Below are 119,903 nucleotides of genomic sequence, written 5' to 3'. Positions count from 1 at the left end.
AGAGTGCAGGGATTAAAGGCGTGTGCCACCACACCTAGCCTGCACCCAGCACATTTTCATCAGAAGAAAAGCAGGATGTTTACTCCTGCTAAAACAAAAAGTGGAAGAAAAAAAAACTACCATCAGAGGGCAGTATTTGTTTTTTTTAACTTCTCAAAAGATGCCTTTCACTAGGCAGCAGAAGGATGTAAGCAATATGCTTCATGACTTAAGCAATGTGCCTTGGTCAACATCCGTGGTGAGCCTGGCTCAGCCTCTAGTCACCTTTTAATCTTTTCAAGATGCTGGGATATCTGGATGTATTTGACTCATTCTTTATTCATCAAATTCATTTCAAGCACTGACAAGATGCCAAGTGTCGTCCCCAGTAATCGAACACAGAGGACAAGCAGCTCACATTTCAGTAAGGAGAAATGTTAATAAAAACATCACATGGTCATCAGTGCTGTGCAGATGAAGTGGATAACATGAGGTTAGTCTTCCACTGTCATCATCCCCACTGCTGAACCCGAAAGGTCAAAGAGGGATAAATGTGAGCCTATTAGAGCCACTGTTTGCAAATTACAGTTTCATACAAATAGGATACTACATGACCAAGTCACATTCTATAGAAATGTATGCTCAGTAAGCTTTATGCTTAAATCCAATTTTATCCTTGTAGTTTGGACTTCTTTCTCTCTGACTTTGTTCACAAGGCTGAAAACCTGTCACCCCATGTGGAAGGGACCAGCAGTTCTTCATCTGCTTCCAAATCGGAGGCTTTCACCTGACTACTTAACGCCTCCCATTCAAACCTTCCCACAGCCTCTGGACATGTGGGTTGTCGGTTCACCCTCACACGGCACTATGCAGGGAGAAGGACATACTCTGCAACAACTAGGACGCTTTAAAAAGTGAACTAGGTTCAAGTTCATCCCCAAGAGGAAATTCATCTATTCAGGAGGAAGAGGAAAGGGCATTCCTGACACAGAAATCATGTTGTTGGTGACCCAGAAAGCAGGAGCATGTACCCGGACAGCACTGAGGAGTAAATTATTCCGTGGGAGGAGCCCATCTGCTGCCAGAACCAGAACCTGTAAGTACAACCAACCTACACTAGAGCCCAAGGAATACTGACTTTTGTCCCAGCAGATCCTTGAGCTCTTTGGGAGTCCCTGGGTGAGGTAGTGTGCAGGCACCAGAGGAACGGGTGTGTTTCCTCAGGCCCAGGGCAGATCCTTCTACTTCTTCTTTCTGTGGAAAAAGGGCTCACCCCTGCAGGGTGTGGCAAGAACGGACCTGAGGAGGAAGCTTTGCTCAATAGGAAATGAGCTACAATGGTAAAATGGAGCCACAAGACTGCCCTCCTGCTTGGCAGTGAATGGCAGGGGCCGCTGGAAACACAGGAAGACATCTGTGAAATCAACCGTGAAGCATCTGAGCTGTGGCAAACTGTATGAGCTTCATTTCGGCTCCTGCGATAGTGTCATACAAAAGCAACGAGGTGGGGGCGGGGGCTTAGAAGAGCTGGTCACATGATAGCCAGGAGCATTGAGAGAGAGAGAGAGAGAGAGAGAGAGAGAGAGAGAGAGAGAGAGAGAGAGAGAGAGAGAGAGAGACAGAGACAGAGACAGAGACAGAGAGAGAGGAGAGACAGAGAGAGAGAGAGAGAGAGAGAGAGAGAGAGAGAGAGAGAGAGAGAGAGAGAGAGAGAGAGAGAGAGAGAGAGAGCGCTCAGGCCTTTTTAAGGCTTTTTGTCCAGCCAATGAAACTGCAGGCAGTTGAGAGGAGTCTTCCACCTCAATTAAGAAAATCCCAGCAAGCCGGGCGTTGGTGGCGCACGCCTTTAATCCCAGTACTCGGGAGGCAGAGGCAGGCGGATCACTGTGAGTTCGAGACCAGCCTGGTCTACCGAGCCAGTTCCAGGACAGCCTCCAAAGCCACAGGGAAACCCTGTCTCGAAAAACCAAAAAAACAAAACAAAAAAAAAATCCCTCACAGGGGCAAGGGAGATGGCTCAGTGGTTGAGAGCACTGACTGCTCCTTCAGAGGCCCTGAGTTTAATTCCCAGCACCCACATGGTGGCTCGCAACCATCTATAGTGGAATCTGATGCCCTTTTCTGGCATAAAGTCATACATGCAGATAGGGGACTCATAAATAAATAAGTAGATAAATAAATAAAATATTAAAGAAAAGAAAATCCCTCACAGACACACCCGAGAGCCAACCTAATCTGGACAATTCCTCCTTGAGACTCTCTTCCTAGATCATTGTAGACTGGGTCAAACTGATGGTTAAGACTAACCATCACTCTGTGGGAGGGTGGTGGTGGGTGGTGTCCCACAGCACTCAGGAAGCAGAGGCAGGAGGATCTGGAAGTTTGAGGCAAGCCGGATCTACAGAGTGAGTTCCAGGACAGCCAGTGCTACACAGAGAAACCCTGTCTCAAGACTGGTTCACATGTGCACCAGAGACGTTAGCAAAAGCAGAGACGTTAGCAAAAGCGGGGAGTGCCAGAGCAGTGACCTGGAAAGACCTTCAGGCTCCATGACTAAGTGAGAAAAGCAAGTTGCCAAACAGATTCTAAGCCACTCCCACCACCCGACAAGCCCCAGCATGGCAGCCAGCTACAGAGGAGCAGAGTCAGAGCTGGAGTTAAGCATTTAAATGCAAAGACTTGGTTTCTGCCTCTTCCTCTTTTAAAATTTATTTTATGTGCATCGATGTGAAGGTGTCAGATCCCCTGGAGTTGGGAATTACAGATGAGCTGCCATGTGGGTGCTGGGAATTGAACCTGGGTCCTCTGGAAGAACAGCCAGTGCTCCTAACCACTGAGCAATCTCTCCAGTACCCCTTCCACTTCTTCTTTTACCCAAATTCCATCTCCAGGCACCTTCCTTGCTTTTTTACATTTATTTCCATCCATCCTTTGCTTCCATCTCCCACACATATAGACAAGTCTAGTACTGGACTTTTTCAAGAAAACCGCCCAGCCAACAGGACTGGAGTCGTAATCCCTTCCCTTGAGTTCAGCTGAAAGCCTGACTAACCAAGTTCCTTTCCACTCCAGCACCTGCTATGGTTGGCGGAGCTTCACCCTTAATTAAGCCCAATTAATCAGTCTACTGCTTAGTCCAATCTTGAATTCTTTCCCTGGTTTTTTCACCTGCCCATGCCCCAATAGGTCTACTCATTTAAATTGCTGTTGTTTTGATTTTGTATCACTCCCAAGGCTTGGATTCTGATCATAATCCCTAATGACAGGAAGACATGAGCAGGTCCAAGTTCACTAAAGGAGAATTAAAAATAAAAAAGAAAGCTGCAGAACTTCAATTCCTGTGAGTAGGTGGGCAGCTTCTGAAACTTCCTGTAGGGGGTAGTGGACACCGATGGCCATAGGACAGGAAGCACCGGGGAGGCAAAAAAAATAACCATTCATTCGCTGATTTGGTTTCATAGTCTCCGGCCCTGTCCACACAGTTCTAAACATTGCCACCAGGGGGTAGGAGTGTTCCGGTGACTTAACCGGGGTTGGGCTTTCTGTTACACAGAGATACTTAGGAGTAGGTGAAGAGAACCTAGCAAGCACATTTGGTGAATGGCAGAGGCAGCTTAGTCCATGGCTTAGGGTCTCTGGAGCTCTCTGGAAGTTATAACTGATTTCTGCAGCCACCTCTTATTAAAGGCAAGAATCTGTTAAAGAAAACATCAGACCAGCTAGGCAGTAGTGGTGCACGCCTTTAACCCCAACACTCTGGAGGCAGAACCGAGTGGATCTCTGTGAGTTCAAGGCCAGCCTGGTCTACAAAGGGAGTTCCAGAACAGTCAGGGCTGTTACACAGAGAAAACCCTGTTTTGAAACCCTAAAAAACATTTTAAAATTCAATTAGACAAATCAGACAATGTTATTGTGATTCTTCCGTTTTCTCTTTCATTTACTTTTATTTATGTGTATGTGTGTGTATGTGAGGTACCTCCCAAGTCAGAAGAGGACATCAAATGACCTGGAGCTGGAGTTACAGAGAGATGTGGGTGCTGGGAACTGAATCCAGTCCTCTGCGGGAGCAGCAAGCACTCTGAACCATTGAGCCATCTCCCTAGCTCTCCACACCCCTCCCCCTTTTAGAGACAGTCCTATGTACCCCAGACTGGCCTCAACCTTACTATGTAGTTGAAAATAACCTTGGCTTTATGATCCTCCTGTCTCCCTCTTAAGTGCAGGGATTCCAAGTGTGCAGCACCTATGGTAATAGTTTTATTTGGTGCTGGGAAGGAACTCAGGGCTTCATGCATGCCAGACAAGTACCCTACCAACTAGGTCACATCCCAGCCAAGATTTTATCATTTCAGTCCTTTCTCCCTTGTACTGAATATCAAAGATCCCGGCTTGGCCACATCCACTAACCTTGAAATTATGCCATCCATTGAGAAATCATGCCATTGCCCATCAGGGTCACAGGCCTATGACCCACATGCTGTGGACTGAATGGCATTCAAGCCTGTTCTAAGTGGTTCTGCAATTCACTGTCAACTCAGAAAAACATGTCTTGGCCCTTAGAACTTGACAAGATGGCAACCACCTCCTTGTGAGAGAATGGGGGTGCCTGGAAGGACAGAGACCTAAGACTTCATAAACCCACAAAACATGTTTTCTGATGATTTCTTCAATCATCTTGTACTAAACATTGGACACATGTGACCACATTTAGACTATTGACTTTCCTTGTGGTGTGGAGGTAGTGGGTCAGTAGATCCTAAGAGTTGTAAGCAGCCAATTTGCCTTAGGCTGTTTTACAATACCTTGTCCACACTTGTTTCAGCAAAAATCTCCCTAAGGAATATATCTTCCATGAGAGAAAGGTTTTCATATCCTAATAGAGGAAGCATCTCTCCCCTTTCTGCTGTTTGAAGGACCAGGCTGGCTTTGAACTCACAGAGATCTTCCTATCTCTGCTGGGATTAAAGTCCTGCACCACCACTGCCTAGTTGAAGGACCATTTTTCTACAGTGTGCTTTATATACAAGGTGTGTTCAATAATGAACAAGCCCTGTGGCAGATTTTCTTATGGTAGATTATAACATTTAGCATACTTTGGCAGCTGATTTCTTTGCTCAACACAGGACAGTGGAGAATCGCATTTTCACTGGCATGCAGTGACAGCTTACTATTTTGAATTGCTGTGTGGTATTCCATTGATGGCTACGTTACAATTTAGTCATCCAGCCCCCTGTGAACAGATTTTTGTACTGTCACCAGTTTAGGGTTCATTGTGGGTAATGTCAAATGTTCACATATAAATGCCTTTGCAAAGCTGGTTTTCCCTTGTATAGTAGGAATGGAATTGCTGGATTATAGAAAACATACATATGTATCCTGTATTTGCTTTGGTAGATAGTACCATAAAGCTTTCCCAGATTGTCTCAATTTGCCTTCATATCAGAGATGAGTGGTTCCCTATCCTTAAAAAATGATATCACCAGTGTTTTTAAGACAAGCCCTATTCCAGCACTTGGGAGGCAGAGGCAGGCAGATTTCTGTGAGTTCGAGACCAGCCTGGTCTACAGAGCTAGTTCCAGGACAGGCTCCAAAACAATACAGAGAAACCCTGTCTCGAAAAACCAAAAAAACAAAAACAAAAACAAAAACCAAAAAACAAACAAAAAAGACAAACCCTAGCTGGACAGTGGTGACAACACACACCTTTAATCCCAGCACTCGGGAGGCAGAGCAGGCGGATCTCTGTCAGTTCGAGGCCAGCCTGATCTATAGAGCTAGTTCCAGGACAGCTAGGGCTATTACACAGAGAAATCCTGTCTTGAAGGAAAAAAAAAAAAAGACAGCCCTTTCTTGTAGGGGTGTGTGAGTAAATTATTGGAGGTTGACTCTGCATGTCTGCATCTTTTCTGGTTTATTTGGAATGCTCTGTTTCTAAAATAAAGTCTTGCAACACAGCCCCAGCTGGTCTCAAACCTGCAGGGATCCTCCTGTGTTTCCCTTCTGAGTGCTGGGATTATAGACATGAGCCACCATGCTCAGCTGGACACAGTAGCTGGAGAGATGCTCTGTGTTTAAACGCACTTGCAGCCCTCCCAGAGGATGGAAATTTGGCAGCGGGCATGACATGGGGAAGCTCACAATCACCTGTAACTCCACGGGACTCTGGTGGTGTGAATAGGAAGGCCTCATAAGCTTGAATGCCTGACCCGTAGGGAGTGGCACCATTAGGAGGTGTGGCCTTGTTGAAGGAAGTGTATTACTGTGGAGATGGATGGGCTTTGAGGTCTACATGTCCAAGCTACATCCAGTGTGGCACACAGTCTCCTGCTGCCTACAGATCAGGATGCAGAACTCTCAGCTCCCTCTCCAGTACCATGTCTGCTGCACGCTGCCACGCTTTCCCACCATGACGATTATGGACTAAAGCTCTGAACTGTAAGCCAGTACCAATTAAATGTTTTCCTTTATAAGAGTTGCCATGGACATGTCTCTTCACAGCGGTGGAAATCCTAAGACAGGACTCCATACCATCTTCTGTCGTCCAAGGTTACCTGATCTCACATGGCAGACACTCACAGAGATAAGTGTGGTCATATATATTTATGATTTAATAAAGTTTGCCTGAGGGTTCAGGATGCAAAGGCAGCCACACTAGTGAGCTATAGAAGCTAGTGGTACACACTTTTAATCCTGGGACTCATGAGACAGAGGCAGATAGATCTCTGTGAGTTCAAGACCACCCTGGCCTACACAAGAATGAATCAATATAAAAGAGAATTAGAGTTTACACCTTTAATCCCAGCCCTAAAAAGGTATATAAAAGGCAGGAGCCCAGTGTCTCAGGCTAAGATTTAGTTTCCACTCATGTTGAGTAGAGGCAGCAGTCTGAGGCTTGGTGGAAGGCTTGTGGAGACAGGATTGATTCTTTCAGTCTGAGGTCAGGTAAGAGGTAGTAGCCAGCTGCTTTGCTTTTCTGATCTTCAGCTTGAACCCCAATATCTGTCTCTGGATTTTTATTATTTGTGTTACATATAAATAAATAAATATTAAGGTGCTTGCTCCCCTGCCCCCGCCAAACAGGATTTCTTTGTGTAACTCTGGCTGTTCTGGAACTCTCTTTTTAGACAAGGTTGGCGTGGAACTCAGATCCACCTGCCTCTGCCTCCCAAGTGCTGGGATTAAAGGTATGCACCACCACTGCCCTGATAAGGTGCTTCATTTTTTTTAAGACTTACTTTTTATTTCATGTGTATCAGTGTTTTACCTGAATGTATGTATGTATACCGCAATCATGCCTGGTGCCCTCAGAGTTCAGAAGAGTGTGGTGGATGCCCTAAGACAAGAGTTATGGGTAGTTATAAGCCACCATGTGGGTGCTGGGAGTCAAACCCAGGACTTCTGCAAGAGCAACAAGTGTTCTTGACCGCTGAGCCATGTCTCTAGCCCTTTTTGCTGTCCTTTTATTGATTATATAGGTTATTTATATGTAGAGATAGTAAGTCCTTCATAGGGTACACACATTATGAATCACTTCTCCCAGGTCAAGGTTTGCCTTTTTCACTTTTGTTTGTTTGTTTGTTTGAGACAGGGTTTCTCTGTGGCTTTGGAGGCTGTCCTGGAACTTGCTCTTGTAAACCAGGCTGGTCTCGAACTCACAGAGATCCACCTGCCTCTGCTTCCTGAGTGCTGGGAATAAAGGTGTACATCCACCAATGCCCGGCGTCTTTTCACTTTTTTTTTTTTTTTTTTTTTTTTTGGTTTTTTGAGACAGGGTTTCTCTGTGGCTTTGGAGGCTGTCCTGGAACTCACTTGGTAGTCCAGGCTGGTCTCGAACTCACAGAGATCTGCTTGCCTCTGCCTCCCAAGTGCTGGGATTAAAGGCGTGTGCCACCACGTCTTTTCACTTTTAAAATAGTGTCTTCAATAAATAATCTCAACTACCTATTTATTTTTATTTTCTGTGACAGTCTCACTCCAGCCCAGGCTGACTTGGATTTTGCTCTATAGCCCAGAGTGACCTTGAACTCAGAGTCCTCGACTTTGTTCTTCTGAGTAGTCATCTCGGTTTTCTTGGTGTCTGGGTGAGCATGCACACATGTGCATGTAGAAGCCATGGGACAACCTCAGGAATGCTGTCTGCCTTCTCTGCAACAGGGTCTATCATTGGCCTGAAGCCCACCATTCAAGCAGTGTGCCCAATCAAACATTGAAGGGAAGATGACTCACTGGTTAAAACGGAAGCTTCTCTCTCAGGGGACCCAAGTGAGATTCCAGTCCCAGGGGAAGAGAAGGAAAGAAAACCTGAGAGACTCAAACCATTCTCCCTGCTTCAGCCACCTGGGTCAGGGGTTCCGGGCTTGCGCTAGTTTCCTTTATCTCCAGGTTCTGTGCCTTTTCCCCTTCTTTATCTATAGCAGTCGCTAGAGTTCCCAGTACATGCAGTACAGTCTTACTGTCATGCTCCTGATTTCAGGGCAAAGAAATGGTGTTTCAGTATTAATGTATGAAGTTTGGTACCTATAGGCTTTTAATAGATGCATATGCCTTAGAGAAGATTTTACTATTGGTTTCCTAAGTATTATTAAATAAACAAATGTTTTATTCTGTCCAATGCCTTTGACACACTGAGGTAGTTGCAGCTATTCTGCTTAGTCTGCTAATGGTAAATTTGCATTTGCTGATTTTGGAGTGATATGTTGATCCCATGTTCCTTGGATAAAGCTGGGATTCCTAATCAAGGTTGAAGGGACACTAGCCCACTCAAGCATGTGGCTCTGACAGGCCTTGCCCTTCTCCCCCATTCTCTCTGCCTTGCTAAAAACAAAAACAAAAAACCTTTAGATTATATTATCCTAAAGGTAGCCACCAAGGTCTATTCCCTTATATGATCACTTCCTCCTCCTGAAGCTGCTACTATAGTCCAGCTATCAAAAGCCCTCTTTGGTTACCTACTTCGCGTGCCCAGTTAAAATTAATAGCATCCTAATATGGGTTTCCACTTTTACCTTTTTTTGGGGGGGGGTTTCGAGACAGGGTTTCTCTGTGGCTTTGGAACCTGTCCTGGAACTATAGCTCTTTTTTTTTTTTTTTTTTTTTTTTTTTTGGTTTTTTTCGAGACAGGGTTTCTCTGTGGCTTTGGAGGCTGTCCTGGAACTCACTTGGTAGTCCAGGCTGGTCTCGAACTCACAGAGATCTGCCTGCCTCTGCCTCCCAAGTGCTGGGATTAAAGGCGTGCGCCACCAACGCCCGGCTTGGAACTAGCTCTTGTAGACCAGGCTGGTCTCAAACTCACAGTGATCTGCCTATGGGCAACATCTGTCTCCTCTCAATGCAGAGGCAGTCCTTTGTCCCTCCAGGACAAATACCCCTGCCCCCTTTTCCTTGTCCCCTTCCCTTTTCCCCTCCTCTTCCATCTAACCCATGCATCCTAACCCATTCTAACACAGACCTCCACTTTTTGTCTTTAAAATCATACCTGCAATGTTTTTTGCTGCTGTTTTTTTTTTCTCCTCCTCCCTGCCTGAGTCAGAAAGCAACCACTTTAATTTTTCTTCCCCACTTAATGAAGGATCCATGTGAAAACAAGGGTTTGGGTGTGGTTTGTGCCTTCCTGGGGTCTAGGAGGAAGCCCCCACTATGTGGGGGTGGGAGATCTCCTTAAAAGGTATTGTGTCTTTTTTTTGTATAATTCTGGATTTGATTTGTTACTATTTATTTAAAATAACTGTGTGTGGGCTCGTTAAAGTTATCATTCAATAATCTTCTGCTTTTACAATGTCATTTGTAGATCTGATACTACAATTATGCATATCTCAAGTCAAGTTTGGTGAGCATAGTGATGCACACCTCTAATCCCAGCAGTCAGGAAACAGAGCCACATGGATCTCTGTGAGTTCAAGGTCAGCCTGGTCTACATAGCAAGTTCCAGGACAGCCTAGGGCTGTATAAAGACACCCCTACTCAAAAAACCAAACATGTTGGACTGAGCATGATGGTACATAATTCCAACACTTGGAAGACTGAGGCTGGAGGATTTCAATTTAGAGGACACTCTAGGCTACATAGTAAGAGCCTATCTCAAAGCAAAGCAAAACCCAAGTTGAAAAGTATTCTTTTCCCCACTATTTAAATGTTCTTGAAGAATATGTTTCTTCCTTAAACATCTTGGTAGTTGGTAAAGTCATCTGGAAATGGAATTTTCTAGGTGGGAAATTTTAATTACAGATTCAGTTTATAGCTCTGTTCAGATGTTTTTCTTATATTTACTTGTGTTTTCCAAAGAACATGCTAATTTCATTCTATATTGTTCTATTTAGGCTGAGGCAGGAGGATTTCTAGAGCCCAGGATTTGTGAGCCAGCCTAAGAAACACAACAAGAATCAATCTCTTTCCAACCCTCTCAAACGCCCCCTACACACATTCCTCACTATGTAGACCAGGCTGGCCTCAGACCCATACAGATCCTCCTCCCTGTGCCTCATGAGTGCTGGGATTGAAGATGTGTGCTACCATCTCTTAAACTTTAAGGCTTAATTAAACCTGGCTGTAGTGGTGCATACCTTTAATCTTAGCACTTGGGAGGTAGAGGCAGATAGTTCAAGGCAGAGCCTAATTTACAGAGTGAGTTCCAGGACAGTCAGAGCTATACAGAGAAACCCTGTCTAGAAAAAAAAAAAAAAACAATTAAAAAAATGTCATCTTATTATCTTTTCACAATGTAGTAACATTCTAATTTTCATTTCTTCCTTTTTTGTTTAACTTTTGGGTTTGGTTTGGTTTGGTTTTTGTTACAAACTTTTCCCGTGTAGTCCTGGAACTTGCCCTGTAGACTAGGCTGGCCTCGAATTTAGAGATCCACCTGCCTCTGTCTCCTGAGTGCCAGGATAAAAGGCGTGTGCCACCACCTGGCTAAAATATTCAAGGTCAGCCTGGTCTACAGAGCAAGTTCCAGGACAGCCAATGCTACACAGAGAAACCTTGTCTCTAGAAAACAAAACAAAAAACTCCAAAGATTTATTTTATGATTTTTTTTGGAGGGGGGCTCAGGAGAGGGCCTGAAATCCCTTGGAGCTGGAATCAGGCTGTTGTGTGCCACCCAGGCGTGGGTGCTAGGAATCTGAGTCAGGTCCTCTGGAAGGGCAGGAAGTACTCTTAACCACGGAGCAGCCCCTCCAGCACCTGCTTTTCTCTCTTCATAATCTGTTCTTTGGAAATGAGTCATAAACTCCAGCCCACACTCAGGAAAACTAGGAAGCGGGGTGGAGGAGGGGAACGGGAGGGAGTTAAACATGGCATCCCAGATCAAGGGCATGCCTGTACAGTACTGAAATTTTGTAAGAAGATTCTCCCCCCTCACATGTAAGAACTTACTTATGAATGGACACAGAGGAAAGCGAGGGGAGTAGAGAGTGAAGACTAGGTCTAAACGTAGAGAGCCTGAGGACCGGTGTCAGCGCTAAACCGATATTGTTAAATTTCTTTATGATTCAGAGATGAGAGCTTGGACTAATGTACCTGTGGGATGACTAAATCTATGACAGTTTGATATTCTGTGTCACCCAGCTTTGGAACCAAAAATAAAAAGAGACAATTGTGTTGCAATTACGAAGCAAACGCACAGATCACACAGGGACAGAAACTGGTTCCTCTCTTGGGACCTCACCAAATTAAGAAAGCTGAAGCGACCAAAGAGGGTTGATATTTCGGCACACCCTCTTCCTTGCTATGGCCCACAGGACAGCATACCTCAGCCAGCGCTAGTCAGATCTCGGCTCTCACACATGCTGAGGAGACTCAAACACAGTAGAAGGACTGGAGACACAAACAAGAAGAGGGCATTTGTAATAACACTGAGAAAAACAACCCAAGTCCCCAAACCCAACTCTCTATGTATCCTCAGAGCTAAGCAGTGCCTGGTACCAAGCTCTGTCAGTGTTTCCAAGTGATTGAGTGACTGTTTCCTCCTTGGCAAACACTGAAGGGCACAGAAACGAGTGCAGTATTTTTGTGTGTCCAGACATAAAATAAGCCCAAATAATAGATGCATGTTCCTAAAGATTGATGTGTTTACTGTTCATGGCGCTAAAATCACAGAAGACCCTGAGCTACACACAGCTCACTTGTCTGAGGACGTGCAGGTGGGCTGACGAAGCTATTTCTCTAAACACCACTTGACAGATACCAAGAAATCCGTGGGCAGTTCTCTGGGGAGTACCCTTTGTCAAGTTCAGTAACTTCTAATCTTTCTCCAGCCCTGTCTCCACTCGCTGTCTGCTGGTTTGGGGGCTGGGGGAGGGGAATTCCAGTTCATCTGGGGAGCACTTAAGAGTGAGGTTCCACCCTGGTCATTCTGCCACAGATGGATCCTGAAACTCCAGTGGAAGGGTAGAGCTGAGACCCACCTGTCCTCAAGAAAGTACTGGATTTTTGAACAGGATCCAGTTTCATACTGAGTTACGTAAAACTCTCAAGCATGAGAAACAGGAAGATCCATATAGGTGTTCCCACCTGGAAGCTCAAATTATACACAAGAAATATAAAGGGAGAGTATAGATAGTGAGGCCCCAGGCGTGGCAGCCTATAGCTGTATTCCAAGCACTCAGCAAGCTGAAGCAGGAAGATCGCTGCCTGCCTGGGCTATAATATTCCAGACTAGTCTGAGCTAAGTTAATGTGAGAAGCTGCCCTGGTTATTTGTCAACTGGATACAAGCTAGAGTCACTTGAGGAGAGGGAGCCTCAGCTGAGAAAGTGCCCCCAGTAGATTTGTCTGTGGGCAAATTGTGGTGCATTTTCTTGACTGATAGATGTGTCAGAGCCCAGTTCACCGTGGGGCGGTACTATCATTGGACTGGCGGTCCTGGGTGCAGCACCCCTCCACAGACTCTATATCAGCTCCTGCCTCCACGTCCCTGCCCTGTTTGAATTCCTGTCCTAACTTCCCAAAGTAATAGACTGGTATGGAAGTGTAAGCTGAAATAAATCAATTCCTCCGCAAGCAGCCTTTGGTCATGGTGTTTTATTGCAAAATAGAAACCCTAACTAGGACAGATCCTGTCTCAACAACAAAAACCAGCAGTTAATGTGCTTGTCCTGTCAGCATGGGACCTGAGTTTGGATCTCCAGCACCTGCATCTAAGACAGGCATAGTACTGTATTCCTGCAATCCATTTGCTGTGGAAGTGCAGATAGGATGCCCACATTCAATGTGAGACCTTGTCTTTAAAAAAGGCGGTGAAGGGCTGACAAGATGGCTGCCCAGGTTTCAGCACTTGCTATGCCAGCATGATGACCTGAGTGGATCTCCAGAACCCAGAAAGGAAGAGAGAGCTTACTCCTGACAGTTGTCCTCTGACTTCCACACATGTGCCAGGAATAAACATGCCTGAATTCTTGCACACATCATTCACACATAAAAATAATAATAATAATACAATTGCTTTTTAAGTACTAAGGGAGAGAGTAGTTGAGAAAGTTACCCATTCCTGACCTTCAAACACACACATGTATACACAGGAACACACATACACATACAAAATAAAAACAAAGATAGCCTACATATCCACACTGGAAAATCAAGGTCACCTAAATACACTATTATTTTACCATAACTCACAAGAGTACAAGCAATATATGAGAAAAGGAAGAGTAAATGTTTCAGAGATAGGATCTTTGGCATAAATAGGCATAGAAATAGTACTGAGGACATCAAACCAAGTATCACAGACATACAGGCAGGTCTAGCTGGGACTTTGCTCATAGGCAAAAGCCAAACAGTACTACTGTTAAGACACACTGGGCTACTCTCTGAAAAGAACCTTTTATTGATTTTGCTAGAATGATTTAATTTAAGAGCTGGAAAATTTCCACTGACTATGGACATCTGAAAAGATGTTTTACTTTTTAGTGTGCAAACATCCTGGCTTGTAGTTTACAGGTAGTCCCATTGTCCTATGGCTGCTGGTTTTCCCTTGCAGCTGGCACATCTTCCTGCATAAACATTCCGGCCAGGAAATTCCGTTTGGGCCTTTTTCTTGTTTTTCTTTTTCATTTTATGTGTGCGAGTGTTTTGCCTACATGTATGTCTATGTGCCATGTGCATGCCTGGTTCTCACTAGCATGCAGAAAAGGACGCTGGGCTCCCTGGAACTGGAGTCACAGACAGGTGTGGGCTGCCATGTGAGTGCTGAGAACTGAACCTGGGTCCTCTGAAAGACAAGCCAGTACTCTTAACTGCTGAGCCATCTCTCCATCCCCTGTCTGGGTCTTATAACAAAGATTTTTAGGTGCCTGGACTGCTGAAATCTCTGAGAGTAAAACACACCAGCTCCAGTGAACAAGGAGAATCTGACCCAAAGGTTAAGGCAGCAGAGGCGACAGACACAGTGGGAAGACAGAGATGTTGAGCCTTCCATCCCATTGTGGTCACCCATCAGACATCTGCAGACCTAAGAGAAGAGCGGGGCTTCAACAGAATCAACCCTGGTCCCTGACCTAGGCAGCTGTTATCACCACCTGATGGGAGAAATGTCACCTACAGCAAAGCTAGGGTGCAGGTGACAATGCACTTCGCAGCTCTGTGACTTAGTGAACCAAGAGTAGTGAAGCTACAAGGTGTCCTAGGGTTTGCCTTCAGTGACAGGCAAGAGCAAAACTGAAGCGGGAAAGGAAGCCGGTATGTTCAGTGATGAGCTAATGAGGTCCAATCCCGGGCACAGGCCCCAGTTTCCCAAATCAACAAGCACCAGGGCTTTTCTCCCTTTGAAGCCTGAGAAACAGATTTACTTATTTACATGATTTGCTTTGTTTTGTTTTTGATGAGACAGAGTTTCTCTTTGTATCCCTGGCTGTCCTGGAACTTGCTCTATAGACCAGGCTGGCTTTGAAATTAGAGATCTGCTTGCCTCTGCCACCCAAGTGCTGGGATTAGAGGCATGTGCCACCACCACTGGGCAATTTAAAAGATGTTAAAAGACCAAAAAGAGAGAGTGCTCAAGTTAGCCTTCAGAAGAGGAAAACAAAAAGATGGAAATGTAGCTCATTTGGTAGAGTGCTTGCCCACCAAACACAAATCCCTGGGTTCAATCCTTGCACCACATAAATAGAGCATGGAGGTGCATGGCTGTAATCTCAGCACTTGGGAGGTGGGAACAGGAGGGACAGGACTTCAAAGCTATGCACAGCTGCGTAGGAGATGGCTCAGTAGCTAAGAGTACTGGCTGCATTTCCAAAGGATCTGGGTTCAAGTCCCAGCACCCACATGGCAGCTCACAACTGTCTGGAGCTCCAGTTTCAGGGGATCTGACACCCTCACACCAATGCACACAAAACAAAATAATAAAAAAAATCAAGTTGCTAAAATATTTGTCCTTCAGTCTAAAAAAGCTTTTAAAAGTATGAACAACGATGTTCTAGTTCCTGGGTGCTGGGTAAGGTCAATGGAATGGGGATTTGGAACACCCTAAAACCTAAAGCCAAATGGTTGAAGAAGGGTATCCTGCATTGACCCCTCAGGAAAAACACCAGCAGTCTAAGTTCTTTTTAAAAATGTGTTTATTTTTAAATATATGTATATTCTGCCTATATGTATGTCTGTGTACCACATGTGTGTAGACCCTGAGGGTGTTGGATCTCCTGGGACTAGAGTTACAAATGGTTGTGAGCCACTATATGAGTGCTGGGAATTGAACCGAAGTCCTCTCCAAGAGCAGCCAGTGCTCTTAACCACTGAACCATTTCTCCAGCCCATGGGCACCTCTTTCGTAGTGAACATTTGTGTTACATTTGTTCTGATCATTGTTCTAGTACCATTTGTTTGGAGTTCTTCTGTATGTTTGTGTGCCCGTGTGCACATGCCTGTGGAGGTGAGAGTTCTTCAATCACTTCTTCCTGTTATTTGTTTGACACACGTCTCTCCCTGGACCTGGAGTTCACAGATTCAGCTAGCCTGGCTGATCAGGGAGCCTCAGGGGTGTTCTCTCCCCAGCACTGAGGTTACAGATGTATACTGTGGCTGTTAGTTTTTGTAAGACAGTTCTAATGTTTGTGCAGCAAGCACAACTCGCTGAACCATCTTCCCAGCCCTTGACTGATGCTTTAATACAATCATAATCACCTCGGCAACAAAGGACAAAAGCTGCTGCTGCTGCTGCTTCTCTCCTTCTTCTTCTTCTTCTCCTTCTTCTTCTTCTTCTTCTTCTTCTTCTTCTTCTTCTTCTTCTTCTTCTTCTTCTTCTTCTTCTTCTCCTCCTCCTCCTCCTCCTCCTCCTCCTCCTCCTCCTTCTTCTTCTTCTCTTTCTCCTCCTCCTTCTCCTTCTCCTTCTCCTCCTCCTCCTCCTCCTCCTTCTTCTTCTCCTCTTCCTCCTCCTCTTTCTTTTCGATTGTCAACAGGGAAAAACAAAGAGAACTTAGTTCAGTGTATGTCACAATGTTGTCACCACTATAGCGGAAGCTCAGCTGAGCAGCAAGCAGCTTCCTCTGTAGCTATCATGTGAGTTTGTTACACATGGGGACCTGGTGGATATTACAGAACAACTGACAAGCTTCCTTTAAAGCTGGTCCAAAAGTCAATGAAAATACAGTTGGCACTTCAGGTAAAAAAAAAAGTTAGAAAGCATCTTTAGAAGCAAAACTGCAGGGGCTGGAGAGATACCAAAAGTCAAGAGCACTTCCTGCTAGAGACTAGAGGTGTGTTCTCAGCACCACGTCAGGAGGCTCACAACTGTCTGTAACTCCAACTCCACAGGATCAAGGGTTTAGTCTGGCCTCTGAAGGTACCCAGACCTTTACAGCATGCACATACACAATCAATCAATCAATCAATCAATCAATCAACCAACCAACCAACCAACCAGTAAGCAAATACACAGTAAAATCTTAATTTAAAAAAGAAATCCCTTAAAAAAGAGAGGGAAATCTGGGTGTTGGTGGCACACGCCTTTAATCCCAGCACTTGGGAGGCAAAGTCAGGCTGATCTCTGTGAGTTCGAGGCCAGCCTGGTCTACAGAGCCAGTTCCAGGGCAGTCTCCAAAACAATACAGAGAAACCCTGTCTCAAAAAAAAAGAGGAAAAAAAAAAAAACCCCAAAAATGTCAGTATGCCTGGGTGAGGGACCGGAAGGGAAAGCATGACACTTCTGAAAAGTTAGAAATCTAGAGGGTGTTTTCTTTTCTAATCAAACATTAAGATCAAAGTGGGATTTTCATTTTTGCTGTCTCCCTTCAGAGAAAGGGTGTTCTATCTGCTGAGACAGGTACCAGAGGAAGGCAATACTGCGCGAGATCTAGTTCAAAAATGCTAAGAGTTGCCCAGAAAGCAACAGCAAAGCTTCTTTCTCACTCTCAAAATGTTAGGAGTGGTGACCCCAGTGTGAGAGCTCGTCCAATGGTGTTAAAGGAGAGCAGGGACAAGCATGTGATCAGACAACATCTTGGAGGGGAGAAAGGTGGGTTTTGAAGAACAAAAACCGGAGAAAAGCTGGGCATGGACAGGATCTTCTGAAAGGGTCAGGCTAAGAAGTGCTGTGGGAAAGAGAGAGAGAGAGAGAGAGAGAGAGAGAGAGAGAGAGAGAGAGAGAGAGAGAGAGAGAGAGAGAGAAAGAGAGAGAGAGGTATTGATTAGTTTTTTCGTTTGTCTATATTTTTGTTTTTTCGTTGTTTTGTTTTTTTGAGACAGGATTTCTCTGCATTGCTTTGGAGCTTGTCCTGGAACTCTCTCTGTAGACCAGTTTGGCTTCGAACTCACAGAGATTCTCCTGCCTTTAAAGGTGTGTGCCACCAACACCCGGCTTGTTTTTTCAAAGTTTATTTTCATTGGTGCCCTGTCTGCATGTATCTCTGTATGACAATGTCAGGTCCCCTGGAACTGAAGTTACAGACAGGTGTGAGCTGCCATGTGGGTGCTGGGAATTGAACCCAGGTCTTCTGGAAGAGCAGCTAGTGCTCTTAGCCGCTGAGCCAACTCTCTAGTCCCTTGGCTTGGTTTTTGTGATAAAAATAAACATATGAATATGTCATCACCTGTCAGCAATGCCAGTGGACTTCCGCCCAGAAACCAGGATGCTGTCTAGGCTGTTTCTGCTAAATCCTATAAAATAGCTCGTGGGAGCAAAGATGTTCCTCCCAAGGACGAAAAGCAGAATCTGATAGTAAAATGATTCTTTCCAACCCTGCAGTATGTCAGAGTTGGAGTGGAAAAGTTAAGGGCATCATTCAGGCTACATATATTTCTTTGACATCTCACCCTGTATGTATCTCTCTTCATTCCTTTTAAGGTCTTCAACTGTCCTGTCCATCCAGATGTTTTTCAAGGTGTTCTTTTCATATGGAGAAATTATTTTCTGGGTCCTGATTGATCTGAGCATCTGGCATGGGGGGGGCTGCCTCTTCCTCTACAGCTCCCGAACAAAAGCCAGCTGGGCTCTTCTGGAACCTGGCATCCTGACCTAGCCAGAGCTTCCCATTTCCTCCCTTTCCCCCATTTTTCTTCACTTCTAGTTTGCATTTTTGCAGCATTGGTAAGAACAGGAAGTGCCGGGCTTCCTCTGCAGGGCTTCCGTCCAAGGGATATACTCAACTATATGGAAAACATCAGCAGGAAAGAGAAGCGCACACACCCTCTAGAAAGCATGGCCCTCTGTGCCCACCCCCCCTGTATGCCCTCCCACCCTCCAAGAGCCTCAGAGGTCCACGGGTGTGCATCACAGTTTGGGCCATAGCAACACTCTAACCAACTTTAACCCCACTGAAAACTAATTTGCTGTTTATGATCCCAACATTCACAGCATTAGGGTTGAGGAGACTGGGGCGATGGCTCAGTTTATGGGTGAGGTTCTTGCCGGCAAACTTGACAAACTGAGTTCAATCCCTGAGGCCCATGACAGGAGAAGACCAACTCCATAAGTTCCCTGACGTGTGTGTGTGTGTGTGTGTGTGTGTGTGACACACACATTAAATAAATAAATGCTTTTTTAATGGAGGAAGCCCATGCTGAGTATGTTGTCACTGTGCTGTGATCCCAGTACTTAGGTGACAGGAGGAGGGGAGGTCACTGGTGAGTTTGAAGCCACCCTGGGTCGTGTGGGACCACCATCTCAAACAAAAAGATAAAAAATTGAGTGAGGCAGACTGGCTGTAAACCACCTCCAGGCTGTCTCCATGTTGTATAGCAGGTGACAACTACTACTCTGAGCCTCCTTACCTCTGGCCCATATGAACCTTGAAAACATATTTTTTCCAGGAGCCACTGGCCACCCAGGGCTGACAGTTTGCTATACTCAATAAAGACGGGAAAGGTGCTAAGGTTGCTTACACTGATAATATCCTGACCTTAATTACATATGACCTTTGGCAAATCCTTTTTTGTTTTCTTTTTTGGTTTTTTGAGACAGGCTTTCTCTGTATTGCTTTGGAGCCTGTCCTGGAGCTTGCTCTGAAAGCCAGGATGACTTTGAACTCACCGAGATCCGCCTGCCTCTGCATGGGCCACCACCGCCCAGCTCTTTGGCAAATCTTAACTGCTCTCAGTCCAGGGTTTCCCTCAGATTAAGTGAAATTGTCTAAAGCCCCCCTCCCCACCCTCTATCCCTCTCCATTTTTGTTTTTTGAGACAGGGTTTCTTTTGTAACAAGCCCTGGCTGTCCTGGAACTCACTTTGCAGATCAGGCTGACTTCAGATTCACAGAGATCCACCTGCCTCTGCTTCTGCAGTGCTGGTATAAAAGATACTTTTGTTGCCACTGCCCGGCAGGAAGTACTTTTTAATAACACCTTTTCCCTAGCTTTACTGTCTGCTTGCTTCCCTTAGCTATCACAACACCTACTCTCTTTGGGCTAGAAATATCTTCCATGGTAATTTGGGTAAAGTCTAAATCAATTTGTGATATGCCAGCTATTTATAGCCCCCTCCTTCCTCAAGTCCACCCATGATGAGTCAGAGGGATACCTTCTTCAGGGTTGGCCTTCCTGGCTCTGGCTGAGTTCTCAGCATCCTGTGGCTTTTTGATGCAAATGCTATGGTTTCCCAAGCTAGTATTACTAAATAAGGAACTTTACCACCCAAGGTCCCCAAAGGATAGCACTTTCAAGCAAGAACAAAGCCCGGAGGCACTTACGAAAGTGGCAATTAGGGAAATGCACTCTATAAAGAACAAGGCACTGACACAGGTTGGGTGACACAGAACTGCTACCCATCCCTAAACCCATAGGGTAGGGACCAGAGGAGCCATTGGGACCTAGCTCCCGGTAGAGATTTGAGTCTAACAGACCACACTGAGAGAAGTGACATCTAGCTGATATTAGCAGCCAGCTTAAGACAAATCCACGAAAAGTCAGGGAAATAAAGTTCTACACACACACACACACACACACACACACACACACACACACACACACACACACACACACACGCACGCACGCACCTTCCCTCAAGTCTTCTGAGTCCAAATCAGCCTCCCAGGTCGGATGGAATACAGGTCTGGTGCTGCAGAGGACATTATCAGGGGACTATGAATGGCTAAATGGTGACAAAACAGACTCAAACTAAGGGTCAAGAATGCCTCAAAACTGGGAACCATTAAACCTGCTGTTCTCTAATAACTCACTTTGCATTTCTAGGAAGACCTCAAGTTTCTGCTTTGCACCTCGACTGTCAAAATCTGAGTGACTGTGACTCATGCCAACAAACAAGCCTCCCCTTTTCTTTGATTCTCAATGTTCTCTCGTCTGAATATTCTAGCATGTGGCAATGGCCTACCCACAGAAGTTCTCAGGCAAACAACCATATGGGTCCCACCAGAGAGCTCTGGTAGCAGGCTCCGTGGTTCCTCTCTCTCCAGTGTCCTGAGCGAATGCTACTCTCAGGAAAGAGGTGGTGGAGATACAGTGGGAAGATCTAGGCAAAGGCACAGAATTTGTTGGAGCAAATCACAGGTCAAGACTAGAGACAGGGCCGGCCGTTGGTGGCTTACATCTTTAATCCCAGCAGAGGCAGGGCAGGCAGATCTTTGTGAGTTCCAGGCCAGCCTGGTCTACAGAGTAAGTTCTAAGAAAACCAAGGCTACTTTGAGAAACCCTGTCTCAAAAAAAAAAAAAAAAAAAAAAAAAAACTAGAGACAGAATTCTCTCTGGGAGTGGAGTGGAGGACAAGGCTGGAGAGATGGCTCAGCAGTTAAGAGCATGGACTACGCTTGTGGGAGACTGGAGTTCAATTCCCAGAACCCACATCACATCCACCTGCAACTCTAGCTAACTAACATCTCTATCTTCTCTGGCATCTGTACTCACATGCACATGTGCATATGCACATGTGCATATGCACATGTGCACATATGCACATATGCACACATACATTCGATTAAAATTAAAATTATCCTTTTAAAAAATAGCCAGGCCGGGCGTTGGTGGCGCACGCCTTTAATCCCAGCACTCGGGAGGCAGAGGCAGGCGGATCTCTGTAAGTTCGAGACCAGCCTGGACTACCAAGCGAGTTCCAGGACAGCCTCCAAAGCCACAGAGAAACCCTGTCTCGAAAAACCAAAAAAAAATAAAAAAAATAAAAAAAATAGCCAGGCGTTAGTGGCTAATGCCTTTAATCTCAGCACTTGGGAGGCAGAGGCAGGCAGATATCTGTGAGTTTGAGGCCAGCCTGGTCTACACAGTAAGTTCCAGGACAAGCTCCAAAACAATACAGAGAAACCCTGTCTCGAAAAACAAAACAAAACAACAAATCTACCTGCCTGAGAACTGGCCCCACCCTTACTCATTGCTGCAAGGGGTGAACTAGCTGGGGGGGAGGCAATGCTGGACAGCTCATCCTAGTGGCAAGGATGTTAAGGAGCTGGCCGGCTGACCAGCCCTGCAACTATCCAGATACAGAACCAGGGTTATGAGTTGGGCTGCCCCAACATCCTCCCTATCTATGATCTGTAGGACCACGTGAAGAGGCAGGTTCTGCAGACCCAAAGCTGCAGGATCTCCATGATACAGTGCAATAACAGGGTATCCAAGAGGAGTCGTAGGGCCCAGCATCACAGTGTATCAGAAACCAGAGGCCTCAAGCCAGACCAATGACTCTTTGCAATGAACACTTCCAATAAAGATACATGGACAAAAGGGTTCACTGTGTGACCCACTGTGTCACACTACTGCTTCCATGACAATATTTTTCTTTTATTTTTTTCTCTTAAATTTTATTTTATTTTGGGGGAGAGGCTGCAAGGGTGGAGGGTGGATACAAAGGGACAGGGAAATGAGTGAGATCCAGATGCATGATGTGAGAGACACAAGGAATAAATAAAAAGAAAGTTAAAAAAGAAACCCACCTTCCCTAACCAAGTTTCTCACCCATTTGAAAGATACCTCAGACACTAGTGATAAACTAAACCAACAGGACAGTCACAGCCTTCTGAAGCCACCGACAACAGCCGAGGTAGGTCCTGAACTCTCAATCTGCAGTCCTGCTAGGCTGACAATGGTTACATGGTACGACTTGAGGAGCTTAAAAGGGCCTCAAAAACCCCAAATATCTCTTCAGTGAACTGAAATTCCTTTTGAAGTTTCCATCATTTGAGTCAATTGTTTATATTGAGAACCTGCTCCAGAGTCTTTGGCTAAAATGGGCACGATTGCCCCCAAAAGCATGACCTCTTTTGGCTACAGTTTTGGTCTTTTCAGCATCCTTTTTCTTTCCTGTGTTTGGGGACTCTGTCTGAAATAAGCACTGCAAGACACACAGCCCACTTTTGTTTTCAAAACATCTCCCCTAGGGGCACATCATGTGCTTAGTTCAGTGCCCATCCAGTTAGCAGCCAAGCAGGGTCACAGGACCTATGGTCAGTTAACCATGGACTCACTCCAGGCTGTGCATCTGCTGGTGGCACAGATTTAAGGAACAGTAGCTGATGGCAGTGATGATGAGTGTAGCCCTGGCGGCAGTGGGAACTGTGGATCCAGGATACATGGCTGGTTGCAGTCACATTCTCAAAATGATTGTTTCTGGAATGCTTAGTCTGTGGTCCTAATGGTGACATGCCATCCTCTGTTCCCACCCACTTTCCAAGGTGGATCCTCAGCCTCCCAGGGTATTCAGAACTTCCCAGGATCCTTTGCTTAAATTCCCACGATGCTTTAATCAGGTAGAACCAAACTTTTGTTGTGAGATATTCAAAGCACCAATGGCATACTAACTCAAGACCTGCCACAGATAAGTTCCTTTGTTCAATTATTTTTCAGAATCAGGGTTTCTCTGTGTAGACCTGGCTGTCCTAGAACTGGCTCTGTAGACCAGGCTAGCCTCAAACTCAGAGATCCACCTGCCTCTGCCTCCCAAATACAAGGACTAAAGACGTGCGCCACCAGTGCCACCTGGTTAAGTTCCTCTGTCTAAGTAGCTAGTCATCACTCTAGAAAATATCAGGGCCCAGGGTATAGGTCTTATTAATGGGGCAATTATGAGAGCCTGTCTTTGAGAGCAGTGGCTGAGAGAGGTCATTCAGCAGGACAGGGCCGAGGCTTCAAGGCAGCATCAGGAACACAGAAAGCACCTGGCAAGGGTTATGCAGGATGTGTCAAGTCACTGATAGATAGGAAAGGTGGGTGATTGCATGAGCAAAATCCAACGGCATCTAAGGGTTGCCGCTGATGCTGTGGAATACAGTGACTTACTGGGACAGTTTCGTACAGCACTCAAGGGAAACTACTGCTTTGCCAAGTTAAGACCATCGATTTTTTTCTCTGATTTGCCTTAACAGGTCTGCTGACATTAGTCTACACAGTAACAGAAGTCAATTTCTGTCCCCTCAGTTGCCATCGCCACTTCATTTAGTTCCTTTACCACTTAAAAAGTAGAGACGAGAAGCAGCAACTGTGTAAACTGGTATTTACCAAAAGGATGGGAACGGTGACTTTACGTTGTCCCGCAGGGAAGAGCGCAGGCATATTCTGCTTTTCTTGGAAGAATTCAGGGAGAAAGGACTTCAGGAGCCGGGTGCTGAGCATTACTATGTGATTGATGTGGAGTGGGAGGGTCCCCATAGCTGGCCTCAATGTCCTTCCTTTCTGCATTCCTCTGATGTCCCTCAGAGCAAGCACAGCTTCTGGGTCACTGACAGGGTGACCTCAGGCTGAGTTACCATTCTCTTAGCTTGTCCATGGTGGCAATGGGAGCATCATGACTACCCAGTAGATGTGAACCCAGGGCCCTTGGGAAGGGCCTGTCACTGACCCTTTATCACTGCAGTGGCTAGAGTGGAGAGTCCACATCTGATGCCACAGCCTCTGGCAGTACCTTGGGATTATTGTCCTGGATAAATCTTTAGGATGCTGGCTCTCACCCTCCTGGGACATGCAGTGGGAGATGTATTTATTGTCAAATAGCATCAGACTGTCACCCTTTGCCTCCATGGATGTCACCAAAGAAAGACCATTGAAAAACAAATAACCCAAAGGAAACCATCAAAGGACAAGATGCATTTGATTTAAAAAATATTTATGAGCTGCGCCCTTTATTCTACCAGAATGTCACTTAATAAATATTTCACAGGATGATGATGATAAATCTCAAGGGTGGGAGAAGAATTTAATGGGACTAAGGATGGGAGTTCTTTAAATTTTCATTTAACCTTCACGGCGTCACACGGGCATCTGCAGATGTGAGGATGCTTCCCAGAAAAGCGTCCTCATGAGCACAGAGCAAACTCTAACCTTGGCACAGAGTCAGTATATGGAGGACCAGTGACACCGGCTCTTGATGACCTGAAGCAAAGGCTTCTTAAAAGTGAGGAAGATGACGGTGCAGGCCACCAGCAGGGTGAGGCAGCTGGGCAGAATGAGGACGAGGTAGAACAGGCCAGTGTCCACCTGCCCCCACTTACAGTCCCGAGGCATGCCTTCGGGCAGCTCTACCACACGAATGATCTTGGAAGAGAGGTTGCACGTGACCATAGCCAAGTCAGCAACCATCTTGAAGTGCTGCAGGGCCCCCCATCCCTCTACCCCACAGCAGTCATAAGGGTTCTGGCTGAGGTAGACGGCCTGCAGACTCCTCAGTGGCTGCTCAGACACAGCCCTCTGAGGAATGGCCGTGAGGAAGTTTCTACGGAGGTCAAGAGTTCGCAGAGCCAAGCTGCTACTGAACCTGGGGAAGCTGGTTAAGGAATTTTCTGAAAGATCCAGCTCTCTCAGATTCCCAAACCCAGAGAAGTCCATCTCTGCAGTGCCAGAGCTGAGGCCTATGTTCCTGAGAGCCAGGACCTGTAACGTAGGGGCGACAGCCCAGAGAGGGCTGATGCTCCCATTCAGAATGCCCCAGTTGCTAGACAGGTCCAAATGTGTCAACGAGGTCCCCTGGAATGGGCGGTCTTGTAATGACTTCAGCCCACAGCCCTGCAGAGAAAGGCTCCTCAAGGAGGCCATGTTTCTAAAATCCACACAACTGGAGGGCCCCGCCCAGTCTGAGGGCACCACCTGGGGACAGAGTGAGATCTGATTGTGGCTCATGTCAATTGTAGTGATGCTGCTGGCATTGTCGAAAAGGCCAGCAGGGACTCCCGGGAGCTGGTTGGAGCTCAGGTTGAACACCTGGAGGTTCTTGAGGCAGTCGGTGAGCCCGGGAGCCAGGCGCAGCTCTGCCAGCTGGTTGTGGCTCACGTCCAGCTCAGTGAGGGCTCCTGGGGGCTCATGCTCCCGAATGTGGAGCATCTTCAGGCAATTTTGGTTGAGGTTCAGGTGGGAAAGGGATGGTGCTTTCTTTAGGAAACCATCTGGCAGGTGCCAGAACTGGTTTTGGCTCATGTCCAGGAAACGAAGCGCTGACAAGTCACTGGAAGCAAACTCTTCCCAGAGTTTGACGGTGGTGACATTAGTCACATTGCCGTCCACAAGAAGGAACTGCGCTACCATCTCCTGCGGCAAGGAGGTGTTATACAGGTCCCTGTAGAAACCCATGTTGTTGTCCCGTAGCAGGAGGGTGTGCAGCTTGCTGCACTGAGGCAGGAGAGGGAAAAAGAGCAGCTGGTTGTGAGACAGGTCCAGCGTCTCCAGCTCAAAGGCCACCTCCTCCCTGGCTGCCAGGAACCACTCCAAGATGTTGTAACTGACATTGAGGAACCGCAACTGTGTGAGGCTGAAGTCCACAATGCAGGGGAGGTTGTTGTAGGCAAGGTTGAGACGCCGCAGCTCAGTCAAGCCATCAAAAGCACCACCCTCAATCTCGAAGATATAGTTTCTCTGCAAATCCAGCTCCCTGAGGTGCTCCAGGCCCTCAAAGACAGAATCATCGAGCCTCATGAGGGTATTCCTTGCCAAGGACACAGCCTCCAGCGAGGAGAGGTTCTGAAGCATGAGGGCTGCCATGTCTTCAGTCAGGGAGTTTCCAGACAAGTCCAGGCTCCGAAGTCCTAACAGGGTGTGGAGAGCTGCTGCTGTCTCCTTGTAGTTCTCAGAGAGGTGGTTGTCTGCCAGGCCCAGAGTGCTTAAGTGCTCTTGCCTTTGGAAGGCATAGTGGCCAATACGGTCTAGGTCACAGCTGTGCAGGCTGAGATTCTCCAGGTGTGAGTAGGCCTGGAGGGAATGATTCCACAGGACCCTAAGGGGATTAGCATCCAGAATGAGCATCCGGGAATGTGATGGGAGGTTTCTGGGTACCAAAGCAAGGTTTCGCCCCCGGCAGTCAGTGACTCCATCCACCTAGGTCCAAAAACACACAACTTTAGGCACAGACATGTAGTTTGCGAAAGCAATTAGCTGGCAAGAAGGTGTTAGTTAAGTGTCCAGGGGAAAATTTTTTAAGAGGAGCAATGCCATTGCTTCCTATAGGCTGGTCAGTAAGTCAAGGCGCATCTTACTTATGAGTACCAAATGGCTCAGTCTCTAAGGACAAAGTGGAACGAGGAGAAAAGTCCCAAGGATGACACCCAGGTTTGGAGCCAGCACCCAAGTCTGAACTTCCCTGCAGCATGTTAATTTGACCCCGAGAAAGGAGCTAACGGCTTACAGTCTCAAATTCTTTAACTGGCTACTAAAATAAAAGATAGTAACTGAAACATTGATGCTCTATTGAAACATAAAAGAATAAAAAGTAACTGGGTGTGGTGGCAGTACCCAGTACCCAGGAGGCAGAGGCAGGTGGATCTCTGTGAGTTTGAGGCCAGCCTGATCTACAGAGTGAATTCCAGGACAGTCAGGGATACACAGAGAAACCCCATATCAAAAGAAGAAGAAAAAAGGAACTCAGATAATTTTAGCCTCTCTCTCAGATAAAAGTCACTAACCATTACACTTGTAATTTGCTCATAGATTATTTTTTCCCAAGGATTGAATGTGATTGCTTATGTAAATCACATTTATTATGGCTAATAAGTGTTGGCATGTCAGTGGTAATTACTGCTGTGCGCTAATTAATTAAGCTGTTCATTGTTGAGCACTTGAGTTTTTTTTTTAAATTTCAGCATAGGCATTAGAATGAATATGCAGGTTCCACCCTACTTCCACTCCCCCTCCCAAAGCCTACTGCATTCGTGTTGGGGTGGCATTAATGTGTGGAGAACTGACATTTTCACAAATTGAGTCTCTGCACAGAGACAGATGTTGTCTGTATTTTCCTGAGGCCTCTCTGGAGACCACTGTGCATGGTGGCTTTCCTCAGCCTGTGATGGACCCTGTTCCTCCACGCTGCTGCAGTCAAAGGAGGTTCAGACCTTTGTAATTCCCATGGACTCATCAAATTGTTGCAAAAGATCATTACAGAGCATACAGGAACTTTACCACGTCCATTTTATGTTAAGGATGAACGAACACTAATGTAATGGAGAGTAGTGCCGAAACTTTCAGACTCTTCGAATCATAAGAGCCAGAGGAAATCCTGTCTTTGACCTCCTTGATGGCCAAGTCTCTACCACCCCCACCGGGCAGAGTGCAGACTGAGCCCTGGAAAGTGGCTGGAGCCCTACCCCCACCGGGCAGAGTGCAGACTGAGCCCTGGAAAGTGGCTGGAACCCCACTCCCACCGCCTTTGGACTTTGAGAAGCTTAAGGTTGGCCGCCAGCATTGCTCTGCAGTACACTTTGGGTGGCACGCTATCTGTGGGGTCGCTGAAGCCTTTGTGTTGGCTTGCACACAAACTTGCAGGCAGGACTGAGTGTCTCCCTCAGTGCCTGGCAGCATTGGTGGAGCTCATTAGCCAGGTCTTCCTGCTCTTGGTGGCTGGTGTTGTCCTGTTTCTGGGGCCTCCTGTCATCAGTATACAAGCGAAGGCAGGGTGGAGACTTCCTGGTCCTTCCCAAGTGCCATCTTGAAAAAAATCCTGCTAATGAGCAGTATGCACACTGCACTGGGCATGCGCACAGCCAGTCAGGCACACACTGCGTTAGATTCATTCACTCCCTGCCCTCTTCAATTGACAAGTCATCAGCTTTCCAAGCAAACCAAGCAAGCCTCATGAGCACAGGCACAAAAGAGAGGTCAGAATCCAAGAGAAACTCACCGCCTTGCAGCCTCCTTGGGAAGCTGCAGTGGCCATCCCACTTCCGTTCCTCCATTCCACAACCAAGAAGTGAAAACCCAGGCAGAGCCAAAGGGGCAGGAACTCCATCTCAAGCGCAGCTCTGTGGACAGACCGGGACAAATTGAGTAAGGCAGGTTAGCCAAGAGGGATGCTCAGCATGGGGCAGAGGGAGCCGGCTAGCTCCAGCAGGTGTCTTCTCTAGGAGGCCCACAACTACAACGGGGTGGAAAACCACAGAGTATTCAAGTTTCTCAGTTCAGCCAACATGTTCAACCTTTCCCTGACACCACTGGCAAGAACTCATTTTCGTTTTGCCTATGCCATTCAATGGGCAGGTGGCTGACCTCTGAAACCCCAAAGGGGCAGGACAGGAGATGCACACGACTTGATTGAGTACCAGACCTGAGGTCACTGAGTTTCCGGTGCCTTGCCATTCTGCAGTTTTCCCTCTCTGAAGCTCATCTCTGCCAGATTCACACATGGGCTTGAGACATGGGTCCGGTCCAGCATTCCATCTGCTCCTTCCTTGCCTGGATACCCCCAAGAGGACCTCGGAGCAGCTCTTCAGCCTCTCCCTGGGTCAGCAGCACCATGCTGACACGGACCTCCTCACCACCTTCCATGCCACTTACAGACTCCCCTGCCCACAATGCAGACCACCTTTGCCTCTCTCCTCCTTGCTTTCCTTCTAGTATGCTAAAGGTTAGCTTAACTCCTGGTCAGATTTGAATGTTCACTGGTGAAAACAGACTATCAGAAAAACCAAGTGAAACCACGCAGGTCAGTCTCAGCTCTCACTGGAGGCCAGCCCGGTTCTCAACACCACAAAAACAACTCAGCCCGTTGGCCTCTGGGAATCCCTTTCAAGGCCCTCTTCGCTCTCATGCACCTGTGCAGGAATTATTACCTTATGGCTGGCACAGGACACAGATGGCATATGTGGAGCCATCTGGACTCCTGTCCTCAGTGTCCTCCAGCACCCTTCCCCCTACACACAAGCACCCCTGAAACTTTGGGATCCCCGCCCATCCTGAGATAAGGTTGCCAGATTCATAAACGCCAAGCATGCTAAAAAATGGTTCACTCACGTTCTCATCTCACCGAATGTCCTGCAGCTCATGGAGGAGAGATGGGGAAATGGGAATTGTCAACACTGTAAATCTTTTTCTCCACTTCCTGTCATGCGTGGGCTGTTACATGCAGCTGTACGCTGAATACTGACAGACTAAATATGATGTGTGAAGGGCAAGAGTAAGCTCTCCAAGGGCCCACAGCACTTCGGACTGGCACGCTAGATAAACCTGGGTCACTACACCCAGTATAACTTTAATTTGTGAGACACCAAAATGTTTGCAAAATTTAAAGGTATTCTCTCCTCCTAAACTCAGCCAACTAGCCCAGAAAAAAAAAAGAAGAAAATCTTGTCATGCCCACAAGGGCAACATCTGGCATTAAGTAAAAGAATGTCATGGAAAGATCATAGAGATTGGAATCTGGACAGTCCAGAGTTTAAATTCTGCCTCCACTCTCCCTAATTTGTATAGAGTCTCCAAGTCTCAGATAATCCTCCCACAAAATGGGAGCAATAATAACCCCTTAAAGATTTTGAAGTGAAAGTGCTTCACTAACTGTGAAAGCTGATAATAATCTAATTATTATTTATGAATTCCAAATAGCACTGAGCAGCTTGAGTGGTTGCTGTTCTGATGTAGCATCTCTAGGATAGTACAGAAAAAAAAATAGAGTGAGTAGCACAGCCTGAATGATGACTATATCACTATACCAATTAAACAACCTACTCGGAAAGGCTGGGATAAAAGTCCATATTAACAATCAAGGCTAAGACAAGGGGCTGGAGAGACGATTCGGTGATTAATCGTGTTTGCTGCTTTGGCAGAGGACCTGTGCTTGATTCCTAGTACCCAGGCCATGTGGCTCACAACCTCCTGCAACTCCAGCTCCAGGAGGTCCAATACCTCTCTCTGGCCTCAAAGAGCAGCCCCAACATATACATGTATATTTGTCATACCCACACATACATATAACTAAAAATAAATCTTATGTTTTGTTTTTGTTTTAAAGAAGCAATAGGGTGATCCAGGGACAGACAACTGCACTGGTAAGAGCTATCCATCCTCAGAGTGATGACCTCACCCTCTGAAGGCTGCACAAGCCCTGGTGACAGCTGGTCCACAGCACGTTTGGCTATCGGGGTTGCTGCTGGGAAGTTAGAAGGCAGGCAAGTGGAGAATCCAAAATATCTCTCCTCTTTTCTCTTCCCTTGAGATTTTCCTGGTGACCCCAGACTCTGGGACCACCATCGCTCCTGCCTAACGCACAGATTCCTGCATGGCAAGAGGCTATTGTCTGTTTGGCTCTTAGCCTCTTCCATCATTCTCTGCCAGTCTCCTGTACTACATTTCCCACTTGAAATAGTCCAGGTGACCTCTGTTTCCTTTCTGATCTAATGATGAAAATGAAAATGGCCTTGAAGCAGGGTTTGATGAAAATACAGAACCAGAAGTGATGGATGGTTCCTGCTGAGGCAGAAGAATCACAACTTTGAGGCCAGTCTGGTCAACTTTCTGAGACTCTCAAAATGAAAACCAAAAGGAGTTGGTGTTCTTGGGCCAGGATGTAGCTCAGCAATCGAGCGCACCAGAGAAGTGTGTGTAAGGTCCTGGGTGCGAGCCCCAGTACTGAAAGAAAACAGGTATGAAATGATTGAGAAACAGTAGCTTTCAGGTTGGAAATACTCTTCTAGACTACCAATCTGCTGAAAACTCCTCAGGGACACTGCACCGCAGGACTCAAGATAAGCAGTGCAGTTAATCATATTTCGCTGGAAAATCCCAGGAGCCCTCTTTTGTACACAGGATGCCTTCTCCACCTCCAGCTGCTACTATCTATAGTACCAGTGGCTGCTGGGCAAAGGACCGAGATGCCTTCCAGGCTGAAGGAGCTATTAGCAAGTGTCATGCATGCATTACCACATAATTAAGAAATTTCACCTAAAAAAAAAACTTTCTCCTCAAATAATGAGAGAAGCTAAACAAGCCTTAAAGAAAGAGGCTTTGTGGAGAAGAAAGCAGGCAGTCGTCAGAGGCATTTTGTATTAGAGACAAGTATTTATGGATTGGGGGACGGAGATCATGAGAAGCAGGTGTGCAGTGTCAAGTGTGAAAGTGACACCCATGAATACACAGAAGATGTGACTACATGCCTGACAGAAAGGGACCCTGCCTTTGTGAGAAAGTAAAGGACAGCTGCCACCACACAACAAAGAGCATTAGCATCTCCACTGTGCCTGCTTCAAACAGCCCAGGCTGTACCAGGAAGTACCACGGAAAGCTCCAGGCAAGCTGGTTTGCTCCCTCTGGTTCTTAGCACTAGATTAGTGGGGCTCCATCCTTCAACAAAGTTCAAACCTAGAGCCTCCCAGGGTGAGCTTTGAGCTCTGAGCTCCAGACTTGGTACATTGGAAGCACAGAACTGCAACCTCTCAGTGCCTGGGAGAGAGAGCATGCCCTGAATCCAGTCAAGACGAAAACCCCATGGATCCAGGCTGTACTGCCTACAGGCAGTGTGATGGAAGCATTTTCTCAAGTGAGGTTCCTTCTTCCTACATAACTCTAGTTTATGTCAAGTTGACCAAAAACTAGTCAGCTCAATTTCCCAATGGACCACTCAGCACTGTTTTATAGCTGGAAATCCTAGTAAAGGGCTGGAGGGGGCAGCCGGCCTGGAGAAGGCCATGAAATAGTCCCCAGACATTTGTCAAATATGGATGTCAAGACAAATGCATCAATTCTGGCCAGCCTCTGCTCCAGCCCCTCCTTGAACGGAGGCTCAAGGGCTGCAGCAGCATTTCCCCTCACTGAGCGCTTACCGCCTCCTCAGACTCCATCTTCCTGGGGCCACAGATAAGAAAATCAACTCCCCACATGGTCAGGGCCAGCCAACCAAACCAACAGAGGTCAGCCTACCTTATCCAGTCTAGGGCCACATAATGCATCTAGCCACAGGTCTTCAAGACGGCAAATGTGTTCCCACTGAGAGATAACAACTGGCTCTTGGGTGTCTAGCTGTAGCTGCCAGTGGCTTTCCAGTATCCCTCTGTACATGAGAAAACAATCTCTTCAGACGCCCAACCTGTACTGCATTAGTTTCTCAGTTCCCCTCACAGGTTTCCCTCCCACCGGTGACTTCTGCAAGAGTAAGGGCCAGCCACCAGGCTTCAAGAGGAAGCAGGAAGGACTGTATAAAGTAGGGGGACTTGGACGAGGGTAAGGCCTAGACCCATATCTGGCTCCTCTCTAGCAATGGCCATGGGTGACAATCATCAAAAGGTTGGGTCAAGACAGGAGTAAAGAATGCTCATGCAAAAGCTTTGTCTTTGTAAGGACATACCAGAGTTTCCATTTACGTGCGTGGAATCAGGGACCACCACAAGTACCTCTACAGCCTTCGGCAGTGCCCTCTCCTCCCACTCGGGGGCAAACACATGCCTTAGTGAAGCCAGGCATCATCTGAACCCATGGGAAGTGGAGGCTGTGCAAATGGAGTCAAGGTAGAAAACATAAGATGAAGGAGCTGTATCCCATCTCCTCTCGTTCAAGGGAGATAGATGCCTGTGAGCTTGGGCTTCCTGGGGAGGTGGCAACCCTGAGTCCCTGGGGCACTATGCACAGAGGCCACAAAGATTAACCAGGGCTAATTTTATCCTGGAGTGGGAATGAACATACCTACTCTCTACCACGGTTTCCTCGAGAAGGCACAAAGGAGCAACGACTGACAGGGATCCCCAATGGGTGCCCAGATCAGTAGAAATGCTGGCATCCCTGCGGGACCTGAGGCACACGGGATATGGTCCAATGCCTGGTGAACGAGAGCTTCGGTTCAAACTCAAGCCTGTGAGCTCTGCACCAGCTCAACCTCAGCGCCACAAACCCCAACCGCTCTGGGATTCACGCAGTCCTCGAAGGCATCACACATTTCACAAGCTGTTTCCTCTGCAGGAAAGACCCCTCCTGCGGTCTCCTTGACCAAATCCCTGTTTATCCTTCATGTATCTTCCTCCCCTTCATAGCCCAACAGTCCAGTTGGAAAATAATCTGATAACCCAGATGCTATGACAGGATATTGCATTTTCTTTTGGTTTTTATTATTTAAATCTTATGAGGAGTAATTCGAGTAGTTATTAATAATTTGACTTTCCTCCAACATTTACATATGAAGGAAAAACTTGAGCATGCAGCCAAACTCAAAAAAGCCTGCGGTCAGTGATCACTGCACACCCCTCACCTACATTCTGCTCATAACATTTTACTGTACTTATTTTTATCATGTTTTTACGTATCCTTCACTTCATCTTATTTTTTATTATGTTTACACATAGACTGCAAAGAGCTGGAGAGATAGATGGCTCAGCCATTAAGTGTGTTTGCTCTTCCAGAGAACCAAAATTTGGTTTCCATCACCCACAGCTGGTGGTTCACACCGACATCAGCCGCTCTAGAGAATAGAATGGCTCTGGCCTCCATACGCACCTGCACACAGCTAAAAAGCAGTAAAAATAAATCTTAGAACAAAACAGCAACAAACCCAGCACAAACGGATGGGGGCTGGAGACATGCCTCATTGCTTAAGAGCACTTGTTGCTCTCGAAAAGGATTGGGTTCAGCTCCAGCACCTGCATGGCGGCTCACAACTGCCTGTAAGTACAGTTCCACAGGATCTGATGCCCTCTTCTGACATCATCGGTTCCTGCACGTATGTAGTGCACATACATACACTCACACACATATGACACAGGTAAAATGGGTAAAAATTAAATAACTAATTAGAAAAAATACCAAATAGCTGGGCATGGCGGTACATGCCTGTAATCTCAACATTCAGGAGGCTGAGGCAGGAAGATGTGAATTTGAGGCCAGCCTATGAAATTTCATGACCTGTTCTCAAAAGAAAACTTAGAAAGGGTGGGAGGCAGATCAGAGGAAGAGCCTGGACCTGGCTTCAGCCATCAACACCAAACAAAGAAACAAACACACACTGTGGTCATCAGTACCTCTCTCCCAAAAAACAATTTAACTCTTTAAACACTGCTGTAAGGGGGCTGGAGAGATGGCGCAGCAGTTAAGAACATTGGCTGCTGCTCAAGGGGACCTGAGTTCAATTCCCATCACCCGCATGGCAGCTCACAACTACTGTTACCTCCAGTCCCAGGGGATCTGATGACATCTTTTGGTCTCTGCTTAGGCACATTAGAAAAATAAATACAAAAATTAAAAAACCCATGACACCAACACTGATGAGGCTAAGCCATGAGGATTGTCATGAGTTTGAGACCCACGTGGGCTAAATAAATTCCAGGTCAGCCTGGGCTACAGTGTGAGGTCCTGTCTCAAAAATAAACTAAAAAAGAAAATGAAAATCCTCCTATTGATACCAGGTGGTGATGGTGCACAATTTTAATCCCAGTACTCAGAAGGTAGAGTCAGGCAGATTTTTAAGTTCAAGGCCAGCCTGGTCTACAGAATGAGCTTGAGCTACACAGAGAAACCCTATTTCAAAATAAACTGAAGAAAAAAAGAGGAGGAGCAGCAGAGGAAGAATTTATTTTGAATGCACAAAGGAATGAGGACAGTATGATTTAAAAAAATTTTCTCTCCTTCCTTTTTTTTCTGAGACAGGGTTTCTCTGTGTAGCCTTGACTGCCCTGGAAATTGTTCTGTATAGCAAGCTGGCCTCAAACTCACAGAGATCTGCCTGCCTCTGCCTCCCAAGTGCTGGGATTAAAGGTGTGCGCCACCATTGCCCGGCATTAAAATTTCTTTTCTAAATTAGGCATGCTGGTATGTGTCTGTATCCCAGTATACTCAGAATACTGAGGCAGGGGGATGGAGAATTGAAGACCAGCCTGGGTTACATAGTAAGAGTCTATCTTAAAAAAAAAAAAAGTTACCTTCTTTTTTTTTTTTTTGGTTTTTCGAGACAGGGTTTCTCTGTAGCTTTGGAGGCTGTCCTGGAACTCACTTTGTAGACCAGGCTGGCCTTGAACTCACAGAGATCCGCCTGCCTCTGCCTCTCGAGTGCTGGGATTAAAGGCGTGGGCCACCAACGCCCGGCCAAAAGTTACCTTCTTAAATAACAGACTTTAAAAAAAAAATTACTGCATGAAGCCAAGAGAATTGGATTGTAACTTAATGTGTTCAGTCAGTAACATTAACGCCTGAATTTGCAAAGGCTCCTACAGACCCTGGTTCACTAACACCAGCAACAGTTCTATGCACTGGAGGTGATCTCCACTTTTTCTCTTATTGTGGTAACATATGTATATAATTTTCCACTTTAGCTCTCTTGAACATAATTCAGTAGCATTAAGTACATTCACATTGCTAGGTAACCATACCACCATCCATCACCATAACCTTCTCATCAGGCCACCCTCAAACCCTTGTCATTTGAAATTGCTCCCCACACTTCCCTCTCCGGCAGAGCTATACCCACGGATTTTCCTCTGGGGATTGCCTGTTCTAAAGAGAACGGTGTCGTAGCTGTTCTTTCCTGTCTTGCTCTCGAACATCACAGAGGCTTTCCCTTCAAGGCCCATCCTTGTTAGGGCACACATGGGGATTTCCCTTTAGACTGAAATTCTGCCTCTACCTCGTTTTATTGATTCTTTCATCAGTTGATGAACACCTTTTGGCCACCATGAATAACGATGTTGTATTTGAACATAACAAACATACAGATGCCTGTTTAAGACATTGCTTATTATTTCCATTCTTCAGATAAGGAATCCACAGTTCAAAAAGGCCAGCGCCAACTAATAGTGACTCAGGTCCTGTAGAGCTGAGTTCAGCCCAGGAAGAAGGTGCTGGAGGGACACCTGTTGGGGAGGTATTTTGTTTGTCATGTAGATGTCCAGCTGGGTGCACAGGTGGACACATGTTTGTTGATGAGTGGCCAAGAGCATCTATCCCAGATAAGTAGTCTCTCTTAGAACTCTGAGGGTGGGCTGGAGAGATGGCTCAGCCGTTAAAGGCTAGTCTCACAACCAAAAATATAAGAACTCTGATGGTGCCACAATAGTTCAGCCGCCGAGGTGACACCTGACCCTTGGGAATCTATTTCTAACTACAGCATCTATTCTGATTGGTCAGAGACCAATGCCACGCTGTTTTTGATATTCAGATTAGCACCCTTGCGAAAGCAGAGTGGTTCTTGGTTGGTTGGGGGGGGGGGATGAGCTAAATGACTAGAGAGCCTTGAAGCCCTGGGAATTAGAAAGGAATAAGCCAAGATTATTAGCTAAAATAGAAGCTTAGATTTAAGCCTAGAAGAAATGGCCAATAGCCAGAGCAAGAGGAAGGTCACTAGGGCAGTCCAGGTGGAAGCTTCAAGTGCCTTGTGGGGTGGTTACCGGAACCATTAGCTTGCCTCAAGTTGAAAAAGGAGGCCCCAGGCCAGGCAGGGAGAGCGCTATTCACCATTGACTCTGCAATCTGAGGGACAGCCCACAGCGTTCTCACCCAAGAGAGACAAGGGAAGCCAAGAGAGACTGGGGCTACCTCGGATAGCTGGGACTCACTGTGAAGAAGCAGTGTGAAACGTCAGACCCTAAATGCTGTCTCCTGAGGAGAAATCCCCTCCCTGATCGTTATCTTTCTTAGGGGTGGAAGCAGGCGGTGGCCACAGGGTGCAAGGCCTGACTGTGGTGAGTGTGGGGGCTGGGGCTGAAAGAGGGGAGTCCCCGGGGACCTCACAGAACCCTGCGGCCATGCCAAGCCCATCACTGGGCCCAGCCTTGTTCTTCATGCCCACCTCAGGGTCAAGCTCCTACTTCCTCTTTGTACCCTCTGCTGGGGCTGAATGAAGTCTCACACCAAAGATACTGTTTGGTGCAAGTCCCTGACTCTGTCCTGGAAAGTTCTCTCTGCCTGCCCACATTCATTTCTCCTGCTGCTTCTGGTAACTACTGCTGGGTTGCTTTTTGGGGAAACTCTCTCTCTCCCTCTCTCTCTCTCTCCCTCCCTCCCTCTGTTATATCACATATAGAATGTATAGCTGTCATCATTTTTAGGCATGCAATTCAGTAGTGTTGAGTACATTTCACTGTTCACCTAATCCATGCCTTCTTAAGAAGTCCAGTTTGTTTGTTTCTTTGGGTTTTGTTTTTCTTTTGGTCTGATCCCAACTCCTCACAGTGGGGACTGTGAAGAAGGCTGTCCCTGTTACGTTTTCTGTGTCTCTAACCAGAGTGATGGGCTTATATTAGACACAGTATCACTCCAGCGACAGATACAACACTAAGAGGAAAGACCTTTTCTCTTGCTTCCCACACTGGTGGGAGTTGGAAGCTGATGGCAGCCTTTGTTTCTGTTCCCAGGACCTACCCAGTATGAAGAAAGCAAAGCCAGATGAGAACAGATGGACTCTTGGTGACATTTTTGAGACCTGGATCCAGTCATGCCTGAAGTAACTGGCTTTAGACTTATTCAGTTATATGACGTAACAAATCCTCTTTTGTGTTATGAAGCTGTTTTCAGCTGGGTTTTATCATCTGCAGTTTAAATAATCCTATCTAGGGCTGGCCAGGTATGTACCTCATTGGCAGACCTAACATGTGCAAATACCTGGGCTCGATCCCCCATGCCAACAAAAATAAATAAATAATAAAACAATCCTATCTTCTAGATCCTTGAAACACAAGGCATCATGAGTTGGAAGTGTCATAGTCTGCTTTGCCTCTCCAAGCTTCCAGAAACCACCTGCTAACCCATCAGGTTGCACACATGACCTTTGCTTACCAATGAGGCTGAAAACAATGGTTTAGAGGGAAAGGAGTAAATAATAAATTCAGAGGTCAGAGACATATGCACATATTAATAAATGTGTCATTGAAGTGACACGTGAGCAGAAGCCAGTGACACTTGTGAGTGTGTTACAGACAAGCAGGTTCTAGGAAAGATGATCAAGGCCTTTTGGTGTGGTTGCAAGCCCACTCTCTTCTGACATATGTGGTCATGACATGGATGCAGCATGACCCAAGCCACCAGCTATCCACAGAAGAGTCTGGTCTCTACTCCATAGTGGAATGTGCACTGTATCCAGTAGACAGCTTGTGGTCTACACTGGACCTTTTTTTTTTTAAGTCTGGAAGACTTTTTTCCTGTTTCTCCTACAGCCCTCTCACAGGAAAAAAGGGCACTGGGAGCCTGCTCTCCTTAGGATGCTCCTGTGGTGATCGGATAGTGGCTTAAGAACTATAGGGTAGTGAGTTCTAGGACAGCCAGATGGAGTGTGTGTGCCCACAGAGCTCCCTCGAGGGACCCCATCGATGAAGGCACCTTCTCTGTGAGGCTGTATGGCTTTGTTTTTAACCTAAAGACAGATGTTGAGGTTTTTTTTTCCTGAGCCCATGATTCTATAACCCCCTCTAAGAACAGCCTGAGGGGGGCGTCCCCAGACTAGAAAACACCCAAACACCTGCAGCCATGGAAATAGTCAGTGCCTCAGTCATTAGCAAAAAGGGGCTCTGGAAAACCTGCCTTAGTCGCTCCAATCCTAGTCACAGTGCGGCACGTGTTCATCTCCGTAGAGCAACGTGGAGTCAGCGACCTCTTTGAGGGTAAAGCTTCTTCCTGCCGCTCCTGGGTGTTTGTGGGTACATGGGTGTGTGTCTGTGCCCGGAGAGGCCCAAGGGGCTACAGCAGAGCACTGGACAAGAGTCGGAAGGCCCTGGCTCTAGCCTCTCTCTGACACTCCTATAGCTGTGGATCAGAGTAACCTCCTAGTAGATTTTACCCGGGACAAAGACTCTAGGAGAGGCGCTTGTGCTGTCTTTAGGCTGAACACACACAGTTGACCCTGGGAAACTCCTGGTAAGTCCTCGTAACTGTAGACGAGTCTCACGCCTTTGCCTGTGTAATGGTGGGTCTCAATTTATATCGAGGGGCGAGAGAGACGATGACAACACCCGCATGGTGAGTGTCCACAGCCTCGTCTCTTTATGTCCGGTCACTCAGACCAGGCAAGGGTGGGATGAGAAAACGGAGGCTCAGAACGTTCACCGACCTGTTCACATTCGCCCTGAAGCGGCAAGAACCGAACCACAGCTGATTCTAAAGTCCTAGGTGCTTCTCCCACATCACACCCTCCTTCTCAGCTCTACAGGTTCCAGAGGGAAGGACTTCCACCCACGCCAGAGGTGTAGCCCCCAAATCCAGCCCGGAGGCGGGGTGTCTGTACACCGCAAACCAAACTTCACAAGAGGCGCGTGTGCGCGCGGGGGGAGGGGACTGGCCTCCCACCACCCAATTCTTCCCCAGCTCGCCCACCTCGAGAAGCCTGGCGGTGCCCGGCGGTGAGCCCACGCACGAAATACTCACGGCTCCCGCAGGCCTAGGCGGCTCCGCGGGGCGCATCGTCTCCAGGGCCCCAGCCTCCAGGACAGCAGTCGCCGCCGCCGCGCTGCCTACTCGCTCTGGGGCATCAGATTATTTTAGTACTTGCGGAAGGAACCGACGGAAACTGAAGTCACATGGAGGGCTCGCCGCTCAGCGACTCAGCACTCAGCAGGCGTCTTAGAAGGAACTGCGACCGCGGGGGGCGCGGGGGATGGGACAAGGACGCGGGCGGCGCACGGCCCCTGGAGGACCAGCAGGTGCAGTCTTCGAAGATGTTAGGATCGCTAAGCTCCCTCCTGGGTGGGTGAGCACCGGAGCTGAGAGTCCTGGCTTGTGGTCCGTAATCCCAGGAAGTCTTCTTTCTCCACGTTTCTGTCCAAGGATCAAGTTGGGGCAGAATTTGCTGAAGGGCAACACAAGTTTGTTTAACTGGAAAAGGGGACGAGTCCACCGTTTAGAAGGGTTGTCCACCCGTTTATCTTTGTTTTTATCGACTCAGCTAGTCTTTAGCAATCTTTTTTTTTTTTAAATGGGCACCGTGCTTTAAAAAAAAAAAATAAGGAAAGGGCCTGGAGAGATGACTCCGTGGTTAAGAGCACTAGCTGCTCTTCCAGAGGACCCAGGTTCAACTCTTAGCATCCACACGGCAGCCCACAGCTGTCTGTAACTCGAGTTCCAGGGAATCTGACACCTTCACACCAACGCACATAAAATAAAGTTAAATAAAATATTTAAAAATTAAGTAAATAAACAGGGCGTTGCTGGCGCACGCTTTTAATCCCAGCACTCCGGAGGCAGAGGCAGGCAGATCTCTGTGAGTTCGAGGCCAACCTGGTCTACAGAGCGAGTTCCAGGACAGCCAAAGCAATACAGAGAAACCCTGTCTCGAAAAACAAAAACAGAAACAAACAAAAAATTAAGTAAATAAATAAATGGAAAAGAAAGTTGGGCATGGTGGCACACACCTATAGTCCCAACCCTGGAGAGGCTAAAGCAAGAGGATCAGACTATAAGATTGTCTTGTCCTAAATTGCAAGTTTGGGACTGCCCTGGGATTTGTGAGACCCTGCCACAAACAAATAAGCAAGGGCAGAGGAAGACAAAGAAAGGAAAGGTTTGGTTTGTTTTTAGTGGAGCTTGCATTGTGGACCGTCAGTACCATGGACTTCTTGGCTCTATGGAGGATGGGTAGGTGGCTTGATATGCTATGTAGAAAACCCTTTGCCAATGATGGCGGCATGCATAGGGCTTGCACAGATCCAAACCAGACCTGGACTCAGGGCTGCGATGGAGAAGTGGACATGAGCTCCCATCCCTAACCACTCACAAAGGAAAATTAGTTTCTCCAAGGGGTCTCACTGGGTTTACAACCATGGGTTAGGGCAGGCCCCATGCCCAGCAGTAGATGGCCAAACTTGTTCCTCTCCTAGTTAGACTCTCACCCATCTTTCATAGGGTATGACCCTAAAATGTGTGGGGATCAATCCATTCCTTCCTTGGGGTCTTTATGGCTGGCCATTGTACCATTGTACCATTTACCTGGGCATTGTTTAAATCCAGGTTCAGCCGGTTTAAGAGTTATTGATGCATGAGGGTTTTTTGTTGTTGTTGTTGTTTTTGGGGTTTTTTTTTTTTTTTTGGTTTTTTGAGACAGGGTTTCTCTATATTGTTTTTGGAGTGGTGCCTTATCTCTCGCTCTTGGTTTGTTGAGACAGGGTTCCTCTGTGTAGCCCTGGCTGTCCTGGAACTTGCTCTGTAGATCAGGCTGACCCTGAAACCACAGAGATCCACCTGCTGGGATTAAATTCATGTACCACCACCACCCTGCTACTTTTCTTTCTCTTAAGACAGGGTCTCGCCGGACGTTGGTGGCGCACGCCTTTAATCCCAGCACTCGGGAGGCAGAGGCAGGCGGATCTCTGTGAGTTCGAGACCAGCCTGGACTACCAAGTGAGTTCCAGGACAGCCTCCAAAGCCACAGAGAAACCCTGTCTCGAAAAACCAAAAAAAAAAAAAAAAAAAAAAAAAAGACAGGGTCTCATTTTAGTCTAGGTTGGCCTGGGAGTCACTACACAGTCACAGCAGGCCCTCACCTGATCTTCCTGCCTCCCTTTTCCAGTGCTGGAGTTTCACATTGTACCACCACCCCCAGATCATCCACTTGGATATGATTTATACATTGGCATTCTCTGCAAGATTTCTCTCAAGGAAACTTAAAAACTGGCAGCCTTAAAGGTTGTGGAGAGACAAGGCAACTGACTGGAAAATAGCAAAGACTGCTCTCCTAGAGTAGCAGCAGAAGGACCCCAAAGACTTCCAGGGGACACCAAGTCAAAGCTGAAGAAAGAATGCTTCTCATGCCAGCAGGGCTGAAGGCCTGAGTGTCCAGTTGGGATTCTCCTGCTTAGATGGATGCTCCATGGTCCTTCCCAACGCCCAGATCAGAGTCCTCCGACACAACCCAGAGTGGTCCTGCCATCACCGACCAAGCATACCCCTCTAAGCATCGCTGTGTGTCTCTTTCTTGGCCTGTGGTGTTTGTTCTGGCTCCTGTTGAACAACGTAGGCTTTGTGTTAGATTATTAGTGTCTCGTCTTGCTGCTGTGATGATATCTGAGCCAAGCGATTTAAGGCGCGAAACGTCTATGTTGGTTCGCAGTTCAGGCTCCATCATAGTGCCGAAGTTATGGTAGTATGAGCCTAGGACAGCAGGTCATGTTGCATCTGCAGTCAGGAAGCAATAGGAAGGTGAATGTTAGCGATCAGCTCCATTTCCCCATCTTACCCAGCGGAGGACCCCAGCCCCCTGAGTGGTGCCACTCACAGTTCAGGCAGATCTTCCCTTCTCCATCTAACCTAGGTAATCCTTCACCAGCATGAGGCTTGTCTCTTCTACCAGACCCTGGCAGGTAGACAGTCGATGTTAACCATCACAATGTCAAGCAGTGCTCTGCATTCCTGGGCAATCTGAGGTAAGCATAGAAAGGCCAATGCCTGACTTCCGTGTTATCTCACTGTTACATCCCACCTGGAGGTAGGTCCAGGGTCCGAAAGCTCCCGTCATACGCTCTGTCCAGCTTGTTATTTCCACAAACACACTCCATTCTCCCTCTGCCGAGAGACCTCCCTGCCTTTCCAGCCCTTTCCATTCTCAAGGCATGCCTGGGCCCCCCACCTCAGAAGCCTCTTCCTCCACACACACCATGTACAGCCCCTGGGCTCATGCTTGTGATTTATCTTTTGGGGAACTATGTCTTGTTTCTCCAGTTATACTGTAAACTTTTGGGGGTAGCAACACGTGCTATCCCAAACACCATTAACATTTGTTTAAAGAAGAAGGGGGGAAGGAAAGAAGAGAGAGAGGCAATAAATCCATCCATCTTCTGTGTGAGTCTCCAGTTGCTGACTTCTTTTTTGTTTTGTTTTGTTTTGTTTTTTGTTTTTTCGAGACAGGGTTTCTCTGTGGCTTTGGAGACTGTCCTGGAACAGTTACTGACTTCTGAGAGTTGTGTTAGGGTTGTGGTGGTTTAGATGACAGTGATCCCCATGGGCTCTTGCCTTTGAATACTTGATGTTGTGCTGTAGTTTCCTCTGAGATTGAAACACTCCATCCTGCCGGGAAGCTCCTTAAACCAGAAGGTAAACAACCCAGAACAGCTTTATGAAGTCCCTGAAATTGACCAAATTCACTGGGCCCCTCACTGAAAGAGTTAGCAGTGGACGCTAAGAAGAATCTCAGATAAGCCCCACTGCCTGGAAGAAACAGAAATCAGCTGAGCTATCGGGAAGAGGTTTAGACCAACTGAGTCACTGGGAAAGGACACTGTCCAACCTGTTGAACTGCCTGCAGGCTGTGCAGTGTGCTCCAGATTCCCAGTTTTGTGGTGTTACCGGTTCTGGGGTGGGCTTTGGTGATGCAGCTGTCTTTGAGTCATTTCTACTTCTGTAAATGACCGTCACCTGTATTCCTGTATGCAGCTTGCAGTGGTTTGGATTGAAATGGCCCCTATAGACTCATGTATTTGAATGCTTCATTATTAGAATGGGGAACTATCTGACAAGATTAAAAGGGCTAGGAGTTATAGCCTTGTTGGAGTAGGTGTGGCCTTATTGGAAGAAGTGTGTCACTGGGGTGGGCTTTGATGTTTCAAAAGCTTACACCAGCCTTTGTCAGGTCCAGTCTGTCTGCCTGCCTGCCTACCTTTGGCTCGGGATGTAGCTCTCAGATACCTCTTCAACTTGCCATGCTTCCTGTTGTGATGATAATGGACTATCCTCTGAAATTATAAGTAATCCCCCAATTAAATGCTTTCTTTTGTAAGAGTTTCCTTGGTCATAGGGTCTCTTTAACAGCAATAGAATAGCAACTAAGACATAACCAAGTATAACTCATCGTTCACCAAATTGGGCTTTGATGTTATCCATAATTTGGTCTGTTGCGGGCTCCCTTCCTGAGGTAAGAAGATGTGTGTGTTGCACCTCCCCAATACTTGGTCTCCAGTTGGTGGCTGTTTGTGAAGGATTAGGAGGTACGCTTTACTGGAGGAAGTATGTTACTAGGGGCAGTCTTTGAGGCGTCAAAAGACTCAAGCCATGTGAGTTAGCTCTCTCTGACTACTTGTGGTTCAAGTCATGAGCTCTTGAGATCCTCCTGCTTTTGTTACCCTAGTGCTGGGATTACAGGCGTGCGTTGCCGCCGCTGCTGGTGCTGCTGCTGCCGCCGCCACCACCACCACCTCCCAGCCTCTTTTCTTTTCTCTTTTTTTTTTTTAATTTGAGACAAGGTCTATATAGCCCTGGCTGTCCTGAAACTCACTAGGTAGACCAGGCTGGCCTGAAACTTAAAGAGATCCACCAGCTTCTGTCTATCAAATGCTGGGATTAAAGGTGAGTGCCACCACCCATGGTCCTATTTCTGTTTCTTTTTTTTTTTAAACATTTTATTTATTATGTATATAATCTTCTGCCTGCATGCCAGCAGAAGGCACCAGATCTCATTCAAGGTGGTTGTGAGCCACCATGTGGTTACTGGGAATTGAACTCAGGACCTCTGGAAGAACAGTTAGTGCTCTTAACCTCTGAGCCATCTCTCCAGCCCCCTATTTCTGTTTCTTAAACTAAGCTTCCTAATAGCTGTCACTTGTGGGCCACTCAGTCTCCCAAAGAGATGAAAAGGAACTTGCTTAGCGTGACAACAACCAGACACTATTTGGGTCCAGGGATGGAAGATGCTTATAGTGAAAACTGAAGGTTCATAATCTGGGTAGGAGCAGGTGGGAGGGAAGGGGCCAGTTTCCTCCTCCTGTAGAGGGGTCCCTGGGAAAGAGGAGGCAGTGCAGGTGACCTAGCCATGGAGTGGCCAGAACCAGGCCTAGAAAGTCACCTCAGGCCCAGAGACTGCCCATTTGCTTCACCTCTGGCATTTTCCATCTGCCTGGGGTTCTCTTTCCCTCACCACAGACAGGGCAACCTTCCTATCTTGGCCTTTCACCTTGGTATCTGGACCCGGACAAGCAGTGAGCTGGTGCATACTCTGCTTCTCCAGCCCCCGCACATGACAGGGAGGGGATTTCCTTAACTGGGAATTGTCCTCTTGCCCCACGTCAACGGGTTGCTGCAGGAGACTCTTCAGTAGTTTCATTTCCCTCAGCTGGAATGAAGTTTTAAGAACCAAAAATCCAAACCAGAAAGAGGTGAGGTCACCGTCCACACTGGTACTTTATGATGCCAACCATGGGAAGGTTATTGTAAAGACCCCTGAGTTTTGGGGAGGGTGAGGGGCACCAGTTACCACTGGGTCCTTTCAAGTGTGTTTTTCTTCTCTAGCTGTCTGGAGGATGAAGTTGGTCTCAAACTCTGAGGTCATCTCCTTTTGGTCCTGGTCTTCCTCAGCCACTTTCCTCTAGGGACACATCACCTCTTCCTGTTTGAGAAATGCTGACAGCATCGAAAATAACCAAAGATCGACTATTGTGCACAGGTAATGAGATGTTCATGGAAGTCAGCTGTCAATGCCAGATCTTGGTGGATAAGGGGAGGAAGATTAACCCACAGCTAACAGGAATTGGGTGTTGGGGCTTTGAGGAGGGAGAGAGCATAACTACGGGAGACTGCAAGCAAGCCTGTCTGGATCCTGTGAGCTGGGCTTTGTGTGGGTCAGATTGACAAGATGAGGAAAACTTTAAATAAGGCCTAGGCCAAAAGGAGCAACTGTGGGAAAGAAGAAGCCTGTCCATGCCTCTGCCCAATGCTGAGGGGGAATGACAGTCATCTGCTGTGACTCCACACATCCCTGGTGCCCTGACTCTGAAATGCCAGGCTTGTGATTTGGTCTGGTTTATATGTTTCCTTAGCATAAGCACCTTGGAGGGGCTGTGCAAATGTGTTTCTTAACCAAGTGAAGGCGGCTGCCATTTCCTTCACAGTGTTTGAAGAGGTTGAGGACTTGGGAAGTCATTCATTGGTAACTCAAGAGTACTTTTCCTATTTAAAATATTTTTTAGATTTGTTTATTTAATGTGTATGAGTGTTTTGCCTGCATGTAGCCCTGGCTGTCTTGGAACTCACTCTGTAGACCAGGCTGACCTCAAACTCACAGAGATCCACCTGCCTCTGCCTACTGAGTGCTGGGATTAAAGGTGTGTGCCACCACTGCTCAGCTAAAATAAATTTTTTTAGAATTCTGCCTTGGGGCTTTCACCTTTTTCCTTCCTAAATCTAGAATGTTCTTAGGCCCCTGTGTACACTGTAAGCATGTATGAATATCACTGGTTGATAAAGAGCTGGCTGGCCTGTAGCTGGGCAGGAAGAGATTGGATGGGAGAGGCAGACTAAGAGGACTCTGGGAAGAAGAAGGGCGGGGTCTCAGGAGTCCAAGCAGACACAGAGAAAACAAGACATGTGCAAAATGAGATAACAAGCCTTGAGCCACATGGCAACAAGGAATAGAAATGGGTTAATTTAAAATGTAAGAGCTAGTTAGCAACAAGCCTAAGCAATCTGCCAAGCATTTATAGTTAATAAGTCTCTGTGTGGCTATTTGGAAACTGGCTGGTGGGACAGAAATGTCTGCCTACACCTGTGTACCATATACCGAAACAATGCATGTCTTAAATTCCTTTTTGGGTGACACGTCTTCAAAGAGGGACTCTCTAATCATGCCACCTAAATGCCAACCCTCTGTCACTTTCTTTTCCCCATCTTTGCTTTTTCTTCACCATGTATTTACTTATGTCACTGCACAATACTTTATGACATATAAATTTATTAACTAATTTCTTCCAGTCACCAACTAGATTATGTACTTCTAAGGAAAGCAGCACCTGTAAACTCACTGCTCCGGGGGATCTAGCACCCTCTTCTGGCCTCTGCAGCATATACATGCACATATACTCACATGCACACACACAAAATAAATCTTTAAAAATGGGAAGTTACTACTGAAATACCACACATAAATTGTCCTGTAATGCCCCTGTTTCCCTGACAAAAGTGATCAATGGACGATGAGCAGATATGGGACCTAATGTCCATAAAATATAGTTTAGTCTTGACAAAGTGAAAAATCATCTGATTATGGTGATATAGCCAGGACAGAGAAAAGAAACCTGAAAGTCCTTGTTGAGCATCTACAAAGACACACCTGGAAAAATACAGGTGCAGGCTGGAGACAGCTCAGCTGATACATATACTCAACACCACGTCTGACAGTCTGGTTCAACCCCCAGAATCCATGTGGTGGAGAACCAACTCCTACCAGGTATTCTGACTGTCAATTGTGTGCCCCCCCACTCACTCACACTAAATAAATGGGTGTGGTGAGAGACAAGTGTCCCGTGGGGACTCTCAGTCTGCACCATTTTATATGGCGACAGCATAGAATATGGAGAAGAAAGCAGACTTTGACGTGGAGCCCAACGCCACAGCTATTTCCATCCAGGTACAAACATTATATATTATCCCTCGATGACTCTGCTTATAGGTACCAGTAGTCCCAATTTACAGTGGAGAAAATCTGGGCTCAGGCTGGTTGAGTGACTTACCCAAGGCCACACAGTAGAAAGTATAAGCACCAACCAGGTTTTGAGTATTTCAAACGTTTATTTTAAATTATGTGTAGATGCAGGTGTCTGCATTTGGCCACGAGCACCTGAGTGCAGGTGCCTGTGGAGGCCAGAGGAGTTTGACCCTGTGGAGTCGGTGGTTACAGATGGTTGTGAGCCACCATGTGGGTACTGGGAACCAAAACCCAGGTCCTCAGTGCTCTTAACCACTGAGAAATTTCTCCAGCCCCACCAACTAAGATTTTCTTTTGTAATATTGACTGTGTTTTTTATAAAAATTATTTGAGGACTGGAGCAATGCCTTGGTACTTAAGAGCACTTACTGCTCTTGTAGATCCCCTTAGTTCAGTTCCCAGCACCCACATGGTAGCTCATTATGTCCAAAACTTCAGTTCCAGGGGATTTGACACCCTCTTCTGACCCTCATGAGCATCAGGCACATGTGTGGTGCACAAACAATATATTCATGCAGGCAGAACATTCATACACATAAAAAGTTTTTTAAAAGTTTTGGTTTTTTTCAGACAGAATTTCTGTGTAACTTTACTCCCTCTGTAGACTGAGCTGGCCTCGAACTCACAGAGATCCACCTGCCACTGCCTCCCAAGTGCTTGGGATTAAAGATTTACCACCACTGCCGCCGGGCAAAAAAAAAGCAAAAGTTTTAAAACTATTTTCTGAGCATGGCAGTGGTAGGTGCACACCTTTAATCCCAGAACTTGGGAGGCAGCGTCTCTCTCTCTCTCTCTCTCTCTCTCTCTCTCTCTCTCTCTCTCTCTCTCTCTCTCTCTCTCTCTCTCTCTCTCTCTCTGTTTTGTTTTTTCGAGGCAGGGTTTCTCTGTGGCTTTGGAGACTGTCCTGGAACTCACTCTATAGACCAGGCTGGTCTCGGACTCACAGAGATCCACCTGCCTCAGCCCTCTGAGTGCTGGGATCAAAGGTGTATCCTTTGTATGGCACTCTAGCGCAGGTCCAAATCCCTTATTTTACATTCTGGGGGCCAGAAGAGTGCTAAGAAGCCTGGTCTCCAAGAGCTAGTTCCAGGATAGCTTCCAAAGCCACAGAGAAACCCTGTCTCGAAAAACCAAAAAGAAAAAAAAAAGTGTGACGTTCACAGTTTCTTAGGGTTTAGAGCCGTGACATCGTTGTTTGCAAAATTCCTCCATCCAGGACCACGATGCCAAATGAATACAGTGATATTTTTTACAACAAATGTGAAATTCACAATCACTGGGCTATAGACAAAGTAAGCAAAAAAGCTTTTTGCCACTTAAGGCTACGTAACTACAGAGCTTATTTTAAGGGTTCAGAATCGTACCCCCACTAGCCCAAAGAACAAAAAGGGAGGTGAATTCCTAGAACAGCGAGGGATGCAGGCCTGGGGGTTGGGGTGGAGGGTCAGCTGTAGCTTCCGGAGTTGTGAGGAAATGCACAATTAAGAGGAAGTTCTTGGCAGCCCAGAAGGGCCCTGGCAGTGGGGCAAGGTGCAAGTGTTACAGAGGTCCCCAGCTCAAGTTCACATCGCCCCCACCCATCACCAGAAGCTATGCACTCCAGGACAGGACCCCACAGGAGAGCCCCTGCCGAGCTCCCTGAGGAAGGGAAGCCTGGCACTGCTTCCCAGCAAAGTGGGCCCGGGGCAGTGCAGTGAGCAGCGGGCTCTTCCTGCTCAAGTGTGGCTTCCTGTGGAGTGCTAGCAGATTCTCCCCCAACCGGGGGAGGTGGAGAGAGAAGCCTGGAGAGAGCGCATTGACCCCGGTGAACACAAGTGATTGACTAAAGCCCCTTTCAGCTGAAGTGCAGGGTGAATGGAAGGAACTGAGACTTCTGAGCGGTGCAAGGCATGCTGGGAAATGTGGGTTTTAATTGGCAGTTGGGCAGTTTAGCCACAAGTGGGAAGCTGGGTGGGGTCGGTAGAGGAGAGGGGCCACTGAGGCGGAAACGGGGAAGCTTTTTTTTTCTCACACCAACAAACCAGAGGAAGACGAACCCCAAAAGCATTTACAAGCTTAGCTCTGAACTCAAAAGCTAAATTCAGACCCCTCAACCACTAAGAAAGGCGCTTTTCCTCTCCAAGCTTAACACAGTATTTACAGGGGCACATCCATCAGAGGCGATTCCCATTGCCATCCTGAAGACAGGTGCTTGGATGCCACCGCCTCTTCCCCCAGCATCCCCACTCCCTCCCCACCCCTCTCCTCCAGGTCTTCCCTTCTTCCCAAGCTCCCCTGTTGCTCTCCGGATCTGAGTCTTTTCTATCAGTCCTTCCCAATGCTTTCTTGAGAACTGCACGAATGCCTCGCCAACACTTGCCCCAAGTGTAGTGATCACTCCCACTCTACTTGCATAAAATGCCCGAATTCTCCCAGAACTCAGATTTCTGACAAATACAGTTGCAGAGAAGTCACAAAATAAGATGCCTTGTGCTCGGGAGAAGCCGAGCGCCCCCCCACCACCACCCCAGCCTCTCTAGAGCAGTGGTTCTCAACCTATGGGTCATGACCCCTTTGGGAGTGGCATGATTCACAGGGGTAGCATTTCAGATATCTTGCACATCAGATCTTTACCTTACAATTTGTAACAGTAGCAAGATCACAGTTATGAAGTAGCAATGAAAAATAATTTTATGGTTCCACAACATGAGGAACTGGATTAAAGGGTGGTAGCATTAGGAAGGCCCTAGAACAGTAATTCTATTTAGAATTGTGAAGACAAGGGTCAGTAGCAGAGGAAAAGGACACACAGATGTGATGATATAGTCTTCTATCTGCTCCTAAAAGACTTTATTTTTAATTGTGCGTAGGGAGGGATTATGTGCATTTGAGTGCAGATGCCTACAGAAGTTGGAAGCATTGGCTTCCAGCTTACATGTGGTTGTAAGCTGTGGACATGGGTGCTGGGAGCCAGCTCGGGTCTTCTGGAAGAGCAGCACATGCTCTTAAGCAGTCTCTGTAGCTCATCAATTTGCTTTCTTGTTCTTGATAGCTCTGTGTCCCAAAGTCAGGCCTCACTGGGAGCCTCTGTATCACCATGAGCTTCAAGAGATGCTCCTCAAAAGAGAGTTCCTCTAGATACAACAGCCTCACTTATGTAGGGAATCCCTAGGCTGAAAGTGTAGGTCAGTGATTGAGTAATTGCCTACCTTGTGCACCAGACCTGGCTTCAGTATCCACAGGACAATGGGAGGGAGAAAGAGCGATCTAAACACAGGCAAAGGTTCTGAACACACTTTTTTTTTTGAGAGATCTACCAAAGGCCAATAAGCACGAAAATGATATTCACATTCACCAGGAAAATACAAATCAAGACATGCCTTGATATCCACTGAGGGGGTAGAGTGGAAAACTCACAATATCTACAAGACCTGGAAAATCTGGTCCCTGACATGGATTGGAGGGAACGTGAGATGGTGCGGAAGCTTTGGAAAACAGCCTGAGACTTTATCAGTGCTTGCCTGTTCCTGGTTGACCAAAATATATGCACCTTCAATGCAACATTCATGAAAATGGGAACAAATGGCCATTGCTGATCAGTGGATGAAGCATGGGACAGTTGGGGGATTGACTCCAAGGCATCAGCATCCTTGGAAGCTCTAACTCCTTATATAAAATGGTTCTGTAGTGGCCAGCATGGTGGAAGGAGAGAACTGACTCCCACAAGTCGGCCTTTGACCTCTGTGCATCACACATACAGTAAATAAATGCAATTTAAAAATGCTTAATGGGCTGGGCGGTGGTGGCGCACACCTTTAATCCCAGCACTTGGGAGGCAAAGGCAGGCGGATCTCTTTGAGTTCGAGGCTGGGCTGGACCGACAGCCTCCAAAACAACACAGAGAAACCTTGTCTCGTAAAAACCAAAAAAAAAAAAAATGCTTAATGGTGTTGTATTTGCAAATAACCTACAAACATCCTCATATGTACATTTATTATTTACATGGGCATACATGTGTTTATTCATGTTTGTAGGTTGGAAGACAGCTTGCAAAGTCAGTTATCTCATATTGTTTGGGTCCTGGGGATCAAACTCAGGTTACTGGGCTTGGCAGCAGACACCTTAATCCTCTGAGCCAACTCACCAGCTCCTTCCATGTACTTTAAACCATCTAATGCATCTACTATACCTAATATACTGTGAGTGTGTAAATGGTTGTTATGGACATGGCAGGTAAAAAATCAAACCTTACTCAATATATATTTATTTTTAGGTTAGTGTAACATGGGGTTTCATAATGGCATTTTCATACATATGTATCATTATCCTTTGTCAGGCATGATTTCTTTCTTATTTTGCTTTGTTTTAGACACCATAGTCCAGGCTAGCCTCACACTTTCGGTGCAGCTGACCTTGAACTTCTAGTCCTCCGGCCTGCACCTCCCAAGTGCCAGGACTGTAGGCAAGTGGCCATGTTAGTGAGGGAGGGGAAAGAGGGACCTGTGTCCTCAGCTCATGGTGATGTAAACTGGTACAGCCGCTATGGAAATCAGTGTGGAGGTTCCTCAAAACCTAAACTACCACTACCAGCCTCTTTGGAAATCAGTGTGGAGGTTCCTCAAAACCTAAACTACCACTACCAGCCTTGCCTCTACCCAGATACACCACTTCTGGGTACACACCCAAAGGAATCCAAGTCCATACACCCCAGAGACACTGACTCATCCGTGCAACCCGCTGCCTATTAACAATAGCCAGATATGTAATTAACTCGAGGCTCATCTACAGATGAGTAGAATGTTTAAGCGATATACACACAATGGAAGTCTATTGAGCAATAAAGAAAGATTATAACATTTACAAGAAATGGATAGAGTGGAAGATCATGATGTTAAGCAAAATAATTCAGACTCAAAAAGACAAATATCACATAGTCACTCATATGTGGACTATGGATTTAAGTATGTGTGTGTTCATGTGGCTTGAAAACATAAAAGGGACTGTGAGGGGGAGGATGAAGTCTAAAGGGGGCGGGAACAAGAAATGGTTATAGGACATATGACATGAAAGCAGAAGGGACTGTTAGGGAGGACAGCAAAGACTAGCAAGAGGGGGGTTACAAGAGAGTAAATAAGAACAAAGTACAATCACACACACACACACACACACACACTGTCATAGTGGCACCCATTACTCTGTATGCTATCTAAAAATTTGAATTAGTTTTTTGATGGGCGCTGTGTCTGCGCTTTTCCTGTGTGTGTGTGTGTGTGTGTGTGTGTGTGTGTGTGTGTGTGTGTGTGATAGGGGTAGTATGTATGCCATAGTGTGAGTGTGGAGGTCAGAAGTCTGCTATGTGAAGTCTGTTCTCTCCTTCCAACTTTACATGGGTCCCAGGGATCAAGCTCAGGTCACCAGGTGCACTAAATGGTTTGACCCTGACTTCATAACTAAATGTTTGTAAAAGTAATAAAAATATACTTTCTATCCATGAGTGGTTGAATATGTGACTGTAGACTCCTTAAACTCACAGGACCAATTGGATGTCCATTTGATGGGATAACAGCTTACCATTAAAAGGATAGAGTGAGTGTTGACGAGATGGCGAGGTGGTAAGAGTGCTTGCTGTGCAGGCATGAGATCCCTGGTCATCTTGCTGGCACCCAGGTAAAAGCAGGGCACTATGAAGCTCAGCTGTAATTCCAATGCCAGGGAGGTGGAAACAGAAGGTGCCCGGCTCACCGGCCACCCTGGCTGAATTAGAGAGCTCCAGGTTCAATGAGAGACCATTTGGTTGATGGGGACGCCCTTCTGTATATGCTTCTCTTATTGGCTGGTGAATAAAACACTGACTGGCCGCTAGCCAGGCAGGAAGTATAGGCTAGGCTATGAGATGAGGAGAATTCTGGGGAGAGGAAGAAGACAGGCCACCAGGGAGAGACGCCATGTAGAGACTGAGAAGATAGGACGCACCAGGTATCCTCTGGTAAGATAAGGCCATGTAGAAATACATAGACTAGTAGTTATGGGTTAATAATTAAGAGAGAGCTAGCCAGTAAAAAGCCCTAGCTCTTGGCCAATAGTTTATAAATTAGTATAAGACTTTGTGTGTTTATTTGGGGCTAATCGGCTGAGGAACCAGACTGGAAAGAAACCCCAGTTGCATTTGGACATCTCAAAACACAAAGTGCAGAGCCACTGAGGTGGACACTAACAGCCCCTGAGCCCTATGCCTGTGGATCCACACACGCACACCATGCACATAATCACATAGGAAATGGCACACAGATGCACGCCACAAGTGGGCAGACGTAAGCCATCGCCTGCAGTGAGAGGAGGCAATGACAAAAGACTGCATAGTAGCTGCTCCCATTTTGTGCATGAAAAATCCAGAATGGGCAAACAGAAACAGAAAGCTCTGTGGTCACCTAGATTTAGCTTGGTGAAAACAGGAGTAGCTGCTGCTGAGCACAGGGCTTTCTTTGTGGGATGATGGGGATGTTCTCAAGTAGTGATGGTTTCACCATGCTGTGAATCCGCTGAGAACACTGCCTCAGATACCTTAAATTCATGACTTCTGTCACATGTGAGTTACCGTTCATTAGAACATAGAAGAAAACACCAAAAATAAATAAGCATGTAGCAAAACTAGAATCCCACATGTCTTGATTCTAAGACATGTTAAAAAGAAGATTTTCAAAAGTAATTTATTTTTATTTCATGTGCATTCATTGTTATGATAAAGCATGAGGTGAACCTTGCATGGGGAACCTTGGTGGATTCCATGGCAGGAGAGGTTGACCGAGGTGGAGGGACAAACATGCCAGGCAGACAGAGCTTAGTGACAAGTGAGCAAGTGTTTATATACACAGAGACAGAGGAAGGACAGAAGAGAAGAGGGAGACAGGGAAAAGTCCTGTCTGTCCCAGGAGAATAGTGGGAGAGAGAGAGAGAGAGAGAGAGAGAGAGAGAGAGAGAGAGAGAGAGAGAGAGAGAGAGAGAGAGAGAGAGAGAGAGAGAGAGAGAGAGAGAGAGAGAGAGAGAGAGAGAGAGAGAGAGAGAGAGAGAGAGAGAGAGAGAGAGAGAGAGAGAGAGAGAGAGAGAGAGAGAGAGAGAGAGAGAGAGAGAGAGAGAGAGAGAGAGAGAGAGAGAGAGAGAGAGAGAGAGAGAGAGAGAGAGAGAGAGAGAGAGAGAGAGAGCGAGAGAGAGAGCTTAAGTGGCGGTGGTGGGCGGAGTCTTTCTTTTAAAGGGTCCTTTGCACCTGCCTGCAGACTATGCAATCATGGAACCCTGGGCTGACCAAGGTGCTGCCTGAGTGCATTCTGCCAGGTGACAGGGGAAGGCCAGCATAATGCCTGAATCCTTACATTCATGTTTTGCCTGCATGCATGTCTGTGTAAAAGTGTCAGGTCCCCTGGACCTGGAATTGCAGACATTTGTGAACTGCCGTGTGGGTGTTGGGAATTGAACCCAGGTTCTTTGGAAGAGCAGCCAGTGCTCTTAACTGCCAAACAATCTTTCCAGCCCCTATCTAAAGACTTTTTAAAATCTTAATAAAACGTCAACAGTTAAATTGATACTTTCCAGTTGTCAAGAGAATCTATTTTTTAAAGTTAAAAAAAATTTAATTATGGGGCCGGGCGTTGGTGGCGCACGCCTTTAATCCCAGCACTTGGGAGGCAGAGGCAGGCGGATCTCTGTGAGTTCGAGGCCAGCCTGGTCTACAAGAGCGAGTTCCAGGACAGCCTCCAAAGCCACAGAGAAACCCTGTCTCAAAAAAAAAAAATTAATTATGTATGTCTGTGTACTGGAATATCAATTTACCCACTTATCACATCATCCTTTGGTTTTTGTTTTGTTTTTGTTTGACTCTTTAAAACTTTTCTTAAGATACAAATATCTGAAAATCTATAAAATTTTTATTTATATAAATTTTCTGATGGTACTAGTGGTCATATAGGGTACTATTTCTAGAGATAAGCTTCCTCTACCTTCATGTGTGTGTTTTCAGGTTTGAGTTCCAGGTGACAGGAACTAAGCTTGTGCACCATGATGTGTTTAACAGACGGTGGTCCTTTAACCTCTCAGAGATCTGCTGATATGACATTGGAAATGTTGACATTTTCTGTAGTGAACCATGATCATTCCTAGCAGTGACCTTTGAGGTCCCCAAGAAGATGATGGGGCCCTGAAATGACAAATCCACCTGGATTGTGGTAAGGCCATTAAGCTGACAAATACCACCCAAAGATCATCTTGGGACTACAAACTTCTCAGGACATCTTCAAAGTGGTTAGCTAAGATGGTCCAGCCTCATGCATTCCCCCAGCCCCAATTTCAGATAAGCCCTGTACTTTCCCATCACACACAGACTGGACAACAAACGATACAGCTAGCTCCCTCAGGACTTGACCATTATCCCAATTTTCTCAGGGTCACCTAAAGCAATTCCCATCTTCACTTTGAGAAGAGAGGGTTATGCTCCCATAGTTGGGGTCTATAATAGTCTGGCAGCACCCAGACTCCTTTATCATTCGGGAAACATTTCTTTATATAGTTTCAAGAAATAGAGACTAATTCTCCAGGAAATTAGGGAATTAAAGTGTGGTTGTGTAATCCAGGCTCTGTTCCTGACCGTGAGCCATGCAAAGCCCACAGGTCTGGAACTCACAGTGTGAGGGTGCTACGGAGACCTCTGATGTCCCCCAAAGTGACAGCAGAGCCAGAGGCGACATTCAGCAGCCTCAGTGACAAAGGCTTCAGTCAGCTACTCCGTGGGTGTGATGATCAGGGTGTGCTCACAGCTGACCACCTCTGCCTGATGCTGCCTGCTTCCTCATCTGGATCTCCAGCCTTCATACTGGTGTCTACCCATGGTCCTTCCAGTAAATTCCTCTCCCGCTGTTGTAACCAATCATCTTCCACTGCTTGGAATCAGGAACCCTGACTCAGGTGGAACAACTAACTAGAAATCGCTTGAAGCCAGAAATAATGGTACAGAATCTGGAAGTTAAAATAAGCTTCTCCTGAAGTAACCAGGAAGTAATGATAGTTACCAGTCTTCCAGAAGCGAAATCACATTGCCCGAGACTCTGTGGGTGCCCTAGGACCCCCAGGGAAACCATTGCTGTAGTCTAATTAGTAAACATGGAAGATGACTGTCAGCTTGCTCCAGAGGAAACTGAGTCACTTGAGAGGATGAGAGAATTTCCCTCCAAGAGAGTCACATCTTAATGTGCTTAGATGTTTCCCTGGGGAATATGTTAGGGCAAGTAAGGCCTGGACACACCTAGAAGTTCAGTGTTACCCCAGACTAAATAATAATATAGGAAGAAATGACATATTCAAAGCATGCCCAAAATGTAAGCAGAAATATAAGTAGACAAAAAATGCCATTACAAAGGAAGTAGTCACAGAGCAGACTCAAAAAATAAGAGCGAACAGAATCGACTCATAATTGATTATGATCATAGACAGGCACACTTGTAGTTTGGGTTACAACTATCATTGAAGCCATTCTGAAATTACAACTCTGTATCATGTAACTCTGAAATGATCATTGGAATTATTAAAAACAATGTTGACTTTATAATAGCTTGCAGATTCAATTTAATAACAATAAATATCAGAATACTTTAGTGGAATAGTATTTTCTACCTAATGCATCAATCACATGGACTATTTGAAAATAATTAGGAAGTTTGTTGGGGGAACTGACAGGTTTGTATAGACTGGATGGCTACCCTCAGAGCTGCCTGACTCTGTCCCTATCTGCCTCCCTGTGCTTCAATCTGCATTTATAAGGCATTTGGTAGTAGAACATACTTCACAGACTCATTAAGAAAATTAAATATTGCCTCTGTCAGCCCTTGTAACTCAGTGGCCATTAGCTGTTTGTATCATGACCATTGGGGTTTGAAATCCATTGCTACAGAAGCAGAAGCTGACCCATGCACACACACACACACACACATAAAGGCACTGGCGGGCACTAGTGGCATACACCTTTAGTCCCAGCACTCGGGAGGCAAAGGCAGGCAGATCTCTGAGTTCCAGGCTAGCCTGGTCTACAGGGTGAATTTCAGGACAGTAAGGGCTACACAAAGAAACAACCTGTCTCCAAAAACCAAAGACCAAAGCCAAAAACCAAAGAAACCTGGTGGTGTGGCATTGCACAAACTACATTTGTGGAGGAAAACATATGACCTTTTAGGGGAGGCTGCACAGCTCAGGCCTTTTGTTTGAACTCACCACTGATTCAGTCCCCAGAGGTACGCCCACAGAGAGACCCCGCACTCTGGGGTCTCAGTGAGAACCGTCAGATTGAGGGCTCCTAGAGAGTGACAGAGGAACTCATGTGAGTAGAGCCAGGTCACAAGGGCTGAGGAATATGATTCATGCCTGTGGTGCCAGCACTTGGGCAGCAGAGGGAAGATCTCGAAGTGAAGCTGGGCTGCAATTCTCTGAGCCCACAACTGGAGCTGTGCAGGTCATCTGCCCACCACCACGGTAGAGCATCTTCATGTTCTCAAGGCTGCCCCAGCCTTCCTTTCTAGTAGAGAAACTGGCTGGCAGATGAGGGGGGCGATATTTTTTGAGTTATTGTTGGAAAGTTAATTATAAGCAGTTTCTAAACAAACAAAACTTTGACAGTTTGTAAAAGGACATTAAATGTTGGGTCATCTTCCAGCGAGTCAAAGGAAGTAATAAGGGGAACTGCCATTCCGCACCAAATTTGGCCAGAAGGGGGAATTGGGTGGCAGAGTGGAAGTGACAGGGAGCTTGGGAGAAAGCAGCTGTGCTTTCAACCGTGTGACAGATGCGTTTGCTAGAGTTTTGACAAAGGAGGCAAGAAGGGTTGATCTATCCTTGGCTACATCGTGTGCCCAAACTGCCATATGAGATCCTGTCTTAGGGAACAGAAAAAATTAAATTAGGGGACTGAGAGATGGCTTAATTGTTAAGAGCACTTTCTGTTCTTGCAGAGAACCTGGGTTCAGTTCCCAGCACCCACATGGCAGCTCACAACCATTTGTAAGTTCAGGGAATCCACTACCTTTTTCTGTCTCTGCAGACACCTGAATGTATGGGGTCCTTTTATGATTTTGGCACACACATACACACATAAAATAAATAAATGAATCTTTTTTAAAATTAAAAGAATATACTATAGCTTGAGAAAATACCACATTGGGAGAAAGCTGAAGATTTTCATAACTTTGCTGGGGTGAGGGTGGGGTATCAGACCACTAGGGATCGAACCCAGGGCCTTGCACAATCTAAGCAAGTGGTTCACCACTGAGCTATACCCCAGTCCCTGGAATAGCTAAACAACATCCCCTTGACCTGTGAGATTTTGAGAGCAGTTTCCAAGGGAAGGTTTGAAGAAGCCTCCTGGCTCAGCCGTTTCTCTGACTATGGGAGAAAGTGAGGCCAATTTGGACAAGGGAGAGCAACCACAGAGGAAGGTGAGGGAGGGAGTGAACTAGTCCTCTGGGAAAGTGAAAGCCACACAGGAAGGAGGCTTGAGAGGGCTGTGTAAGGAAGAAAGGGACGGGGCTGCTTGTGGCCGCTGTCCTGGTGGCCTTGACAGAAAGCGGAACTCCACAGTGCTTTGCTTCCATTTTCTCTGTCAAAGGGAATGAACATTCTGAGAACTGAGTTGCCCAGAGGAAAAGCCAACCCAAGATGGGGAAGAAAGATTGCAACACATTGCTGTGAGGCCACAGAGTCTGTGGACTCGAGAGATTGGGCCACGTAAATTACTGTTCAGCGTATATGTGTGCGTGGGTGGGTGGGTGGGGATGGCGTGGTCCTCAGACATTGTCTAAGGAGCAGACATGGTAATATTCAAAGCTAGAGGAACCATAAGCCTTGTGTTCGTGCAGCCCATACCTAAATGGAAACTTAATAAAGCTTGTATCACTCCTTGTGTGACACGGAACCCCCTGATCAGTAAAAGGGGCTGGACATTTTGACCCCTGTCACTCCTGGCTTGGGACAAAATAGTAGCAGAGAAGATTTTTGGGGCAACTATAGATGTCTGAATATAGATTAAGTATCAGTGTTAGAAAAGTATAGTTGATCTTGTTTATTTATATTCTTATGTTTGAGATGATATGACAATCTTATGCTTTACACAAATATACTGAAATATTTAAGAGTGGATTGGATTATCACCATGCCTTTAAGTGACTTAAAGTTTCAACAAAAAGCAAGAAAATGAATGGGTGTGTGAGGGCTGTTATTCCCAGCACTCTGGAGCCTGGAGCAGGAAGATCTGATTGGGAGCTCCAGCTCATCTGGGCTACACAGTGGATTCTAGGTCAGCCTAAACTACACAAGGAGACTGTCACAAACAAATGGTGTTAAGGTAAGAGTGGACTTGTTTGTCCCATGGGATACCTGTCACATAGGACAAAGCCGCAGGGCCGTCACAGCTGTGCTAAACGCCAAGGTTAGATTACTACTCAGAGTCCCAAAGAGGAATGCTTTGTTCTCATTTCCTTCCTGTTTGGCTCTGCTTCCTGACTCCTTTGGGTTCTTAAGTTTTTGGGAAACTCCTGCCTTCCAGGTAGTGTTCCCAGGGGTGACCTAGAAACAAGAGTCTCCAGGGCTGTCCCACAGGGCAGGGGGTCCACCTGGACGGCTTGAGGCAGACTGCCAGGCAACAAGGCCAAATGTTGATCTGGGGAAGCAGCGACACCCACCTCTGGAAATGTCAACTGCAGCAGAAAGTGTGGTCAGCAGTGAACGGGAGCAAGAGTGGGCCTTGAAGACTGCTTTGACAGCCTCAGGTGCCAGCCCCCAGGCAAGGACGGTGGAACCACAGGTGGAGAAAAAATGATGGAGATGCAGAAAGGGAGGTGGCTGTTGACTCAGCGAGGCCTGGAGTTTGTTCTGTGCTTTCTGGTTTCCCTGAGGGCCCCGGCTTCTCTGCCTGCTTCCGTCCATTTCCTTCAGCGCCTGATTTCACTTGATAAGGTGGGGGAGGGGGGCGGGGGGGAGCCCCCCCCAGGCGCCACAGGGAGCAGTGGTGGCCCTGAAGCAGAAACAGGTGCTCCACGTCAACTTCCTACCCTATCCGGGTCCACACCGACAGTAGGGAGGTTTAACAGGAGAGAAATTACAAGCCTAATTAAAGCAAGGGTTGTTTTGAACTCTGCAAATGCTGCCTGTGAATAAGACAAGGAACCCTGGCCTGCATATCTGCGTTCCAGAGAGGAAGGCACAATGCAGTCAGGTCAACAAATGGGGCCCTAGGGCCACTTTGTGCTGGACAGGATGTAAAGATGAATAGCTTTTTTCTTACCCTCAAAACACCCCAGCCTTCAATTGTACCAGAAAGCTAAACATCAAATAATAAAGAACAGCTCACTGTAAAACATGCTCCGTCTTGCATTGCCAGAGACCATGTGGAATCTCCCTGGAAACTGCAAGCAAGCAGACTGTATCACATATCCTTCTTAGCCACCATGATGGTTTAGATGCAGCCACAGAGAGCCATCGGAAATGGTCTAAAACCATTGTCCCTTTGATTCAGTCCAGATCCAGTTTTAAAAGTAGGTTGTCCTATTAGCCTGCCATGGCCCCAAGAAAATAAAGAGCTGGAAGCCAGATGCCTGGAAATAATCCTACCCTGTCTGTCCTGTCTTGCCTTTTAGTAGACCCCCAAGTGAAAGGTTCAGGCATTACTCTGGCCTGCCCTGTTACCTGGCAGGATGCACTCAGGCAACACTCTGGCCAGCCCAGAGTTCTGTGAGAACCACGCAGGTGCAAAGGACCCCTTTAAAGGACTGACCCCTGCCTGCTTCCGGTCTCTTTTACTCTCATCTTCCTCTCCATCTCATCTTCTCTCTCTCTCTATCTCATCTTCTCTCTCTCTCTCATCTTCTCTCTCTCTCATCTTCTCTCTCTCTCTCTCTCTCTCTGTCTCTCTGTCTCTCTGTCTCTGTCTCTCTCTCTCTCTCTCTCTCTCTCTCCTTCTCTCTCTCAGCTCTGCGCGGGTTGGTTACCTCTCACCCCCCTTTTCCTTCTCTGTCCACCAATAAACTCCACGTGGGATCGTTGAGTCATGGTTTGTGTCTCGTTACTGGATAAACCCAGACATTTTAACAGCACCAAGTATCCAGGATCCAGTTTCTCCTAATGTGATTTCATTTAGTTCAATGGACTTGTGAAACAAGAGCCAGTGGGGTAAAGAACTAATTTAAGTTCAGAGAGATGGCTCAGTGCTTAACAGCACTTGCTTGGAAAACCTAAGGATGGGAGTTCAGATCTCAGGACCAATGTAACAAGCCTAGTGACTATCTCCAAACACCTGTGACTCTATCTCCTAGGGGTCAGCACCCTAGAAGTGCCTTTCGTACCTCAGGTATATGAAGGGACTCTTGCCCTTCTCCCCCATTCCCTCTGTCTTGCTTTAAAAAAAAAAAAAGCCCACAGCAACAAAAACCTGTTAGATGCCATCCCTAAAGCTATCCACCAAGTTCTAGTCCCTTATTTGGCCACTTCCTCTTCCTGAAGCTGACTACCAAGGTCCAGCTATCAAAAGCCCCCTTTAGCTGCTCTAGTTAACATGCCCAGTTAAAATTAAACACCTCACATTAACGGGGTTTCCCCTTGTACCTTCATAAAACACCATTTTCCGATGGACCACATCTGTCTCCTATCCAGAGGCAGTCCTTGCCATTGCTGCCGCCCCCCCCCCCCAGTAAAAATAACCCTTTCCCCTCTCCCTTTGTTCTCGTCTCTTCTCCCCCATCCTCTATCTCCTGCCTTTGTCTCATTCCCTGCCCTCTCTTCCTCTGGGACAAATAAATCTCCTTTGTGCTGAGAACTTGGACTTGGGGTATCCTGATCTGATACCATTCCCCTTTCTTTTCTTCGAGACAGGGTTTCTCTGTGGTTTTGGAGGCTGTCCTGGAACTCGCTCTTGTAGACCAGGCTGGCCTCGAACTCACAGAGATCCACCTGCCTCTGCCTCCCAAGTGCTGGGATTAAAGGCATGCGCCACCAATGCCCGGCTCAGCATTCCCTTTTAATACATATGTGTACATACATTCATGAAGACACACATATGAACCTATAGAAAATGTTTAAAGCACGCCATTATATGTGACACCTCCCATCATCACCTTACTCTAGTGTGTCAATCATGTGACTTGATTGTAGAATGTCTCATTACTAGCCATTCATAGACCAGACAGTGGGAGTTCAGAAAGGACCAGTGACTTGCCTGAAATCCAGCAGGTGAAATCAGGCACGTGACTGATGACTTAGGCAACCAGTAGAGAGATAGTATTCTCCACACTGCCTCTACTGTGACATCGCTGTGACAAGGTTATTTAGGGTGTTGTGCCTGTGAGTTTTGGAGACAAACAGAAGAGCCTAGGATCAGATTATCTGGGAGTCTTCACAGAGCTGGCCACTCCCCAGCCATGGATGTCCTGGTCTCAGGCATCTTCCCTGTGGCATCCATGTGTGTGCAAAGCTGCATGCCCGATTGCAGGCAGAGCTCAGGCCCTGCCATCAGCAGAAGCGTGGGAGGAGCACAGACATGAGAAGCTGGAGGAGTCCTTGCCTTCTGGGTGATTGTAATCTTGGAGGTCAATGTGACGGGTCAGGGCAAACAGCCTGCTACTTTATGCTAGGCCCCTGAGTTCATGGCGATTGGAAGGTAATGTATGGGTTGACTCACAGTCCTGACAGTGAGAGGAAAATGGGGAGAACGTCAAAAAACGAAAGATGTCACGGTTAGTCATGTCACCTTGACAGAACCCAGAATTCTCCTGGGAAATGGATCTCTGAGCGACTCTGGAGGAAAAGTCTTGATTGAGTTCATGGAAGGGGGTAGTCCTGCCCCTTGGGGACAGCGTCATTCTCCCAAAAGACAGTCCTGGACAGTATCAAGCAGAGATTGTGAGCGGATCACCGGCATGTGTGCCCTCCTAGCCTCTGCCTCTTGACTGTGGAGCAATGTGACCACTGCCCTCAAGCTCCTGAGGTTTTGAAGTCCATGCTGTGAACCTCTCTCCCTTAAGTTGCTCTTGCCAGGTCATCTTATAGCAAGAGGAAAAGAAGCTACTACAGAAGAGACGAGGAGCATCGAGGGAGAAACTAGGACTTTCAGGCTGAAGCAGATAAATGCATTAGGTAAAATCCAAAGAACAAAAAGCCGGTCCTCAAAAGGATCGAGCCAATCCTCCTCCTTCCAGAAGACTCCTCAGCTTTTCTCCTCAGCAGAAAATATGTGGGCAGACCTCACCACAGGGTGTGGGTTTGACTGGGAAGTGAACTGAGGAACAGTTTTCCCCCACTTCATGTTCTTCCTTCTGCAAGCTCCTCCCTGCCAGTTACCCCTGGCACCCCAACCTACCCCATCCTGAAGTGTGTTGCTGCTGCCCCCTGCTGGACAAACCCTTCAGGACCCCCTTTGGAGGGCCGCCACTTTGCATATCCAGGAAAGAACTGTAGGTGGCAGACAGTAAAATAGTATTTAAATATAGCCCGAGACCAAAATACTCTGTTCTGGAAAAGTCTAAAACCTCTGACTAGTAATCAATATACAAGCTTGTGAAATGGGGGACAGCAAGAGAGAAAGGGGGCAGGGAGCCATCAGAGGTGGAAGGTTTAAAGGCCTTGACTGCCTGCCTCGGGCCTTGGGGACTTCCTAAGTATACCCCCTCCCCAAACGCAGGAATGTTGGCAAAGACTTCATGGCTAAGAGAATAGCGTTCAGGTTCTTGGCTGATGCTTTTTTCTTCTCTCCAGACATCCCCTACCTCCTGAGCTAGCCTTGCTTCCCACGCTCCCCCGTTGCACAGGCTGTGTCCCTTCCTCTTCACAGTGCCCACGCTCCCCCACTCTCTTCCCAGGGTCGCTCTGTGTACTTTCCTACCTACACTCCAACACTTACAAATCTATTAGTAGCATTATATATGTGTGTGTATGTGTGTGTGTGTATGAAACAAAAATGAAAAAAGGACGGACACACACACACACACACACACACACACACACACACACACATATATATATATATATAGAGAGAGAGAGCTATCCTGGAACTAGCTCTGTAGACCAGGCTGGTCTTGAACTCACAGAGCTCCCCCCCCCCTGCCTCCTGAGTGCTGGATTAAAGGTGTGCCTCCTCTGCCTGGTTTGATTTGTTATTGTTGCTAAGATAATTTTTTTCCTGGATAGTTTTCTGTTTTTTTTCTTTCTTTTCTCCTCCTCCTCCTCCTTCTCATATTACATCTGCACTGCAGTTTCTCCTCCTTTCCCTCCCCCAGTCTCTCACCCCATCCTATCTCTCTAGATCTACTCCCCCTTTGCCTCTCCTCAGAAAAGAGCAGACCTGCCAGAGACATCAACCAAACACAGTATAACAAGCTACAATAAGACCACACCACCACATCAAGACTGGACAAGACAACCCAATAGGAGGAAAAGGGACCCACAAGTAGACAAGAATTAGAGACAGCTGCTGTCTCACTGTTAGGAATCTCACCAGAACACCAAGCTACCAGTCATAATGTATATGTGGAGGACCTAGGTCAGACACATACAGACTCCCTGATCTCTGTGAGCCCCCATGAGCTCTCATCAGTTGAGTCTGTGAGTCTTGTTATTGTGGTGTCCCTAACCCCTCTGGTTCCTCCAGCCTTCCTCCCCCTACTCTGCAGGACTCCCAAGCTCTGGCTAATGTTTGCTTGAGAGACTCTGCATCTGTGCCCATCAGTTGCTAGATGAGGTCTCTATGATGACAATTATGCTAGGCTCCAGTCCTAGGACACTCTTCAGGCAGGAAAAACTGTACATCAAAGGCTGGATGGTGTCCAATCCCTCCACTTGAGGCCTTGCCTAGTTACAGAAGATGGCCTTTTCAGGCTCCCTGTTCCCATTATTAGGAGTCTTTGCTGGGGTTACTTTTGTAGATTCCATGGAGTTTTCATTGCACTAGGTTTCTGCCTCACTCCTGAAATGTACCTCCCTAGTATTTTCTCCTAGTATTTTCTTCCCCTCTCCAACCGCCAGTCCACCACTAAAATCTGATTTCCCCTTCCCAGGGAGATTCAGGCATCCCTTAATGAACCCTCCATGTTACATAGTCTCTCTGGGTGTGTGAATTGAGCATGATCATCCTTTATTTTGGCTAATATCCACTGAAAAGTGAGTACATGTTTGTCTTTCTTGGTCTGGGCTACCTCGCTTAGGATGATTTTTTTTTAGTTCCATCCATTTTCATGTAAATTTCATGTCATCATCTTTTAACAGCTAAGTAGTAATCCATTGTGTAAATGTACTGCATTTTCTTCATCCATTCTTCAGTTAAAGGATACCTAGGTTGTTTCCAGTTCTGGCTGTTATGAGTAAGTCTGCTATGAACATAGTTGAATAAGTGTTGTTGTGGTGTGGTAGAGATATAGCTGGATCTTGAGGTAGATTGATTCCCAGTTTTCTTAGAAACCCCATACTGATTTCCAAAGCAGCTGTACTCCCACCAGAAGTGGAGGAGTGTTCCCCTTGCTCCACATCCTCGACAGCATAAGCTGTCACTTGTGTTTTTGGTCTTAGCCATTCTGGTGGGTGTAAGACAGAATCTCAAAGTCATTTTGATTTGCATTTCCCTGATGACTAAGGATGTTGAACATTTTGTTAAGTGTCTCTCAGCCATTTGATATTCCTCTGTTGAGAATTCTCTGTTTAGATCTGTATCCCATATTTCATTGTATTATTTAGTTTGCTGATGTCTAGTTTCTTGAGTTCTTTATATATTTTAGATATTAGCCCTCTGTCAGACATGGAATTGGGGAAAATCTTTTCCCATCTGTGGATTACCATTTTGTTCTATTGACCATGTCCTTTGCCTTACAGAAACTTTTCAGTTTCATGAAGTCCCATTTATTGTTGATCTTAGTGCCTGCATTATTGGTGTTCTGTGTCAATGTAATCAAGGTTGCTCCTCACTTTCTCTTCTATCAGATTCAGTGTATCTGATATTATGTTGAGGTCTTTGATATACTTGGAACTGAGTTTTGTGCAGGGTGATAAATATGGGTCTATTTGCATCCTTCTACATACCAACATCCAGTTAGAACTGCACCATTTGTTGCTTTTTTTTTCTGTTGTGTATTTATGGCTTCTTTATCAAAAAATCAGGTGTCCATAGGTGTGTGAATTTATATCAGGGTTTTGGATTGATTCCATTGATCAACATGTCTGTTTTTATGCCAATACCATGAGGTTTTTATTACTACAGTTCTGTAGTACAGCTTGAAATTAGGAATGGTGATACCTCTGGAAGTTCTTTTTATTATACAAGATTGTCTTAGCTATCTTGAATTTTTTGTTTTTCCATATGAAGTTGAGTGTTGTTTTTTCAGGGTCTGTAAAGAGTTGTGTTGGAATTTTGATGGGGATTGTGTTGAATCTGTAGATTGCTTTTGGTAAGATGGTCATTTTTACTATGTTAATTCTACCAATCCATGACCATGGGAGATCTTGCCGTCTTCTGGTATCTTCTTCAGTTTCCTTCTTCAAAGACTAGAAGATTTTATTTTATAGATCTTTCACTTGCTTGGTTAGAGTTACCTCAAGATACTTTATATTATTTGTGGCTATTGTGAAGGGTGATACTTCTTTGATTTCTTTCTCAGCCTGTTTATCATTTGTATGTAGGAGGGCTACTGATTTTTTTTGAGTTAATCTTGTTTTCAGCCACTTCACTGAAGGTGTTTATCAGCTGTAGGAGTTCCCTGGTAGAATTTTTGGGGTCATTTATGCATACTACCAAATCATCTGCAAATAGTGACACTTTGACTTCTTCCTTTCCAATTTGTAATTCCTTTATCTCCTTTAGTTGTCTTACTGCTCTGGCTAGAACTACATTGAGTAGATACGGAGAGAATGGACAGACGTTGCTCGGTTCTAACTGCTCCCTTGGGGGTGGGGTGAGAAGGCGCGAAGTCAGCAACACAGAGCTCAGCAGTCAGATGAAAGGAAAAACAGCAAGCTCCTTTATTTAACAATAGATACAAACTTATATACTCTCTCAGCACCCAGGCGGTCTGATCCCTTAGCATTGAATACTCACCCCTCATTGAGCTAGACATGATCCCCTCTGGCAGCTCAGCTGCTGATGCAAGGGCCTCAGGCAGGATGGTGAAGTCACTTCTCATTGTCTGGGCAGGATCAGGACCACTGACAGAGACCGTCAGACTCAAGGGTGGCTCTCTAGGCCTGGTAGGCCTTAACTTCCTACAGACAGCCTTGTGTTGTTCCTGATTTTTAGAATTGCTTTGAGTTTCTCTCCATTTAATTTGATGCTGGCTACAGGCTTGCTGTAAACTGCCTTTATTATGTTTCAGTATGTCCCTTGTATCCCGGATTTCTCCCAGACTTTTATTTTGAAGGGGTGTTGGATTTTGTCAAAGGCTTTTTCAGCATCTAATGAGATGATCATGTGTGTTTTTTTCTTTGTTTATATTTTGTTTATACAGTGGATTACATTGCAGAGCTTTATGTGTTAAACCATCCCTACATCTCTGGGATGAAGCCTACTTGATCATGGTGGATTATATTTTTGATGTGTTCTTGGATTCAGTTTGCCAGTATTTTATTATTTCTGCATCAATGTTGATGAGGGAACTTGGTCTGTAATTCTTTCTTTATTGAATCTTTGTGTGGTTTGGGTATTAGGGTGACTGTGGCCTCATAAAATGAATGTCAATGTTTCTGTTTTGTAGAATAATTTGAGGAGTATTGGTGTTAGGTAGAATTCTGCACTAAAACCATTTGGCCCTGGGCTTTTGTGGGGGAGACTTTTAATGACTCCTTCTATTTCTTTGGGGGTTATAGGTCCATTTAAATTGTTTATCTGAGCCGGGCATTGGTGGCGCACGCCTTTAATCCCAGCACTCGGGAGGCAGAGGCAGGCGGATCTCTGTAAGTTCGAGACCAGCCTGGACTACCAAGCGAGTTCCAGGACAGCCTCCAAAGCCACAGAGAAACCCTGTCTCGAAAAACCAAAAAAAAAAAAATTGTTTATCTGATCTTGATTTAACTTTGGTAAGTGATACCTACTGAGAAGAATGTCCATTTCTTTTAGATTTTCCAATTTTGTGGAGTATAAGTTTTTGAAATATGACCTAGTGATTCTTTGGGTTTACTCAGTGTCTGTTGTTATGTCCACTTTTTCTGTTTCTGATTTTGTTAATTTGGATTTTCTCTGTCTTTTGGTATGGGCAAGAGTTTGTTAATCTTTCTGATTTTCTCAAAGAACCAGTTCTTTGTTTCATTGATTCTTTGTGTTGTTCTCTTTGTTTCTATTTTATTGATTTCATCCCTCAGTGATTTTCTGCCCAGCTACTCCTCTCAAGTGTGGTTGCTTCCTTTTGTTCTATAGCTTCCTAGTGTGCTACAAAGCTGCTGCTGTGAGACGCTCCAAATTCTCCACGAAGGCGCTTAGTGACATGAACTTTATCTTAGCACCGCTTTCACTGTGCCCCAAAAGGTTTTGTATGCTGTACATTAATTTTCATCGAATTCTAGGAAGCTCTAGTTGGTTTGTTTTTGTTTTTTTCCAAGACAGTTTTATAGCAGCCCTGGATGTTGAACTCACAAAGATCTGCCTGCCTCTGCCTCCTGAGTGCTGTGGGATTAAAGATGTGTGCCACCACTGCTAGTAAATTCTAGTAAGTTTTTTATTTCTTTCTTTATTTCTTCCTTGACCCAGTAGTTGCTCAGTGGAGAATTGTTTAGTTTCCATGAGTTTGTAGGCTTTCTGTTATTTGTGTTGTTGAAATCCAGCTTTAATCCAATGGTCTGATAGGATGCAGGGCGTTATTTCAATTTTCTTGTATCTGTTGACACTTGCTTTGTGATTGAGTATGTGGTCAACTTTGGAGAATGTTCTGTGACATACTGAGAAGGTACATTCTTTTGTGTTTTGATGAAATTTTCTGTAGATCCATTGGGTCCATTTGATTCATAATATCTCATAGCTCCTTTATTTCTGTTTAGTTTTTATCTGGATGACCTGTCCATTGGTGAGAGTGGGGTATTTAAGTTTTCCGCTATTAATGTGTGAAGTTCAATGTATGTTTCTTTTATAAATGTGAGTGCCCTTGTGTTGGGGGCATAGATACTAAGAATTGAAATGTCACCTTGGTTGATTTTTTTCTTTGATAAGTATGAAATGTCCTTTTCTATCTCTTTTGATTAATTTTTGTTTGAAGTCTATTTTGTTAGATAATAGACTAGCTACACCAGCTTGCTTCTTGGGTCCATTTGCTTGGAAAATATTTTTCTAACCTTTTACTCTGAGATAATGTCTATCTTTGATGTTTAGGTGTGCTTCTTGTATGCAGCAGAAGGATGGATCCTGTTTCCATATCCATTCTGTTAGTCTATGTCTTTTTATTGGATTGGGTCCATTGATATTGACAGATAATAACTAATGATTGTTAATTCCTGTTATTTTGTTGTTGGTGTAGTGATGTGTGTGTGTGTGTGTGTGTGTGTGTGTGTGTGTGTGTGTTCCTTCTTTGGGTTTTTCTGGTATGAGATTATTTATTGCCTGTATTTTTCTGGGTGTAGTTAACCTCCTGGGGTTGGAGTTTTACTTGTAGTACTTTCTATAGGGTTGGACTTGTGGATAGATATTGTTTGACTTTGTCATGAAATACTTTGTTTTTTCTATGGTGATTAAAGTTTTTGCTGGGTTTCTATTGCTGTAAAGAGACACCATGACCACAGCAACTCTTTTTATTATGTGTAGCCTGGCTGCCCTGGAGCTCACTCTGTAGAGCAGGCTGGCTTAGAACTCTGCCTCTGCCTCCCAAGTGCTGGTCCCAGATCCCTGCAAACCAAGTAACAAAATAGGGGTTCCTCTCCTTTTACACAGCGTGCAGCACGGCTAACTGCTCTACTGTCTGTGTAGAATGCAACCTCTTGTACCTCCAGTTCATGCCTGCATTGTTGCTTTGTCTGCGCTAGCGGGGGAGAGGGCGGCTGTTCTGAGTATTATAAAGAACAACTTTATTATTATTATTATTATATATATTATTATTATTATGTGCATGTGTATGTATGCCAGATATATGTGGGTTCCTCCTTGGATACCAGAAGAGGGTGTTGGGTGCCTTGGAGCTGGAGTTACAGGTTATTGTGAGCCATCAGACTCAGGTACTGGGGACTTAACTTGGGTAGGTCCTCAGTAACAGCAGCAAGTGTATCTGCTTAGCCATCCCTCCAGCCATTCCCAGTTTTGTTTATAACAGTGGTTCTCTGCCTGTGGGTCAAGACTCCTTTGTGGGGATCAAACAACTCTTTCACAGGGGTCACCTAAGACCATCAGAAAACACAGATATTTATATTATGAATCATAACATTAGCAAAATTACAATTATTAAGTAGCTACAAAAACAATTTTGTGGCTTGGGGGTCACCATAACATGAGAAACTGTATTAAAGGGTTGCAGCATTAGGAAGGTTGAGAACCACTGGTTTATAATAATGAAAACTTGAAACAACCTAAATGGCAATCAGGGGAAGAAAAGATGATAGTATATTGGTATGATGGAGTACAATGGTAAGCATTCGTGTATCTAAATGTATCTAAACATAATACAGTAAAAATTCTATTGAAGTGTGTCAACTCTCCGAAAGCCTTCGGGGCCACCATTATGTATGTGGTCATTTTGTGGCTGGTGGCTGTGTATACACATGGTGGTTTGTTAATTCACAAAACCCTTCTTTTTGGAATCATTCCTATGTGGAAAAAGCACAGTAATGGCAAATGTCACACTCTAGAGGAGAGGGAGGACTGGAATTACAAACTCAGGGGTAACACAGGCTACAACTTTATCAGCAGTGCTTTGCTTCTGAGTTATCAAAGCTGAGCAGGGAGCAAATGGGTGGGTTTTTTTTTTTTTACGCTTCTGCCTGTTTCAAAAGTGTTGGAATTTAAAGGGGCTGGGAGAGTGCTTGCCTGGCACGTGTGTGGCTCTGCGTTCAGTACCAGCAACACACACGCTTACCATTGTACTTTAGTGGTAAGTACCATAGGCTGAACAAGTGGGTAGCTCAGGAGCAATGGGCTATAATATATAGCTCTGGTATGTAGTAGGTGATACCATTCAGGTTTGTACAATTATTACCTTATAATAGCCGTACAATGATGAAATCAGCATGTCCCCATCAGTAAGTGACATGACTATGTGTGTGTGCATGTGCCATAAAATGCTGATGTCATTCTTTAACATAGTCTTGTGACTTATTCATAGAACAAATAGAGATGTTAAATCATTTCCATCATACCCAATTTACTCTGCATGTTGACACATGTTTAAATACTATCTTCCCTTTGAATCTTTCTCAAATGACACCTCCTCCATGAGGTCACTTGGATTGAATCCCAGTCACACAACATTCCTCCTGGAGTCCCTTGGGCTCCTCATTTGCTATCTACCCTGTTACAACTGCTTAGATAGGCCTTGACTTCTTTGTTAGATTGTCAGGTCCTCTGCCTGCTCTCTTGGTGCTTGATATGATTATGAAAGGAGGGCTGGAGAGATGGTTCAGAGGCTAAGAGCACTGGCTGTTCTTCCGGAGGTCCTGAGTTCAAATCCTGGTAACCACATGGTGGCCCAAAGTCATCCATAATGAGATCTGGTGCCCTCTTCTGGCCTGCAGGCATACATGTAGACAGAACACTGTATACAAAATAAATAAATCTTAAAAAAACAAACAAAAAAGACTATGAAAGGAGAGACTGAATTGTGAGAAACAGATAACTCGGAATGCCTGTGCCGTTTGTCATCTGTCGCATCTGAACAAGGGGAGCAAAAGCGTCTGGGGGCAGAAGGGGTTTCTTTCAGCTTTCAGGTAAAGTCCATCCCTGCAGAAACCAGGGCAATGAACTTAAGACAGGAGCTGAAGAGGGACCTGAGGAATGCTGATTACTGGCTTGTTCTCTCTCGATTTCTCAGCTAGATTTCGTCTATGGCTGAGAACCACTGGTGCAGTGGTGGCCCCACCCAGAGTGAGCTGGGCCCTCCTGTATCAATTAGCAGTGGAGAAAATGCCTCCAGACATGCCCATAGGCCCCTCTGATCTTCCCAGGTCTGTCAAGTTGACAACTGGAGCCAACTCTGGTCACCACGTGTTTTGTCTGGGTGGGCTGTGCAAGTCTGCCATCTCAGATTCTCTCCTCTTGAGTGCTCTGTCAGCTTCTGCCGCCAGGCTCAGCTGCAGCCCCAAGATGCTGATGCGGCTCCAAGGAGATGCTTTCAGAAGCATTGTGGGAAAATCATGCCTGCCGCTCTGCTCAGCAGCTGGATTCATGGTCAGTTCTTGGTGCGGGGCATATGACTACTGAGGGTTGGTCTGAACCAGCAGGAAGTCTGGCTGGAATTTAAGGTTTTGCTACATCAGTGAATAAAAATAAAATGAAAAAGGAACACTGTCTCACCTCACCTTCATCAGTGTGTCTGTTACAAACAAAAACAAACAAACCTACAGAAAGTAGCAAATATCCTCCAGGACGCAGAGAAATTTGAATCACTTGAGCACTGCTAATGGAAGTGTAGAATTGTGCAACCACTTTAGAAAACGGCATGGCGGTTCTTCAAAAATTTAAATATAGAATTCCATATAGTGCAGCCACTCCACTTCTGGGAAACATTAGGATGAATCAAAAGCACATCTCAGTGTGGTGTTTGCACCCCCAGCACCCCAGGGTTATTCACAGTAGGCACCCCACGTCCAACAGTGAATGAAGATGAAAATGTGCTATCTGCAAAGGGAGTATTTCTCAGTCTTAAACAGGAGGAAGGCTGGGGCGCCTCTGTCAGTAAAGAGCTGGTCTCGTGAGTGTGAAGGTCTGAGTTCGGGCTCCAGAACACAGACAGCAATGTCAGGCATGATGGTGTGTGCTCACAATCCTAGCTCTGGGAAAGCAGAGGTGGGAGGCACTCTAGGGCTTGCTGGCCAGCCAACTGGTGGGTTTCAGGCCAATGAGAGACCCTGTCTCTCAGGAGCTGGACAAGCTTCCTGAGGATGACACTTGGGGTAATATTCTGCCCCTACACACACTCACACCTGTGGTAGTCTTCTGTCCTATGTGCATGCTCTCCAGCACACACACGCACGTGTGCGCGCGCACACACACACACACACACAAATTCTTTCTACAGAGAATACGAATTCTAACACATCCCACAAGAAGATAAACCTTGGAGACCTTATGCTATGTGAAGCCAGTCAACAAAGGACAACGGTTTTATCATTCCATTTATATAAAGTATTTTAGGGATCATAGGATGGGAGTAGTGCAGAATTTCCTTTTGATTTTGCAAAATGAAGATTTCAGGAGATGGAGGGGGTGGTGACTACACACATTATGAATGTATTTAATGTCACTGACCCATATGGCCAAAAGGGATTAAGACACTAAATTGTATGTTTCATCACAAGAAAAAAAATGGAAAAAATACAGGATGATAAGGCTAGAGAGGGCTCACTGGTTAAGAGCACTTGCTTCTTTCATAGGACTTGGGTTCGATTCCCAGCATGCCATGGTTCACAATCACCTGTAATTCCATCCAGGGAATCCTATACCCTCTCCTGGCCTCTGAGGGCACTGCTGCCCCACACCTAGTTTTGTGGTGCTTGGGATTGAACTCGGAATTTTATGTATGCGATGCAAGCACTATACCTACTAAGATGCATCCCTACCTTCCATGCCTTTAACTTTTTTTTGTTTTTTCCAGACGGGGTTTCTCTGTGGCTTTGGAGGCTCTCCCAGAACTAGTCTTATAGACCAGGCTGGTCTCGAACTCACAGAGATCTGCCTGCCTCTGCTTCCCAAGTGCTGGGACTAAGGGCATGCACCACCACCACCTGGCCCCATGCCTTTAACTTTTAATTTTTTTGCAGTTTGCTTCATAGGGTGATAGAATTGCAAGAAAGCAGTTTAAAATTAGACCCAATGCAGACACAGATGAACACTGATCTTTGGCAATGTCATGTTAACCTCTCTGAATCCCAGGTTCTTTTTCTCTAAAGCAATGGTTTGAGCTCTGACTTCTATGGTCCTTATGAGTAAAATTGTATGATTTTTCTGTTTTATCTCTGTAATGAACTCCATTTGTTTAAATTCAGTTATCTTTAAAAATATTTTTAAAGCTGGGCAGTGGTGGTGAATAATTTTAATCCCAGAACTCAGGAGGCAGGGGCAGGTAGATCTCTGGGTTCTGGTCCAGCCTGGTCTACTGAACTAGCTAGTTCCAGGACAGCCAGGGTTACAAAGAGAAACTTTGTCTGGAAAACCAATAAAGAGAGGCTGGAGAAACGACTCAGTGGTTAAGAGCACTGGCTGCTCTTCCAAAGGATCCGAGTTCAATTCCCAGAACTCACATGGCAGATCACAACTGTGTAACTACAAAATCTGACATCTACACACAGATATACATGCAGACAAAATACCAGTGCATATAAAATAAAAAAACCAAAACCAAAAAAGAAACAAAACAAAAAAAGCCCACCATTACCAATAAAAATTGCTATTCTTAACTATTCTTAATTTTAAAAACATTTGCATTTTGTATTAAAAAGCAACTACAGGCCAGGCAGTGGTGGCACACACCTTCCATCCCAGCACTTAGGAAGCAGAGGCAGGTGGATTTCTGTTGAGTTGGAAACCAGAGCAAGTTCCAGGACAGCCAGGGCTGTTACACAGAGAAACCGTTTTGAAAAACCAAAAGCCAAAACCAAACCAAACCAAACCAAACAAAACAAAAAGCTACAGTCTACTCACTTCATCCTCATGGTTGGCTTCTAGTATTGACTCCTTTGAATAGCTCAGAAACAGTAAGGAGTTCAGTAAATCTCTCTATGCTCCTGACACCGTGCTAAAGAGATCAGTGTGCATTAATCTGAACATAAAGTGCTTAGCTTGAGCACATATGATGGCTCAACTGGTAAAGTCATTTGTCACCAAGCCTGATGGCCTGAGATTGATCCCCAGAATCCACATGGAGGAAAAGACACAATGAACTCCTAAAAGTTGTCCTCCGATTTCCACATGTGTGTGTGGCACTTGTGTACACACACACACACACACACACACACACAAATATTAAATGTAACAATACTCAGCACTATCTCCCGTCTCACTGTGTACATCAGGAGACCAGGCTCAGAGCCTTCAAATACCCTGTCCAAGTAGTAACCAGTTTGTGTTGGGATTTGGATACTAACAGCCTTTATTTCAGAACCCACACCCTTTTTGGTTTTTTGTTTTGTTTTGTTTTGTTTTTTGTTTTTCGAGACAGGGTTTTTCTGTGGCTTTGGAGGCTGTCCTGGAACTCACTTGGTAGTCCAGGCTGGCCTCGAACTCACAGAGATCCGCCTGCCTCTGCCTCCCGAGTGCTGGGATTAAAGGCGTGCGCCACCAACGCCCGGCCTCCCACACCCTTTTTGTTGTGGTGGGTTTTTTTTTTTTTTTCCGAGTTTCTCTGTGTAACAGTCCTGGCTGTCCTGTAACACGCTCTAGGCCAGGTTGGCCTCGAACTCAGAGGTCTGCCTGCCTCTCCCTCCCTAGTGCTGGGATTAAAGGTGTGCCCCACCACCATATGGTTTAGAATCCACATCCTTAACCACTACACCATGTATGTATTTTTCAAACACTGGGATATAACTGAAACCCAGCAAGAGCCACACACATACTCTCTATGTCACCCCTAAAACTATCGGTGGCTTTTGTTTTAGTAAATCTCTAAATCTGGCATCAAATTCCCTCCAGGGAGAAAAAGCAAAGTTGATTAAAACAACAAAAATCTTACCACTGGGCTATCACAGCAAAGTGTCACAAACTGGATGATAACAATGTCATTGCCTCACTATTCTGAAAGATAAAATCCCAGAGCCAAGTGCCAGCTGGGTTGGTACCTCCTGTAGGCTAGGAAAAGGAGCCTGTTCCAGGCTCTCCCCTAGTTTTGGGAGTGTCTTGGTTTTTGACGGGTCACCCAGCCCATGTCCTCATCTTCCTAAGGCATTCATTCATCTATGCTCGTGTGTTGCCTAAGTGTCTCTGAAAGGACATTAGCTGTAACCTCCGGGAGGCGCACAAGTGGCCAGGCCCCTCCCCCTTGAGGATCTCCAACTGCTAAGTTCCACCCACTGAACACTCTAACTGCCCTAACCCTAACCGCCAGATCCTGCCCCCACCCTACAGAGTAAAATGCTCAAGCTCTGGATTTGAAATTCTACCCTGGAAAGAATTTAGCATAAGGTCTTTGAGTTAAAGGCCAGCCTAGTCTACAGAGTGAGTTCCAGGACAGCCAGGATGACACAGAGAAAACCTGTCTGGAAAAAAACAACAAAAAAATTTAACCTATGGGCTGGAGAGACTTGCTGTTCTTGGAGAGGTTTCCACATGACAACTTACCTGTGATAGTACTTCTAGGGGAACTAATGCTCTCTTCTGACCTCTGTGAGCTCCTGCACACATGTGGTACACAGACAGACACACACAACACATGCATATATACACACAAAATGAAATAATTTAAAAATTTTAACATATAACACAATTCAACCTATACCATTATGTTTATTTCTTTCCTATAGCCATTTTCAATAATTAAATCCCCTTTTGTCAAACAAGTAAAAGCTTGCTTCTCAGACATGACCAACAACAGCTACAACTTCTTAGGTTTGGTTTAGCAACCGAATTTTATTGCCACCCACTTCAAGAAGGACCAACTATATGGTCTCTGAAAAAAATCCAGATAAGAATACTGACATGTATGCTAATTGTGGTGGCACACGCCATTAATCCCAGCAGTTGGTATTAATCTCAGCAGTTGGGAGGTAGGGGCAGGCAGATCTCTAAATGACATCTAAATGACGGCAGAATACATGAAATTCTGTGGCTATTTGTGTGGACTCTGCCAGCCACATGCTTTCAGTAGACAAGGCTTCTTTTCCTTCCTTCCTTCCTTCCTTCCTTCCTTCCTTCCTTCCTTCCTTCCTTCCTTCTTTCCTTCCTTTCTTCCTTCCTTCCTGTCTTTCTTTCTTTTTTTCTTTCTTTCTTTCTTGTTTTTCAAGACAGAGTTTTTTCTGGCTGTCCTGAAACTCACTTTTTGCCTTGAACTCAGAGATCCACCTGCCTCTACCTCCCAAATGCTAGGATTAAAGGTGTTCCCCACCACTACACTGCAAGCCTTTTTCTTTTTCTAATAATTTATATTTATTTTATGTGCATTGGTGTTTTGCTTGCATGTATGTCTGTGTGAGGATGCCAGATGCCCTGTAACAGGAGGTGCAGACCGTTATGAGCTACCTTGTAGGTGCTGGAAATTGAACCCCAGGTTCTCTGGGAGAGCATCCAGTGCTCTTAGCCACTGACTCATCTCTCCAGCCCCAGCCTTTTCTTTTTTAAAAAATTATTGCATTTATTTATTTGTCTGTGTGTATGTGAGCTGAGCCAGGGGGGATCCTGCGGAGGCCAGAGGACAACTTATAGGAGTTGGTTTTCTTTTCCTACCATGTGGGTCCCCAGGAAAACCACAAGTGCACTCGGTTAGCTGGTCAAAGCGTTGGGAATAAGTGCCTGTGAGTGCTATACCAGCCTCCAGCCCAGGCCAAGGTAAAAGGAACACTGCAGGAGAGGGGCGGGAAGAGGGGCTGGAGATAGCCCAGTGGTTAAGGGCACTGGCTGCCTTCCCAGTTCTAGGTTCAATTCCCAGCACCCACACTGCAGCTCACAACTGTCTTTAACTCCAGTCCTAGGGGGATACATTGCCTTCTTCTGGCCTCTTGTAGAAACTGGGAACACAAATGAAGCACAGATATACCTACAGACAAAATACCCATACATATAAAAATAAAAATGAGAAAAGAAATACTGTAGGTTGGAGAGGGGTGCTGTGAAATGCTGTCATCGAACAAAGCATGGTTGCTGCACTCATGAACTCACAGCAGATGTGGTACCTGCCCCGATGTCAGCATAGACGGGAGAAGGGCTCACTGATGGCTCTCGTGGGAGGAAGAGTCATTTTTAAAACTTGGGGTGCGGTCACTGGCAAGTGGACCATGGTCTGGTGGAGGGCCCCATGCCCATGCTTGCATAGGCAGGACTCAGCAGAAGAATGAGGAGGAGGAGTGGGGGAGGGGGAGGGGGAGGGGAAGCAGACGCAGCAGTAGTCAGGTGGTGGGTGACACACCTTTCACCCCAGCACTCAGTAGGCAGAGGCAGGAGGATCTCTGTGAGTTCTAGGCCAGCCTGTATACATTGTGAGTTTCCAGGACAGCTAGGGCTACATAGAACATCTCAGCAACACAAGACACCAGAGGACATGAAGTTGGGGAGAGGAATGTACTGGGGAGACTTTGAGGGGAAACTGGAGGGGAACTAAGGAGTGGATATGATAAAAAAATGTATATATGTATGAAATTTTGAAAAAGAATACTCCATTAAAGAATAAGCACAAATGGACCTGTTTAGTGATCAAATGGGTTTCCACACAAGCCTGGAGATCCCTCCAGAACCCATGTAATAGTGCTAAAGGTGAACCAACTACCAAAAGCTGTCCTCTAGGAACCTGTGGACATGGCACAAACGCCACCTGTTGTGGAATATTCCTGTAACTATGTAAAGATGGGTATCTTCTGTTAAGGTTGGATTTGTTTATGTAAAGATGTGTGCTGTTTTACCTTGCCTGCCTAAGGCACCTGATTGGTCTAATAAAAAGCTGAATGGTCAACAGCTAGGCAGGAGATGATAAGTAGGAGGAGGAATCTAGGCTTTAGAGAGGAGGGAGAAAGAGAGACACCAGGGACCAGCCAGCCAGACACAGACACAGGAAAGCAGGGTGGACAGTACGTATATGAGGTAAATGAGCCTCAGGAAGCACATGATTACTAGAAATGGGTTCATTTAAGTTAAAAAAGGAACCAGCTACTTAGAAACAAGCCTAGGCTACGGCCGAGCATTCATAATTATAAGTCTCTGTCATGATTTGGGGGCTGGTGGTCCAAAAAAGGCTACCACAGCCACACCCTGCCTCGTGCACACAAACATTAACAGTAACAAATAATAAATAATGAGTTAGTGTTCAGGGTCTGGCAATGGATGGGTCTGGATTTAACTTCAGTTTATATTGAATGCACTTTGTTGATTTTCTTGGAATACGTATATGGGTGGGTGGATGTGTTACAGCATGGGGGTCAGGGGACAGTTTCCAGGAGTTGGTTCTCTTCCTACCATATAGGTGATGAGAGTAAGTTTCAGGTTTTAGGCTTGATGGAGAACCCCATTACCTGCTGAACCATCTTGTCCATCTAGTTTGTCCATGATGTTTTCATCCTGAAAGGCAATCTTCTGGTTCAAGGGCAAATTACCTAGAAACTTGTAACAACATCAGTATGAATGTTTGAATCCATTCTCCTACTTTGCAGAATTTTCCCGAGCATTCTCTTTTAAAAAGGCTTCCTGGACATAGTATCTTAGTTGTGATTAATATATACATGTCAAAATTTGACAATCTATCAATCTTGCCCAGGCTGTCTTCACACTTTTTATGTAGGGGTCATGCTAATCTTCTGTGTATTGTTCCATTTTTAGTATATGTGCTGCCGAAGTGAGCATGAGAACTGACTCTTAAAAGTCTGACCTCCACATGGTCACCATGGCGTGAACATGCATGTGTGTACACACTAAATAAATGTAAAAAGGCAGACTGTGTTGGCACAAGCCTTAAATCTCAGCACTCAGGAGGCAGAAGCAGGAGGATCTCTGAGTACCAGCCTGGCCACAGTTATATAGTGAGACCCTGATTCAAAACTGAAAAAGTTTTTAAACAGCTATTGCTGTCTAGCTTTCCTCATTGGCTTTACTAGCTCTACAATCTAGTAGACCTGTGATCCAGCATAACCCCTGAACAAGGATAACACGCAAATTCACGAAGTGTTCCATATTCTAAAGAGTCAGTTCTCTCCTTCCATCATATGGATTCTGGGGATCAAACTCAACTCCTCAGGTTTGATGCCAAGAGCTCTTAACCACTAAGCCACCCCACTGACCCCAGCAGCAGCTCTTTTATTGGACATCATTCACTGTCTGCTGCCCTGGCCAGCAGGGCACAACGAAGGTCTGTCTAGCCCACGGGAACCTGGAATGTGCGAACAGGAGACACAAGACGGACAGCAAGACAGACTTTCTGATCAAGCTGCCTTTAATGAGAATTTCGTATAGGGGAAATGAGGTAGGGGGATGGGGCAGAGGAATGCAGGACAATGAGGGAGGGGTCCTTGCCTAGTAACCACGCTACTGAAGGTGAGCGGTTGCAGAGGGGTTAAGTGATCTAATTGTGGAATGTTTCCTTTCTTGCCATTGGCTATTCCTGTGAGCCCAAATTCTATTCGTTAGGAAGCTGGGGAGGGGGATGGACAATTCTTTAAAAAGGCTGGCAATATTTACAAGAGGTTCTAAATAATAATGATTGCTCCCGACAGTCTACTTCAACTACAAATTAGTTCTTGACTGCCTTTGAACAGTTTTACTTCAGATGTGCATGAAACTGAGATCACTACCACCCAGCCAATTCTTCCTTTTCAGCTCCCTATCTTAATGAAGGGCCAGTCCTATTATTCTCAGCTGATCACAGCAACAATGTTTTGTTCTTCATGTATAAAGAGTCAACTGACCTTCCTATTCTTTTTTGGGGGGGGAGGGGCAGGTGTATAGGTAGATGTTTCTGTGTGCATGCATGTGGTGTATTGTCTTGGCTAGATTTTTTTTTCCCAAGGCAGGGTTTCTCTGTGGCTTTGGAGGCTGTCCTGGAACTAGCTCTTGTAGATCAGGCTGGCCTCGAACTCACAGAGATCCACCTGCCTCCGCCTCCCAGTGCTAGGATAAAAGGCGTGTGCCGCCACCACCTGGACTTGGCTAGATTTTGTCAACTTGACTAAACTAGTGGTTTGGGGAAAGGGATTCACAGTTGAGAAAATGCCTCTATAAGATTTGGCTAGGTACCTGTAGTGCATCTTACTGACTAATGATTGATGTGGGTGGTGCCATCCCTGGACAGGTGGTCCTGGGTGACTGACATAAGAAAGCAGGCTGAGCAGCCAAATGGAGCAAGGCAGCAAGCAGGGTTCTCCCAAGGCCTCAGCTTCAGTCCCTGATCCCATGTTGCTGCCCTGGCTTCTCTTCTCTTCACTCTTCATGTCAGGACTAGATACCGTAAGGGGAGCCAAACCTTTTCCTCTTCAGGTTGTTTTTGATCATGGTGTTTATTTACCACCGTTTAGTAGGACAGCAGTGCAGCCAGCGGTCAATGCTGGGCATTCTCTTAGTTATTTTCCACCTTTTCTGAGACAGGGACTCTCACTGAACCTGGACCCCACCAATTCAGCTAAATTGGCTGGCTCCTCTGCAGCACTGGGCTAACAGGTATGTGTCACCAGGCCCAGCTTCCACAGCAAACACTACCAACTGAGCCATTCCCCATCCCCTCAGAATATCTCAAGACATCTCTCCTTCATATTCTTAGTTGCCTTGGTTAGGACTCAGTCATTTGCTATCCTGACCACCTGTTACTTTTTGCAGGTGGAATACTCATTGGCTTATGTCACGGATCATGCTGTGACCTGCTGCAACCTTTTGAATGGCTTCCCTATGAATCAAGAAAAACCCAAAGCTTTTAGTTTGACAGCTATAAAGTGGCCTCAATATCCTGGACCTATACTCTCACTTCTCCAGCCCAATTTCTAGATACTACTTATACCTCACATCACAGCAGACTGCCATCTGCCTACAACAGTCTCATCTGCTGAGACTCTACTTAGACGTCATTCCAGGTTTAGAGCATTCATTCTCCTCTGCCACAGGGGACCGACCCCATGCTGAAGACCCTTAAGGCAATGATTCCTTTGGCATTGTGGCCATCTTCTCTTCTAACTCAGGAGCAACTGTAGAACAGGGTTGTTTCTAGTTTTGTTCAGATCTTTATATTTATATGCTGGCAAGAACTCTGCATGTGGTAGGTGCTAGAAGATATTTAGACAATTCTGAATTGACTTTTCATTTTTTCATTCTTTCCCAATTCGAGGAGGTGGCTAATAGCACGGTAGTTGGGGAGATCTTTCATGACATCAGAAGCTGCAGCTTAACTACAGCCATGTAAAACACTTCCATGGGATGGCTGCAGAGCATCTAAGTTGGTTAGAGTTTGTGCTGGAAAGGGTGGGTGGCACTCAGCTGCTTCTGAACACTTGGTGCAGTCAGCCCGTCACCTTTCAGTGAGTGATCCTGTGTGCACACTTTCACCCCTCTGGGAACTTGGCCTAGAAATGACTATCACCTTTTGGCTTCTGAAGAGGGCTGTCACTGACAATTTTCATTCCAATCTTTGTTTTGAGACAGGGTTTCTGTGTAACAGCTCTGGCTGTCCTGGAACTCACTCTGCAGAACAGAATGCGCTCAAACTCCACCCGCCTCTGTCTCCACGTATGGGATTAGAGGTATGCACCACTACCACCACCACCCACCCGGCTTTCATTCCAATCTTAAAGTCCTCCTCCCTTTCTAAGTGAAGATGCGCCACAAATGGTGACACACATCTGTGATCCCAGACTCTGAGATACAGGCAGAATGATCGATAATTTCCAGACCAGCCTTTCTCCACTCCCTAGTGAGTTCCTATCTCAAAAAACAAAAACAGTGACTCAAAGGCTGCATTTTCCATCATATGAAGAGTCTAGACTTAAATGCACACACATATGACATCAAAGGGAGGAGAGGTAATGGGAAGGGTGTGACTAAAGTGCATGGTATACAGATGAAAACGGCCTAACAAAACCCATCATTCTCACAATGAGCACATACCAACAAAAGAGCACAGAAAACAAAACCTCCTTAAATACAGATGGGAAAGAAAGCAAATCAGCCATGTCAAAATGAAGATGTCTAGCCTACCCCCATTATAATACGCTTAGAAGTAAACTTCGGACATTGCCATTTTGTTATTTACTTACAGAACTAGGGATTAAACCCAGGGCCTTGTGCATGAGCTATATCCCTAGGCAGACATTAGCTTTTAAAACAATATTATCTTTAAATTTTGTTTATGTTGCCGGCACAGCCAGCATGTGAAGGATAACTTTTGGCAGTCAGTTCTTTCCTTCCAATTTCATGGCCACAGAGACCAAACACAGGCCATAGGGTTTAGAGGCAAATGCCTTTATCTGCTAAGCCATCTTGACAGCCCTAGTTTTAACTTTTCATTAGGAAGCTAAGGCAAAACAGCCATCCCCGCACCCCAAATTAAAAGCCTAATATTCTATTTTCTATTCTGAACAAATATGAAATCTACACTAAGAACTAGAAAGTCATTTTATCAGTGTTTCTGAATAAAGAGGAGTGGCCGAAAAGCATTGGCAAAAACTGCCTCACTCGCTCAGATTTTGCGTCCTGGGCCTTCCTGCTCCACTGGACTACAACCAAGTTTCTCTGTCTTTGCTTATGCTTTGGTCTGTATATTTAGAACTGGTTTGGTCTTTCTTCCAAATTCTTCTTTTTCACAGAAAATAGGTGAGCCCCTGCTTACTAGGCTTAGAGACTGGGCACAAAGGCAACGAGTACATCCGAGATACTGTGTTCCTGCAGGGGAGCTAGACACTATGAGTGGGCTGTAAAGGCACAGCTTGAGTCAAGTATGTATTTAAAAAATAAAAATAAAACCAGGGAAACTGCAAGGAAGGAGAGACTCCATTGAGGGGGGAGTGAGGAAAATGTAAAATGTTATGAAATGTTATGAGGGCAGCATTTGGGCTGGGCATAGACTGTCCAAACAGTCATCAAAGCGGCCTTACCCACACAATTACAGAATCTTTTCAATACTTACACTTTAAAAAATTCCTGAATATCTGTCTCAAACTATTCATTTCATAAAATGGTTAAAACATACAAAAATGATGAAGTTAGCTGTGATTTCTGTGCTGTTTTTCAAGTTTCCCAGTCAAATCAGGCCCAAGAGGCAGGCAATTCTTCAGCAGACAATCACTGCAAAGGCTCAGCTGTACTAGGCAAACTTGCTTCAGATGGTCTATCAAATCTGTATTTAAGTTTATCTGAGTAAAAATGAGAGATGAAGTAAGACGGCTTGACACTCAGAAGTCAACAATGAAAAAATAATGGCAACTATGAAATGACATCTACTACCACAGAATTCCTTGTATGAATTTTTAATGAATTATGAGCCAATGAACATTACAGAATTAAGCCTTAATATTTCTTCTTTCCTATGAAAACCCAGATAATTATGACAGCCTGTCTCAAGTAGGACAGAAGACCATAGTGAATAGAGTAATAGTAATTAAGGTTTGTTCCACCCATGCATGCTTCCTCAAACAATCGCACAAGAGCTCCCCATAGCAACAACAAATTCAATTACATGTTTCCCTGATCACAGCTGCAGGTGAAATAGAACAGATGCTCGCCTTTCTGTAGCTTTTCACCTACAACACCCGAACTCTTGGTGTTTTCTCTTGTAGCCTCTGTATCCTTGTGAGGTAGTGAGGGGAGCAAGGATTTCCTACTGTGTAGATGAAAAAACTCTAGGCGAAATTAGCACATCTGCTCTCAACCTTGGGCAGCATTCTGAAACCAGCAGGACATTTTTAAACCCTTATGGTCAGAACATACCCCAGCAACACCAGAATCAGGATTAGGGGGCCCAAGCTTAAGTATTTCTTAGATTTCTCCAAAATCCAGTCGAGCTGGAGCAGCACTGATTTAGGGGATATACTCAGTCTTCAGGTACAAATGTTTTCTTCTACATGCTTTCTAACCACCTCCTTCAACACTGAGCAGTTTGCCTTATTGATCTATTGGTCTCCAGTAACAGACCCAGTATAAATGAAGGGCCTCCGCTCACCTGATGCTCATCCTAACTAGCAACATTGAACTCTTTGAACTAAGAATGGCTTGTTCTGGGAATGGGGCATATACTTGTATTCCCAGTATTGGGGAGGCTGAGGCAGGGAAGACCACTGTGAGTTCAAGGATAGCTTGAGCTACACAGCGAGAACCGGTCTTAAAAAAATCAAAAACAAAACACAGAAACACTGGCTTGGTGTTAAATAGGCAATTACCTGATTTTAGGTTCAATGAGAAATGAATAACCATGTGATTTTCTTTTTCAGTCAGCACCATCAGAACTGTGTTGCAAATGAACATTTATGACAAGACAGAAACAAAATTATAAGTCAAACCCACGAGAAGCTGGAGGACTTGTCATAACCTGAAGATGCAACAAGAACTTAAGGACTACCTCTGTCTTCATCTTTAGCCAGGTCTCCAATCAAATTTTACACACCACCAAATTGAGTTGTTCTAGACCAGAAACAAAACAAAAACAAAACCAAAAACAAACAAACAAACAAAAAAACCAGTTCCTGGGCCACCTATCTTCCTTAATATGTTTAACATATAGTTCCACGTTGTACAAGGTTTCTTCTTGATACAGATTATAAAAAAGATCTTTAACAAATGTCTCTTTTTCAAGCAACATAGCAAATACACAGTAAATACCAGTAACCATTTCAGGAGGCAACTACAGACCTGTTCTATGGCTGGAGCCTCCTGTTTAATAGCAGTATTGACAAGTTTAATTCTCAAGGACTCCAAGAACCCCAGCAAGCTGCTCACTGTCCCTAACTTTATTAGATTTAAAACAAAATATACATACAGCAATCATGTAAAAAGTACAAAGATTTTACTTGCCTTCATCAATTCTTATGTATCTGAACCATATTAATTATACTTTCATACAGAAAGATGTTTCTGTTGTAACAAAAGAAAAAAGCAAAACCTTCAGCTCATGTGTGTTGAATTAATTCCAGAGAGTATTAGTGAGAAGGTTTATGGGTGAAAATAGGAATAACGTTCCACTCAGCATTAAGTCCCATGGGGCAAAACCTAGGTGATTAAGGACACTCCTAACCTGGGGGACTGGCTCTGTCTCAAGTGGGTGAGTAAACGTTGTTGACAGCCTCAGTGGAGACTTTGAGGCTTCGACTGTTGTACAATGTAAACAATATGAAATTAGAAATTCTTCATAACATCTATAGCATTATAAAGTTAGGAAATAAAAGAACCGTTGACCATGTGTTATAGGGTTTATACTAATAGCGCTCATACTACGTACTGTAAGAGCAGCTAGGACTGTTCTGTGTGGAGACCAGTTTTCTCAGAAGGCCAAAAACTGAAGTCAAATGCCAAGAGATGCACATTCCTATTACGTCTGCATCAGCCTTGCTGGCAGATGCCTAATTATAAGTAGCTCAATTGCCCCAGTCTTTGGCCAGCTGAGGAACATTTAATAATTCTGTTACAGTCATGGACTATAAGCCCAAACACAAATGAGTTAGTACAACATGTCTCCTCTTCTTCTTTGTATTACCCTACTGTCTCCGAATGTCACTCTAATTTTGTACCATGTAGTGATTTGTAAGAAACTGAATTAGAACAAAGCAATCCCTTTGTCCTTTTGTTTTTTTTCTTTACAGTTTTTACACACATTATATATACAACTTTTAAAATAGCTGCACAATTTTATTTCTCATTGCTAGAGAAGTGCAGTCCAGGCAGACCATGCTTCTCAATATATTAAAAAATATTAAATAAAACCCAGCCAGTTTCATACTTTCTAAGTCAAGCTGGCTAGAAGTAAGGGACTGGAGGAAGAACAGGCAGCTGTAAGATGGGACTGAACCTTCTTCAGAGACACTCCATACAATCCTGTGCTCCCTTCTACAACATCTCTACACCTCACCTATGAGCTGGAGTAACACACTGCTAAGGTAGAGAAGAATCTGTGGCAACATGCATATGTCAACTGCCCACTCAACCAACTGCAACCCTGAGGATTTTTCTGGCCCAGTGGAAAGAGGAAACATTAAGATCATCTCTGTTGTACAGCTTCTTCTCCAGTTCTCAATCCACGCATTTTCAGGATGTTCCTTGGGCATGCACACATGATACTATCACTTCATGGCTCTACTTTCCGCAAGTAGATCTCTTCTCCACTGTCCTTCTTTCCAGAAAGCCGCTGTCATCCATCCAAAGGTTTCCCAAGATAAACCAAAGTCACTTCTGTGTTGCCATATACAGCAGACACTGCTGGGTACAAGCAGGCCTTCGGAAGTCCTCGAAAGGCAACCCCCAGGAACTCATACCCACGCTCAAAAGCTAAAGTCTTATCTTCCATGTCCAAGATGACTCGGATTCTCTCTCCTATCTGTAAACAGACATCACAAAGTTAGCAGGTATCTACCAAAGGATGACTAGAAGAAAGAGGGTAAAAATTAGAAAGAAGTACAAAGCTCGCCGGGCGTTGGTGGCGCAACGCCTTTAATTCCAGCACTTGGGAGGCAGAGGCGGATCTCTGTGAGTTCGAGGCCAGCCTGGTCTACAGAGCAAGTTCCAGGACAGCCTCCAAAACAATGCAGAGAAACCCTGTCTCGAAAAAAAACCAAAAAAAAAAAAAAAAAAAGTACAAAGCTCTTCTAATTACCTCTGCAAATGAAGAGGGGACATTCTGTGGCAGGTAAGGACCCAGAAGGAACACACATCATTCTCAACACAAGTGTTTCTTTAGATCATCTGATTCACATGGGATCTACATTTAACTACTTTATTCTTTGCTCAAAGCCTTTTCTTAAGGAAATGAATACTACTGTCCATTTTACCAAAAGGATCTATCTAAATAACCCTCTCATGTTGCTGTAATATATACCAAATAAAATATTAAATAGCCAGAAAAAGAAATGATCTTGTTTTGGTTTTTCAAGACAAGGTTTCTCTGTGTAACCCTGACTGTCCTGGAACTCCATCCATAGACCAGACTGGCCTTGAACTCAGAGAATCACCAGCTTCTCTCTCTAGAGTGCTGGGATTACAGACATGCACCTGGGCCACCATGACTGGCTTTAAAAAGGAACAGCAGCACTGACTGTTTAGACTGCAAATGCAATGCGTTCAGCTCTTCACCCATTTTGGAAAGTAAAACAGTAAGACTGCGCCATCTTTACAGCTTGCAGCCATAAAGGAATGCTGCATTTGTGTGCTGAAAAGTGTAGAGTAGGACTGGCCAGAGTCCTCTGACAGACTGCTTGCCTAGCATACATGAAGCTCTGGGTTCAATCCTCAGCACCACATAACTGTGCCAGCACTTGGGAGGTGGCAGAAGGAAGCCAGGAGATCAAGACTGGCTACACAGTGAGACCATGGTCAGCCTAGGCTACATAAGCTTCTGTCTCCAAAACAGGGTAAAAGATGTAGAATCCTAGGATTTATAATTGAGATTAATACTTTCTGATTATGGTAACTCCTGCTGTTGTCATTAACTTTCCACCATTTATTTCCTGTCCCAAATGACCACCAGCATCTGTTGTTACCCACCCTTTGCCAAATTCACCACTGACATACCCAATCTTGCAGGCCTCTAAACGTTCTTTAGATGCCTACTAACCAAACACAAACAGAACAACACTCCTGTTCTGTCACACAACACTGTCTATTGTCCTAGGAGTCCTCTCACCAGTATCAGGATTAACCCTACTTGCAGCAGATTAAGAAGACACAACTAATTCTGCTGGAATTCCCAAGTTTGCTTCATCTTGAAACATGTGTATGTTTACAGTAAAGGAATTAAAAACCACAAGTCTCACTAGTGTTGGTGTCTGTGGGTAAAATGTGGGTAGCAGGCCAGGTAGTACAGGTGAAATCTTTAATCCCAGCACTTGGGAGGCAGGCAGAGGCGGGTAGATCTCTGAGTTCAAAATTAGTCTGGTCTACAGAGCACTGTACTGTCTCTAAAAATAAACAAAAGTGTGGATGGCAGAACAACCAGACACTGTGAAAAGGAGCAACCCATGGGCTCCACCCAGGTCCGTGTGAGACCAAGAGAAGGCACAGGCATAAAAAGCTCCCAGGGAAGTGGATGGAGAAAGCAGAGAGGCCAAGAAGACCTGAGCCATAAATTGCTGCTGCATACTACAGGGGCAAGCAGTTTGCAGCCTTGAGTTCCAGCAAGTTAACTGTCTACCATTACAAAAAAACCTGCGCACACCAAAGAATGAAGCAGTTTCTAGAAAAAGAAGACATTCCAGAGTTGCTAGTACATCTTAGTCACACATGTAATTTTCTTTTTTTTTTTTTTTTTTTGGTTTTTTTTCAAGACAGGGTTTTTCTGTATTGTTTTGGAGGCTGTCCTGGTCGGTAGACCAGGCTGGCCTCGAACTCACAGAGATCCACCTGCCTCTGCCTCCCGAGTGCTGGGATTAAAGGCGTGCGCCACCAACGCCCGGCCACACATGCAATTTTCAATTAAAAACAATCACCACGATAAAATAGGAAAAGTACACTCTTGAAATTGTGGGAAATCAAAATAAACTGACTTGTCAGACAATGGTGGTGCATACCGTTAATCCTAGCACTGGGAAGGCAGAGGCAGGAAGATCTCTGAGTTCAAGGCTAGTCTGGTCTAGAGTGTGTGGCACAGAGAAACCCTGTCTTGAAAATCAAACAAACAAAAAAATTGATTCTTACCTGGACACAGGTTTTCTAATTTGACAAAGAATTCAGAGTACTTATAGTTATTATGTGTATATACATATGTATGTATAAGTAACTGTGAAATGTAATAAAATATTATATAGGCATTAATATATTACAATCATTTGAAATATGTCCAAAGAAGAAAAGCTACAGGAAATCTTAATAGAGAAATGGATACAGAAAAAGAAACCAAATGAAATCTAGTTCTAAGGCATACAATAACCAGGACTCATTAGCCTAGTTCAACAAGTTGAGATAGTAGAATAAAGGCAGTGGACATGAAGCTAGAGCAAAAGAAATTATGCAGTCAAAGAAGACAGACAACCAAGTATGGTGATGCATGCCTTTCATTCCAGCACCGGGAGGATGAGGCAGGCAGATATCTGTGAGTTCCAGGCCAGGGAAGGATATATAGTGAGACCCTGTCTCAAAAACAAAAAAGAGAAACAAGGCTTGTAGGTGAAGAATAAGATAGTATTAAGTGGTCCAACAGTTTAATGTGTGTAAATGGACTAAATTTTTTTTTTCGGTTTTTCAAGGCAGGGTTTCTCTGTGTAGTTTTGGAGCATGACCTGGAACTCACAGAGACTGCCTCTGCCTCCCAAGTGCTGAGATTAAAGGCATGCAACACCATCCAGCCTGGACTAAACTTTTAAAAAGACAGACTGTAAAATGCTGTTAAATAAAGACTCAACCACATGCTAGTTAGGAATCCCATTTTAATAACAAGATGAATCAAAAGCAACAGGCTGGAGGGTTATTCCATTAAAAACTGGAGTGGCTACATTAAAGTCAAGACAGTACAGACTCAAACACAAGAATATTGGTAGAATCAAAGGTCATTTGTAATGATAAACAGGGAAATATAATAATGACAGCCCGTAAGTATATGAAGACAGACCCAAAAGAAAAACAGACGAGCCGGGCGTTGGTGGCGCACGCCTTTAATCCCAGCACTTGGGAGGCAGAGGCAGGCGGATCTCTGTGAGTTCGAGGCCAGCCTGGTCTACAGAGTGAGTTCCAGGACAGCCTCCAAAGCCACAGAGAAACCTTGTCTCGAAAAACCAAAAAAAAAGAAAAACAGACGAGCTAGAAAGCATAGTTGGAGACGTCAATACTTTTTTCAGTAAAAGATCAAGTAAAATGAGTAACAATCTAGATGATGTAAATCCCATCATTCAAAGAACTGGCTAACCTAGCAGAAATATATTTCAAAAAAAAATGGAAATAGGATGGGCAGCGCACATCTTTAACCCCAGCACTCAGGAGGCAAAGGCAGGTGGATCTTTGAGTTCCAGGCCAGCCTGATCTACAGAGTGAGTTCCAGGACAGCCAGAGCTACACAGAGAAACCCTGTCTCAAAAACAAACAACAAAAACAAAAAAAGAAGGAAGGACACACAGAATGATCTCTGAAACCAAGGACATGAGGATTTTCACTGCCCCTGAAGGTAGTGATAAGACTTCATGTTTAATGGTAAAACTGCACACTCCTCTCTATAGGACATATAAAGAGACAACGAAGAAATGATTATGAAGGAAAATCCTTGCAGCTTTTGAACCTCAAGAAATGGATATACATTTTACCTTTTAAATTAGTATGCCAGAGCTGATAATTTTATGATCATATTTTTTATGTATAAAGGTCTTTTGCCTAAATGTGTCTGGGCATCATTTGCATGCCAGTGCCTGTGGAGGCCAGAAGAAGGTATCAGATCCCTGGGAACTAGAGTTATAGACAGTTGTGAGCTGCCATGGATGCTGGGAATTGAACATGGGTCCTCTGGAAGAACAGATAGTATTCTTAACCTCTGAAGCATCTTGCAAGCCCCTGTAAGCATTACCGTAGCTGTGGCTCTGAAATATGAAATGAATAGTCTCTCAAGACTTCTGCTTAGGGAATTATTTTTAAAAGATATTTTTAAAAATTGTGTGTTGCCGGCGCTGGTGGCACACACCTTTAAACCCAGCACTTGGGAGGCAGAGGCAGGCGGATCTCTGTGAGTTCGAAGCCAGCCTCCTCTACAGAGCGAGTTCCAGGATAGCCTCCAAAACAATACAGAGAAACCCTATCTTGAAAAACAAAACAAAACAACAAAAAAAATTGTGTGTGTTTTAGCTGGGCAGTGGTGGTAGATGCCTTTGATTCCAGCATTTGGGAGGGAGAGGCAGGTGGATTTCTGTGAGGTCAAGGCCAGTATGGTATAACAAAGTGAGTTCAAGGACAGTCAAAACTGTTACACAAAGAAATCCTGTCTCGAAAAACCAATAATAAATAAATGTGTGTTTCGTTTTCATTTTTTTGTTTGTTTGTTTTTCGAGACAGGGTTTCTCTGTGGCTTTGGAGGTTGTCCTGGAACTCGCTCTGTAGACCAGGTTGGTCTCGAACTCCCAGAGATCTGCCTGTCTCTGCCTCCCGAGTGCTGGGATTAAAGGCGTGCGCCACCAATGCCCGGCTCAGATAAACAATTTAAATGGACCTATAACCCCCAAAGAAATAGAAGGAGTCATTAAAAGTCCCCCCCCCACAAAAGCCCAGGGCCAAATGGCATGCGCCACCAACGCCAGGCAATAAATGTGTGTTTTAACATAGTGCTGAATAAATGATGTGAGTTGTCCATGGATGAGTGATCAACCAATAGCTCTCCTAGTAACTGATTAATTTTTCTTCAATAAAGTTGCAGTAACAAAAAAAATTGTGTGTGTGTGTGTGTGTGTGTGTGTGTGTGAGTGAGGTGGTGCACACCTTTAATCCCAACACTGAGGAGGCAGAGACAGGTGGATCTCTGTGAGTTCGAGGCCAGCCTGGTCTACAGAGTGAGTTCCAGGGCAGCCAGGACTGTTTCACAGAGAAACCCTGTCTCAAAAAACAAAACAAAAATGTGTGTTTATGTGTGTGCACAAATGTTTGTAGGTGCCCACAGAGGTCAGTTAAGGGAATTGAAGCCCCTGGAGTTGGAATGATAAGAAGCTGTGAAATGCTCAAAGTGGGTGGATAGGAACTGAACTCTGGAAAAGCAGCAAATACTCTTAACCACTGAACCAACTCTCCAGCCCACTTCTTGGAATCTTATTGAATTGTTTTATCCTCTGCTGAATCTACAATAATATGGATTTAAGACACAAGGACTGTAACTTTAATTCTAGAACCGAATGAGCGCAAGGCAGCAAACGCGGCTCAGCAGTTAAAGCACTGCCTGCTCTTCTACAGGATCCAGGCTCAATCCCAGCACCCACACAGTGGCTTACAGAATCTGTAACTTCAGTTCCAGGGGACTTGACATCCTCGTCTGGCTTCCAGGGACACCAGGCACACATGTGGTACTCAGACATACATGGAGATAAAACATCCATACCCATAAAGTTTAAAAACAAATCTAAGATAAGAAAAATAAACAAACAAAAATGTAGCAGTTTGTCTGAACTTGTCAATATCTCAAGGACTTTGAATTCATGTATTAGTTAGGAGCAGAGGGTAAATATGCATGTATATGCACATGCATTTGTTGTGACAAGGTGACCAGAAAAGAGGAAAAAGAAAGAAAGACCTGGATGTCTCATGATACAGGGAAGATGACAATCTTGAACATGATCCAACACACGCAGCTCCTGAGCCACACTGGTCATGCAGCTCACAGATGAGGTCTTTTGAAGCACAGCCACGCTTCTTACTCCTACTGTGTACAGGTGACGTGATGCTACACACAAAGCTGACAGTGGCCTGAGACAGCCTAAAACAGTCACTCTTTGGCCCATACAGTAAAAGCGTGGCAAGCTCTGACCCAGGGCAAAGATGGATTGCTCAAATATGTATTAAGAAATACTGACATATAACCTATCATTTATTTTATAAATTTCAAAAAAAGTACAAGGTTAAAAAAATTACCAAAACAAACACAAAAACCTAGTTGCTTTCTAATATATTTTAAACAAATTAAGATGTGATTTGAAATGGCCCACAATGAGAACATATCATTTCTCACCTGATACTTTGGTGCGTTGTTGCACTGTGGAAAACTGCCATTGACTTCCCCATTGTGTAGTAGATTATTGTCCACCAGATTCCAGCCCCAGCTCTGGTCGTCACTCCCCAGCAATGCCACATAACCTTGGCACTGCATAGGGGCCCGCTTCGTAGCAATTCCTATCACTGCCACAGTGCCCAAAGGGCCCTCCCACCATACTTCCCAGGCGTGGCGGCCCTCACTGAAACCAATCTTGGTCCTTGCACCATCGGTGCTCTGAGCGATGGGGTTCCGATGCAATGTAAAGCCATTCTTCTTGATGTAGACATTCCTGGAGCAGTCATTTGTGCTGAAGGCATGTTGGAAAGCACGTACCTAAAAACATGAGAAAGAGACCAAAAGAATAAACTTGAATTTTTTCTTTTTAAATTTTCTTACCCCCCACCTTTGGTCCTTTTTTTAAAATTTCATTTGCATTGGTGTGACGGTGTCAGATGCCCTGGAACTAGAGTCATAGACAGTTGTGAGCTGCCATGTAGAATTAAACCCTGGTCTTCTGGGAGAGCAGCCAGTGTTCTGAACTGCTGAGCCATCTCTCCAGCCTCTGACTTTTTTTTTTTAATATTAAAATGTAGCAAGCTAAATGTGGTGGTTCACATCTGTGATCTCGGCAACTCGGGGATGCTGAAGCAGAACTGAAAGTTCAAGGCCAGCCTGGGCCACTTAGCAAAACCCTATCTCTCTCTCCTTCCCCCAAACCAAACCGAATAAACCAAACCAAACCAAACCACATTGAGGTTTTGTGTTTATAGATAATAAGATTATAAACGTTTAAATAACACTTATTTCCAAATAATACATAAACCTTCTGGATGGTGAACAAACATTAAATATTGTATCCCATTGAAATAACTCCCCCCTAGAGCCAGGTGGACACACATACCTGCAGTCCTAGCTACTCTAGATTGCTTGAACCAGTTTAAGATGAACACAGTAAACAGAGAAACCCTATCTAAAGAAAGGGAGGGAGCAATCCAACTGTCTTACTGAAATTCCAAACTGTAGTATAATTTCTATAAGTAAGCTTGAAATGTCAAAACATACACAACTATCCTTGTACTTTTTCAGATATATTACTGAAATGTTTATGCATAAAACAACGATACATGGTAATTGCTTTGAAACAGCCAGAGGCAGAGTAGTGTAAACATGAAACTAGATGTCATGAGTCATTGGTAAAGCTTGGTGTAGATGGCGTATGGAAATTCTGCAAACTATGCACACAAATTCAACCAGGATTTAGGAAGAACAGCACTACCAATGGGATAGGTCAGTTGGCCTTTCCTAAGGTTTTTAAAGCTCCTACCATGAAAACAGTATAAAAGCAGCTCCTTTGTACAAATAATGACAGTTTCATGTTTTAAAAATATGAAACTTGCTAGGTGTGGTGCACACCTTTAATCCCAGCACTGGGGAGGTAGAGGCAGGTGGATCTCTGTGAGTTCAAGGCCAGCCTGATCTAGAGTGAGTTCCAGGACAGTCAGGGCTGTTACACAAAGAAATCCTGTCTCAAAAACAAAAACAAAACCTTGGAGTCAGGGGTGGTGGTGCACCCCTTTAAATCCTGCAGAGGCAGACAGATCTCTGAGTTCTAGGCCAGTCAGGTCTAAAGAGCAAGTTCCAGGACAACCAAAGCTTCAGAGAGAAACCCTGTCTGGAAAACTAATATATAAATACACATACATATATAGATACACATATAAAACATTTTGTTTCTATTTTACTTTAAAAATCCCGTCTTTGGGAAGGAGAGATGGCTCAGAGGTTAAGAGCACTGACTTCTTTTTCCAGAGGTCCTGAGTTCAATTCCCAGTAACCACATCTGTAATGAGATCTGGTGCCCTCTTCTGATATGCAGGCAGAACACTGTATACATAATAAATAAAAAAAAATCTTTAAAAAAATAAATAAAAATCCCATGGCTGGAGAGATCACTCAGTAGGCAAGAGCACTTGCTGCTTTTTTTTTTTTTTTTTTTTTTTGGTTTTTATGAGACAGGGTTTCTCTGTTTTGTTTTGGAGGCTGTCGGTCCAGCCCAGCCTCGAACTCACAGAGATCCGCCTACCTCTGCCTCCCGAGTGCTGGGATTAAAGGCGTGCGCCACCACCGCCCGGCTCACTTGCTGCTCTTGCAGAAGCTCTAAAACCAATTCCTAGCACCCACATTGCTCTAGTTCCAGAGAAGCCAACACACCCGTCTGGTCTCTGGGAATACTGAATGAATGTGGTGCATAGACATACAAGCAGGCAAAACACCCAGACACAAACTAAAAACAAATAAATCTTTAAAAAGAATGAGGTTACAGACCTAAAGGACAACAGTTACTTAGTGCATGAGACTCAGAAAAGAGCCAGGGACCCAATCCCCAGGTCAAAAGATCACTTTCCAACAGCCAGCACTTTATTTACTGTTTCACTGCAGCCCAGCCCAGCCCAGCCCTGCCCTGCCCTGCCCTGCCCTGCCCAGCCCAGCACAGAGTAATTGCTTGTTTCAGGTACTCTGTTTTCATAAGGAAAATGGACAAATTAAGCATTCCTCATTTTTTTCCCTACCTGTTTATATATTTTTTAGTTGTGTGGCAGGGTGGAGTGGGGCGGGTGTGTGTGTGTGTGTGTGTGTGTGTGTGTGTGTGTGTGTGTGTGTTTGCATACACATGAGATCAGTGCCTGTGGAGACCAGACGAGGGAATTAGACTCCACAAAACCGGATTCCATTAAAGAGTTAGTTGTTAGCCATCTAACAAGGACACAGTATGTGCTCTTACACTGAGCTATCTAGCCCTTCAACATATGCTTTTATCCACCTACAGAATCACAACATAAGGGTAAACAAAGGAGAAACATATCCACAAGCAAGTATCTTCTAAATCAAAAGAGTAACACGAAGAAAATACATCCTCATGATAATGTTAAATTAATATTTTCTTCGGGCAGTGGTGGCACATGACTTTAATACCAGCACTCAGGAGGCAGGGACAGCCAGATCTCTGTGAATTTGAGGGCAGCCTGTTTTACAGAGTGAGTTCCAGACAGCTAAGAACAGCTAAGGCTGCGCGTGCACACACACACACACACACACACACACACACACACACACACACACACACACACACAAAAACAATAAATAAATAAATAAACCTAGAAGAAGGAGGAGAAGAAGAAGAGGAGTCTTCTAGTCACATAGGATAGTCTGATTTATTGCATGTAAGGACTAGCTTGGTAAGAAGATAAATGAGAAAGAAATAAAATATAAACTGCATGGTATGTGAGAATTTTAAAAAATGAGTATTTCCTCACAGCCTATTCCACAATTCTTGTAAATTCTAGCTGCTTTTTCTCTAATTTTCCCTGTCACAAGGACGTTGGCAGCCTCTTCTTCCTCAACCTCCCATTTTGCTGAACTGTTCTATTGCATTCATTTTTAGTGGCTCCCTTCCTCTGCCCACAGAAGCCTACAAACTCAGTCCTTAACCTTAAGCTCTTTGCAGAGCTGTCTTTCTAAGCCAGCATCTTCACGTCAGCTGTAACCTCTGACGGCTCCACACATGGCACCACATCAGCCAAGCTCTTCCTGGCTTCAAAGCTGTCCAGAGCAGGCTGATGCACTTCCTATCCCACCTGCCTTGCCTGGCTCCTGGTACCCTACCTCCTGCCCTCCTCCCACACGCTCTCTCCCCCCACCTCCATGAAGGTATTCTTAGCCAGGGCCACACGGTCAGTGCTCTACACTGTATATAGAGCTTGCATGAAAAGGGAAAAACAGAGCACATTCAGCAACACCATAGGGATGAAACCAGAAACCTAGGACGGTAACAAAAAAATTGCAGGGGCAGGAGGTGGGATGGAATTAATCTACAGACTAAGATAGCCTATTAAGACTTAGCAATGTCTTGTCATGAGAATGTATACAGATACTGGTTAAGTAAACTATAACATTTCACATTAATGATGCAACACTGCAATTTTGTGTTAAGAAATTACTGTCAGTTTCTCTTTAGAGATGACAGTAGTATCATAGTCATATTATGTCTTTATTTTTAGAATACTGAAAAATTCAAATAAAATGGATAAATACCCAATTAATAAAGTTTAAGGCCATATATGCCTTTAATCCCAGCACTTGGGAGGCAGAGGCAGGCAGATCTCTGTGTTGAGGCCAGCCTGATCTACAGAGTGAGTTCCAGGACAATCAGGGATACACAGAGAAACAAATACTATCTTGAAAAACAAAATTAAAGTCGAGCTTCTGATTCAGTTTTTGAACAACCTAGATTTCCTATTTCAGCAGCATTAGTACAGACTTAACTTTGAGTTTTTGAGTGGTTTCCCTTCAGCTCACAGCCCACTCTCATTCTCCAGTGTACTCTCCATTCCTCAACAAACTGTCTCTAATTCTGTTTCTAAAAATAAAAACAAAAATAAAGATCTAGCTCAGGATGTAAGTCTGAAATTTAGAGAAGTATAGTTAGATACAAAGTATCTGGGATAACCAATGCTACTTGGAGATACCTAAAACATGAGTTTTAAAAAATAACAATTCTGGAAATGAAGGCGTAGCTCAGTGGTAGAGTGCTGAACATTCATCAGGTCGTGGGTTTGAGGCACGGCATGGAAGATGAAAGGTAGGGGAAGGGAAGGAAGGAGAAAAAGATGAACCAACTACATGAGTGTCATGCTATCCTCACTCCAGTCCTTCTATTCCAGGCTTCTTGGAGTTCTATTTGATCCACCCTCCCTAGTCTCACCCACCCTATCAGCTGTCACCTGTGTGCAGTTGTTCTGTGACAGCTTTCCCAGACCTGTCCTTCTCTCCTCTATGCGCTCTCTACATCTCATGGCCTGGTCTTATGAAAGCACAGCTTTTACTTCATCACTCTTCTGTTCAAAATTGTATGATTTTTTCCAATTGCAGAATAAAGTCCAAACAATATATCAAAAACTGTGTTTCAAAAGGCCTTCCATGATATATCTAGTTCCAGGTTACCTTTACAATCATATTTCCCTTTATTCAACTAAAAATTACTTTCTATCTTTAGCCTAGAACATTCCCCTGATCCTTGGCTACCAAGAACTGCCTGTCTGAAATCTGTTGCGTATCTCAAAACACTATGAATTCTGCTCTTCCACAAATGAACTTGCTGTCATTTCTCTAAACTCTAGCTCAAGTGACACTTATATTAGGTAAGTCAAATAGCTAGGAGTCACTCTTGGCTCCTTCTTCCTCTTTTCTATTTCAAAACTACTGCCAAATTCTGTAGATTCTTTTAAAAAAATTGTTTGATCCCAAAAATTTCAGAGAACACATAGATAATCCCAATATCTTAATATTCTGAGTGAAAAAAAAACATTTTTAATGCCTGCTGACCTAAAATCCAAGTGCCACACCTAAAGATGATAGGAGGAGCAGTCATCAAACTCTGTAGACTCTATTCCCTAAGTCCGCCCATTCCTCTCCATCTCCTTCACTACTAAAGTCCTCTTGCAACCTTTTCTCTACAGTGAAGTCAAAAATAATCTCTTCAACACACACTAAGTAAACAACCAATCCCCGCATTCATTTTTCTTGCTTACAATCAGAAATGACTTCACTATAGTTTGTCCCCCTCCCTTTTATCTCTTTCAATCCAGCATCACATGCACTAAGGGTAACCACTGACATTCTTTTTGTTTCCCATACTAGCCAGATTCCCTCCTAGGAGGCTCTTCTTGTTCCTCTTGGCCTGTTTATCCTTATCCTTTAGGTCTCACTGAGCTTATGCATCATGTCTTATAAAAAAGCCTTCCTGACCTTTGTACCTAATTAAATCCCCCACTACTGATACTCAGAACATCATGTAACTCTCATTCATAATAGTTACCAGATGCAGTTTTACAACTGCAATTATCAGATTAACATGTTTCTCCAGGCTGGGGATGCAACTAGCATGCATTCAATCCCCAGTACTGAAAAAGAGAAACACAGGCAGGCATGCACATGTGCACGCCTTCCGTAGTCTGTCATCCCCATAAGGCAAAGTGTTGGTAAGACTTTGCTCAGAGTTCTTCATAAATTTTCAAATCCACCTCATCTTAAAGTTCACCTTAGTAGGGCCAGATGTTGGTGGCGCACGCCTTTAAACCCAGCACTGGGGAGGCAGAGGCAGATGGATCTCTGTGAGTTCGAGATCAGCCTGGTCTACAGACCGAGTTCCAGGACAGCCTCCGAAACAATACAGAGAAAGCCTGCCTGGAGAGAGAGAGAAAAAAAAACTCACCTTAGCAGCATTTTTTTTTTTTTTTTTTTTTTTTTTTTGCTTTTTTGAGGCAGGGTTTCTTTGTATTGTTTTGGAGGCTGTCCTGGAACTCCCTCTATAGACCAGGCTGGCCTCGAACTCACAGAGATCCTCCTGCCTCTGCCTCCCCAGTGTGCCAACAACACCCGGCCCTTAGCAGCATCTTTTTTTTTTTTTTTTTTTTTGGTTTTTCGAGACAGGGTTTCTCTGTACCTTAGCAGCATCTTAAAGTCAAACCTTTTCTAATTCTCCACTCAACTCCTAAGTTTTCCCTTTCAGTGAACTTCTAGTATTCCCACACTACTCTAAGAAGCAGTGTGTGCCACATGTTACAGTCATTCTAACCATTTCCATCCTGGACTACTCTAAGGACTTCTGGACTCTCTGAGTCCTCTCTCCTAAATTAACCTGCCATCTTCAAAACAGTCACCTAAAACCCAGAATAAGTACAAGTCCACCTTGTAGCTACAGTATACACAGCAGAAAGTTAAAGTATTAGAAACAAACAACATCAACAAAAAACAACACACCCTCTCTGGAAAGATACAAAATTAATAGCAATTTAGGTTGCTTCCAAGGATGAGAACTACGTAACAGTGGGACATCAGCCAAAGGAAGACATGTTAGTTACTTCTACTGATGCTCAGCTCATATGATACATTATCTATTGCATGCTATGTGAATTTTTTGTTTATGCGTGTGGTGTATGAGTGTGTGCATACTGGACAGCTTTCTCTTTTGCTCACACCTTATTTTTTGAGACAAAAGAGTGTCTCACTAACCCTGAAGCTTGCAGTTTTGGCTAATCCAGCTGGCCATCGATAGCCAAAGATCCACTTCTCTCTGGCCCCAAGTGCTGGGTTGCAGATGCATGCCAGCCTAGCTTTTACAGCCAGTCTGGGAATCTGAACTCAGGGACTCCTGTTTGTCCAGCAAGCAATTAACCTACTAAGTAGTTTGCCAGTCCTTTTATCTAAATCTTGACTCATGTAAATGTTACTATCACAAGTAAATACAAAAACATATTAATTTATTTTGTTTTTTGAAACAAGGTTCCACTTTGTAGTTCAGGCTAGCCTAGAACTCACCAAGCTGGTTTCAAATTCATTTTGATCGCCCTGCTTCAGTCTCCCAGTGAACTACCATATCAGGCTTAGAAACCTTAAGCTAGACAAAAATAATAAATCTTAAGGGAAATTAAAAAAAAATTTTTTGAGATAGATCTTACTATGTAGCTTTGGGTAGCCTTGTACTCACAGAGACCCACAGAGGCCAAAAATTTTAATTTTAAAATTAAAAACACTGAATATAAGCAAAGTAGAACAATACTGAAGTATTTTGCATTCTCCTAAAAATTGCTATACAATTAGTACCCACTGACTATGATACACAAATACAATCGTGGCAAATGATGCTCTCTTTTTAGAATGCATACAGTTTTTTAATCTGTGTACATGCTTGTACGCCAGGAGAAGGCATCAGATCTCATTATAGATGGTTGTGAACCACCATGTGGTTGCTGGGAATTGAACTCAGGACCTCTGGAAGAACATGTAGTGCTCTTAACCTCTGAGCCATCTCTCCAAGTCCCCTAAATGATGTTCTTTTACTTAACAAGAAAAACAAGGATTTAAGAATGCTCTCTAGCCAGGTAGTAGTGGTACACACCTTTAATCCCGGGACTTATGAGGCAGAGTGATCTCTGTGAGTTCAAGACTAGCTTGGTCTACAAAGCAAGATCCAGGACAGCCAAGGCTGTTACCCAGAGAAACCCTGTCTTGGAAAACAAAACAACAACAACAACAAAACAAAAAAACTCCCTGATCTTCCACAGTACCAAAAAGTTCAATTCCGTGTGTGCATGCGTGCATTTGGGGGAAGCTTGAATCTGTCTGTAACTTCAGCTCCAGGGAATGACACTCTCTTCTGGACTCTGTGAGTACCAGTATTCACATATTTGTGAAAGCAAACCCATACTTTTGAGTGAGTGCATACTTTTGCTAGTGAGATCCTGTCTCAGGAAAAAAAAAAGACTATCTACCTGATAATTGACATCTTCAACAGCTGTGTTCCCTCTCTTACCACACCAAACTTTGTTTTAATATAGATAGAATAAACCAGTAGCAGAGGTTCATACTATAACCTCAGCACCCAAAAAGGTGGCAAGTTGGAGACTACTCTGAACTACATAGTGAGACCCTGTCTCCAAAAAGATAGACATAATATATGTGTATATACATATTTATAATACATGCATATTAAAAGAAATAGTGCATCTATTTCACATGAAAAATTACTTTGATGCTCACTAGCAATATAGCATTAAAAAGGGATATGTTTACCATATTCCAGGTGAGACTTTATCATCTCTCATATATGCTCCTACTCTATATGCAGACCAGGCTAGCCTCAAACTCACAGAGATGCACCTGCTTTTGCCTCTGGAGTGCTGGGATTAAAGATGTGCAGAACATACCTAGCTTCATATTTGCTGGAGCATCCTCTGGTCCTGCCACAACCTGTTAGCATTCTGATTTTGTTATGAAAAGACAATCATTGGAAAAAATACCAAAACAATACCCAGCAAAACAGGTATCAACATATTAGATGATAAATACGACCGAAGAGACATCAACTGGATAGAACTATGAAAAAGACATCAAGGAAGTGATCACTAGTAGTAGGACAAGGCAGCTTTTTATGAGTTATATGGCACCATTGGGAGGATGGTCTATTAAAGTCTTTCTTGCAGATTAGGAAGATGCGTAACCCAAACTCACTTGGAAGCATTAAATATTGTGGCCGTATGAGAACATGGGCGAAAATAATGAAAATGTACTTATTAATCAGAGCTTGGAAAACGTGAGATGAACGCAAGGATCTCTCCCAGTAACTGAACCCATTTTAAAGCCACTAAGATGAGCTAATTGTCCTAAGTCTACTTGGAGGCCAGGGAAAACATAAAATCAAGGGTACTGGCTGGTGGTCTGTCTGTTAGAGCAAAGATTGTCGAAAGCAGAACGAATGATGAAAATCGGCGATGGGAAATCACCTAATAATTTTAAAAAGTGGGGTGGGTTACAAAGCTGAACTTCAAAGAAAAGATCTTTACGGAGAGGAGGGATGAGAAAGGCGGGATGAGGTGAAACATCTGACTCAAAAGCTTAGGAAGGTAAACCCCGAGAGCGGCGGGCAAGCTAGGAGCCGGGCTTCTACGTGGCCCGAGATTCCCTCACCTTGGCCTTGTAGCTGGGCAGGTTGCAGAGGATGTCCGTGCGCAGAGCCTCTTCTGCCAGGCTGCGGGCGCACAGGCTCCGCCACACCTCGCTGTTCTCGTCTCCGTGGAGGCAGCGGTACCAGTGCTTGCACACCAGGGCGCAGCTCCGCAGCTCGGACAGCTCCAGGTAAGAGAACACCAACTCCAGCACCCGGCTGGGCAGTCGGCCGCCGGCCCCGGAGGACCCCGAACCCGCGCCCGCTCCACCGCAGCCAGCGCCGCCCGAGGCTGCCCCAGCCCCCGGGCCCGGCGCCGCCATCGCCTCACCAGCCGGCCCGAGGGCCGCCGCCGCCGCCGCTTCGCCCCGTCTCGGCACGGGAGGCCAAGCCTCGCCTAGAGATCGGAGCAGCTCGCTCACCAGCCCTTTCAGCTCCAGCCACCAGCGCCTCCACCGCTCCCGCCCCTGCCCGGGGGCGTCCGCCGCGCGCCCCGCCTCACTGAGGGCAGACGCGCGGGCCACTCGGGTCCCCGCCCCTCGTAGCCGCTCAGCGCGGGCGCCGGAACCGCCCGCCTCGCCCGGCCTCCCCGCGACGCACCCCGGGATCCGCCATGCGGGTTGAGGGCAAGAAGCAAGGGCGCACGCCCAGCTCGCTCGCCGCGCCTCTCAGCCCGGAAGTGACTTCTGAGAAGGCGCCTCGCTCCCTAAGCTTGATGGGATTGGAGGCTGCGAGTGAGGTCATCACTAGGCGCTGACCACGAACGGGAAGCCCAGGTATGAGGCTGTTGCTAGTGGGTTCGATCTACTCTCTAGTGTTTCTTTTTTGTTTTGTTTTTGCTTTTGTTTTTCTCTTTTTCGATTAATGAATGGCCTTGAGTCGGCTCTCCTTGGTCTCCCTTCCTACGAAGTTTCCTGTTTCATTTGCTTCCTGCTCAATTTCCACCTTGTGCGGGACACTTCCCATTTTTGCTAGCCAATAGTTCCTGCACCTTTACTTCGCTTAGATCCATTTTCTTTATCTTTGGGTAGTTGAGGACCTCTTGTCTTGGTCAGGTTAGATACATTTTTATTTATTTTGTTTCTCTGAGTAGCCTTGGCTGTCCTGAACTAGCGCTGTAGACCAGGCTGTCCTCGAACTCAGGGATCCGTCTGCCTCTGCCTCCCGAGTAATAGGATTAAAGGCGTGCGACACCACCGCCCAACTCCATTTTGTTTTGTTTTGTTTTGTTTTGTTACCGTAGGCAATTGACAGTCTTTTTTCTGGACAGAACCGTAGGGCATCTGTTCCAGTAATCCATTCTAAAAGTAAGGTGACAAAATTTGGACACCCTCGTAAATATAACAAGTTTAGATAATCTCTTATATTTTTTGGTTGTGAGCCTAGCCTTTAACGGCTGAGCCATCTCTCCAGCCCAAGTTTAGATAATCTCAAAGTGCCCTTTGAATACTAAGCGTCACAATCTTTTTGGACAAAGTGTAGTGCGCTCAGATTCATCGCTTAGTGAAAAAATTAAGGAAATGTGTGTGCGTGTGTGTTTAACTTGTTAAACAATCCCAAGAGGGAGAATAAAGTGAAGGCATAGTGATGGTCTCCAGGGAGGAAAAGAAATCCTGTATTATTTAGTCATACTGCGTTTCCAAAATTTAAAGAGCACTTAAAAAAAGAATAATAGAGGGATGGAGGATGGCTGAGCGGTTAAGAGAACTGGCTGCCCCTGCAGAAGACCTGGGTTCATTCCCAGCACCTGTATGGAGGCCCAATGCCACCTGTAACTTCAATTTGAGGTGAGCCAAGCCCTCTTCTGGTTTCATGCATGTCTGAGGTGCACATGCCATAAATAAAGTAAAATAAAAGAACTACAGTATAAGCATGTATTATATATGGTCTTTTAATCTGGATTTTATATAATTCTCAAGATAGCTCTATTAAGTGATTATTATAATAATAGGGCTCACAGACTTGGTAGTCAGCTCCAGTGTCATGTAATCTTTATGTCGTAAGAAATCTTGACTGAGATCTGCCTATGTGTAATACACTTCCTGTTTTTTAATAAAAACAAATGGGCAGCAGCTACTTCCCTACTCTGATATAATTACATGCTTATTACTGCCAATCCCTCAGAATCTCCTTCACCAAATTAAGTAACCCAAATTCTTGTCTGTTTTGTCAATGCTAATGCCACAGTCTTCTAGTTCTTTTCATTGTTACTACTGTCTACACATGAGGACTAACTTCAGAAAACCCGTATCTATGAGGAAGTGTTGACCCACACTTAGTAATGGCCATCTCTCTCCATGGTTCCTGAATGTTAAACCAAACATTGTCTGAATGGCAGTTACATTTCTTTTAAATCTAGTAGATCTGAAAAGAAGGTAAAGAACTATTCAGGATGATTAGATTAAAAGGCATGGACACGGCACCACACTACAAAGTGTCCATAGGTCTAGCCACTTGGGAGCCTCAGATGAAAGATCACATGAGCCAGGAGTTTGGGACCAAACTGGGTAAGATAGAGTCATTCAGTTTCTGTTTCTCCTGCTCTCCAAGGCTCGTACACTTGAATAGCAAGAATTCATAGAGTTGTGGCTGAAGAAAAACATTGATAGTAGAGATTATTCATTTATCACATACTTTGATCTTTATCTTGTCTCCCCTAAGACAAGTCTTTGAAGGATTTAGTGATATCATTCTGTTCTCCCTCAATGCCTAGACAAGAGTTTCTCTGTGTAGCCCTGACTGTGCTGGAACTCACTATGTAGATCAGACTGGCCTCTAACTCAAGATCCTGCACCTCCCTCCCTAGTGCTGGAATTAAAGGTATGTGCCACCATCGCCTGGCTGTTGTCACTTTACCCCAGTTATTTAGATGACTTTTAGTGGCATATTATTATTCAACTAACATCAGGGTAGTTTCAAAGTAGAAAAAGATTGCTTTTGTCACTCTCTTTTCTTCTTACAAGTCTTTCACCTACTTTTCATGAACCACGCCTTGTCCTCTTTCCCTACGTCATTATGCATTTTCCCTGCTCAGAGTTGCCCCTTGTAGCATTCTACCCTTTAATAAAATGCTCTTAACATAGCCTACTTTGTTCTTATGCACTCCATGATCTCATTAGGCGGTAGAGGAAATGATCTATTATCTAATTAAAGTAATCCATAATTGGATATGAGTAAATTCTGTGCTTTACCCTTTAAGCAACTACATAGGAAAAGACAGATACAGTGACTTGATAAATGAGTGAGAGAATATGACATTAACCTATTTCTACTAGGTTGTAGTCCAAGTATAGAGAATCAAGAACAGTAGCTTGCAAACAACTCATTTCTAGGTGTTTTGACTTAGCTCTTATTTAAGTAAATTTTCCTCATAGCCATTCTGCCATAGCCTTCTGAGTGTTTGATCCTTTATTTTTTCCCTAAAGGGAAGATCTCCAGAGTGGCCCAGAATTCAAAATCTTCCTGCCTAAGTCTCCCAAATGGTAGGATTACAGGTGTGTGCCACCATTCCTGACTTGTGTAACACTTTTTTTTTTTTTTTTTTTTTTTTTTTGGTTTTTTGAGACAGGGTTTCTCTGTATTGTTTTGGAGGCTGTCCTGGAACTTGCTTTGAAGACCAGGCTGTCCTGGAACTCACAGAGATCCGAGTGCTGGGATTAAAGGTGTGCGCCACCAATGCCCGGCTTTTGTTTAACACTTTTAATAATGGTGTTTGGGTATGTTTTGTAGACCAAGTAAACAAATGATTTTGAAGGCTCTAGTTGGATCAGTGATAAATATTATGCATGATAAATGTTGATTGGCTACAGCAAAAAAGCCTCACAGGATATTTATTCTAACAAAATGTTTTAGATTTGTTTATTTGATGTGTATGAGTAAACACTCATAGATATGCATGTCTTCTTGTGTCTTCCTGGTACCCTCAGAGGTCCACAGAAAGCATAGGATCCCCTGGGATTGGAGTTACTCTGGTTGTAAGCAGGGTGCTGGTAACCAAAGCCAGTCCCCTGCAAAAGCAACAAATCAAGTTCTCTTAACCACTGAGCTACCTGTTGGCCCCAAATGAATATACACATTTTTGAGGCTTTCCTAACTTTTATTTAATAGTCCCATTAATATTTCTTTATTGTTTTTCTGATTATATAAGTGATCAATAAATATCCATGTGATTAAGAAATTTGGAAATTTAGTGTCATCACCCCCTACCACCAGTGCATTGGATCTTTAATTAATAAAAATGGTCAGAACTGCATTGTTATACACAATAGTCCTTTTAACTGTAAAATGTACTCATTAACTTCTCATGCTTTGGGGTAAAAATTAGTCAAAAGTTACTCTCTTGCAAAACAAACAAAAAAGGATAAGTTTAGGAAACCTACAAAAGCTTACACTTGCCAGTCAGTATGTATTTGGGTTTCTGTGGACAGATGTGTACTAGAGAAGCAGAAATACTAGTCACAACCTATGTTCACCTAGAGTTTTGTAGATTTGGTCTTTAGATGTCTTTTGAGAGAAGAGGGCAAGGGGATAATTGAGTTTTTATGCTACCTTTAAAAACTGTTGATCAGCCGGGCATTGATGGTGCAAGCCTTTAATACCAGAACTCGGGAGACAGAGGCAGGTGGAGTTTGAGGCCAGCCTAGTCTACAGAGCGAGCTCCAGGACAGCCTCCAAAACAATACAGAGAAACCCTGTCTCAAAAAAACAACAAAACAAAACAAACTTTTGATCCAGGTGGTGGTGGTGCATGCCTTTAATCTCAGCACTCGGGAGGCAGATGCAGGTGGATCTCTGTGAGTTCGAGGCCAGCTTGGTCTACAGAGTAAGTTCCAAGACATCCAAGGAAGGCTACACAAAGAAACCCTGTCTCGAAAAACAAAACAAAACAAAAAACTGTTGAAATGTTGTTTGTTGTATTTGTCTCATAGCAACAAGTTCTTGTATAAAATCTGACACACGTTTTTTTCCCTCTTCATAGTTTTACAGCCTATCATGGCAGTCAAGTGGACTGGTGGACATTCTTCTTCTATCCTCTGCCTGAATGCAAGTAAAGATGGGCTTGTGGCTTCAGGAGCAGAGGGTGGAGATCTTGTGGCTTGGGGTGAAGATGGGACTCCATTAGGACACATGCAGTTGGAAGGGGCTGATGATGTTACCAGCGTCTTGTTTTCTCCCTCCTGCCCCACCAAGCTCTATGCCTCCCATGGAGAAGCCATCAGTGTACTAGATATCAGGTCTCTCAAAGGGTCCATGGACCATTTTCATGTGAATGATGAAGAAATCAATTCTCTTTCACTAAATGAAACTGAAAGTCTGCTGGCTTCTGCTGATGACTCTGGGGCAATCAAAATCTTGGACTTGGAAAAGAAGAAAGTTACCAGATCCCTGAAGAGACATTCTAACATCTGTTCCTCTGTAGCTTTTCGACCTCAGAGGCCTCAGAGCCTGGTGTCATGTGGCCTGGATATGCAGGTGATGTTTTTGCAAAGAGCCTTTGGGTAATTTCTGAGCAGGATTTGCTAACAAAATCAAGTATATGTTTGGTTGGTTTCCTTGGCAGTTCTGGGAATTGACCTCAGTGCTGTACATGATAATAAACATGTACTCTACCACTGAGCTGTATCCCCAACTGCTAGAATCAAATTATTGAGCAAGTGTTTTCTATTTGCTCCTAACATTTCTTTTTTCTTTGTTTGTTTGTTTTTTTTTTTTTTAACAGGATTTCTGTGTAACAGCCCTAGCTGTCCTGGTACTAGCTCCATAGACCAGGCTAGCTTCAAACTCACAGAGATCTATCTGCCTGACTCTGCCTCCCAAGTGCTGGGATTAAAGGTGCTCACTACCATGTCTGGCTTCTAGAAACTCATAAATGGTTTAAGTGTATGTGTTGGGGGGTGGTAGAAGGTCTCTTCTTACTCTAACTTTCAGGAACTCATAAATGGTTTAAGTGTATGTGTTGGGGCGGGGGAGTAGAAGGTCTCTTCTTACTCTAACTTTCGGGAACTCATAAATGGTTTAAGTGTATGTGTTGGGGGGGGGTAGACGGTCTCTTCTTACTTTAACTTTGAGATGCGTTGCTGGAAATGTGTGAGTGAAGGAAGCCAAGTACTGTGTACAGTACTTTGGAAGCAGTGTCACAAATTAGCCCTAGTTCAGAGGAGACCACTACAAAAGAGATGGGGTATGAAGCACATTGTATAGGGAAAGCTGGTGGGGTTTAATGTTTGCTCTCACAGGAGCAGATGTTGGATTATATGAGAGTTTTTAGATAGCTTGAACTTTCCCAATAGCAACTGTCCTTCCTCCTGCAAAAGAAAGATCTCATCATTAGGGTTGAGTGCTTAGGACTTTCAAGTGCTTTGCACATATTAGTCTTCATTCTATTCATGTCCTACAAATTATTTTTCCTTTTAAAAATAATTTCATTTTATGTGTATGATGTTTTGCCTACATGTATGTTTGTGTACTTCTTATGTGCCTGGTATCTGTGCAGGCCAGAACTGGGCACTGGATACTATGGAGCTACAGTTACAGACATTTGTGAGATACCACATGGATGCTGAGATTTAAACCAAAGTCCTCTTGAGGAATAGTTTGCTTAACTGCTAAGTCATATCTCTAGCCCCCTGTTGTTCCCTTTTTAAAATTATTATTGTAAATGAACCACCTATGTAGAAGCAAATTTTAATTCTCTGCCCCCAAAATTGATGCTTTGTCTCTATTGTAAGAGGTATTTAAAGTACCATCTATGCTTGAAGTGATGGTGTACATCTTTAATCTCAGCTCCTGGGAGTCAGAAGCAGGCAAATCTCTGTGAATTCAAGGTCAGACAGAGCTACATCATAGCAAGTTCCAGGATAGCCAGAGCTATGTAATAGAGGAATGCTGTCTCAAAAACAACAACAACAACAACAAAATCAATATTGCCAGATGTAGTGGCACACGTTTTTAAGCCCAGCACTCTCTGGAGATAGAGGCAGTCAGGTCTCAGAGTTCGAGGCCAGCCTGGTCTATAGAGCAAGTTCCGGGACAGCCCAGACTATACAGCGAAATCCTGTCTCAAAAAAAAACCAAAGAGAGGAAAAATCAATATCATAAGGTTGGAGGGCATAGCAGTGGAATCAGCAGATGTCCAATGTGCAGGGACACTCCCCAAATAATTCCCCCTGAAAATATTTGTAGTGCCTCTGTTCTATTCATTCAGTTTTTCAAGATAGGGTTTCTTTGTGTAGCCACTTGCTTCTGCCTCCACGTACTGCATTAAAGGTGTGTGCCACCACCAGGATACTTCTGTATTTATAGGACACAGTTTTCCCTACAGCCTACAACTAGGTCTTGGTCAAACCCTTCCTAAATCTGCATTCTCTACCCTCAGGTTGGATCTTCCTCTGTTTTTCAAGAAGCATCTGTGTAGCCAGGTGGCTGCTGTTTATAAATAATCAAATATAGTATGTTTTGACTAGTTTTTCTTTCATCCTTTGATTGTACCAGTTTTCATCACTGGCTTATTAGTCATTAGGTGTGACAGGTACTCTTTAGGTTAGATTGGAAATGGATGGGCTCAGTGGTAAGAGTTCTCCCTGCTCTTGCGGAGGACCTGAGTTGGCTTCCCAGTACCCATATCAAGTGGCTCACAGCTGCCTGTAGCTCCAGCTATAGGAGTATTCATTGGTATTCACACATATACATGCACATTCACACACACAAAAGTAAAATAAATCTTTCTGGACTGGACATGGTTGTGCATGCCATCTCAGCATTTAAAGACTGAGGCAGACAGATCTCTATGATTTCAAGACCAGCCTGCTCTATACAGTGAGAACTTGTCTCAAAAAAAAAAAAAACTTCTTAAAAAATGGATATCAAAAATTTGGCATTTGAGGTCAGGCAGAGATGGCGCATGCCTTTAATCCCAGCACTTGGGAGGCAGAGGCAGGCAAATCGATGTGAATTCAGGGCCAGCCTGATCTACAGAATGAGTTCCAGAACAGCTAGGGCTATACAGAGAAACCCTGTCTCAAAAAACTAATGAGAGAGAGAGAGAGTGTGTGTGTGTGTGTGTGTGTGTGAGAGAGAGAGAGAGAGAGAGAGAGAGAGAGAGAGAGAGAGAGAGAGAGAGAATTTGGCATTTTTGCTCCAATTCTGTGAGACATTTTAGAGGTATGTAACTGGTAGAGAATATTCTCAAATATTCTATAAAAGGCAGGACTAGATAAGTGCTAATTTGATTTGCTGGTAAAGTTTCATTATATAGCAGAGGATGACTTGAATCCCTACCTTACCTTCCAAATGCTGGGTTTGCTGGCTTGTACAACAATACTTATCCCAAAAAAGAGTTTTCACTAAATTGAAAAAGGGTCTGAACTAGGCATGGTGATGCATGATCATAGCACTGGAAAAATAGGCAGAAGGATCACCATGAGTTCAAAGCCAGCTTGTTCTACATAGTGACACCTAGCTTGAAACACCAAGAATTTGTTTGGCAAATCAAATAAGAAATATACAAAAAGGGGTTTTGTTCTTATTTTTTAGTTTGTTTGTTTGTTTTTGAGACAAGGTCTCACTGGATAGCATTGCCTATGTAGACCAAGCTGACCTTGAACTCATAGAAACCTACCTGCCTCTGCCTCCTGAGTGCTGGGGCTAAAGGGATGTGCCACCATGTTGGCTGGCTTGTTTATTTTTCTTTTCTTGCTTTTTTTAAATCTGGGGAGTGATGCTGGAAGATGTATCCAGGGATTTGCAGGTGGCAAATAATCCACTGAGCTATATTCTCAGCCCAACAACTGTACTTTCATGGAATCTTTTGTAGAAATGTTTAGGATCTGACTTTGTAAATCCTACCTCCACCTCTGCATTCTAGTTTTAGTCTAGTATCAAGTAGCATTACCTAGCATGTTGTAGTAGCTTCTGACCATTTAGAATGTTATGGGAACTGTGACATATTTTATTGGCATCTCAGTAAGCAATGTAGTTGAGCAACATGGCTAGAACACTGTGTGACTGTGTAACTTCACCTTGTTTAAAGGTGATGCTGTGGAGTCTTCAAAAAGCCCGACCCGTCTGGATCACGAATTTACAGGAGGATGAAACAGAAGAAATGGAAGGCCCCCAGTCCCCTGGTCAGCTTCTAAACCCCGCACTAGCTCACTCTGTCTCAGTGGCATCTTGTGGCAATATTTTCAGCTGTGGTGCAGAGGATGGTAAGGTGCACATCTTCAGGGTGATGGGAGTCAAATGTGAACGAGAATTGGGATTTAAGGGTCACACTTTGGGGGTATCCCAGGTCTGCTTTCTGCCGGAGTCCCATCTGCTGCTTACTGGAGGGAATGATGGGAAGATAAGGTTGTGGGATGTGAGCAGTGAAATGGAGAAGAAACAGAAGAGTCCTGCAAAATATACCCACAGGAAGAAAGCAAAAAGAGCAGCTTGCCCCAAGCAGGGCGGGAACTCCAGTGCCACAGGAGCAGATGAGGAGGAACATGCAAAGTTTTTGCCAAAGCTTGATATTGAACACGGAGAAAAAGTGAACTGGCTCTTGAGCTCAACAATAAAAGGGCACCAAAGTATATTAGTGGCTGACCAGACGAGTTGCGTATCTGTATATCCCTTAAATGGACTTTAGGACCAATAAAAAGCACTTTAAGAACTCTGTCTCCTCCTTGATTACTAAGACAGCCTCACATTTGTACCCCAGGCTAGTCTGGAACTCACCACATAGCACAGGCTAGCCTCAAACTTGTAGCAATCCTCTTGCCTCAGCCTCTGAATTCTGAGATTGCAAGCATGAGCCACCTCTGCCTCCTGAGTGCTGGGATTAAAGACCTGCGCCACCAATGCCCGGCTAAAAAAAAAACTCTTGCTTTAAACTATTTGTCATATGTAGAATCATTTCAGTTTGAACAAAAGATCATTGGATAATATTTCATATAGTAGTAAGTGACATTAGAGTTTGGGTAAAGAAATTCACTGAGTATTAACTGTCTACCAACTATTCACTGACTATTTAATTGTATGTCAGATAATTTTGCATAATATTTCATTTTTCCCCCATACAAAGTTTGGGACTTTCGCTCTGTTCTTCTCTTGCTCTGATTTCTTGTCATTTTCCATTGAAAATAATTTTTGTTAGGTTTTAAAACGTAATACTTTTCCATGTTTTTTTTGTTTGTTTGTTTAAGATTATGATCTTAGGGGGCTGGAGAGATGGCTTAGAGGTTAAGAGCACTGACTGTTCTTCCAAAGGATCTGAGTTCCCAGAATCCACATGGTGGCTCACAACCATCTATAATGAGATTTGACGCCCTCTCCTGGCATGCAGGCATATGTGCAGACAGAACACTGTATATGTAATAAATAAATTTAAAAATTATGATCTTAGAAATAATATATCCAGATAGATGATGCATGCTTGTAATTCCAGCATTCAGGCACTTGAACTGATGACTTTGGTTTAGAGCTACTTAGTGAGACCCTGCCCCAGAAAGACAAAGGGAGAAGAAGGAAGGGAGGAGGGAAAGGAAGAAAAAGATGGAGACAGAAAGGTAGGAGAGGGAAGGAAAGGAAAAGTTGTTGTTTGGTTGGTTGTTTTTGAGGCAGGGCCTTTCTGGATGTCCTGTTGCTCACTGTATAGATCAGGCTGACCTTGAGCTCACAAAGATCTTCCTGCCTCTGCCCTCCTATCCCTAATGTTGGGATTAAAGGGGTGCTCCACCACACCCAGCCAGAGATTTTTTTTAAAGATTTATTTATTTATTACATATACAGTGTTCTGTCTACACGCCAGAAGAGGGCACCAGATTGAATTGTAGATGGTTGTGAGCCACCATGTGGTTGCTGGGAATTGAACTCAGGACCTCTGGAAGAGCAGTCAGTGCTCTAAACCTCTGAGCCATCTCTCCAGCCCCAGAGATATTTTTCTAATGTTTAATAAAATGTAGACTTTTGATGAGTATCCAGTTATTGACTAGCCAATTGACTGACTGAAACAGGCCTAGGATTTTTTTAACATCATACATTCAAAAAATACTTTGGCTGTTTGGTAGACATACAGCACAGACCCCAGAATTAACCATCACTCTATATAAGAGTAATATAATCTATCATCTAGTCTCCATTCAACATTAGCAGTAGAAGTATCAAGAAATAATGAGAAAACTTTTATCTTCCATGCCAAAGTATCTTTCACGTTAAAAAAGTCTTAAAATGTTTTGTTTTCTTTATTTTTAATAGCAGATAACAACTGGGTGGTAGTGGTACCTGCCTTTAACCCCAGAGGCAGGAGGGTCTCTAAATTTGAGGCCAGCCTGGACTACAGAGCAAGTTCCAGGACATTCAGGACTACCCAGAGAAATCCTGTCTTGAAACCCCCCCCCAAAATAAAAAAGTATCCAAGGCTTTTTAAAAAATATAAATAAGCCAGGCATCAGTGGCACACGCCTTGATTTCCAGCACTCGGGAGGCAGAGACAGGTGAATCTCTGTGAGTTTGAGACCAGCGTGGTCTACAGAGTGAGTTCCAGGACAGCCTCCAAAACAATACAGAGAAACCCTGTCTCAAAAAAAAAAAAAAAAAAAACTGAAAATTCATAAAAACAAGTGATGATTCAACAAGAAAATATAGTTTAAATTTTACTTTATGAGTGTTTGCCTGAATGTATGTCTGCATTTTGTTGTACAATACCTGTAGGAGCCAGGGGAAGTTGATGGATCCCCTGGAATCTCCTGGGACTAGAGTTGTAGAAGGCAATTGTGAACCACCATGTGGGCTGGTAGTGGAACCAGGATCCTCTTGAACAGCAGCACTGCTCTTAACTCCTGGAGTCATCTTCCCAGACCTAAAAAGAGTTTGTTGTTGTTTTTCTAATGTGTGTAACCAAGGCTATCTTTTAACTTGGAATCCTCATACCCCAGTCTTCTGAATGCTGGGGTTATGGGCACTGGGGAGTTGGTTCTTTTTTGAAACAGGGTCTCACATAGTGCAGGCAGATCTTGAAGTCTGTTGTATGAGTTCTAATTGGCCTTAATAATTAAAACTGGGAGCCAGATATTGAGGTAAATGCTGAAAGATCAGAGCAAGCCACAACCAACTCTTACCTCGACAACTTCTCAGTCAAAAAAGGGGCAAACTCTGTCTCCTCTGGCCTTAAACTCTGACTTCCCAGCCGTATCACTTCCTGTCTGTCTGTACAGACCTTCAGACTTCCAATTAACTAGTGGCTAGCTCTGTCCTCTGATCTTCAGGCAAGTTTTATTTGTTAGGGCACAAACAAAATATCACCTCAGAAGTCACTGTGTGAAGGAAGATAACCCTGAACTCCTGATTTTCCTGTGTCCACTTCCTAAGTGCCAAGTTACAGGCATGTGTACACATGTACTTAGCTCTAGAGAAAATTTATGAATTAGTCATTTCTCTGCCAGTGATAGTATCTTGTCCGATGCAAAAGAACCTGCTCTAAAGCAGCCAGCTCCAGACACATGACTCAGCAGGTGAAACAACCCCAGCTCATAGTAAAGTAATGCTGCTATTAAATAGCTGTCATTTGGCTTGCATTTAATAATTTAGGTTTGAATTCATAGTTGCTAAAGAACTATATGCATAAGACAATTATACCATTATTGAGTTTGAACATACTTAAGCAGCTTATACACAATTTTAGTATAGGAATTAGTGATAAAGCCTTAACATCTAATAATTTTTTTCTTTTAAAAGAATGCAGTTGTATGTGGGAGGGGAGAGGTAGCTAGGAGAAAGAGAAGGGGAGAAGGAGGAGAGAGGAGGACATGAGGGAGCAGGAAGGTTGAGTCGGGGGAAGAATAGAGGAGAGCAAGAAAAGAGATACCATAATAGAGGGAGCCATTATAGGTTTAAAGAAAAATCTGGCACTAGGGAAATTTCCAGAGCTCTTCAAGGATGACACCAACTAACAATCTAAGCAATAGTGGAGAGACTACCTTAAATGCCCTTTCCCAATAATGAGATTAATGACTACCTTATGTGCCATCCTAGAGCCTTCATCTAGTAGCTGATGGAAGCAGAAGCAGATACCCACAGCCAAACACTGAACTGAACTCCTGGAATCCAGTTGCAGAGAGGGAGAAGTGATGAGCAAAGGGATCAAGACCAGGCTGGTAAAACCCACAGAAACAGCTGACCTAAACAAGGGTCATGGACCCCAGACTGATAGCTGGGAAACCAGCATAGGGCTGATCCAGACCCCCTGAACGTGGGTGTCGGTGAAGAGGCCTTGGCAATCTATGGGACCTCTGGTAGTAGATCAGTATTTATCCCTTGTTGAGTGAAGCCTTTTCTTTGCCAGCTGCTTTGGTTTTTCCCCCACCAGTCGCCTGGGCTCTGCCGCGTTGTAGTCCCCAAATAGCACACAAGACGCTGCATTAATTATGAAGCTGTTGGCCTTGCTTGTTTCTTACTGGCTAGCTCTGACTTAAGTATTTACTCCATAATTGTCAATCTAAGTATTTCTCTTATGGAGAAAAGGGTCTGGACTTCTTACCCCTATGGCAGCTATATGATGATTCTGCCAACCTGAATTCAACCCCAAGAACTGACTTTCACATGTGCTTGTGCTCCCCCTCATACACCATCACCACCATCATTCATACCATTCACACACACACACACACACACACACAAATAGTAATAAATGAAATTTAAAAAGAATGTGGCCTCAGTGGCAGGGTGCTTCCCAATGCCATGACTACAGGTTGGGAACGCATAAGCAGTTATGACTAAGCCCTAACTAATTGCCCTTACTGTTCCTGACCAGTGTCATTGCCAGTTCTTAGCAGCATGTAGCTTCTGATACTAGTCACTAGTCACTAGACTTGTTTCCATGTGACAGAAGCCACCAGGCAGCAAGGATGGTTTGTAGTGTGTCACCAAGGGGCTGAGCAGACATTTTTTTCTCTCCTTGTTCTCCCTAAATATCTTACTATAGGACTGGCTCCTTTGCCATTAACATACACCAGTTCAGCCTGGCATGGTAGTGCAGGCCTTTAATCCAAGCACTCTAAAGGCAGAGGCAGGTGGATTGCTGTGAGATCCAGGCCAGCCTGATCTACAAAGCAAATTCCAGGACAGCCAGGACTGTTATACAGAGAAACCTGTCTTGAAAAAGACAAAAACCAAACAACAACAAAAACACACTAGTTCTATCCCACACACACCCTTGTTCCATGTCCCCCTTTCCACCTGGTTTTATATTTCCTGATGCTGGGAGTTAAACCCAGGGAGGGAATTACTCACGATTAATAAATGCCCCACCACTGAACAATATTGCCAGCCTTTACTTTTTATTTTGTTCTTCCTAATTTGTCCAGGCTATCTGTTAGGTCTCCCTGATTTCTTTGCCAGTTTGTCATTTGTATGTAGGAGGGTTACTGATTTTTATGAGTTAATTTTGTTCCTGCTATTTTGTTGAAAGTGTTTATCAGCTGTAGGAATTCCTAGCAGAATTTTTAGGGTGGATTATTTATACTTTCATATCATCTGAAATAAAGATACTTTGACTTCTCCCTTTCCATTTTGTATCCCCTTGGTCTCCTTCAGTTGTCTTATAGCTGTAGCTAAGACTTCAAGTCTATATTGAATTAGTATGGAGAGACTTGTCTTATGCTTGATTTTAGTGAAGTTGCTTTGAGTTTCTCTCCATTTAAGTTGAGGTTGACTATGGGCTTACTGAAAACTGCCTTTATTATGTTGAGATATGTCTCTTGTATCCCTAATCTCTTCAGGACTTTTTTTTTTTTTTTTTTTTTTTTTTTGGTTTTTCGAGACAGGGTTTCTCTGTATTGTTTTGGAGGCTGTCCTGGAACTCACTTTGTAGACCAGGCTGGCCTCGAACTCACAGAGATCCGCCTGCCCCTGCCTCCCAAGTGCTGGGATTAAAAGTGTGTGCCACCAACGCCCGGCTCAGGACTTTTAAAAAAAAAAAGTTTATTTATTACATATACACTGTTCTACATGCCAGAAGAGGGCACCAGATTGAATTGTAGATGGTTGTGAGCCACCATGTGGTTGCTGGGAATTGAACTCAGGACCCCTGGAAGAGCAGTCAGCACTCTTAACCTCTGAGCCATCTCTCCAGCCCCTCTTCAGGACTTTTATCATGAAGGGATATTAGATTTTGTCAACAGCGTTTTCTGCATCTAAAGAGATGATCAGGTGTCTTTTGTCTTTCAGTTTGTTAATATATTGATTTGTGTATGTTGAATCATCCCTGAATCTCTAGGATGAGGCCTACTTAATCATGGTGATCTTTTTGATGGTTCTTGAATTGGCTTGCAAGTATTTTGAGAATTTTTGCATCGTTGTTCATAGGGAAAATTGGTCTGTAATTCTCTTTCTTTGTTGTGTCTTTATGTGGGTACTATGGCCTCATAAAATGAATTTGGCAATGTTCCTTTTGTTTCTATTTTGTGGAATAATTTGAAGAGTATTGGCATTAACTCTTCTATGAAAGCCTAGTAGAATTCTGTGCTACAACCATCTGGCCCTGAGGTTTTTTTGGGGGGGGGAGGTGGAGAGACTTTTAATTACTGCTTCTATTTCACTAAAGTTCATAGGTCTGTTTAAATTGTTTATCCTATCTTTAACTTTGGTAAGTGATACGTATCAAGAAATTTACTCATTTCTTTTAGATTTTCCAATTTGGTGGAGTACAGATTTTTTTTTAAGATTTATTTATTTATTACATATACACCAGATTGAATTGTAGATGGTTGTCAGCCACCATGTGGTTGCTGGGAATTGAACTCAAGACCTCTGGAAGAGCAGTCAGTGCTCTTAACCTCTGAGCCATCTCTCCAGCCCGGAGTACAGATTTTTAAAGCATATCCTTATGAGTCTCTGGATTTC

The 119,903-nt window shown here is 44.7% G+C and overlaps 3 protein-coding genes, 1 long non-coding RNA gene and 2 other non-coding genes across 15 annotated transcripts; 2 read left to right on the top strand and 4 right to left on the bottom strand.

The window, feature by feature from the left end:
• Positions 1–24,444: 24,444 nt before the first annotated feature.
• Positions 24,445–40,062, bottom strand: Nrros (negative regulator of reactive oxygen species). Of its 6 annotated transcripts, none has more exons than XM_040750937.1 (5): positions 39,821–40,062; positions 32,886–33,353; positions 32,462–32,591; positions 28,455–28,575; positions 24,445–26,659 (listed from the first exon to the last, which is right to left on the bottom strand). In XM_040750937.1, the coding sequence occupies exons 3-5, from the start codon at positions 32,488–32,490 to the stop codon at positions 24,689–24,691; spliced, it is 2,121 nt and encodes a 706-aa protein (XP_040606871.1). In that variant the 5' UTR covers positions 32,491–32,591; positions 32,886–33,353; positions 39,821–40,062; the 3' UTR covers positions 24,445–24,688. The 6 variants fall into 6 exon arrangements, with proteins under 6 accessions (XP_040606871.1, XP_040606870.1, XP_040606872.1 ...); XM_040750936.1 differs by having other exon boundaries at positions 32,462–33,026; positions 33,221–33,353; XM_040750938.1 differs by having other exon boundaries at positions 33,221–33,353.
• Positions 39,027–43,275, top strand: LOC121141966. Its single transcript, XR_005878950.1, has 2 exons — positions 39,027–39,364; positions 42,009–43,275. It is a non-coding gene; the product is annotated as an uncharacterized LOC121141966 (long non-coding RNA).
• Positions 43,276–80,436: 37,161 nt separating this feature from the next.
• On the bottom strand, positions 80,437–80,544 carry LOC121142125. Its single transcript, XR_005879129.1, has one exon. It is a non-coding gene; the product is annotated as a U6 spliceosomal RNA (small nuclear RNA).
• Positions 80,545–85,126: 4,582 nt separating this feature from the next.
• Fbxo45 (F-box protein 45) lies at positions 85,127–104,634 on the bottom strand. The gene is made up of 3 exons (XM_005071559.4): positions 104,051–104,634; positions 94,502–94,858; positions 85,127–88,198 (listed from the first exon to the last, which is right to left on the bottom strand). The coding sequence occupies exons 1-3, from the start codon at positions 104,348–104,350 to the stop codon at positions 88,013–88,015; spliced, it is 843 nt and encodes a 280-aa protein (XP_005071616.1). The 5' UTR covers positions 104,351–104,634; the 3' UTR covers positions 85,127–88,012.
• On the bottom strand, positions 99,814–99,955 carry LOC121142080. The gene has a single exon (XR_005879093.1). It is a non-coding gene; the product is annotated as a small nucleolar RNA SNORA79 (small nucleolar RNA).
• A 48-nt stretch (positions 104,635–104,682) lies between the features above and the next one.
• Wdr53 (WD repeat domain 53) lies at positions 104,683–113,676 on the top strand. Of its 5 annotated transcripts, none has more exons than XM_040750933.1 (4): positions 104,683–104,803; positions 109,006–109,499; positions 113,056–113,235; positions 113,314–113,676. In XM_040750933.1, exons 2-4 carry the CDS (start codon positions 109,020–109,022, stop codon positions 113,650–113,652), a joined length of 999 nt encoding a protein of 332 aa, XP_040606867.1. In that variant the 5' UTR covers positions 104,683–104,803; positions 109,006–109,019; the 3' UTR covers positions 113,653–113,676. The 5 variants fall into 5 exon arrangements, with proteins under 5 accessions (XP_040606867.1, XP_040606868.1, XP_040606864.1 ...); XM_040750934.1 differs by having other exon boundaries at positions 113,056–113,230; positions 113,314–113,596; XM_040750930.1 differs by having other exon boundaries at positions 113,056–113,676.
• The last annotated feature ends 6,227 nt before the right edge of the window (positions 113,677–119,903 follow it).

The sequence above is a fragment of the Mesocricetus auratus genome, unplaced genomic scaffold, assembly GCF_017639785.1.
Source record: "Mesocricetus auratus isolate SY011 unplaced genomic scaffold, BCM_Maur_2.0 Super-Scaffold_100008, whole genome shotgun sequence".
Classification (NCBI taxonomy): domain Eukaryota; kingdom Metazoa; phylum Chordata; class Mammalia; order Rodentia; family Cricetidae; genus Mesocricetus; species Mesocricetus auratus.
This window is presented reverse-complemented; position numbering and strand designations above follow the sequence as displayed.

What these genes read in the sequence shown, in the direction of transcription:
- Nrros (XM_040750935.1), bottom strand. Translation starts at nt 32,490, where the DNA reads ATGCATTATGTGGCCCTAGACTGGATAAG. An exon ending in GTGGCCCTAGACTGGATAAG is followed by an intron (nt 28,576 to 32,461) that starts GTAGGCTGACCT and finishes GTCTGTCCACAG; the next exon opens with AGCTGCGCTTGAGATGGAGT. An exon ending in CCCAAGGAGGCTGCAAGGCG is followed by an intron (nt 26,660 to 28,454) that starts GTGAGTTTCTCT and finishes TTTTGGACCTAG; the next exon opens with GTGGATGGAGTCACTGACTG.
- Fbxo45 (XM_005071559.4), bottom strand. Translation starts at nt 104,350, where the DNA reads ATGGCGGCGCCGGGCCCGGGGGCTGGGGCAGCCTCGGGCGGCGCTGGC. An exon ending in TGCCCAGCTACAAGGCCAAG is followed by an intron (nt 94,859 to 104,050) that starts GTGAGGGAATCT and finishes TCATGTTTTTAG; the next exon opens with GTACGTGCTTTCCAACATGC. An exon ending in ACAACGCACCAAAGTATCAG is followed by an intron (nt 88,199 to 94,501) that starts GTGAGAAATGAT and finishes GTCTGTTTACAG; the next exon opens with ATAGGAGAGAGAATCCGAGT.
- Wdr53 (XM_040750930.1), top strand. Translation starts at nt 109,020, where the DNA reads ATGGCAGTCAAGTGGACTGGTGGACATTCTTCTTCTATCCTCTGCCTG. An exon ending in CATGTGGCCTGGATATGCAG is followed by an intron (nt 109,500 to 113,055) that starts GTGATGTTTTTG and finishes CCTTGTTTAAAG; the next exon opens with GTGATGCTGTGGAGTCTTCA.